Source organism: Myiozetetes cayanensis, unplaced genomic scaffold, assembly GCF_022539395.1.
Source record: "Myiozetetes cayanensis isolate MyiCay16 unplaced genomic scaffold, myiCay2020 scf9, whole genome shotgun sequence".
Lineage (NCBI taxonomy): Eukaryota > Metazoa > Chordata > Aves > Passeriformes > Tyrannidae > Myiozetetes > Myiozetetes cayanensis.
This window is the reverse complement of record NW_026088185.1, coordinates 491775-629281: the sequence shown is the minus strand read 5'-3', so window position 1 is coordinate 629281 and position 137507 is coordinate 491775. Positions and strand designations below refer to the sequence as shown.

Sequence of the window (137507 nt, the reverse complement as noted above, 5' to 3'; positions counted from 1 at the left end):
CCTGGCCCAGCTCTGATAAGCCCAGCCTTGTCTCAAAGCCTGGTTTCTCGGGATTTATTGCCTGCCAAAGCCTCTCCCCTTGCCTCGCTCCCAGCAGGCCCCCAAAGGAGGCTCTCCTCAAAGGGAAAACGTTGGCACAGGAGTTCTCCCTTCCCTTTTCTGGCTGGAGCCTGGTGCATCCCTTCCAGCTCCCACATTCCCGGCATACCAGCCCTGGGGACTGGCTTGGGAAGCATTTCAAACCAGAAAGTATCTCCTGCTCAGGCTCTGCCCTGCAGATTTCCTCTTGCTGCATTCCAGAAAAGGGCACTGAATCCCTCAGGGGCTCCCTATTCCCACCTCAAGAATTTGGGCTGGGGGGGGGGGGTGTTTTCTGCTTGGTCTGATTTTCAAGGGAGGAAAGGCAGAAATTGCACGGGAAGGGGCGGAGGGAAAAACCAGTGTTAGGAGAGGGTGACAGTCCCTTCATAAAGCAGGGATTTGGATGTAACTTTAATTCTGACTCTGTTTTTAAGAGCTGTTGGTGCTTCGCAGCCAGGCTGGAGTTTGAGGGAGCGGGATGGAGGGACGTTGGATGCCAGAATTCCCGGGATGATGCCGGATCCCGGAGTAACAACACACCGCTCAGGCTGTGCTCCAGCCTTGCCTTCAGCTGGCAGAGAGGCTCCAGCACTCCCTGATTGTCCTGATCCACCTGGCCCCTCTCCAAGCTCCAGAGGACAGGGATGATGTCAGGGAAGGTCTTACCCGCGCTTGCATCAGCCGCGACGTTGGTGGCCGGAACGGCGGTGTGTCCTGTGGGAAACGGGGGAATTTTTCCTCTCTGCTCTTCCACGGGGGTTCTGGAAGTGTTCCTGCAAGGAAAAAAAGGAGGAAAAAGCTCTTTTATTTTTATTTTTTCCTCAAGTGAAGCAGGGTGGTGTCAGTGCCCTGCAGAAGGGGTGTTTCTCTGCCTGGTCCCTGGCTGGGGAGGGAGGGAGGGATGCAGGGAGCAAGCGGGCATCCCCAATCCCCATCCCAGGAAATCCCAGTGCTGCAGTGGGAGAGAGTGGTGACCCATTTAAACGTGCAAAAATCCCAGCCCCGTGGGTCCTCCGCTGCCCTGGGCTCCCACAGCAGCCGGTGCTTGGTGGCTTTATAATTATGTATTGCAGCGAGGTGCAAGTGCCCTGGTAGGTCTTGGGAAACAGGGAGAAGGACCAGTTTACAATCCCGGGAGCAACATATCCCTAAAAAAACCTCTTCCTGCAAGCCCAGGCTGTCCTTGCTGCACAAAGCCCTTGGTGGTTTTTAGGCAGTGCATCCAGGCTGTATTCCGGGATGTTTTACGGAGAACACAGGGACGTGTTCCCGGGTGCGACAGCGACCGCCCGGAGCCTTTCTAACGTGCTGGGGTTTGTCTCTCTCCCCCAGGCTGGTTCCCCGAGGTGACAGGGGGGTCCCTGGAGAGGCCATGGCCACCTAGAGCCTGGCGGGGCCGGAGATGGCGGCGCAGAGGATCCGGGCGGCCAACTCGGGGGGTCTCCCGCGGTGCAAGTCCGAGGGGACCCTCATCGACCTCGGCGAGGCCTTCACCGAGACCAGCCTGGGCGACGTCAAAGGTGGGTGGGGAGGGGATCCCTTCCTCGCTTCCCCTCGCCCTGGTGTCCAGGAGGGGCTGGTGTTCCCTATCCCGGGAGCTTGGAGGGTTGGTGACGCCTCCGGGGTGGTTACGGGCCTCGTTGTTCCCTTGTTCCCTGCTTGTTCCCTGCTTGTTCCCGTTCCCCAGGGCTGGTTGCTTGAATACTCTGCTCCCCCCCACCACCCTTTGACTGCATTATTCTCCTGCTGTATTTGCCTCACTGCTGTTCCCCTGGCACGGCCCCAGCCCGAGGAGTAACTCCAGGTGGAAGTTCTCAGGCGCCGGGGGCCTTTGAAAACAAACACATGCATTGAGGGGCCCGCACGTCAAACGCTCGGCTGCAATTGGGTTGTTTGCAGGGCAAAAATAGGAATTATTCATGTTCTGCTGAGGGCTTTGCTGCTTTCAGCACATCCCTGTTAACCCCCCCCACCCCAGCTGCAGGGGCGTGGGAACTCAGCCCTGGGGCTGATCCGAAGGGATGGGGGCACCAAAAATGCCCCGCCCTGCAGGTGACTGAGTTAATGGCGGCTTCCAGGCCGGCAAAATGATTCCAGTGTGGGCTTTATATCTGGTGTTACACGGGATAAATGCCCTCATGACTTCGCCTGCCTGCTGGGGGAGGGACTGAGGAGTTGGTCAGGGTGTGTCCACGCTCTGCTCCTCTTAATTTTTCATCTCTAGCCTGTATTTGAAGACTTTTCTTTGCTCAGCTGTATCTTCCCTTGCCCTGGTTACTTCCACGTCCCACAGGTGCTGCCAGCCAGGGGCAGGATGCAGGGAAGTGCAGCCTGAGCTCCCATCCCTTCATCTCCAGGATTTTAGGGGCTTCCTGTGCTTTCTAAATCCCCTTTTCCCCCCAGAGAATTCCCGAGGTGTTAAAGGTGCTGTCCCGGCTCTCTTGCAGCTCCGTGTTGGGGAAAGTCCAGCTCTCCTTGTTTTCTGTCTAACACACATTTAACCACTGATGTAGCACCATCTGCAGCTTGTTTGAGTGTTTTGTACAGAAACAGGTCCTAAAAGTGAGAGCACAGCCAAGAGACAGGGTGACACTGTGAGCATCTGTAGGCTCGACCCAGCCTGGATGGAATTGGGATCCCCTGGGAAAACAACTTCCTGCTGGGAGGTTGGAGATGCTGCCATGACCACAACATCACCGTGGGAGGGTTCAAACTGTGTGACCTTCTTTAGAATCATGGAATGGTTTGGGATGGAAGGGACATGAAAGACCATCCCATCCCACACCCCGCCGTGGGCAGGGACACCTTCCACTATCCCAGGTTGCTCCAAGCCCCATCCAGCCTGACCTTGGACACTTCCAGGGATCCAGGGGCAGCCACAGCTTCTCTGGGAATTCCATCCCAGCCCCTCCCCACCCTCATGGTGAAGAATTCCTAATAGCTAATCTAAAGCTACCAATGGGGTTAATTTTTGTTGAGGAGCTCTGAAGTACAGGTGCTGTTCAAAAGGAGTGAGATGCTGGGGTTTTTGACTGGGGTGGCATGAAAAGCCAGGAATATGACATGCCCTTTGTTGGTTTTTACACTGAAACATGTTCCACGTGTGCAGGAGAGGGGTTACAGCGAAGCAAGAGGGCTTTTAGGCTGCCCTGAAAGTTCTCTTGGGTTCACATGAACCCTTGAGGGAAGAGAGATGTGAGTGTACCAGAAAGAGCAGAGTTTTCTGGACAAAGTTTACAGGGAAAATATACCTTCAGGCTTGGGAGACTGCCCAGGGAGTCAGTGGATCTGGAATGTGTTCAAAACCCACACAGATGTGGCACTTGGGCACATGGTTTAGTGGTGGAATGGGCAGGGCTGGGTTCAGGGTTGGACTCGGTCTTGGAGCTGTTCCAGCCTGAGCGATTCTGCGATCCCACAACCACCGTAGCCACTTAAAGAGGGGCGGGTTGGCGACCTGAGAGAAAAGGTGGCAAGTCAGCGGCGACCGCCCTGTGGATTTCTCACAGTGCTGTTCTCTCCTTGCCTTGGCAGTGCCTTCCCCCAGTGCCTTGCTGGTTGACAATCCCACGTCCTTCGGGAACGCGAAGGAGGTCGTAGCAATCAAGGATTACTGCCCGACCAATTTCACCACCTTGAAGTTCTCCAAGGGGGACCACCTGTACGTCCTGGACACGTCGGGGGGCGAGTGGTGGTACGCCCACAACACCACGGAGATGGGCTACATCCCCTCCTCCTACGTGCAGCCCGTGAACTACCGCAACTCCTCCCTGACGGACAGCGGCATGATCGACAACCTGCTGGAGAGCCCCGACGAGGGGGTCAGGGAGCTGGACCTGCTCGGGGAGTGGGCCGAGGCCAAGAGAAACTCTCTGAAAACCTACAGTAACAACCCCTTCCTGAACGGAGCGCAGACAAACCCGTTCCTGAACGGGAACGCGCAGGCGGTGCCCGGCTCGGACAGAGAGTCCGACTCCAGCATCGCCGTTGACTTGCTGCTCTTCGACACGGGGGCTCCTGCGTCCACTGTCTGCAGCTCTGCTGCCAACAGCAGCCTGGGGAACATCTTTGATGAGTTCCCATCCACCAACAGGCTGGATCTGGACCAGCCTGTGAGAAGGGACAACCCCTTCTTCAGGAGTAAACGCTCCTACAGCTTGTCCGAGCTGTCTGTTCTCCAGGCCAAGTCGGACGCCCCGGCATCGTCGGGTTTCTTCAGCGGTTTGAAGTCTCCCACCCCCGAGCAGTTCCAGAGCCGGGAGGATTTTAGGACAGCGTGGCTGAACCACAGGAAGCTGGCTCGGTCTTGCCACGACTTGGATTTGCTGGGTCAGAGTCCCGGCTGGGGTCAGACGCAGCCGGTGGAGACCAACATCGTGTGCAAGCTGGACAGCTCCGGGGGGGCCGTTCAGCTGCCGGACACCAACATCAGCATCCACGTGCCCGAGGGCCACGTGTGCCCCGGGGAGACGCAGCAGATCTCCATGAAGGCCATGCTGGACCCGCCGCTGGAGCTCAACAGCGACAAGTGCAGCACCATCAGCCCCGTCCTGCAGATCAAGCTCAGCAACATGGAGGTGAGAACCTTCATCATCCTGGAGATGAAGGTGTCGGCCGGAGGTCAAGAACGACATGGTGAGCAAGAGCTTGGTGGGCCTGCAGTGCCTGCGGAGCGACATGAAGGAGGGGCCGTACACACCCATGCAGCTGAGCTACTCCTACGGGGACACCATCCAGGTGCAGCTGGAGAACCTGGAGCCGTGCATGTACATCGCGGCCGTGGCCCAGGGGCAGAACATCCTCTACCCCGCCACCGTCTGGGATTACATCAGCAAGAAGATCACGGTGGGCGTCTACGGCCCCAAGCACATCCACCCGTCCTTCAAAACCGTGGTGGCCATGTTCGGGCACGAGTGTGCCCCCAAGACCCTCCTGGTGAACGAGGGCACCAGGCAGTCCCACGGCCCGGCCCCCGTCGCCCTGCAGCTCTGGGGGAAGCACCAGTTCGCCCTGTCCCGGCCTCAGGACCTCAAGCTGTGCATGTTCTCCAACATGACCAACTACGAGGTGAAGGCCAGCGAGCAGGCCAAGGTCGTGCGGGGCTTCCAGATGAAGCTGGGCAAGGTGAGCCGCCTCATCTTCCCCATCGCCTCCCACGACCCCAACGAGCTCTCGGACTTCACGCTGAGGATACAGGTCAAGGACGACCAGGACGCCCTTTTGACGCCAGTTCTGCGTCCAGACGCCGCAGCCGCCTCCCAAAAGCGCCATCAAGCCGACGGGGCAGAGGCGGTTCCTCAAGAAGAATGAGGTTGGGAAGATCATCCTGTCACCCCTGGCCGCCACCGCCAGGTACCCGGTTTTTCAGGACCGGCCGGTGCTGAGCCTCAAGTACGGCAAGTTGCTGAAGACGGTGGTGAGGCAGAGCAAGAACCACTACTTGCTGGAGTACAAGAAAGGAGACGTCATAGCCCTCCTCAGTGAGGAGAAGATCAGGTTGAAAGGCCAGCTGTGGACCAAGGAGTGGTACATTGGCTACTACCAGGGCAAAATCGGCCTCGTGCACACCAAGAACGTGCTGGTGGTCGGGAAGGTCAAGCCCAGCTACTTCTCCGGGCCGGATCTCACCACCAGCCTGTTGCTGGAGCAGATCCTGAGGCCCTGCAAGTTCCTGACCTACATCTACGCCTCAGTGAGGACTCTGCTGATGGAGAACCTCAGCAGCTGGAGGTCCTTCGCCGACGCCCTGGGCTACTCCAACCTGCCGCTGTCGTTCTTCTGCCGGGCGGAGCTGGACAGCGAGCCCGAGAGGGTGGCCTCCGTCCTGGAGAAGCTGAAGGAAGACTGCAACAGCACGGAGAACAAGGAGAGGAAGTCCTTCCAGAAGGAGCTGATGACGGTGAGTCCGAGGCGTGGTGAGGGCGTGCTCGTTCCCCGCCGTGCGGAGGGATTTGGGTGAGCGGGAGGTGGGGGGGGTCTTGATTCGGGCTGAATTAGGATGGAGACCAGTCTCCTGCAGGGACCTTGAAGACCAGTCTCAGGTCTTCTGCAGACTGCTCGGCACAGCCAGGGGGAAGTTCAGCCCCTTGGTGGGCTCTTGCTTCGGTGGGGTCACGGAAATACCATCGGTACTTGGAATTCCGGAATCCCAGACTGGTTCGGGGTGAAAGGGACCTTAAAGCTCATCCAGTCCCAACCCCTGCCGTGGGCAGGGACACCTCCCACTATCCCAGGTCACCCCAAGCCCTGTCCAGCGTGGCCTTGGACACTTCCAGGGATGGAGTCTCTTTCTTTAGGCAGCTTAGCCAAGGGCACTCCTGAGCTGGAATGTTTTATACCCAGCTGTGGATGGCGTTGGAAATGCACAACTTGCTTCTTGCCCTGAAAGGAATTTGGGAAAGTGCTGCCTGCAAGTATTTCCAGGATGCCACTGGGGAGCCTCTTAGGAAATATCATCTTCAGGATCGTTTGTAGCATTTTGTGGGAAGTGAGCCAAAGAAAGCAGAGGCAGAAATGTCTGGTGGAGATTTGCAGCTCTCTCCCCTTACAGGCTCTCCCACGGAAACGGGATAAGGGAGTTACGGAGAACCTTGGGTTTAAAATGTCACTTGGATTAAGGAGCCTGCCAGAATGAAATGATGAGTGGGACAGGAGCTGAGTGAAGGAGTTCATTTCCCAAACTCCCTTTAGTAAGAAGGGGGAAATTTTGAGGATTGAGCAGGAGGGATAAGGTGTTAACCCATCCTTACTTATGGAAATACCATCCGGAGAGTTCCCCTGCCTGGAACCACTCTGTGGCCTGGGGGGGGGATGTTTGAGCTTTGACCTCCAGGTTTCAGGACATGCCACCAACTCTGCTTCTGTGGCAGGGTTGTTCTGGCCATCACAAGTGGTTATATCTCTTCCTGGGACCATCCAGGGTTGGAAAACTCCCACTGTGGGGGCCTTGGTGTCCCTGGTCCCTCCAAGGGAGGGTTTGCTCCTTTAATCCTGAACCTTAGTGGATGATGGGATGGAGCCTGGGCTGCTGGACGCTTCCAAGAACTTTGTGCTGTTTGCTTTACCCTTCTGCAAAGCCAGAGGTGTTTCTTTTATCCCTTCCCATTGTTTTCAGGGATCCCAGACGGTGTGTGGGTCCTGGAGAAGCCAGACCTGGGTGGGGAGACAAAGGGCAAAGATAAGGCTCTTTGGATACTCAGGCAGCTGCTGACTCAAGGGGAGGAAAACATCCTGCTCCCAGAGGGATGCCTGGAGGGCAGAGTCCCAGGGCAGGTTTTATTCCCCTTGTTTGAGGCTAATCCTGTTCTCTGGGAGGCTGAGCCTGTGGATAAAGGATGAGCTCCCTCCTTCATGGAACACGGTGCTGCTTCCAAACCCTTTGCTGCCATCAAATCCTCCTTGGCTCGGGGAGAAATTAGATTGAGCCTGTTGAAAGAAACAAGTAATGATGTTTCAGGGGCTGACAATGGAGCAGTAATGCATTTTATTGTGTTTAAATCTGATTTTATCTGCAGCCAATGGACTCTTGCTCTCTGGCAAGAACTGGTTGCATTAAGCTCCAAGCTGGCCATGTCATCTTCAAGTTGGTTGTCTCCCCTCAAAAGGACTGTGAGGGGTTTATCTGAGTTCAGGACACAAAATTGCAGTGGCAGAGCCGCTGCACCAGCAGCCAAGCATGGAAAAGCCTGGTCAGGGTGACTAGTTAATAAGTAATCTGCCTTTAATGACTGTTTTTCTAATGGAGCAGTAGCAGCAGAGTGTGAAGGTAACTTGGGGGAACGTTGCTCAGAAGGGAATCACCACAGCAGAAAGGGAAACCTCTCCCTCCCTCCTCCCTGCAGGAAGAGCACGGATGGTTTGGCTAAAAAACAACACCTGGGCATGGATTCAGGAAGATTTTGTCACCACTGGTGCCTGGCCGTGGCTACAGTGGGGTCGTGGTGACGTGATTTTGGAGGTGCTGACAGCCAAAAATGGGAGCAGAAAAGGTGTTTAATCCCTAAGCAAGGGTTATTTTGGGGAGCAGAGCCGACTTGTTTGGGTCAAAACCTCACCTGTATCCTGGAGGAGACAATGGAGACAGGAGCATCCTCCCAGCCCACGGGTCTCAGGAGCTCCCTGGGACCTTTCCCTGCGTTTGTGGAGCTGTTTTCCTCCAGCTGCTGCTTTCCTTTGTTAGGAAATGGGATTGTCAAAGCTGGGCTGTGAATTCAGCCTTTGAAGTTGAGGTGCTGCTGCTTTGAACCAGCCTTTGAATATCAAACACCTTCTGTGCTCACCAGGCTGGCAGAGCCGGATCCTCCACGGGGAATAGCCCTGGTCACACCTGGGCACGGGCTGGATGGGCCCAGCTACCCCTGGAGGCTTGTCCAGGGCGAGGGAGGAGGATGGAAAAACTTGCAGTGTAATTCCCAAAAGGAGGATGGAAAAACTTGCAGTGTAATTCCCAAAAGGAGGATGGAAAAACTTGCAGTGTAATTCCCAAAAGGAGGATGGAAAAACTTGCAGTGTAATTCCCAAAAGGAGGATGGAAAAACTTGCAGTGTAATTCCCAAAAGGAGGATGGAAAAACTTGCAGTGTAATTCCCAAAAGGAGGATGGAAAAACTTGCAGTGTAATTCCCAAAAGCACCTGCTGGAGGATTAAGTCTGTTGAGCTGGTCCCAGTGTGCTGCTGTTCCCACTAATATTCCCCCTCTGGCTGCCACCTTGGTGTCCACCTTGCAGCCATTCCCACCTGGCTGTGGGGGTGTCCCCATCCCGTGGAATGGGGGTGTTGAGCTGCCAGGACAAGGCTCGGGAAGGGAGTGGGGCTGTGGCCATCAGGAGCTGTCAGAGTCCTGATCCATCTCTTCCCAAATGTTCCTTTGAGGAATTAATCACAGGGCTGGGTTAGGTGCTGTCCTTGCCGCTGTTGTTTGCTTGGAGAAGGTCCCATCAGTGCAACCACAGGCAGCTTTTTTGGCTTTAGATATTGGGAAGGAATCCCTCCCTGTGAGGGTGGGCAGGCCCTGGCACAGGTTGCCCAGAGAAGCTGTGGCTGCCCCTGGATCCCTGGAAGTGTCCAAGGCCAGGTTGGATGGGGCTTGGAGCAGCCTGGGCTGGTGGGAGGTGTCCCTGCCCGTGTTTCTGTTGGTTTTGTTCATGGAGCAGCAGGAGAATCCATGTCCTCCAGCTCTATCCTTCTTAACCCGCTCCAGGCGCTTCTCCTGCTGCCTCTGACCTGCCTGGCCTTGGGCAAGACAGGAGAGCAGCTCCTTGAACCTGCTTCCCGAAATACCAGCTGCTGCTGGGGTTTGCATGGCATTGAGCCACCTCCAAAGGCAGGCTTGAGGATGCTAAACCTACCCCTTCCTTGGGACCATCGGGATCCTCCGCTGGGGATCCTCAGGCGGGATGATAAGGTGGGAGAGGAGCTGGGTTGTGGCACAGGTGTGGCATCTAAATGCTTCCTAATGCCTTTTGAAGAGCAAAAGGAGTGTTCTTTTCAGAGGATCTTCCTGGCTGGTTTAACCAGGGGGTTCGTTGCTTCCCTTGCTCCTGCAGGAAACGCGTGTCAGCACTTTGGAGGAGCAGCTGCCAGGAGAACCCAGCTCAGCTCTGTGCTGGGGACAGACAAGGGGAAAATCAAGGGTGCATTTGCTTTGCAAATTGCTGGAGTGGTTTCAGATGTTCCCATCTTCCCCCAGCTGACCCTGTGAAACTGCCTGGGGGGGAGGATTTAACCCTTCCTGGCCCCAGAGCCAAACTGGGTGGGGTTTGCCAGAGCCCTGTGTTGGGAGGGGGTGTCAGGACCCTTGGGAGGGGATGGATTCTGGCTCTGGTTTCTGGAATAGCCGTCCCTGAGCTGCTGGGAAGGTGAGGGTGATGTTCCCAGTGGTGTTCCTGGATTCCCTGGGTGGTCAGCGTCCCCTGGGTGGCTGTTTCCTGCCCCCCTCAGCTGGTGGTTTGGAGTGAGGGACCTCTTGGTGTTCCCCCGTCCTGGAGCCACCAGCCTGAGTGCAGTGGTGGTGCCACAGCTCTGGCTCTGGATGTTTGGATGAGGGTGCCCAGCAAACTGTCACCCCAGGGATAGTCTGGGGTCTGTTTGCTTCCTTTCCATGGGTTTATAGTATAAAATACATGTCAACAGGCATGGCCTCCTGTGGTAGCCACACGAGGTTCGAGGTGGGATTTGCCCAAGGCCTGGGGTTGTCACTGGGGCTGTTTTGGTCCAGGGGCCATGGCAGAGGCTGGGGGAGCCCTGGGGAGTGGGATGAGGATCCTGGCAGTCAGATCCCATCCTCTGACACTGCTAATTACCATTAAACCCTTCCTTTCCAGGGCTGCACTGTGGCTTTCCCCCTACAGCCCTTTGTCCCACTCTGAATGGATTCTGATGGGATTTGATGCCCTAAGACAGGAGCTGACCCTACTCCATCCTTTCTTTCCTGGCTAAGTTATTCCTACCCAGAAAGCCAGGACTGCTGCAGTTCCACTTCCCCACTTGAAAACCCTCTGCAGAAACCCTTGGCAAAGGTCAATAAGTGGTGCAGGAGGAAGGGGAGAAGGGGAAGAACATCCCGAGCTGAGCGATGGTCCCACAGTGTCTGGGTCTCACCCCACAAGGCTGATGTCCAGCTCCCATCCCAAAATGCTCTGGCTGCCCTCTGGTCTGAAGGATGGGGCTGGATTAGTCCCTGCTGGATTAATTATCTTGATTAAAAGCACCTGTTCCCCTCAGTCCCTGGGATGCTTTAAACTGCTTACGGTGGTGCCTGAACATCTCGGGGAGGCTGGAGATGTTGTCAGAGAGGGGTTGGGTGCTTTGTCCACTTAATGGGATTACTCTGCTGCCCAGCCTGGTGGCCTAATTCCACCAGCTGGTGCCGGGAGGGGGATTTTTGGGATGGATGTGGAGGGACTTCCCTGCGCTGCCCCCCGGCCTTGACCCTGTGCGTGGTTTCCCCGCTGCGCTCCAGGCCCTGCTGAAGATGGACTGCCAGGGGCTGGTGGTGAGGCTGGTGCAGGACTTCGTGCTGCTGACCACGGCGGTGGAGGTGGCCCAGCGCTGGAGGGAGCTGGCCGAGAAGCTGGCCAAGGTGTCCAGGCAGCAGCTGGACGCCTACGAGGCCCCGCACCGGGACAAGACGGGCACGGTGGACACCGAGGTGGGTCGTGGTCCCCCCGGGGGGGCAGAGCTCAGAGTCACGTCTGTTGGAGGAGGTCTGTGAGATCATCTGCTCCAGTTTTTGATCCACCCCTTCCAAGTCCCCCGGGTTCATGCTCCCAGCTGGAAGGGACACACAAGGAGCTGCGGGTGCAGCTCTGCCCATGAGGGGCCCCATCCAGGGATTGACCCCCCAGCCTTGGCATTGTTAGCACCAACTGAGCTAATCCAGGCTTTAATTCCCAGATGGACAAGACACTTAGGCCCAGTTCTGCACGAGCTCCTCGGCACCCTGGTGCCTCCAGCTCCAGGGGCAGATACTCCACAGGAGCACATCAGATACAGCAGGAAGGACCTTTTTTCTGGAATGAGACCGCAGTGCCCGGTCACACTTGCTGATCTTAACGATCTTTTCCAGCCCAAACGATTCCATGTTTCTCTGGAGACACCTCCAGAGCACCTTTGGGGGATCCAAGGGATTTGGGTGTGCTGGGGGTTGTTTTTTGAGGGATGTGCTTGTCCTGGGGATGGTGGGGCATGGTGATGAGGGGTGGCTCTTCTTGCTGACCACCCACCCCTGCCGTTGCAGGCCATGTGGAAGCCAGCCTACGACTTCCTGCTCACCTGGAGCAGCCAGATGGGGGACAGCTACCGGGACGTCATCCAGGAGCTGCACACGGGGCTGGACAAGATGAAGAACCCCATCACCAAACGCTGGAAGCATCTCACGGGCACCCTGATCCTCGTCAACTCCTTGGACATGCTGAGGGCGGCCGCCTTCAGCCCCCAGGACCACGAGGATTTTGCCATTTAGCCCCTGCTTGTCCACATCTCCTTCCCTGGGATTTTTTCCCCCCTCCCCCCTTTGTTTTTTTTAAAGCAGTTGGACTCGCAGAAGGACAAGTGGAGGTCGCTCTGCCCGCGTTTCTAAGAGGCCAAAGTTTGCAAGTTCTCCACCAGGACTGGAAATCAGCAAGAGAGACCTCCCTCCTTGGTGGGAATTCACCCAGAAGGGGATGGACTTTTCATCCACTGAAAGGAGCTCTTACTGAAAAAAAAACAAACCAACCTGTCGGGCGGGGAGGGAGCACAAAAGAGGTGGTGTTTTTTAGGCATTTCCAAATAAAAGTCTAATTTTTGTAACGAGCAGTAAAAGTTGGAAGCGCTTTGGGGAGGGAGGGGTGGGGGGGAAAAGCTGTGGCTGTTTTTTAGGTTGGAGGATCCGCTTTTAAATTGGTTTCTGAGGTGAGTCCTGGAAATAGGTGTTTTAAGAGGAAGCACAGGGCTGCTCTCCCCCACTGTGGTCAGGCTTTGGCAGATACCAGGTGTGACTAAAGCACTGGATGAACTTGGAATATCCCTGAATCTGGGATGTCCTCAACCCACCAAGCACCTTGCACCAAAAAAGACCTTTTTTTTTTTTTTTTTTTAAAATTTAATTGCCAGGCCCTGCGAGCCCTTTGGCTGATTTTTGGGTTGTTTTCATGTGTCTGCAGACTGTGTTTTTTCTCCTCTGCAGACAGGGAGATGCTGCCCCTTCCAGCTTCGTCCCTCCCAGGTGCTGCAGGACACCTCTGGAAGAAGCTGGAGGTTTGGGATCTGCCAGAGACCTCCCTGGGAGATGGACCAGGAGGATGCTGAGAGGGGATCACCCTGCCCTGGCACCAAACTGAGGGGGAGAGGCTGGGAAAGAGGAGGGAATTGCTGCCATCCAAAAAAAAAAAAAAAAAGAGAGGGAAAAGAGGTAATTTTTCTCCTAATTGGAAATCTGAGCTCTCTGGAGATATTCCAGGGATTTAACACTCCTTGGTGTTATTCCAGAGGGCTTCAAGGCTCCTTTGAGTCCAGTTTAAATTGGAAATAATCTTTGCTCTAAACCTGGTGCCAACGAGCTCAGTATTTGTGGCATTGAGTGCCTGGATTTTTCTCCCTTTTCCCTTTATACTCAAGTTTTTGGAATGACCTTCCCTCCCCCTCCTGCTCCCAGCTTTCGGGTATTTCACGTGGGAGGGGAATGTTTTGGCACAGAAAGCTTATTTTAAGGGCAAAGGCTCTTTTTTTAGGGAAAAGCTGCTACAACAGGGAGGTTAATTAGGAAAAAAGAGAAGGAATGGGATGGTGCTGGCAAAGGGAATGGTTTCCCTCTTCCCAGGATCACATCCACAATCACTCCGTGACTGTAAAACAGCACTGAAATTTCTCCCCAGGCTTTGTGGGAGAGTTTGGAGGAGTTTCCTGTGCAGCTCAAGGGGGTTTGAGCAGCCAGACCCCTCTCCCTGGGACACCCTAAGAGCACATTTTTCCCTGCAGGAGCAGCAATCCCTGTGCAGGCAGAGGGATGCCTTTCTCCTGGGGTTTGCCCCCAGCCTTGGCTTTCCCCCTTCTCCTGGCCAGGCCCTGGGATGGGAGGGGTGGCAGCCACAGGGGAGGGCAGGAGTTTGGGTCTGCTGGGATTTGGGGATGTCCCTGGATGATTCCAGCAGTTCATTTCCCCCCCACCTCCTCCTTGGGTTTTCTCTACCTCAGGTTCTCCTGAGCATTTCAGCCGCTGCCTGAACCACTTTGTGCTCAGCTCATCCACACCCTGTGCCCTCCCCGATCCCAGGGGATCACAGCCAGCACCTTTTGGGACAACTCCAGTCATTTCTCCCTGTCCTTAACCTGAAATCCAATCCTTCCTCACCTGCTGGGACCAGGAATATGTCCTTGGGATGCCTTTTCCTTCAAGCCCTTCTCCAACAGATCTCTCTGGGCTTTGCATCCCCCCCCCCCCTTGTGCAGTGCCTGCTTCTTGTGCTTGTTGTTTGATGTTCCTTTTCTTTTCTTTCTTTCTTTCTTTCTTTTTAAAGAAAAAAAGACTTTTGGAAAAAAGAATATTCTAATTAAAGCTGTTACTGTTCCAGTGCTCCCAGTCAGATGTCATCTGCTGGTGTCTCTTCATCCCAAAGCAGCCTGGACACATGGGAGCCTCTTGGTGGGTTTTCCACTCAATCCCTTCTCCCTCCCACCCTCTCCAGGGGAAAGTTGCTGGAAACCATCTCACCCCCGAGGCTGCTGCTTTTGGTCAAGCTCTGGGTAAGAAAATTCCTGATTGTTTTGGCACAGAGATGTTTTCCTGACTGCAGGGAACATCTCCAAGTGTGTCTGGCCAAGGCAGTCGTGGTGCTCCTGCTTCCGATGGAGTTCAGATCCCAAGCCATGGAAGTGAAATATGTGGGACTCTGGCTGGGGCTTCAGTTTGCCAAAGGTGAGGAATTGATGGTCCATGGATTCCTGACCCCACAGGAGGCATGAGCCCTTACAGCATCCCAAAGGATAACAGGGAATAACAGCCTCGCTCCGTGCTGTGCTGTGAGTGACACTGGCTGTGGTTTCCCCTTCCTCCCCCTGCCCATCCCTGAATCATCCCCCTCCTGCCCCGCTGAAATCATCTCCCCACCCCTCCAAGGAGTTGGGAATAACCAAAACCAGGATGCAGTTTGGTCCCTGGCTGGGATGAGGAGCTGGACAGGGATGTTTGGGAACAGGCACAGCTCGCTTGGATCTGCCCCAGCCAAGCAGGGATTGTGTCCCCCAGGCTGGGAGCATTCCCAGGGGAAACAATCTGCTGCCTCTGTTCAGGCTGGTTTTGGAGCACACACCTGGCTGGGGGGATCTGGGGTTTGCTTCATGACTTGCTTTTATCACCCTAAGGAATCAGATCCAATGGAACCTTTATCTTTTCCTTACTAGGGAGGGAATTGGTGCCAGGAGCACGTGCAGGGACCTGTCAGAGCAGAGATTGGGTGACAGTGGCTTTTAGGGGAGGTGGGACCTGTGCCCTGACAGGAGGGGGAGCTGGGCACGTTCCTCCCGTGGAGGGGGAGACTGGGCTGTGTTTTGTCCCTGATTCCTTCTGGCAATCAATCACTTCTCCCCTGGATTCATCACACTCCTCAAAGCAGCCCTGCAGGGGACACTGGGAGAGCTGTGTTGGGTGCTCATCTGCAGTGCTTCCAGTGCTTTCCCACAGTGGGAAATGAGGCTGGCAGGGAGTTTGGGAGCTCCCACGAACCACCACCCCCCCACCCCAGACAGGCATCACTGGGTACCCGCAGCAGGAAGGATTTACTTTACAAAAAGGCACCCAAAAGAGAGGTGATAAATTAAATTAATTAATTAATTAAGTGCAGCTCTGAGGGACCTAAGGGAGAATGGCTTTAAGCTGCCAGAGGGCAGGGTTAGATGGGATGCTGGGAAGGAATAATCCCCCACCCTGGGGCGGTGGGTGGGTCCTGGCACAGGTCTGTCTCCTGCTGCTTTTTTGTTGCCCCAGTTTTCCTGGATGTTAAAATCCAGGGAAAAATAAAATCAACACTAAAAAGAGCCCCCGGGTGGGAGCAGGAAGCAGCAGTTCTGCAGGGGGTTATGTGGGTGCTCGGTGGTGCTGAGTGGGAGGTGTTTGTACCCCCGAGGGATTCTGGATGCTTCTTTTCCCAAAGATTCGAAGGGTTTGCTGGAAAAGCCCAGCCTGGGGCTCTGGGAACTCGGGGAGGGGGTGAGGGTTGGCCGTGCCTCAGTTTCCCCTCCTGGGAAGTGACCCAGCCCCAGCTCTGAGCCTTCCCAAGGGGCTGTGGGTGTGGATTTCTCCATCCCCCGGGAAGGGGAGCTGGGCTGGAGGCTCTGCCCTGTTCAAGGATCCAACTACGGGGCAATAGGAGGGGAAACTGTCCCCGATTAACCCTTCCCTTGGGAACGTTTGGGAGAGCCGCTGGTGATGCTGCAGCCCCTCCAGCTCCTTCCTCTGCTCCAAAGCCGTTGCTTTGGCTCCCGATTCCCTCCGAGATTCATCTCCTCGCAGCAGGGTCCGCATTCCCGGGGGATAAACAAGTCGCTGTCCCACCCACCTGGGCTGGTTTGGTGGGAAGGGGAGAACCTTTTCCTTGATTTCTCGCAGTGGTGATCCCAGAGTGGCCTCTGCTGGACACTCCAGTCCTGGCCCCGCACATCCCCTCTCCAAGGGAAAATAAAGAGCAGGACGAAGCAGTCGAGGCTAAGGAGAGTGAAGGAAAAAAAGGAGAGAAAGAGGAGGAGGACACCCAGTTTCTGCTGCAGTTTTGCTTTGGCAAAAAGCCTTAAATATATATTTTTTTTAAAGATCTTTCTGAAATTAAATAAACCAGGGGGATGGGCATTTCGATTTTTTTTATTTTTTTTTTAAATTTTAAAAAAAAATTATAATTTTTTTAATTTTAATTTTTAATTTTAAAAATTTTTTTAATTAATTTTTTTAAATTAGGTTCTGAGCTGCAGTTGGGATATTTTTGTATGTTGTGTTGGGGCACAGGTGACACCAGCCAAGACCTGGCTGGGGGGATCTGGGGTTTGCTTCGTGACTTGCTTTTATCACCCTAAGGAATCAGATCCAATGGAACCTTTAACCTTTCCTTACTAGGGAGGGAATTGGTGCCAGGAGCACGTGTAGGGACCTGTCAGAGCAGGATTGGGTGACAGTGGCTTTTAGGGGGAGGTGGGACCTGTGCCCTGACAGGAGTGGGGAGCTGGGCACGTTCCTCCCATGGAGGGGGAGTTTCTCCCTGTGTTTTGTCCCTGATTCCTTCTGGCAATTAATCACTTCTCCCCTGGATGCAGAAAACACAAGAGCCGTTATTTTTAGGATTTGGGGTTTATTTATAGGGCTGGGGGTTGGGTTTTTACCTGAGCATCACTCCCCAGGAATCAATCAGTCGGGGTTCGCAGCTGATGCTTAACAAAGGTCTCGTTGCCAAACAGGTGAGCTCCAGCCACAGTGCTGGGCAGGAGGAATTTGGGGGGAAACACAGTGGTTTTCCAGCAGCTTCCCTGCCAAAACCCTTGGTTTTGTTCAGGATATTGTAAACACTCCCCCAAACCCCACTGGAAGCTTGGTTTCCATGAGGTGTATGGTCAGTGCATAACATCTGCCTCTTCTACAACAGCAGCTGCACAAAAGATCTCAGGGTGTCTGATAAACCTGACATGAGATGGTTCTCCTAAAACCCTGGAACACTTCCAAAATTCCCTGCAAATCCAAGCTGCCTGTTGCACGGAGAGGTGGAAATAAGAAGTCCCTGTGAGTCCTCTGTACATCAGAAGGTGGAAACCAGGAGCCCTGAAGTGCCTGAGCGTGAAAGGCAACTTCCCCACAAGGTATTTTGAAACAACAGATTCTTAATTAAAGGCAAAAAATTATCTCAGTGCAACAACCTCTCTCGTGTTGCTATTTTAAAGGATCCCTATTATTGCTGGACTGAAAATCAGTGCTTACTGCAGTGAAATCTGAGCTGTCCTCTGATCCTTGAGGTCACAGCAGAGGATTCATCTCCCACCTGCCGGTGGGACTCGGATTCAGCCGCTAGTGGGTCTTGGATTTGGCGGCTTTCTTCGTCCTTCCCTTCTTGCCGCAGCAGCGGCGGCAGCAGCACAGGCAGCACTTGAAGGAGATGAAGAGGGAGAGGAGCAGCACGAGCAGCAGGAAGGCCAGCACGTCCAGGGAGTGGTACTGCACCCAGTTGAGGTCGTGGGCGGCGGGCCTGAGGTGGGGGGCCCCTTTGTGCCTCATCACAAACTCCACCCAGTGCACAGCCAGGTCCAGGGGGTGGATGGGCCTGTCCAGGTGGAGGTCGGAGAGGCGCTGGATGTTCTCCTTGTACCTGCCGGGGCGAGGTTTCGGTCATGGAACGGTGTGGATTGGAAAGGATCGCAAAGCTCGTCCCATTCCACCCCCCCTGCCGCGGGCAGGGACACCTCCCACCGGCCCAGGCTGCTCCAGCCCGGCCTTGGACGCTTCCAGGGATGGAGAAGCCACAGCTTCTCTGGACTCCACTGGATTTGTGGTTCTGAGACTGAGCCCCTGGAAAGGAGGGGATGCGGATCCAGTTGTCTGATGGCCCCTGGGGGCTCCTCTGAGGGTGTTTCCCATCTCCCTACTCCCACCCCTTGAGAAGGATGATGGCAAAGTCACAGGCCCAGAAAGTGCTCTTTTCAATGCTAAAAAAAAACAGGGAAAGGCATCAGAAAATAAGGAAAAGCTTAGTTTGAGCTCTCAGCAAAATCTCTGGGGTGAAGGTCTCAGGCTGAAATGGGAGACTGGGGGTAGAAAAGCTGTCCAGCTTTTCCAGATCAAGCTGCTGCATCATCATCATTATTGTCATTACCATTGTATTATTATCATTATTATCATCATTATTGCTGTAAGGACAGTGGTTAGGAAACACTGCCAAGAAGGTGCTATTTCTCTGCAACAGGATGGAGAAGAGGATACCAAGGACTAAGAAACTGGGAACGGGAGGAAAGGAAAGAGCTCTTATGTCTTCAAGCTCCTTTCCTTTCCTTAAAACACCCTGGCCACGCTGTGACTGCAATCCTGGGATCTCCCCTGTCCCTTCCCAGTGCATCCCTGCATGTTCCTCCTGCCCTGTGCTGGAACTGCCCAGCCTGCAGCTCTCTGTGCTCACACAGCTCCTGATGAGCTCCAGTGGGGGAAAAAAGAGTGAGAAAACTCATCTGTAAAATAAATGAGGGCTAACAGCTCTGTGTGGTGAACCCTGCCAGCTGGAAAGCAGAGCTTCCTGCAGGAATACAGCCTCTGGAATACTCTGGGCCACCACCACTTGCCTTCAGCATCTCTGGGTAAGCCTCATGCAAAGAAAATCAACCACTCCACCCTTCCAGGCTCTCCCCTAACTCGTGTCACTATTGGCTTGGGGAATAAAACCTGTTTGTCACCTCTCCCTTCACCCACTGCCTTTCCTGCCACGGTGTGTCCAAGCCCCCTTTGCCTGGGATATTGGAATTTAAGGAGGTGACATTTTGGTCAAACTGACTTATTCCATTGCATTTATAGCCCAGCTTCTCTGATCCCTGCATCCCCTGATCCCTGCATCCTCCCACCCCTACATCCTCCCTCCCTGCATCCTCCCCCACCAGCCAGTTCCTGTCACCCACTGATTCCACAGGGACAGGCCAAGTTTTACCCAGGACAAGGCTCAAAGGAGGGAGCTGCTCTCAGCTCCATAACCTTGACCTGAGAATCCCCCTGGGAGCAGAGCCCGGCCCTGCAGAGCAGGAGGTCCCTGCGGGTGCCCCACAGTGGGGCTCGCCCTCCTGTCACTCACTTTTTGTCATTAATGACGGCTTTCAGGGCAGTGGAGATGTCCTGGGAGGTCATTTCCAGGATGTTCAGGGTCAGCCCTGCCCCCCTGGACTCCACTCTCTTGGCATTGTCCATCTGGTCTCCGAACAGGGGCATCAGCACCATGGGCACCGCGTTGCAGATGCCCTCGTAGACCCCGTGGGAGCCCCCGTGGGTGATGAAGGCTCGAGTCTTGGGGTGGGCTGTGGAGGCAAACACAGGTTACTGACTCACAGCAACACAAAACCTGCCCAAAAAACGGCCCTGGCTGGTGTGAATCAAGACCTGTGGGTATAAATCAAGAGCTTTAGGTTGTGCATTCCTCATGGACTGAGGGGGGAGAACAGGGGGTTGAAGGAACCTGGAGCTGGAGAGCTCTGTCTCGGCTGGGGTAGTCACTGGATAATCCTCCAAGGGTTTTAGGATTAAATCAGAGCCAGGAGGGGCTAAAGTGGGTGTTGCCATTGAGTTACTTTTTTGCCAGGGTCAGGCTGGATCTCAGGGAAGGGTTCTTCCCCCAGAGGGTGGTGGGGCACTGACCAGGCTTCCCAGGGAATGGGAGAGCCAAAAGCCTGTCTGAGTTTGGACAATGCCCTCAGGGACACGGGGGACTGTTGGGGTGTCCTGTGCAGGGCCAGGAGCTGGACTGGATGATCCTGATGGCATCTCAGCATACTCTGTGACCCTCTGATCTGCTGAGCCCGTGGTCTCACCACGAGATGCTCTCCTGGCGACGTCACACACACCTTCACCACTTTGGGAAGCCCGAGGACCTGTCTGCAGGTGCTCACCTGGGGACCCTGAATTTGCTTCTCAGCCCAGCAGGGATGACAAAAGCACAGCTGGTGAGTGAGAGATAAAGACTCCCGTGTTGGACTGGGAGCTTTGGGATCACTTTGGGAGCAACCAGAGCTGGTTCAGTAACTCAGCAGGCCTGAAGAGGCAGCTCCTCCAAGACAAGCTCTGGCTCCAGCAGCAAAGGCTGCAAGGAAGGTCTGTGACCCACAGGGACGGGGTCATGTGGTGGTGACTCCCAGCAAGGCCTGTGACCCACAGGTGATGCTCGTGGGGCTTTACAACAGTAAAAGAGTAAAAGAGTAAAAAAAGAGTAAAGAAAAGAGTAAAAAAAGAGTAAAAAAGAAAAGACAGCAATAGAGTAAAAGAGTAAAAAAAGTAAGTAAAAAAAGAGTAAAAAAGAAAAGACAGCAATAGAGTAAAAGAGTAAAAAAAAGAGTAAAAAAGAGTAAAAAAGAAAAGACAGCAATAGAGTAAAAGAGTAAAAAAAGAGTAAAAAAAAAGTAAAAAAGAAAAGAGCAATAGAGTAAAAGAGTAAAAAAGAGTACAAGAAATTAAAAAAGAATAAAACAATAAAAGAATAAAAATAAAAAGAATAAAAAGTAAAAAGAGTAAAAGAAAAGACAGCAATAGAGTAAAGAGTAAAAAGATAATAAGAAATTAAAAGAATAAAACAATAAAAAGAATAAAAATAAAAAGAGTAAAAAAGTAAAAGAAAGACAGCAATAGAGTAAAAGAGTAGAAAAAGAGTAATAAGAAATTAAAAAGAATAAAACAATAAAAGAGTAAAAAAAGAGTAAAGAAAAGTAAAAAAAGAGTAAAAAAGAAAAGAGCAATAGAGTAAAAGAGTAAAAAAGAGTACAAGAAATTAAAAAAGAATAAAACAATAAAAAAGAATAAAAAAATAAAAAATAGTAAAAAAAAAGTAAAAAAGAGTAAAAAAGAAAAGACAGCAATAGAGTAAAAGAGTAAAAAAGAGTACAAGAAATTAAAAAAGAATAAAACAATAAAAAAGAATAAAAAAATAAAAAAGAGTAAAAAAAAAGTAAAAAAGAGTAAAAAAAAGAGTAAAAAAAGAGTAAAGAAAAGTAAAAAAAGAGTAAAAAAGAAAAGACAGCAACAGAGTAAAAGAGTAAAAAAAGAGTAAAGAAAAGTAAAAAATAGTAAAAAAGAAAAGACAGCAATAGAGTAAAAGAGTAAAAAAAGAGTAAAAAAGAAAAGACAGCAATAAAGAGTAAAAGAGTAAAAAAAGAGTAAAAAAAGAGTAAAAAAAGGGTAAAAAAAGTAGAAAAGACAGCAATAAAGAGTAAAAGAGTAAAAAAAAAGAGTAAAAAAGAAAAGACAGCAATAAAGAGTAAAAAAGAGTACAAGAAAGTAAAAAAGAATAAAACAGAATAAAAAAGAATAAAAAAATAAAAAAGAGTAAAAAAGAAAAGAGAGCAAGAGAGTAAAAGAGTAAAAATGAGTACAAGAAAGTAAAAAAGAGTACAGAGTAAAAAAGAGGAGTAAAAAAAAAAGTAGAAAAAGAGTAAAAAAGAGTAAAAGTAAAAAACAGTGAAAGTAAAAAAGAAGAGTAAAAAAAGAATTTAAAAATAATTTAAAAAAAAGAATAAAAGCGAGTAAAAGAGAGTAAAAGACTAAGAGTAAAGAAAGAGTAAAAGAGCAAAAAGAGAGTAAAAGACTAAGAGTAAAAAAGAGTAGAAGGGCAAAAAAAAAAGCAAAAAAGAGCCAAAGAAGCCCCTGGTGTCTCTGGAGGCCCCTCAGACCTACCCAGGAGATCGTTCTGCGGCAGCCACTTGACGAGCTTCACGTTCTTGGGCAGGTTGGGGGGCGTCGGGCCCGTGTATCTCCACAGCACCTGCCAGGAGGGACCAACAGCACGTCAGTCAGGGCAGCAGAGGGAAGGGAGGGCCTGGGAACAGCCCTGCTGGCAGGGGAGGGGGGCAGTGGTACCGTCTGAGGGACCGTCCCCAGGGCATCTGCGATCTCCATGGCTTTCTTCGGGGGGATCTCGGACACCATGGAGCCCAGCGAGAAGACGACGATGCCGTGTTCCCCAGAGGCATTCACCATGGCTTCGAACTCCTGCCAAAACAAGCACACCCTCGGTCAAGGTCCCGTGCGGGTCAGACGCTGGAATCGCTGTGGCATTCCCACAAAACTCCCTGGAAAAGGCCAGGAAATCAGGAGTCGACGCAAGGAACCAAAACCGTGACACGCCGCCACCGAGTTATGATCAGGGAAGGCAGCTGTGGGCAGGAAAACGAGTCCTGGGGGAAAAGAAATGGGCACAGGCGGGTCAACAAAGGTAGGGAGGTGCCTGGACTCAGATTCACCGCGGACCTGAGGAAAAACTGGCTGGAAAACAATCATGCAGCAGAGCCTGTCTGCTCAAAGACACGGTCTGTGCCACAAAAATGACGCTGCAGCAATTGAAGAGATCAATTCACGGAATCCCAGAATGGATTGGGTGGGAAGGGGCATCAAAGTCCATCTCATTCCACCCCCTGCCATGGCAGGGACACCTTCCACTCGACCAGGTTGCTGCAAGCCCCATCCAGGCTGGCCTTGGATAGATCACCGTCCTGTTTTTCCTGGCAGCCATTCCCCAGCTGGCTCATTCCCACATTTACTGCAAGTCAGGATTTAGAGCTGATGTTCTTCTTTTCAGCCCCCAGAGCTGCAAGAGAGAATGAAAATTTTGGACAAGTGTTCTGACAGCTTGAACTCCTCATATCTGGATTTATTGCCTTTGCTTTGAGTAGGATAATACTGAAGTGCTGCCAGGGGGTTGTATCTATTTGGTCTGATTGATTTCCATAACAGAAGGACCAGGAGATCCAGCACTGGAATCCAAGAACAAAGGGATTCCAATGAAGCACAAAAACTGCCAGAGGCTGGAGCGAAAATTCTCTGCCATAGAAAAATATTTGGTCAAGCCAGGGAAGGGAAGATAAAACTGGAGGAAACTGTTGCAGGAATCAGAGTGGAGCAAGTGGAATAAAATGAACTAAAAGTTCCTGTAAGAAGTCTGCCAAGTGAACTGTTATCTCCAGGATCCGCTGGGATAACCATGGAACGATTTGGGTTGGAAGGGACTTTAAAGATCATCTCATTCCAACCCTCTGCCACGGGGAGAGGCAACCAAGACTGACTCTCTTAGTTTCTGCTGTTTACCACAGTTTTGGGGCTGTCCAGAGGCATATTTAACTGTCCAGAGGCATATTTAACTGTCCGGGTGCCAAGCGCTTGCCCAGCCGCTCCCACCTGGCGTCATTTATTCCTGCCTGGGAGCTCCATCTCCTGGAGAGATCCCTCAGCGCAGGCACCGGGGGAAGAAGGGAACTAACCTGGGACAACTCATTTTCCTGAGCGCAGCCGATGCCCCCGACTGGGACCATGTTGGGCATGAGGGGCCGGGGGAACTCAAACACAAAGTCGTATTTCAGGAGCCAGAGGGCCGCCCGGCCCAGCAGCTCCGGCACCGTCGCCTCCCGCCGCAGGAACTCCCTGATCAAAGCATCGTAGGGAGAATAAAGGAAAGAGCACGCCAGGGAACTGCTCAGGCTGGCCACGAGGTTGCCCAGGCGCTGGAGGAAGCTCATGCGGTCCGTGAGGCGGGTGAAGAACCTGGGAACGTAGGAAGGAGGGCTTGGGCACAGGGTGGCCTGCGAGTCGAGGCCGCAGGGCAGCCCCCGGACGAAGTACACGGAGGGCAGGGAGAGGTGCTCAGCCACTATCTGCCCGCAGGGAAAGAAGGGATCCATGAAAACGGTGTCAAATCTGCTCTCCTCGAGGTACCGGATCAGCTCTCTGTTGGCCAGGAGGCGTTTGCAGGAGTCGAAGAACATGGTGGTAAAATTGGCTATTCTGGCGAGTTTCTCCAAGAAGGGCTGGGGGGTGAAGCTCCTGTGGCCCATCTGCTGGAATTCTGCCTCCACATACTCCCTGGTGTAAGACACAGAGTACGTTTTCAGGGTGTAAAGCCCTGACGGGCGGATCCTGAGGTTCGTCTCCGGTGCCACCACCACGACGTGGTGTCCCCGCTGCCGGAGCCGCTCCACGACCGGGAGCATGCTCAGCCAGTGGCTGCCATCAATGGGCACGACCAAAAGCTTCCCACCTTCTCCAAAGGTCCACAGGAGCAGGAAAAACACAGCCCAGGAGGCAGCAGAACGAAATCCTGGGTTGGAAGGAGCCATTTCCCCCATGGGAACCCAAGAGGGGTTTAAACGGCTGCAGCAGAGGGAATGAACCACAGGGAGTACTTTGCACTTGAATTTTAACTAAGCTGGGGGGTTAGTTTTTAACAGAGAGAAATGGGGGTAATTTTTAACTGTGGGTAAATATTGGGTTTGTCTTCTGTGCAGAGTGAAAGCTTTGAGCGACCGGGCGCCGCGAGGTGGAGCTGAATGTTTGGACTGACATCGGAGGACTCAAACACTCTGGGGAGGAGTGACAGAGGAAGGAGGGACCACGAGAGCAGGGACCAACAGCATGTTGGGCTGAAAGGCTGAGCAAGAGTCATGAATGGGACTGACACAGCAATCATTAACATCCAGGTAATGATCACCTCCCTGCCTTGTCTGCTCCGCTGATTGGACATGGAACGAGCCTGACCTTTGGACTGCTTTGTGCCCTTGGAGCGTAACCAAGAAGCAAAGATTGACGGAGATTTGATATACAGTGGGTTGTAAAGGTTTATCTGCAGATTTGGTGCTCTATCACAGCAGTTATCACAGGGAAAGTCCTGGGTTTACAGCAGTAAAGGTGTCGCAAGCTGAGCAATAACTCCTGGTCTGAAAGGATGAACCACTGACATCTGCCCTGTCTGCACAGCACGAGGGAGATTTAGACAAGGGAAGGGAGAGGTTACAGTCCTGAAGGCTTCTTTGCCCAATCATCCTCAGCTGGAAGGATCCACAAGGATCACCAGTCTAACTCCTGGCCCTGCCCAGGACACCCCAACAATCCCACCCTTTTCCTAAGGGTGTTGTCCAAACCCTCCTGGAGCTCTGGCAGCCTCGGGGCTGTGCCCACTGCCCTGGGGAGCCTGTTCAGTGCCCAACCACCCTCTGGGGGAAGAACCTTGTCCCTGAGATCCAACCTGAGCCCTGCCCTGACACAGCTCCAGCCCTTCCCTGGATGCTGTCCCTGATCCCCACAGAGCAGAGCTCAGTCCCTGCCCCTCCTCTGTCCCTGGATGAAGATGTGACTTTAACGAGGTCTACCCTCAGCCTCCTCTTCTCCAGCTGAACACACCAAGAGAGCACTTAAACCAGCACGTCCTAAAGAGCCACCAATAAACACCCTGCCACCCTCGGGGTAAGCCATGACCAACCTCCGACAAGGGCTTCTTCTGCACGCAGTTGATGCCCCCGACATAGACCATGTTGGGCATTACGGGGCGCGGGTACTCAAAGACAAAGTCGTATCTCATCAGCATCACCGAGGCTTTGCTGAAGAGCTCCTGCATCGTTACATCCCTCTGGAGAAACTCAGAGGCCAAGTTCCTGTACTCTGTATAGAAGAGGTAGCAAAGCACGGGCTCTGAGAGCCCAATCAGGAGGTTCTTCACACGCTCCGGGAACATCATGCGATCCGACGTGGAGGAGAAGGTCCTGGGCACGTAGGACACGGGACTGGGACACTGGGCAGCCTTGTAGTCTAAGGTGCACGGGAGGCCACGCATGAAGTAGACTGAGGGGAGGGAGAGGTGCTCAGCAAGGATGGGTCCGCAGGGCAGCACGGGGTCCATCATGATGGCATCGAATCTGCTGTCCTGGAGGTACCTCATCAGCTCTTTGTCGTACAGGAGGTGCCGACAGGCAGAGGAGAACAGGCTGGTCAGCTGGGAGATGTTGCTGAACAGAGCTGTGAATGTCAGCTCAAAGCTCTTCTCCCCCATCTCCTGGTAGTATTTGTCCACAAACTCCTGCGTGTAGGGCACCGAGTATGTTTTGATGGTGAAGGACTGGGGGCTCTTCAGGAGCAGAGCGGCATCGGGAACCACGGCCACAATTTCGTGCCCCTTCTCCCAGAGTTTCTCCAGCACCATGCGCATGCTCAGCCAGTGACTCCCATCCTGGGGCACCACCAAGAGCTTCCCACCTTCTGCCACGCCCCAGAAAGCGAGGAAAAGAACCAGCCCAGCGGTTACCTGGGGCCTCCACATCCCTGCCGAGGGGCAGGAAAGGAGATAACTGCTCCTTCCAACTCCTTCAGTAGAATATGAAGGCAGAAAAGAGCTGTAGCTCCTTTATACCATGGTGGACTTTAATGTTTGCCTGTCCAAAGTGTTTGCTGAAACAGGTTATCAGGGTTCGAAGAGTAGGGTTTGAACACTGATAAAAGCATGGATTAAAGTGCTATCAAGGCACCTGAAGAAGCTTTTCCAGGCATTTACATTATCTCAAGTGATTGAGAACAATTAGCAGGGCAGAGGCAGCAGTTGCTCCTGGAGAGGCTCTGCTGGGTCAGGGTTGTCTCAAGTGAGTCACTGTGCACGTGGCTGGGCCAGATTCCAGGCAGGAGTCAACTTTTATGGCCACTGAGCTTCTCCAGGGAGCTTGTACTACAAGAACCGTGGTGAACTCTTGGCATGGAAGACCTAAACCTCTGGCCTTTGCTCAGGAAGGTGCCTGGAGTTCAGGCAGGATGCTCTCCGTGGTTTGCAGCAGCTGGCACGCCAAGCAGCAGAGTCACCGAAGTTTGGGTGACTTATTAACCAAACACCTTTTTATCAAAAGAGTGACCCAGCACAATGTGCAGCTCCTGCTCGAGAGGGGCCACCAGAGTTCAGAGATGAGTGACCTGAGGCCAAACATCTCTTTGAAAGCAAAGGTGCAGCAGAACATGAGGCCCTTGCTCAAGAGGGGCCATCAGAGTTCACAGGGGAAAGGCTACGGGGCAAATGTGTTTGAAAGTTCACAATAATTGTTACTTCTCCAACAAGTTATCGAGGCCTGGCTGTGGCAGGAGCCAAGGGAAGTCCTGCCAGTGCCTGACCACCCTTTCCAGGGAGAAATTCCTCCTGAATTCTTCCTGATGACTGAGCCAAACTCTTCTGGGTAACAGTAAAAAAAAAAAAAAAAAAATCAGGGTCACAAACAGTTTGAGAGAAGATTTGGACTGAAAATCTGGAAAATGGAAAAAGCTTTGTACTCTGGAGGTTTTGAAGGTTTGCCTGTCTAACAATACAGCTGCCCTGCTGTGGAAGAAAGTCTTGCTCCCAGGACTTCTTTAGATACCCATACCTGGCTGATTTGAGTGGCATTTGAGAGCCTAATTATTCCTGAGAATCTGGGTTGAAGCTGCAGCGAGTGATGCAACGGAAACCCACCTTGTAGACGGGGGAATGAAACAGTTCCCTGTAACAAAGCAACGCTTTGGGTGGGAGGAACAGGCAAAGGCACGGGAAAACTTCCCAGATGGACCTAAAAAAAGCAGCTGGTGCTTGAAAGGAGGGCCTGGCCAAGCAGATCTCACCTGCCACTAAGGCATATTTCACGGACAGGGAAAAGCTGGATGCCAAAAGCTTGTGAGGTTACAAAAGCCGAATAAAATGCGGGAATGGCACCTGAACAAGAGGTGGATGGAGAAGACAGATGGTTTTAGACAACCCCCCCACACCAACCACACCCAAACAGAGAGAGCTCTGAACAGTTTCTTCATGCCTGGAAGGGTGGTCTTGGAGCAGGTAGGAATGGTGGGGATTCTGCTTCATGAACTGGCTGCCTTTGGCAAAGGTGAGGGAAGTGCATTCCAAGGCTAATGCTGAGTGTGTCCTAAAATGTTGAATTGGGGAGGAGGTTCTCCAGGTGGCCCATTAAAACAAGGGATTCTCACAAGCCAGGAGAAAGGGCTGCAACATCCAAAGAAACTGCATTAAAGAGGAGGGAGGTTCAGACATCAACAGGGAGTTTCAGACTGGATATTGGGAAAAATTTCTCCATGGAAAGGGTTGCCAAGCACTGGGATGGGCTGCCCAGGGAAATGGTGGAGTCACCATCCCTGAAAGTGTTCCAAAACTGCATGGATATGGCACGTGGGGACGGGGATTAGTTGTGGGCTTGGCAGTGTTGGGGTGATTGCTGGATGATCTCAGAGCTCTTTTCCAACTCAGCAATTCCATGATTCCACACAGTCCCAACCTGTTCAAGCCGAACTTTGGCTCTAGCTGGAAGAGAGAGATCCTAAAAGGCCAAAATCAGAAGCTCCAGTTCCCTGTGTGTGCATTCCCACATTTCTGTGGGAAAAGGATCTCACCTAGAAAGGCAAAGGATTAAATACACCTTAAGATGGCAGTACTTCCTCATGCAGTAAACTCAGAGGTGCAGACATACCCTTAGCCTGCAGAAAGGCCCCTCACATCTCATCTCTGACACACAGTTGTTTGGCCAAACATGGATTATCTGTGAGACACTCAAACAAAACGCTATAAAACGCCCTGGAAGAGGTAAAAAAAACCCAAACCCAACCCAAACCCTTGAGGCTCAGAAAAGTCTCAATAAAAGGGCCATAGAAGTTTTAGGAAAGTTTATAAAAGTTCAAAGAGAGTTCATGGAAGTTGTGACACTGGATTTTGAGCAACACTTTCATGTGTTTACGAGTGTGAAGTCCACAAGTCCAGCCCATTCCAAAGGCAAGGGTGGAAGGAGATAGAAGGGAAAGTAAAGCCAAAGTGCAGGGCTGAGTGCCAAGGTTGTGAGCTGGGAATGGTCCAACAAATATCCCAGCAAGAGGAATCCGTGATTATCCCTCCTGTAAGTCTATAAATCCTGGCAGTCAGCCTGTACCTCTCATAACCACCCAAATCCTTTTTAAATTCATAGGCTTTGTCTACGAAAAACAGATCATCTGCTGCTTTTGAGGGGCTGACTTGGCCTTTTTTTAGTGCATGGTGAGGAAAAATACTCCTGTTTGCACTTCAGTGTTAGTCACAGGTCAAATACTGGGAGAAACTCCCTGTCAGTCCCCCTTCCACCTTGAGCTTTTCCACATTTTATGGAAAGTTTAGCTGGACACTTTATTCCATGTCCATCTTTTCTAGACTGGAGTGCCAAATTTGAATCCTCTTTAAAAAATGCTTCATTTTTTACTGTGTGAGATTCAGCTTTTCCTGAAAAAGAAAAAAAAAAATCAGCCTTATCTCACCCACTTTGGCAAAGCCAACATCTGAAAAACTCAGAGGGAAGAGTTGCAAAGCTGCAACATGGAAAATCTGCCCTGGATACAGTAAGTCATTGATCTGATGAAGTGTGTTTGGTGTAAGGGTCACAGGAGACACTCAAAGCTCAGCAAGGCAGAGGAAGGGCCAGCCTGACCTAACTGGACACTGCCAGGGGGTTCCCTGACAGGCCTCAAGTGACCTTCCAAAGCAGAGGAAGTTGGGGTTTTTTTGTGAGTCTCTGACAATTCAAAGCACAGAGAATCTTTCCTTAAAGAAGAAAAAAGACAGGAATGTAGAGGAGATCAGCCAAGCTGGATCAGAGGACGAGCAAAGGTCTCCTCAAACCAAGTGTGTCCTGTGACAGGTCAAGAGCCCTGAGGGAGGAGGTGCTGGGCAACCCCTCCAGTGCCAGAGCGGGTTTGGAGCAGAGGCACAGCGCCTCCCAGGGCTAATTCCATGGACAGCCCTCCCTCCACCTCTACCCTGCGATGCCTGCACTGATGGCAGAACAAAAGCAGCCTGAAATCCTCACCCCCAGAGGGAGGACTGGAACACACCCCACGCTGCAGCTCCTCAGAGCCGTGCCGGGGAAAACCGCAGCGGGACCCACCTGGCTGAGCCTCTTGGAAGCACAGTTTACTCCACTAACCAAAACCATGTTGGGCATCAAGGGCTTTGGGAAGTGCAAGACGAAGTCTATCTTCAAGAGCCAGATGGAAGCCTGGCGGAGGAGGTCCGGCACGGTCACATCCCGACGCAGGAATTCCGAGGCCAGCTTGCCGTACGGTTGGAAGACAACGTCGCAGAGAAAAAAATTGGGGATGTCATAGAGCACGTTCCTGACCCGCTGGAGGAAGGTCATGTGGTCTGTGTGGACTGTAAAGGCCCTGGGAACGTAGGAAGGGGGGTTGGGGCACTGGGTGGCTTCATATTCCAAACCACAGGGCATTTGCTGCAAGAAAAACAAGGAAGGGACCGAGAGATGCTCTGCCACGATCTGCCCACAGGGGAGAAAGGGGTCTGTGAGGATGGCATCAAACTTGCTGTCCTCAAGGTACCTGATGAGCTCCCTGTTGTAGAGTAGGTGTGTGCAGGTGGCCAGGAACAGAGCAGAGGATTTCTTCGACCGCTGATAAAACCTAATGAATCTCTCCAGAAAAGATCCCTCTTCAAACAAGTCCTTTGTAAATCCTCGAAAATTTTCATCCATCTCTTCCTGTGTGAAAGGCACTGGGTACATTTTCATCATGAGGTTCTTGGACGGCTTGATGTGCAAATTGACTTCAGGAGCCACCACGACCACTTCGTGTCCCCTCTGCCGGAGAACGTCCAGCACCTCCAGCATGCTGAGCCAGTGGCTCCCGTCCACCGGCACCACCAGGAGCTTCCCTCCTGCAGCCAAACCCAGCAGGGACAGCAGCACCACCACTCCCACTGTGAAGGGAAGGGCAGCACCGAGCCCCGAGGCCATTCCTGCAGAAACCTGAGGAGAGCCTCCAAGGAAGGAACCACGGGCAGCACCGGCACCTGCTCCCCAATCCCAGCAATTTGTGCCTCAGCCCGACTTTTGACCCCTGGGCTGTTTGCCCTGTGGTAAATCTGTAATCACTGGTGATAAAAGGCTGCAGAACCAGCAGCAGAGTTCAGCAATCTGATAGAAGCAGTGGGTGCTCCAGATAAGCCTCACATGCTCCTGTGATAAAAGCTTTGTCACCTTGGAGCAGGAGCTGCCAAGCCAACGAAGCCCCTCGAGGCTCATTGAATTTGTTCTTGGATCTCACAGTGCCATGGTCAAGTCAAACCACTGGGAGACCTGCCCTGCAAACAGAGACGGTGCTGAGAGCCCACAGCCTGCCCCATTCCTCGAGATTCCAGCTTTGGGAATACCCGTGTGAAGGAGCAAATTCACTGACAAAGAAAGAAGCAAATTCACTGACAAAGGAAGACATGGTGAGGCAACAAGGACAGAAGGCTGATGTGCATTTCTCAGTAAATACCAGCCCCTACCACAAACATTTGCTGAGCTGTAGGGATTACAGCTGACTGCAAGGCTTTGACAGCCCCATGGATTTGCCTCTGGCTTGTCCCTCACTAAGGGAGGAAGAAGCTACACAGTGTTACACAAATTAGCTTTGAATATGCATAGTAAAAAAGGCATTGTCTCTGCAGGTTTGTAAATGAGAAGGTACAAAGGCCTACAAGTGGAAAATGAGGGAGAAAGTGGGAGAGAAATTTCTTTCACGAGTATTCACCAAACTCACCCTAAACGGGGACTCGAATCCTCTCTGCAGCACAAAACTTCACCCTCAGCACACACAAATCAACCTCAGCACGAACTAAACCAGACCTACCTGAGTCAGCTTCTTGTGAGCACAGTGCACCCCTCCAATGGGAATGATGTTGGGCATCAAAGGCCGGGGATAGTCCATCACAAATTCTACCCTCAGGAGCCAAACAGAGCCCCGGCGCAGGAGATCCAGCACCGTCACATCCCGATGCAGGAACTCCGAGGCCAGTTTGGTGAATGGTTGAAAGGCAAAGTCACAGAGGAAAATATTTGGGAAGTCAAAGAGCAGATTCCCCACCCTCTGGAGAAAGGTCATGTGGTCTGTGTGCTGTGAAAACCCCCTGGGAACGTAGGAAGGGGGATTGGGGCACTGGGTGGCTTCAAAATCCAATCCACAGGGGACTCCTCGGAGGAAATACACGGAGGGAAGGGAAAGATGCTCTGCCAGGATCAACCCACAAGGTACTACAGGGTCTGTGAGGAGGGCATCAAACTTGCTCTCCTCAAGATACCTGATGAGCTCTTGGTTTTTCAGGAGCCACTCACAGGTGAGAACTGACAATTCACCCAGTCTTTTCATCCCTTCATACACTTTGAGAAATCTTGTCAGAAAAGATCCCTCTTCAAAAGAAATTAGCACAAATTCCTGGAATTCTTTCTCCATCTCTTCCTGTGTGAAAGGCACTGGGTACATTTTCATCATGAGGTTCTTGGACGGCTTGATGTGCAAATTGACTTCGGGGGCGACCACGACCACTTCGTGCCCCCTGTGCCGGAGAACTTCCAGCACCTCCCTCATGCTGAGCCAGTGGCTCCCGTCCACCGGCACCACCAGCAGCTTCCCAGCCTGCAGCCAAACCCAGCAGGGACAGCAGCACCACCAGCCTGGCTGGGACCGCTGGGGGAGCACCGAGCCCCGGGGCCATCCCTGCCCAAATCAGTGAGAGCCCCCAAGCAAGGAAGCACCGGCAGCACCGGCACCCGCTCCGCGCTCCCGAGCAATCCGTGCCTCAGCCCCACTGCCGAGCCCTCTTTTATTTGCTGCCTGGTGAATGTGTAATCACCCAGGTGATAAAAGGCTGCAGAACCAGCAGGGAAGTTCAGCCAAGTGCACAGGCTGGTGCTGTGTGCTGGAATCACCAGGTAACACCCAGGTGGGTGTTCCTCTCTATCAGAGGAACAATAGAGTGTCCCTGGGAGAGGCCGGGACAGCTCTGGCTGGGACTGCACTCCTGACACCTTCCCCCTGCATGGCCCTTGTGCCCCTGCAGGAGATGTGTCACTGCACAGCACCACTCAGCCTAGCACAGGCTTGTCCCAGGCAAGACCTGCTGCCTCTCCCGCAGGAAACTCAGCTCTGGGAGGCCCAAACCCCCGGGCTGTGGAACAGCTCTTGCAGTTGGTTTCCAGGCTGAGAAGACTGAAAAGATGGGAGGATGATGCAGGTTCCTGCAGGACACACCCTCCAGGCTGAGCAGCACTCCCAGTGTGCCAGCCCTGCCTCAGGGCACGGACAGGTTGGCTCTGTGAGCTCAGAGGGCAGAGCAGAGACTTTAAACACTCTGGGAGGGGGACTGTCACCCAAAATGGCAACTCGAATCCTCTCTGCAGCACAAAACTTCACCCTCAGCACACACAAATCAACCTCAGCACAAACTAAACCAGACCTACCTGAGTCAGCTTCTTGTGAGCACAGTGCACCCCTCCAATGGGAATGATGTTGGGCATCAAAGGCCGGGGATAGTCCATCACAAATTCTACCCTCAGGAGCCAAACGGAGCCCCGGCGCAGGAGATCCAGCACCGTCACATCCCGATGCAGGAACTCCGAGGCCAGTTTGGTAAAGAGTTGAAAGGCAAATTCACAGAGGAAAAAATTGGGGATCTCATAGAGCAGATTCCCCACCCTCTGGAGGAAGGTCATGTGGTCTGTGTGCTGTGAAAGCCCCCTGGGAACGTAGGAAGGGGGATTGGGGCACTGGGTGGCTTCAAAATCCAATCCACAGGGGACTCCTCGGAGGAAATACACGGAGGGAAGGGAAAGATGCTCTGCCAGGACCAACCCATGAGGTGCTACAGGGTCTGTGAGGAGGGCATCAAACTTGCTCTCTTCAAGATACCTGATGAGCTCTTGGTTTTTCAGGAGCCACTCACAGCTGAGGACTGCCAATTCACCCAGTCTTTTCATGCTTTTGTACACTTTGAGAAATCTTGTCAGAAAAGATCCCTCTTCAAAAGAAATTAGCACAAATTCCTGGAATTCTTTCTCCATCTCTTCCTGTGTGAAAGGCACTGGGTACATTTTCATCATGAGGTTCTTGGACGGCTTGATGTGCAAATTGACTTCGGGGGCGACCACGACCACTTCGTGTCCCCTCTGCCGGAGAACTTCCAGCACCTCCCTCATGCTGAGCCAGTGGCTCCCGTCCACCGGCACCACCAGGAGCTTCCCTCCTGCAGCCAAACCCAGCAGGGACAGCAGCACCACCACTCCCACTGCGAAGGGAAGGGCAGCACCGAGCCCCGAGGCCATTCCTGCAGAAACCTGAGGAGAGCCTCCAAGGAAGGAACCACGGGCAGCACCGGCACCTGCTCCCCACTCCCAGCAATCTGTGCCTCAGCCCGACTTTTGACCCCTGGGCTGTTTGCCCTGTGGTAAATCTGTAATCACTGGTGATAAAAGGCTGCAGAACCAGCAGCAGAGTTCAGCAATCTGATAGAAGCAGTGGGTGCTCCAGATAAGCCACACATGCTCCTGTGATAAAAGCTTTGTCACCTTGGAGCAGGAGCTGCCAAGCCAAGGAAGCCCCTCGAGGCTCATTGAATTTGTTCTTGGATCTCACAGTGCCATGGTCAAGTCAAACCACTGGGAGACCTGCCCTGCAAACAGAGACGGTGCTGAGAGCCAACAGCTTGCCCCATTCCTCGAGATTCCAGCTTTGGGAATACCCGTGTGAAGGAGCAAATTCACTGACAAAGAAAGAAGCAAATTCACTGACAAAGGAAGACATGGTGAGGCAACAAGGACAGAAGGCTGATGTGCATTTCTCAGTAAATACCAGCCCCTACCACAAACATTTGCTGAGCTGTAGGGATTACAGCTGACTGCAAGGCTTTGACAGCCCCATGGATTTGCCTCTGGCTTGTCCCTCACTAAGGGAGGAAGAAGCTACACAGTGTTACACAAATTAGCTTTGAATATGCATAGTAAAAAAGGCATTGTCTCTGCAGGTTTGTAAATGAGAAGGTACAAAGGCCTACAAGTGGAAAACGAGGGAGAAAGTGGGAGAGAAATTTCTTTCACGAGTATTCACCAAACTCACCCTAAACGGGGACTCGAATCCTCTCTGCAGCACAAAACTTCACCCTCAGCACACACAAATCAACCTCAGCACGAACTAAACCAGACCTACCTGAGTCAGCTTCTTGTGAGCACAGTGCACCCCTCCAATGGGAATGATGTTGGGCATCAAAGGCCGGGGATAGTCCATCACAAATTCTACCCTCAGGAGCCAAACGGAGCCCCGGCGCAGGAGATCCAGCACCGTCACATCCCGATGCAGGAACTCCGAGGCCAGTTTGATGAATGGTTGAAAGGCAAAGTCACAGAGGAAAATATTTGGGAAGTCAAAGAGCAGATTCCCCACCCTCTGGAGGAAGGTCATGTGGTCTGTGTGCTGTGAAAACCCCCTGGGAACGTAGGAAGGGGGATTGGGGCACTGGGTGGCTTCAAAATCCAATCCACAGGGGACTCCTCGGAGGAAATACACGGAGGGAAGGGAAAGATGCTCTGCCAGGATCAACCCACAAGGTACTACAGGGTCTGTGAGGAGGGCATCAAACTTGCTCTCTTCAAGATACCTGATGAGCTCTTGGTTTTTCAGGAGCCACTCACAGGTGAGAACTGACAATTCACCCAGTCTTTTCATCCCTTTGTACACTTTGAGAAATCTTGTCAGAAAAGATCCCTCTTCAAAAGAAATTAGCGTAAATTCCTGGAATTCTTTCTCCATCTCTTCCTGTGTGAAAGGCACTGGGTACATTTTCATCATGAGGTTCTTGGACGGCTTGATGTGCAAATTGACTTCGGGGGCGACCACGACCACTTCGTGTCCTCTCTGCCGGAGAACTTCCAGTACCTCCCTCATGCTGAGCCAGTGGCTCCCGTCCACCGGCACCACCAGCAGCTTCCCTCCTGCAGCCAAACCCAGCAGGGACAGCAGCACCACCAGCCTGGCTGGGACCGCGGAAGGGCAGCACTGAGCCCCGGGGCCATTCCTGCAGAAACCTGAGTGAGAGCCTCCAAGCAAGGAAGCACGGGCAGCACCGGCACCTGCTCCCGACTCCCGAGCAATCTGTGCCTCAGCCCGACTGCTCGAGCCCTCTGGGCTGTTTGCTGCCTGTGTGAATCTGTAATCACTCAGGTGATAAAAGGCTGCAGAACCAGCAGCAGAAGTTCAGCAATCTGATAGAAGCAGTGGGTGCTCCAGATAAGCCACACATGCTCCTGTGATAAAAGCTTTGTCACCTTGGAGCAGGAGCTGCCAAGCCAAGGAAGCCCCTCGAGGCTCATTGAATTTGTTCTGATCTCACAGTGCCATGGTCAAGTCAAACCACTGGGAGACCTGCCCTGCAAACAGAGACGGTGCTGAGAGCCCACAGCCTGCCCCATTCCTCGAGATTCCAGCTTTGGGAATACCCGTGTGAAGGAGCAAATTCACTGACAAAGAAAGAAGCAAATTCACTGACAAAGGAAGACATGGTGAGGCAACAAGGACAGAAGGCTGATGTGCATTTCTCAGTAAATACCAGCCCGCTACCACAAACATTTGCTGAGCTGTAGGGATTACAGCTGACTGCAAGGCTTTGACAGCTCCATGGATTTGCCACTGGCTTGTCCTCACTAAGGGAGGAAGAAGCTACACAGTGTTACACAAATTAGCTTTGAATATGCATAGTAACAAGGCATTGTCTCTGCAGGTTTGCAAATGAGACAGGTACAAAGGCCTACAAGTGGAGAACAGAGGGCAGAAAGTGGGAGAGAAATTTCTTTCATGAGTATTCACCGAACTGTCACCCTAAACATGGCGACTCGAATCCTCTCTGCAGCACAAAACTTCACCCTCAGCACACACAAATCAACCTCAGCACGAACTAAACCAGACCTACCTGAGTCAGCTTCTTGTGAGCACAGTGCACCCCTCCAATGGGAATGATGTTGGGCATCAAAGGCCGGGGATAGTCCATCACAAATTCTACCCTCAGGAGCCAAACGGAGCTCCGGCGCAGGAGATCCAGCACCGTCACATCCCGATGCAGGAACCTGAGGCCAGTTTGATGAATGGTTGAAAGGCAAAGTCACAGAGGAAAATATTTGGGATGTCATAGAGCAGATTCCCACCCTCTGGAGGAAGGTCATGTGGTCTGTGTGCTGTGAAAACCCCTGGGAACGTAGGAAGGGGGATTGGGGCACTGGGTGGCTTCAAAATCCAATCCACAGGGGACTCCTCGGAGGAAATACACGGAGGGAAGGGAAAGATGCTCTGCCAGGATCAACCCACAAGGTACTACAGGGTCTGTGAGGAGGGCATCAAACTTGCTCTCTTCAAGATACCTGATGAGCTCTTGGTTTTTCAGGAGCCACTCACAGGTGAGAACTGACAATTCACCCAGTCTTTTCATCCCTTTGTACACTTTGAGAAATCTTGTCAGAAAAGATCCTCTTCAAAAGAAATTAGCGTAAATTCCTGGAATTCTTTCTCCATCTCTTCCTGTGTGAAAGGCACTGGGTACATTTTCATCATGAGGTTCTTGGACGGCTTGATGTGCAAATTGACTTCGGGGGCGACCACGACCACTTCGTGCCCCCTGTGCCGGAGAACTTCCAGCACCTCCCTCATGCTGAGCCAGTGGCTCCCGTCCACCGGCACCACCAGCAGCTTCCCAGCCGCAGCCAAACCCAGCAGGGACAGCAGCACCACCAGCCTGGCTGGGACCGGCTGGGGAGCACTGAGCCCCGGGGCCATTCCTGCCCAAATCAGTGAGAGCCTCCAAGCAAGGAAGCACTGGCAGCACCGGCACCTGCTCCGCGCTCCCGAGCAATCCGTGCCTCAGCCCCACTGCCGAGCCCTCTTTTATTTGCTGCCTGGTGAATGTGTAATCACCCAGGTGATAAAAGGCTGCAGAACCAGCAGGGAAGTTCAGCCAAGTGCACAGGCTGGTGCTGTGTGCTGGAATCACCAGGTAACTCCCAGGTGGGTGTTCCTCTCTATCAGAGGAACAATAGAGTGTCCCTGGGAGAGGCCGGGACAGCTCTGGCTGGCACTGCACTCCTGACACCTCACAGTGCCATGGTCATCAACCCTGCGTGACCTGCCCTGCAGGAGATGTGTCACTGCACAGCACCACTCAGCCTAGCACAGGCTTGTCCCAGGCAAGACCTGCTGCCTCTCCCGCAGGAAACTCAGCTCTGGGAGGCCCAAACCCCCGGGCTGTGGAACAGCTCTTGCAGTTGGTTTCCAGGCTGAGAAGGCTGAAAAGATGGGAGGATGATGCAGGTTCCTGCAGGACACACCCTCCAGGCTGAGCAGCACTCCCAGTGTGCCAGCCCTGCCTCAGGGCACGGACAGGTTGGCTCTGTGAGCTCAGAGGGCAGAGCAGAGACTTTAAACACTCTGGGAGGGGGACTGTCACCCAAAATGGCAACTCGAATCCTCTCTGCAGCACAAAACTTCACCCTCAGCACACACAAATCAACCTCAGCACGAACTAAACCAGACCTACCTGAGTCAGCTTCTTGTGAGCACAGTGCACCCCTCCAATGGGAATGATGTTGGGCATCAAAGGCCGGGGATAGTCCATCACAAATTCTACCCTCAGGAGCCAAACGGAGCCCCGGCGCAGGAGATCCAGCACCGTCACATCCCGATGCAGGAACTCCGAGGCCAGTTTGGTGAATGGTTGAAAGCCAAAATCACAGAGGAAAAAATTGGGATCTCATAGAGCAGATTCCCCACCCTCTGGAGGAAGGTCATGTGGTCTGTGTGCTGTGAAAGCCCCCTGGGAACGTAGGAAGGGGGATTGGGGCACTGGGTGGCTTCAAAATCCAATCCACAGGGGACTCCTCGGAGGAAATACACGGAGGGAAGGGAAAGATGCTCTGCCAGGATCAACCCACAAAGCGACACTGGGTCTGTGAGGAGGGCATCAAACTTGCTCTCTTCAAGATACCTGATGAGCTCTTGGTCTTTCAGGAGCCACTCACAGCCGTGAACTGTCAATTCACCCAGTCTTTTCAACCCTTCATATGCTTTGAAAAATCTTGTCAGGAAAGATCCTTCTTCAAAGGAAATCTGCAGAAATGCCGCCAATTCCTTCTTCACCCCTTCCAGCGTGAGAGGCACCGCATAGGATTTGAACTCATAACTCTTGGATGGCTTGATGTACAAACTGGTTGCGGGTGCCACGACGACTATTTCGTGTCCCCTCTGCCGGAGAACATCCAGCACCTCCCTCATGCTGAGCCAGTGGCTCCCGTCCGCCGGCACCACCAGGAGCTTCCCAGCTGCAGCCAAACCCAGCAGGGACAGCAGCACCACCAGCCTGGCTGGGACCGCTGGGGGAGCACCGAGCCCCGGGGCCATCCCTGCATAAATCAGCGAGAGCCTCTGAGGAAGAACCTCCCCAGCTCTGGGATTTTTAAACCACCTGGGCCGTGCTTTGCCCGGGTGATCTTTGGACTTATTTGTTGCTCGGTCAATGTTTAATCACGGGCACGGCAAAGATGGAATAAGAGGTGGTAAACTGCAGGCAGCCTCTGATTGGGGCAGCAGCTCCCCTGGGAAACACCTCCCTCTGTGCATGGAGGAGCCCCGGGTTTGCAGGAAAGCCCTCTGGCTGGGGAGGGAGGAGGGCAGGGAGGCCACGGTGCAGCTGGAGCTGAACTTGGGCAGGGATGCAAACAAGAAGGGTTTCTACAGGTCCATCAGCAGAAAAGCAAGGTCAGAGGAAGTGTATCCATCCCCCCCACAAGCAAGACTGGGAGACTGGAGAGGATGGACAAGGAGAAGCCTGGGGGACTCTTTTTTTGTTTCAGTCTTCACTGGCAACCCCACTGCCCTCACGTCTGTATTAGGAACTGATACAACCTCCCTAATGATTTTCTAATGAATTGCTTTAATTAATCACAAGCAGGGTAATTTTCTGCTCTGTCACGTTCTGCTGTAGCCGGCATTTAACAAGGTTTGCCACAGGGTTTTCCCAAGTTTGGGAAAAGTACCAGATTTACCTTTTGCTAAAGCAACTGGATATGCTTGGAAATGATCTCAGACCTAGAAGGAGGTTAACAAAGCCTGGGAGAGAGAGAGATTATTACTCAGACTGGACACAAGAAATGCAGAATGTATGGACCACGAGGTTGCAGGACCACGAGATAAAGACTGAACCCCTCCCTGTCCGAGAAAAAGGTAATTAAAAGACTGAAAATAAAGGCTAATTAGCATGAGAAGCTAGAAATCAACAACAAATAGAAGCCAGAATACTAACTAATTAAGGGAATGGTATAATTAATAGCCAATGAACATTAATTTCAGCAACAGGTGGGCACCAAGGCGGGGCTGGGGGAGCAAAATCCCACCCTCTGTAAGAGAAGCTCAGGTTCCAGACCCTCCTAGGGGCCATTCTGGGATTTAAGGAAACGAGGGATCCTTCACCAAATCTGCTCCAAAGAGCTAAATCACACGACACTGATATTCCAAACCACAGCTGCCAGGGTAAGAAAATTCCTCCCCCCCCCTGCCAGTCCGTAATGCTTCTCCTATTTGTGAGAAGATCAGAAAAATATTTAAGCTTCACACGGGAAATGGGCTGGGGTTTTTTCAGCAGTTTTATATCGGGACACTGCAAGGAAAATGGAAAATTGGCCCTCAGAGTTCATTTCCATGAAAAGCCTCTTTTCGGAAGGCTGAAGTAGGGGCTGGGAGGAGGAAGAACACGGGGATGGCTTTTGTCAGCTATAATTAAAACTGCATTAGCAATTTTAGATCATTCCGGGAAGAGTTTGCCCCAGGGCCACGAAAGCAAACCACATAAATGCACAGGCAGGATTTGCAGACAAGCCCTAATTAGGAAAGTTATGGCACAGAAGTAACTTTGGCAGTGGGATAATTTACTAGGGAGGTTGATGAGTATTTTTAAGGACATTTCTCAAAGTACTGCAGCTCCCTTTGTAGGGAAGACAGCAAATGCAGACACAGAGCAACCAGAACATTATCTACCCACTGGTGAGTTATGATGCTTCACTTCTAAATTATTTAACGGTGGTTCCACCAACCAAAAAGATTCGTTGTTTTTAAAAATTGATTGTGACAGGAAAACAAAGAGTTTGAGTTAATAACACTTATCTTTAAACACCTGGTAAGACAGGGATCACCCTCACCCGTGGGTGGGTCTGTGCCTCTTCAGTGCAGTCATGAACTACTCCCACCTAACCCACGAAACAGTTGGGAGAGCAAAAATGCTCAGATCCTGATAATTCTATAGAAAATTACCTGCAGGAGTGAGAGGGAATTAAAAATGAACCCCATTTTTTGCCTATTTCTTTGCCTATTTCCCCTGGTTTTTGCCTCTACAGTAAATAGCTTTATGTTGTATAAACCTCACCGATTCACGCACACGATTATTTACACACGGAGCACTTGCAAAACAGCATTAAACGCTAATTATTGTTTCCTGGAAGTCACTGACCTGAGCCAAGGGCTTTTTCTTTCCACAGTTTATACCTCCAATAAAAACCATGTTGGGCATCGCCGGCATGGGGTACTCAAAAACAAAATGCATCCTTTTGAACCAGCGGGCTCAGGAGCTCAGCCATCGTCACCGCCCTGCCAAGAACCTCCGAGGCCAGGAGCTCGAACGGCAGATAGGCAGACATTCCACCTTAACGACCCGGCTCTTCCAGCAAAACCAGTCACCGAGAACCCCTCAAGGCATCCATGAGTCCTTTAGGGACAGATCAACTCGGGCTGGGCAGAGCTGGGCTCGATGTCTCACTCAATCCCCGCGCTGACTGATCGGCAGACTTCGCCAAAATTAAATGCCAAGCCTGTGAATAGTGCTGGCATTGGCAAGTAACCAGGCTCGCTGAAAGCAGGGATTAAAAACGCTTTCTTGCTTTCCTTCTTCTCGGTAGGCATCTCACCGCTGTTCTGAAATGTTGTCGGGTTTATGGTCAAAATTATAAAGTTATGGCACTGTAGAGCACAGAGTCTGGGCAAATCCTCAGGAGCAGGCTCTGGGATTTACACCCAGCTCTGGGATTTACACCCAGCTCAGCGCTGGGGCCGGGAACAGCACCAGGTACAGATGCAATCCAGTGCAGCAGAGGGTTGGATCAGCGAAGGAAACCCCCGAACTGGTGCTGTCGTGCACCACAAACTCCTTCTCATCCTGACCTAAATCTCCCCCTCATTTTCTTCTTCCAGGAGCGTGAAGAATCAATATTCCTGCAATAAATATTGCTGCCGGACTATGATCTTTAGCCCCCGGAGTAGATTAGAGTGACCCTTGTATCCAGAGCAGAGCCTGATTTTTAGCTGGAGTTGCTCCACGGCCTTGCCTGTGCGATGCATCCCAAAGGATCTGCCGGGGCTTTGTCCCCGAGGAGCCGCTGAGCAGCTCTGGTGGAGAGAGCAGATAGGAAAAAGCACCACCCTGATAAAAGTGACAGTCTGATGGGGAATTTTATGGAAGAGAAGATCAGCAGAAAGAAACAATTCCAGCCTGGCATCAAGTGGAGTGGGAGGAGTGAAGCAAAGCCCGAGGGGAAGGTTGGCTCTGGGGAGGATTTTACAAGCCCGGCTTGTGAAATGCAAATGCCTTTCCTTGTAAAAGAAGATTCACGTTCACAAAGGCCCGAGAGTCTGGGGGAAGAGTGAGAGTGGTGAGAGGCAGGAGGAATCCATTCCCTAAGGATCCGGGAAGGCTGGCAAGTGGAAGAAGTTCAAGGGAAGAAGAGAGGAGAGTCTGTTTATTTTGGAGTCATGTTCACAAAGACAAAACTTTATCCTCTCTGGGAAACAAAGGGGTTTGTTGCTGAGACACCTGGGTGATGCTCAGATTCAGCATCTGCCTACTCCTGTATCTCCTTTTCCACTTAACCTCTGGCTTTACATGAGACCGTTCTACCTACAGCACGAGCAAGCAAGGATATCCAGCACCTGCAGCAAGGAGCTAGCACATATCACGAGCTCCAACAAGCTAATCAGGGACTTCATGGACCACAGCAACCACCCGTCCACATTTCCCTGATCCAAACCTAAAAGTGCAGTGGAAAATTCAGCTGCCTCGTGTTTGTGATGGAAGGTGCTGTCAGACAAAAACCTTCACAACAAAATATTAGCCTTGGACTCAAACACAAGACTGCTGGTACGTAAAAGAGCACAGGATGCTCTTAGCAGGAGTTGTTTTTCTCACTAGATAAGCAGCAAATGGTCTTGAAGAAATATTCTCCTGCCTCTTTAAGAGGCAGAGAATTATTGGAAGAGCTGTTATAGTCCAGCAGCCCTTTTGGCATGAATTCCTGCCTGAGATGGTGCTTGTGTCCCTGATTTCAGCTGGAATTAAACACAGCAGGGCATCCGATCCCCTCACCAAACAAATCCCCCGTGCTGGGCAGACCCGAGGAAAGGAGGTGGGATCACATCTCGTGCCTGTTTTTTATGTGGATACAGAAAGCCTTAATCTAAATTATACCTGTAGGTAGAATCAAAGAATCCCAGAATGGTTTGGGTGGGAAGGGACCTCAAAGCTCATCCAGTTCCATGCCCTGCCATGGGCAGGGACACCTCCCACCAGCCCAGGCTGCTCCAAGCCCCGTCCAGCCTGGCCTTGGACACTTCCAGGGATCCAGGGGCAGCCACAGCTCGTCTGGGCACCCTGTGCCAGGGCCTGCCCACCCTCCCAGGGAAGGATTCCTTCCCAATATCCCATCTAACCCTGCCCTGTGGCAGTGGGAAGCCATTCCCTGCTGTCCTGTCCCTCGGAGGGAGAGGTGTGACCCCTGTCAAAGCTCTGGGATCCCACAGGGGTGGCACTGCCGGAACTCTCCCCTTGTTCCCCCTTTCCCAGCCCGTCACCGACCTCAGACAGCGCTTTCTTGTGCCCGCAGTTGATGCCTCCAATGAAAACCATATTGGGCATCACAGGCATGGGGTAGTCAAAGGCGAAGTCGAGTCTCTTCAGGTACACGGCCCCGTGGCTCAGGAGCTCCCTCATTGTCACCGGCCTGCGCAGGAACTCCGAGGCCAGCCCTTCGAAGGGGGAGAAGGCGACGCTGCAGCTGAAGGACTCGGAGAGGAAGATCAGGAAGTTCTTCACCCTCTGGGAGAAGGTCATGCGGTCCGTGAGGAGGGAGAACATGCGCGGGACGTAGGAGGGCGGGTCGGGGCTCTGAGCAGCCTGGAGGTCGATGTTACACGGCACTCCCCTCATGAAGAAGACGCTGGGGATGGAGAAGTGAACGGCAATGATCTGCCCGCAGGGGTTGAAGGGGTCCGTGAGGACGGCGTCAAATTTGCTGTCTTGGATGTATTTCATCACCTCCTGGTTGTACAGCAGGGATCTGCAGGTGGATTCGAACACAGAAGCGCTCTTCTGGAAATCTTTCAGAGTATTCCAAAACCTGATCAGGAAGGGCTCCTCACTAAAGCACCTCGGACCGAACGAGCGCATCAGTGCTACCATCTCTTCCTTCTTGATGGGGACAGGGTAGGTTTTCAAGTCATAGATATCTGAGGAGTCGATGAGTACCTTGTTGTCCGGGGCCAGAACCACAATTTCGTGCCCCCTCTTGCTCAGCTCTGCCAACACTTCCCTCATGCTGAGCCAGTGGCTGCCCTCCATGGGGATCACCAGCAGCTTCCCAGCGCTGGCAGGACCCAGGAGGCACAGGAAGGGGAGCAGCAGTGCCCGCAGCATGTTGGCAGCTGCACAGAGAGGAGCCCACACACTGAGAGGCCGGGGCTGGCTCTGGGGCTTTTGTAGCCGTGCCCCACCCGCGCCAGCGTCCGGAGTGGCACCACTCCCACTGCTCCCTCTGCCCTTGCACTTGACTCCTGATCCAGGGGTTCACAGGTTTGCACGCAACGGAGCCAGGGCAGGTGATTCATCATCATAAAAGGGAAAGGTCGGGTCTGTGCTGCCAAGGTGGCTCTGCGTGAGCTGAGAAAGGTGTGCCGCCTTCACTCACGCGAGCTGAGACACCTCAGACTCCTCTTCTTGCCCTCAGCCACCACCCTGACATTTACTGACCAGAGCAAGTTGCCCAGTGAAATACAACTTCGAGATAAATAGGAGAAATCAGTGTTGAAGTACCTGGGTTTGGGGTTTTTGTTTTGTTTTTCATAACCCAAACCATTGGGCACCGCTGAGAAAAATTCAATTTCTTTCCATTAATGCAAACTTCCATTTTTTTTTTTCTGAGAGAAGCAGCCAACAGGAAGCCTTCCCTCACCTCTCCACACAACTTTCACCTAACCCCTTATCTTGTCAGCTCTAAAACGAGGTTGTGAAACAGCAGTTCACCGTTGTACCTCTGATAACAGGGTCCAACAACATGCTGCCGATTCACCAAGTCATGAGTTGTTCAGGGGCCAGTGTCAGGGCAGTTCAATACAGGTCCCTCTTGGCTATGAATTGCTGGGGCTTTAAAAGCTGGTGATAAGCTCTCATTAAAATTTATAAGTTTAGAAGTAGGTGGCAGGGCAGGTGCCTTTGGATGGAGCTCCCATCTGCAGGGCGTTCAGGGCTCTACAGCCCTGGTGGAGTTTTCTCTTCCCAGCTTTCTGCCCTCCCCAGGAACCTGCCCTCCAAAAGGAGCAGCTCCATCACCCACACTGTCTCAACTTTGGTAGTTCCCAACATGGATTAACATAGTGGGAAGTTTCAAACAGCTCAGAGGAAGGAGCTGCACAGAAAACACACCAGTTGCCCTGACAAGCTGTTAAAGGAACACCAGGAGGCTGATGATACCCAAAAGCCCAAGCTGGAATTTACAGAAAACACCCAGAAAAGCTTCAAAGCTGATTCAATAACCTGTAAAAGAAGGGGAGGATAAAAAAAGAAGTGGGGGGAGCATTTGTTTTGATAGTGACACCTTGACACAACAGCATGGAAAGGAATCAGTCTGGCAGATGGTTGTGACAGAAAAAAAGATGGTGAATGGGTAAAACTTAAGCCCTATAACTTTCAATGTGGACAAAAGGAGAAAGGATATATGGAAGTATAGGCAGACAGTTCCCACTGGGAAGGGAGGACACCAAAACTGAGGTAAGCTTCAGTTCAGTAAGAGTTTAACCTTTGCATAAAAGTTACCTGTCATGTAAATTCTCATAATTAGGCCTGATGTGGCTTTAGGATCGCCAGGAAATGATGTAACCTGAGTGCTGGATATTAGAAAGTCCCACTTTTGCCTCATGCAGGACTTGTCATTATCTTTTTATTTTTAAACACCAAGATGTTTTCAGGTGAGATTTGATGTAGGGATGGGAGTGGCATCCCTGCCAAGTGAGATGACCTTCCAGGTCCCTTCCAACCCAAACTATGACTCTGTTTTCCTATTTATATTTTTGCCTTTTCACCAGAAGAAAAAACAAACAAAAAAACCCCCAACAAAATAAAACGTTATACCTGAGAGAGTTTTTTCTTCTGCTGACAGTTTATCCCTCCAATAAAAGCCATGTTGGGCATCACTGGTCTTGGGAACTCAAACACAAAATCATATCTCATTAACCAAAATGACCCACGGCTCAGAAGCTCTGTGGCTGTCACCTTCTTCTTCAACACCTCATATGCAAGATCTTCCACTTTAGCATATACTGGCTTGCAGTAAAAGATCTCCAGGAGATGCACCAGCATGTTCTTCACACGCTGAGCAAAGGTCATGGTGTCTGAATAGTACAGGAAGAACTTGGGGATGTAGGAAGGAGGGTTTGGACACTGGGTGGCATCGAAATCCATCCCACAGGGAAAGCCCCGCAGGAAGTAGACGGAAGGGACTGCAAGGTACTCGGCCACCACGGGCCCACACATGAGGATGGGATCCGTGAACACCACGTCGAACTGGCTCTCTGCCAGCTCCCGCATCAGGCCTCGCTCGCGCAGGAGGCTCTCGCAGTTCATGAAGAAGACCTTGGACAGCTCTACCGTGCTCTGGTACGAGGCAATAACGAGGTTCAAAACGGATCCTCCGGTGAAATGAGCATCGATGAAGGCCTTGAGCGCGGCAGCCAAATGCCCGTCCGGGTAGGGGGCGGGGTAGACCCTCACGGTGTAGTTGTGAGGCTCCTTCGACGTCATGTACAGGCTCGTGGAGGGCACCACCACCACCACCTCGTGGCCCTTCTGCCGCAGTTTCTCCACCACCGGGCGCATGCTGAGCCAGTGGCTCCCGTCCTGAGGGATCACCAGGATCTTCCCGCCTTCAGCAAGGATGAAGGACCATGCCAGGAGAAGCAGGAGGCTCGTCCGGCCGAAAAAGCACTGGGAGGGGAGAGCCATTGTGGTGGAAGGGAAGCAGAGGGTTCTGTTCCACAGGGCTGCCGTGCACTCCTTTATATGCAGGTCCATGCAAGCTAAGCAGGGAACTTATTGACCACAGAAAGAAATATTTAACTTCCCACCACTGTTGGGATTAGCCTGCAATATTGCACGTGTCCGTGTAATGGAAGGGAAGCGTGGTGTCCTTGGAAAAACATTCGGGCTCTCTGTTAATGTTTAAGCTTGGAAGTCTGTCAGCACCTTTCTTCCTCCACAAAACTAAGAGCAGGGCTGGCATCTTGCAGTAATAATTGTGGATAAGACCACTGACTTGGGAAATCAGAGAATCACAGAATCGTAGAATCAGCTGGGTTGGAAAAGACCTCCGAGATCATCAAGTGCAACCCTGACTTGGGAAATGATGGAGAGCGGCTTGGCGAGCTCTTCTGCCAGCTCCCTCATCACCCCAGCGTGGATCCCATCTGATCCCGAGGATCCAAGTGGCTCAGCAGGTCACTAACTGTTCCCTCCTGGATTACACACCTCCTGAGAAAACAAGCCTGCTTTTGCTTTCAGAGGGCAGCCCTTAAAACACACCCTGCAGAAGGGCTGGAAACTGCAGCACCATCTCCTTCATGGACTAACCCCACTGAGAACACAAGGCTCCTGTTAAATGCCCAGCCTCTGGAAGCAGTCAAACCTGCAGCTCTTCTGAAGAGATCACAGCCCCCAGGATGTCTCAGGCAGTCCCAAAGCTGAGGAGGAGGAGAACAATCCTGTTTGGCTTTTTCCCCCTCCAAAAATAGAGGAACTAAATGCTGGGCTCAGGGCAAACAAAGGGAAAGGAGGGTGGAACAGGCCTTTTGGGACACAAAGAAGGAGCCATGGCCTCTGGTCATGGCCTTGCAAACCCTTTCTATGGGCTGTGAACAAAGCAAAATTTGGGAGGAGTTGTGATACCTTTCCCTGATCCCACTGACAGCACAGACACGTGGAAAACCCCAACAACCAAACCAGACCTCTGGGCTCTCTCCTCTCACAGACACTTTCTTATGGACTCCACAGACTTTTTGTACCAGACCATCAGAGCAAAAACTGTGTTAAAGGTGAGGCAGCAACAGGAAGAGCAGAATTAAAGAAAAAAAAAATCAAATTAGAGGTAAGAAAGGATGAAGTTCTAGGTTAGTACAGGTCAGATCGATGCTGGGTAATTATTACTGAGGCAATTAACAGCCTGGTCAATAGTTCAAACTAACATGCAAAGTTTCCCTGTGTTTGTTTTTCATTAGCAGGAGCAAAGGGCACCTGCAGCCCTTTCAGCTCTGAAGGGTGTGGTGCTCCTGATTTATGTGCAAACAGGGATCTGGTGAGCTGAGGGCTCTAGCAGTGAGAGCCATGAGCCTGCTTGGAGGAAAACTTTCCCCACTGGGGACTAAAGGGTGTCAGGTTTGTGTTAAACCAGGCCTGGGTGACCCCAGACTGCGGGTGTGTTCTCCTCTCAGATGGGACAAAGCTTGTGGGGGTTATTCCAGGGTGTCTCTGAGCTGGCTTTGGGGAGTTGACACTGTCCTAAAGCTCTCCCTAGCTGCTCATCCCTGGGACGTGTGAATTTCTGAGCAGCAAACAGGGGCATTAAGGAAAAAGGGTGGAAAATGGATATCTCAGCAGCACTAAAACTAGAGCTAACCCCAAATGTTTTCCAGGCAGCCTGGAAGAGTTGGTTCCACAAAAACCTGGATTTGTTTTCCTCCTGTGGGGTGAGATTGATGCCCCAGCTTGTGCTCCAGGCCCTGCAAGCAGGGAGAGGTTGCTCAAATCCCAGAGTGATGCCCAGAGAAGCTGTGGAGCCCTGGAAGTGTCCAAGGCCAGGCTGGATGGGGCTGGGAGCATCCTGGGCTGCTGGAAGGTGTCCCTGCCCATGGGACTGGATGAGCTTTAAGGTCCCTCCCAACCCAACCCACGGTGGGATTTGATGTAATTTGATTTCCCAGGTCTCTGGATGAAGGATCAGGCTTATCCCTGGAGGAATCCTTGTGCAGTTGAAGCCAGCCCTTTCTCTTTTTTTGCATGCTGAGCAAGCTCTGGCAAGTGCAGGTTGGTGGTTGCTGACACGAACCTGCCCAATTCCCCCCTCAGGTTTTTCCTGCCTTGGCATTTTGCCTGCAGAGGATAAGACAGGATTTAGTTTGGCCAGCAGGACTTGGGAGGAAAAACACCCCACAAGAGCAATTCTGGGAACTGGAAAGTCATTGAAACCTCTGTGAGGGTGAGAAGCAGCAGGGAAGGAGATCACACAGCACAGATTGTTTCCTAAGCTGCAGCTCTTTCCTAGGCTGGAACTAAAAAGGATATGGCAGTGATAGTATATTATCCTGAAATGAATGACTGCCCTAACAGACAGGTGACATTTAGGGCTGTCCAGGTAACTTTGTAACTGGAACTATTACAAATATTTATGCAGCAAATATCATTGTGTTTGATATTTGTAAATAAATATAACACTCTTAAACCCTTTGCAGATTTTTGTCCACAGCCCTCTCTCAGATATCGTGCCTTTAAACTCACGTTACAGAAGTAATTTTAACTTAGTTTCTTTTTAAATTTTAACTTAGCTTTAAGATGAGGTTCCCGAGGCAGGAGGGGATTTTTCTGGAGGGGATTTTTGTGTTTTACAGCTTCCTTCACTATCTCTTCTGCAGGTGCAGGGATGTGGGGAGGAGCAAGCTGAGATGAACGTGGTTAGAGCAGCACTGTCAGGCTGAGACATTCACTTTAATTTGAAAGGACCAGTTAGAAATGTTCCTTTACCAGAGCTCCCCATGTGCTGCTGGGTCTGCCCGGAGGGTTTCAAAACAGGACCTGGGCTCTCCATCCTTGTGCCTGGAGGTACAATGGGCTTTTTCTTTTTTTTTTTCTTTTCAGCTGCATTTTTTTCTTTACTTGAGTAACCACCTACTTAAATCTGGGGTTTATTTGAATATTTGCAGGTAACCAGCTGTTAAAGTAAGTAAATTAGGTAAGAAGAAGCAGGAGGAACTTTGAAAGGTGGCTGTAGCTTTGAGCCCTGAATTTTGCCTTGATCAAATCATGCGAACTGTGTTTTTATGGACCCAAAGAAGCAACTTTGGCTTAAATTTGGCTACAAATGAGGTGTTTATCTTGCCTTGTAATTGTATTTCTGAACAATAATGGCCAACCCAGGGCTGTGAGCAGATAGATTTTATTTTTCCCTCCCCTCTGATTCACTTCACACTTGTTTACTCTCTGCTGCATTTCTGCCCCCTTGCTGGGCCCTATTCCAGGTGAAATAGGAGAAATTCCTCTGCTGTCTGCAGAAAATGGGGCTAAGAAAGGCAGAGAAGGAGGAATACACAAGGTTTTGCCAGGTCTGGAACATGTGATTTTCACCTGCTGAGAGTGTGAAGACAGAAGGTGGCAGGCACAGAGATAAAATATTCGGTGAGAGGTCATTCTGTAGACAATGAGGGCAGGATGGCTCTGCCCTTGTAGCAAACATACAGACTCTTTGCAGCTCTGAGTTCCTCAAGATGCACAGTAAATGCCATGCAAACAGCAAGAATTTGCCTCCTAAATCTCAAACTAGTGCCAGCCTTTGAGTCTAAAGTGAAAGAATGCCTTACTTAGTTATTCTAATATTCTAGTTTATACTGCTATTCTTATTTGTCAAGATTATTCTTATTTGTCAGATTTAGTGGGCTCTGCATAAGCCTGTCAAAGAGTATAAAAGAAACCTGAAAGAAGAAAGCAAAAACCACCCCTTCAGCTCCAAGACTGTGCAGGGATATTGTGTGAGCACAGTTCAGAAGGGAAGGAGTAATTTCCTAGGGAAGAGATTTGTGTCCGGGAACAAAACAATGTTAATATTTCAGAGACTACAAAATAGCTTTGAATTTCTAACTCAGCTTTGAAGACCCTGCAGAACAATCCTGGTAAAAGCAAATGTTAAGGAATAGATGTGAAAACCTGGGGTTTGCATTCACCAAATACACTATTTGTGGGTTATTTCCTCCCATTTCAATGTGATATTTATGTTCCACCTCCCCAAACAGGAACAACTTAAGACAGACAGACAATTTGGGAAGTGAATGGTAGGAAAGTACAACCAAAGCAAATTAACTGTCGTTGCAGAGCCTGGAGTTAAAACCAAAATGTGAGTCCCAGAGCGTGGCCTTTGGGGTTTCGGTCAGATTAAAGAAATATATGTCAGATTCCATTAAAACTAAATCCAGACTGGATCTGCTTGGCGAATAATGCACTTCACTGAGTACAGTAATTTGTAGCTGGCAGATGAAATCCCTGTTTTTGTGAGAAAATCCTTATTAATTCCAGGAGGTGTCTCTATAGGGTGGTTTGATTTCAGCCAGTGGAAAACACCTGCCCAAAGCTGGTTGTTTTAAATCATTCCCAGAAATTAAAAATGACCAATAGCCATCAATTTCCCAGCTGCAGTGTAGTGAATTTTCTTCAGGAAAATGCAGGACTCGAAGGAAAAGGAGCCTTACCTTAGTCAGAGGTTTCTTGTTAGCACAGTTTATTCCTCCAACGAAGACCATGTTGGGCATCACGGGCCTGACGTACTCAAAGACAAAGTCGAGCCTCATCAGCCAGATGGAAGCAGAGTGCAGAAGATCCTTCACGGTCACGTCCCTCTGCAGGACTTCTGAGGAGAACTTCAGCGCTTCTGCGTAGTAACCATCGCAGTACTTGAGTCCCAGGAGGGAAACCAGGGCGTTCTCCACCCTCTGCAGGAAGGTCATGCGGTCCGAGTTGAAGGTGAACGGCCGTGGGACGTAGGACAGGGGACTTGGGCACTGTGGGACCTCAAAGTGGAGGTTGCAGTCCAAGCCCCTCATGAAGAACACGAAGGGGAGGGAGAGGTAGTTGGCGAGCGTGGCCCCGCACAAGAAGACGGGGTCGGTCAGCACGGCGTCGAACCCGCTCTGGTTCAGCGCCCTCAGGGTCTCCTGGCTGCGGAACAGGTCCTTGCACTGGCTAAAGAAGGTGTTGTAGATTTTCACCGTGCTCCTGTACACTTCCAGGGCGTTCAGCGGGAAGGGCAGGCCCTTCAGGTGGGCATCCTTGTAGTCACGGAAGGAACCGTCCAGCTCCTCCAGCGTCTGCGTCACCGGGTACGTGACCACCTTGTAGGCCTGCGAGGTCTTCAAATTCCAGGCCTCCTCCGGCACCACCACCACCACCTCGTGGCCCCGCCGGCTCAGCTTCTCCACCACCTTCTGCATGCTCAGCCAGTGGCTCCCCATCATGGGCACCACCAGCAGCTTCCCCCCGGCCGAGGGGCCGGGCAGGAGGAGGAGGAGGAGGAGGACAATGCAGGCAGAGCAGAGCCTCAGAGCCATGTTCCTTGTGGCCGTGGGAGAGGCTTCTCCTGCAGGCTGTGGCTGGAAGGCGCTTTTGAAGGGAAATGATGGGTGTTGCACTTTGCTTCGAGATAATCCCTTAGTTAATAATTCACTGCTTTGGATTGCGGGTGTTTTTTCTTTTATTTCTCTTTTATTCTCTTTTGAAAGTCAAACCGTGACCCTTCGTGGGCTGAGTCAGTTCCCTGGTGTTAGTGGGGAATCAGCTCCTGCAGGTGCTGTCAGATCTCTCAGGACTTGTCTGCCAGGAAGGCAGGAGGTGCCAGTGTGAGCAGCTCCACCACCCCAGCAGCAGAGCCAAAGAGCCTCCTTGCGGGTGGATTGGTGGATGTTCGGATCGTTCCGCTGAGGACACAGCGGGAAAAGGGGAGAAGGAGGATGAACCAGCTCTTCTGAGCAGGCAGGAATCTCCACAGGGGGTGAGGGGCAGAGGGGGCAGCTGAGGGGCAGATCTGTGAAGGTGAAGCCCAAGTTCATGCTTCACACAGCTGTTCCACATGGGGTGTCCAACTCCTCCCCAGCAGGCCTAGAACGGACCCTGATGGTGCTCCAACAACCCCCAGAGAGCCAGGAGAGAGCCCAGGGCTCAGGCCTGACTGGGCCAACCAGCAGCTTCAGCACAAGCACGACTTTTCAGCCTCACCCCACTGCTTTTGATGTCATTGATGCCCTGGGGCTGAAGATGGTTTTGTCCAGGTGGATTTCCAGAGAAAAAGCCAATCAAAAAGTTCAGTAACACTATTGCTAATTACATATTTAAGAGGACGGAAGAGAAGGCTGTGGCGCAGTTGACATTGGTAGCAGTTAAATTAGGTAGCCCTGTAGGAGCGGCGGCAGGGCCCAGGTGGGGGCCAGGCCTCTCTCCTCCCCCGGCCCTGGGCCAGGGGCAGGTGTGGCACTGAAGCCCCCCCTTCTCTCATGTAAGAGGGTAAAGGATAAAAAACACTAGAGGACTGACTGCTTGGATGAAAACCACGGCAGAGAGAGAACAAAGTGTTCAAGGCCCAAGCTGGCAGCCGGAGGAGAGAGAAGTTCGAAGGGGGGCTGTTTCTCCCTCCCTTCAGGAGTTTGGCAGCTGGATGTGTGGCTCTGAGCCCACTCCCAGGGAGGCATGAGCAGCCCCTAAAATCCAAGTCTCCTGAGGGAAGAACGGGTTGCTGAGCTGTTATCAGTAAAACCAGGTGGTGGTACCCCAGCTTGGGTCTCCAAGAAAGCTTGACCAGCATGGTGTGACCCCTTGTTTGCTGCCATTCCCTGAAATTCCCTGCAGTGAACTGAGGCCCTCAGGGCTTTGCTGGAGGAATGTTCTGGGATCTATACAAGTAAAAGCAGGGCCAGAGCAAAGACTTTTGATGGGTGGCTGAAGTCTCTTTGGGTGGTGCTAAGGAAGATGTCCTTGAGAAGAAAAGAGCTGGTGCAAAACCACCACCAGCACAAAGGCTTTCCTGTTTTTTCTCTCGGTGGTGGTGGGATTCCCAAGCAAACCCTTACAGCCTTGGAGAATGGGGTCTGTCTCAGTAGACACCCAGAGGGTGCTGGGACTGCTCTGAGAAGCTCCAGTGTGTCACACTGAGAAGACGTGGACAAAAGCAATTTTTTAGACAGCTCCAAAAATGTGAGGGCCAGTATTTGAGAGATGTTTGGGAGGCAGCCCAGACTGAAGGTGTGAGACTGACCAGATCTAAGATTAATTCTCTTGAAAAGCTGGAAATTTGGAGACAAAAGGGTTTATTGCAACTGCTGTGACAAGAGCTGACCAGATTCATTTGGAACTTGCTTACTTGGTGTGTTTTTTGCTCTGGACCCAAAGATTTTCAGCAAAATCAGGTGGCTGAAAAGAGCCAATGAAAGTTCTTCTTGCCTTGACTGTAAGAGGATAAATCTCTGATGGTATTGCTACACTTTCTCATGGACTCCACAGACCTTTTGTACCAGACCATCAGAGCAAAAACTGTATTAAAGGTGAGGCAGCAACAGGAAGGGCAGAATTAAAGAAAAGGAAGGGCAGAATTAAAGAAAAAAAAAATCAGATTAGAGGTAAAAGGAGAACACCCAAATGTACAAAGAAAGCGATCAATTTCCTGGAAGCAATGTAGTGAATTTTCCTCAGGAAAATGCGGGATTTGAAGGAAAAGGAGCCTTACCTTAGTCAGAGGTTTCTTCTTAGCACAGTTTATTCCTCCAACGAAGACCATGTTGGGCATCACGGGCCTGACGTACTCGAAGACAAAGTCAAACCTCAGCAGCCAGATGGAAGCAGAGTGCAGAAGATCCTCGATGGTCACGTCCCTCTGCAGGACTTCTGAGGAGAACTTCAGCGCTTCTGCGTAGAAACCATTGCAGTAGTGGGGCTCAAGGAGGGAAACCAGGGCGTTCTCCACCCTCTGCAGGAAGGTCATGCGGTCCGAGTTGAGGGTGAACAGCCGTGGGACGTAGGACAGGGGACTTGGGCACTGTGGGATCTCAAAGTGGAGGTTGCAGCCCAAGCCCCTCATGAAGAACAGGAAGGGGAGGGAGAGGTAGTTGGCGAGCGTGGCCCCGCACAAGAAGACGGGGTCGGTCAGCACGGCATCGAACCCGCTCTGGTTCAGCGCCCTCAGGGTCTCCTGGCTGTGGAACAGGTCCTTGCACTGGCTAAAGAAGGTGTTGAAGACGTGCACATAGCCCCTGTACATTTCCAGGGCATTCAGGGGGAAGGGCAGGCCCTTCAGGTGGATGTCCACGAAGTCACGGAAGGAACCGTCCAGCTCCTCCAGCGTCTGCGTCACCGGGTACGTGACCACCTTGTAGGCCTGCGAGGTCTCCGTATTCCAGGCCACCTCCGGTACCACCACCACCACCTCGTGGCCCCGCCGGCTCAGCTCCTCCACCACCTCCTTCATGCTCAGCCAGTGGCTCCCCACCATGGGCACCACCAGCAGCTTCCCCCCGGCCGAGGGGCCGGGCAGGAGGAGGAGGAGGAGGAGGACAATGCAGGCAGAGCAGAGCCTCAGAGCCATGTTCCTTGTGGCTGTGGGAGAGGCTTCTCCTGCAGGCTGTGGCTGGAAGGCGCTTTTGAGGGGAAATGATGGGTGTTGCACTTTGCTTCGAGATAATCCCTTAGTTAATAATTCACTGCTTTGGATTGCGGTTTTTTTTTTTATTTTATTTTTCTTTTATTCTCTTTTGAAAGTCAAACCGTGACCCTTCATGGGCTGAGTCAGTTCCCTGGTGTTAGTGGGGAATCAGCTCCTGCAGGTGCTGTCAGATCTCTCAGGACTTGTCTGCCAGGAAGGCAGGAGGTGCCAGTGTGAGCAGCTCCACCACCCCAGCAGCAGAGCCAAAGAGCCTCCTTGCGGGTGGATTGCTGGATGTTTGGATCGTTCCGCTGAGGACACAGCGGGAAAAGGGGAGAAGGAGGATGAACCAGCTCTTCTGAGCAGGCAGGAATCTCCACAGGGGGTGAGGGGCAGAGGGGGCAGCTGAGGGGCAGATCTGTGAAGGTGAAGCCCAAGTTCACGCTTCACACAGCTGTTCCACAGCTGATTGCCAACTCCTCCCCAGCAGGCCTAGAACGGACCCTGATGGTGCTCCAACAACCCCCAGAGAGCCAGGAGAGAGCCCAGGGCTCAAGCCTGACTGGGCCAACCAGCAGCTTCAGCACAAGCACGACTTTTCAGCCTCACCCCACTGCTTTTGATGTCATTGATGCCCAAACTAATGACTGGATAACATGGGAAAATAGCACATCATGGGGTTTTTAGAGCCATGGCTGTCCCTCAGGCACACAGCTTCTCTCCCCTCATTCAACCCACCAAGATTTAATGATATATTGTTTTCCTCATCTTTTCCTTAATTTCCCCCCCCCCCATTTTACCAGTGCCTGGAATTATTTCTCTCTGGGGAGAAACTCCTGGAAAAGTGGCAGACAGCAGGTTTTTGTCAGAACACGAAATACTTGAGTTTTGTGGTCGTAGGGAAGGTGACCAGTTTAACAAACAGCATTTTCTCACCAAAAGGGCTAATTTATATCTTTTGTAAAGAGGGAATTTGCTTCTTTGCTGAAGAGGGAATGTCCTGCCCTTCCCTCCTTCCTGCTGCGGGATGAACTTCCCGTGCAAACCTCGTGGCTCTCTTTAGGTGAGAGGTGGTGAAGTTAATCAGTACCTTGGTGGTGTTAGGAGCTTTCCAGGGACTCCCTGCCTTGGGCTGGGTATCCCAACCAGGATTTATGGCCGAGTCAAACTTCACTGGGTTCAAGGCAGGGCGAGGTAAGGGTCGCTGGCTGCTTACACGTGAGCCAGGGCACAGCAGGAACGTCGGATTAGGGTAAGAAGTCATGGATCTCCCTGCCAGGATGGAAGGTTTGGAGTCTTCCAGCACATTCCAAGTGACAGGATGAGAGGAAATGGCCCTGCATTGTGCCAGGGGAGAGTCAGACTGGATATCAGACATTGCTTTTGCACTGCAAGCTGCTTTATTCACAACAGTTGCCCAGGGAGGGGGTGGAGTCACCACCTCTGGAGGTGTTCAGGAGGCTCCTGGAAGTGGCTCCAGGGTGGGGGATGGTGGCACTGCATGATCTTGGAGATCTCTTCCCACCCGGATGGTTCTGGGATTGTGGCGGGATCAGGCCAGGTCATTGTGAGCTCGGGAGGGCATTACTGGGGCAGGCACAACACACCTGCCAGGGTGGAATGGGACAGGAGACCCCAAACCCCTGGCAGGAGGTCCCAAATCCATGGCAGGAGATCCCAAAACACCTCTGATATCTGCACCGTGTCCCAAACTACACCTCCCGGCAGCCCCCGCGGCCGGCACGGAACTACAACTCCCGGCAGCCCCCGCGGCCGCCGCTCCCGGCGTGCCCTGCGCGGCATTCCCGATAAAGATGGCGGCGGCCAGGGGGCCGTAGGGCCGCGCTGGGCACGGTCAGTGGTGGGGAGGGACAGCCTTTTTTTGGGGGTTATCGGGGTGTTAGTGCGGGGATTTGAGATCTCCTGGCGCGGCCTTGCTGCAGGGCTCTGGCGGCTTCTGCTTTGGGGTCTGCTGGAATGGTTTGTTGGGTTCAGGGGCACCTCCTGTCATGGGGTTATTATGGGGGGGTGTGTGTGATATCCAATGTCCTGGGGTTATTATAGGGGTCTGTGTGTGATATCCAATGTCCTGGGGTTATTATAGGGGTCTGTGTGTGATATCCAATGTCCTGGGGTTATTATGGGGGGTGGTGGTGATATCCAATGTCCTGGGGTTATTAAAGGGGCTTGGGGATCTGTCTCATTTGTTTTGGGATCTCCTGTCATGGGGTTATTAGAGGGGGTTTGGGGATCTCCTGTCATGGGGTCAAGGTGCATAAAACTGCGCTTGGGCTGAAGGTAAATTAGGGAGTTTTTATTCCCTGCTGCAGAATAACTCAGGGATTCCTTGTTTTTCCTTGCAGGAGGCTTGAGCACTCCTTAATTCTGGGTGTTTAAAAGGGCTCATTTATTTTACTACACATGTTGGGTTTGTTTGTTTGTTTTTTGCTGGGGCCAAATGGAATTGGGATGTGTTTTAATTCTCTTCAGACCCATGGGAATAGAAATGCTTTTAATTCCTCTTTATTGCATTAATTTATGTTTTTTGCATGGATCTGACGTGAATTTTTAGAATAAAGTGGGAACCAAATATAAACACAGGTTTATTTCTGAGGGTTTGAGTGGGTTCAGTTGCCCTTTTTATAGCAAATAACTCCTTTTGCATTTGTTTTTCTTTCTTCCAAGGACTCTTCTGCCTTCACGATGTTTGGGGACTTATTTGACGAGGATTTTTCCTTCATTTCCAACAATCACTGGGGAAAAGGGAAGACATCAAAGCCCAGAGAGTGTGAACCCCCAGCTCCCAGGGACTTCACCAACCTCAGTGGGATCAAAAACCAGGGTGGGACCTGCTACCTCAATTCCCTGCTGCAGACTCTGCTTTTCACACCTGAATTTAGAGGTAAAGGCTTCAAAACCTTCTTTAAACTAATTGGAGTGATGTTTTAGGGAGAGTTTAGTTGCTGGATATTTATGAAAGGCAAGGAACTTGAGATCATTCTCAGTAACAGTTCACTTCCAGTAAATTAATTCCGGGATGTTGGGCTGGAAAACGAGTTTGGCACAAAATTTGAGGATTAGAAGCGTTGAGTTTCCTTACAAGTTACAGTTTGGGTAAATAAATGAGGTTCTTGCTGTCTGGAGTTGTTAATTTTCTCAATCCCATCACTGCAATTCCCGAAGAAGATATTTCCCAGTCTGTCTTTCCTTCCCAGTCCCTTTTTCCCCTTGTCCCTTCTTCCCCAGGTGTTGTATTATTTAAAGAGGTGTTTTCTTTCCCATTCCAGAGGCTTTGTTCTCTCTGGGCCCTGAGGAGCTCGGCACTCTGGATGACAGCAGGAAACCAGATGCGAAGGTACTGGGGATCCTTCAGTCACTTCTCAGGCTTGAGTTGGAGGAATTTTGTTCCAGTTCCCGTGACCCTTGTTGTAGGGAGGGGGAAAGCCCGAATTTAACCCCAAAAGGCAGTCTGGGTTTGGTGACACTGGATTTTCCACACAGTTCTAAGCTTCCAGTGCCGGAAGCTTTTGCTTCAGGAATCAGATACTGAGGCTGTCTCTGCTGGAATGTTTCCCTTCTCATCTCGTTCTGTCCCACCACGTGGAAATCTGTGGATCATGGTGTGTTGGAGCTGAGATTGTAGGGATTGGTGTCGGGAATAATATCAGGAAAAACTGTTTAAATTTAGTGCTGTGGTGATGGGGGAGTTTTGGTTGATCACTGCAGGTGTGTTCCGTGGCTCTGTTGCTGTGACCCAGCACAAGAAATATCTTGGAATGAGTCCAGAGGAGGCCCTAGGAATGCTCCCAGGGCTGGAGCCCCTCTGCTCTGGAGCCAGGCTGGGAGAGCTGGGGGGGTTCCCCTGGAGAAGAGAAGGCTCCAGGGAGACCTGAGAGCCCCTGGCAGGGCCTAAAGGGGTCCAGGAGAGCTGGAGAGGGACTGGGGACAAGGGATGGAGGGACAGGACACAGGGAATGGCTTCCCACTGCCAGAGGGCAGGGAAAGATGGGATATTGGGAAGGAATTGTTGGCTGGGAGGGTGGGGAGGGGCTGGGAGGGAATTCCCAGAGAAGCTGGGGCTGCCCCTGGATCCCTGGAAGTGTCCAAGGCCAGGTTGGAGCAACCTGGGCTAGTGGAAGGTGTCCCTGCCCATGGAATGAGATGTTCTTTCAGGTCCCTTCCCACCCAAGCCATTCCATGATTCTGTTGGACTGTAGGTTTGTGGGAACAAAGCATCAGTGCTGTTTTGGTGTGAATCAAGTCACCTGTTAGGAAAGCCACAGGCAGTGATAGTTTATTACAAATTTTGTACCAAATTACTGTGATTTAAATGATTTTTGGTGACTTTTCTGACCTGTTTGGGTGTGTTTTGTGGGTTTTGTCCCCAGGTCCGAATAATTCCATTGCAGCTCCAGAGGTTGTTTGCTCAGCTCCTGCTCTTGGACCAGCAGGCTGCATCCACCACAGACCTCACCGAGAGCTTTGGCTGGAACAGCCATGAGGTGCGAGTCTCCAGCCCTTGGGAACTTGTTTTCCTCAGTGGAGAGTTTTTATTCCTTGGAGTTCGACCTTTAAGACACGTCTTAAAATCCTTCGGGCTGTGGAGGTGACCTTGGGTTGGGTCAGCTGTTGTGGGATCTCCACATGAGCTCCCTGCCAGTTCACAGGAAGCTGCAGAGGATGGTTGTTCTCTCTGATACAACTCCAGTAGCTTTTCCTTGGTTTTTACAGGGATGCTTTTCCAACAGTGTCCTCAGATACTGAATCCTTACCCAAACTGAACTGTGTCAATCGTGTTGGAGTTTAGTACCAGGACAAGGGGGAGTGGCTTCAAACTGCCAGAGGGCAGGGATAGGTGGGATATTGGGAGGGGCTGGGAGGGAATTCCCAGAGAAGCTGTGGTTTCCCCATCCCTGGAAGTGCCCAAGGCCAGGTTGGAGCAGCCTGGGCTAGTGGAAGGTGTCCCTGCCCATGGCAGGGGGTGGATGAGATGAGCTTCAAGATCCCTCCCAACCACTCTGGGATGGTTCAGCTTAACCAGCTCAAGGACCGCAATAAATGTGGTGTTTTCCTCCTCAAGGAGTAAATTGGGAGCAGTCACTCTGTGACACCTGATAAATGCTGGTTCTAAGGAGTTAGCAGAGCAGAGAGCACTGTTTGACCTCTCCCTGTTTCCTGGGGCAGGAGATGAGGCAACATGATGTGCAGGAGTTGAACAGGATCCTGTTCAGTGCTCTGGAGACCTCCCTGGTGGGGACATCGGGCCATGACCTCATCAACCGGCTGTACCACGGGACCGTTGTCAACCAGATCGTGTGCAAGGAGTGCAAGAATGTCAGTGAGAGACAGGTAAAGCAGGGGCATTTTCCACCACGGGGCTCTGCTCAGTGTGCTGAAGGTACTTCCAATATTCTATTTTCTCTTTTTTTTCAAATCCAAAAAAAAAAAAAAAAAATCTCATCTTTTTTGTGGCCTTGTTGAATCGAGACTGGAAGCCTTGGCTGCGTTTTCCAAACCACCTCCATCAGGGGGAGAAAACCCCAGGGGTTCCTGCATCCCGTGAGCCTTTGGGAGATGCAGCTGCCTCACTGCTCAGCTCTCTAACAACAGCAAAAGACGTATTTGCAGTCTTTGATGCTCCTTGTGATTCCAAAAAAATCGGGGCTTAAAAATTAATTTCTCTCCCCTGATGGTTTTTCCCCATCAGCAATACATTTCCATCTGCTGTGGTGATGGGAATGAGGATCTTCCTACTGTCCTGTGAACCTCCACCCCTTCAATAGCTCCTTTTTGTGTTGTGCTTTCTGTGTAGGAAGATTTCTTAGACCTCACAGTGGCAGTGAAAGGTGTGGCTGGCTTGGAGGAGGCCCTGTGGAACATGTACGTGGAAGAAGAATACTTTGAAAATGACAACTTGTATCGGTGTGGAGCCTGTGATAAACTTGTTGAAGCTTCGAAGGTAACTTTTTGGTGGCTCTCAGAGCTCAGATTGGTTGGTTGGAGCCTCCAGCTCTGGGGTCTCCAGCGCTGGAAGGACATGGAGATGTTGGAGCGAGTCCAGAGGAGGCCCCAAGATGATCAGAGGGCTGGAGCAGCTCTCCTGGTGACCTGATTGTGGCCTTGCAGGACCTGAAGGAGCGACAAGAAAGATGGAGAGAGACTGGAGTGCCAGGACAAGGGGGAATGGCTTCCCACTGCCACAGGGCAGGGACAGATGGGATATTAGGAAGGAATTCTTCCCTTTGAGGGTGGAGAGGGGCTGGGATGGAATTCCCAGAGAAGCTGTGGCTGCCCCATCCCTGGAAGTGTCCAAGGCCAGGTTGGACAAACCTGGGCTAGTGGAAGGTGTCCCTGCCCATGGCAGGGGGTGGGATGAGATGAGTTTTAAGGTTTCTCCCAACCCAAACCATTCCATGATTCTATGAAACTTGAGCCACTGTGTCCAGAAGCATAAAGAGAAAACCCAGATCCCTGTACTGAGGAAAACCGTGGAAATTCTCTCCCGAGGAACCCGAATGGGAGAGGCAAGCAATGAGCAGAAGTTGCTCTGCACAGGGAAATGGGAACTGCTGCTCAGTGTTCTGTGAAGGAAGCTCTTGGTGCACTCTGCCCTCTTCCCAACAGCAGAGCTTGTGCAATCCAAACCCCACTGCTGGATGTGGGAGGGACTGTTCCAAAGGGGAGCTGAGGACAGGCTGGTTGATCAGTGCCTGGGCTCGGGAACACTCGGCAGTGCCTCACGTGCCTTGGGGCAGGGGCTGGTTGGATTAAACTTGGCTGGGTTCAAGGGAGTGCAGGGCAACAGTTGTGTGCCTCTCAAAGTGCTCACCCGTGCAGGAGGAGAGTGGGAACTCCGGACTTTGGTAGGAAATGCCATAGCTGGGGATGTCAGGCTGTGCTGGAAGGCTGCAGTGTGGAGGAGGGATGCTGGAGCAGCACAGTTCTTCCATCCCTGTGTACTCTGGGGCTCTCTGGATGTGGCTCTCCCTCCTTTCTTGTTTCCTGTTCCAAGACTTGATCAGAATTTGATGGCACAGTCTGATTTCACACTGAGTTTGGCAGAACGTGGGATTTTGGAATCCTTGTTCCACTGAGCTTTGCCACAGTCTTGACAGTGGATAAAACAAGAATCCCTAATTCAGGGGGTTGGTTGAGCCATGTGTGTGTTCCCGGGAGGTTCTCCTGGAGATGGGAGCTGGATGGAGACATTGGAAAGGCTCAGGGACGTGGCCACTGAATGCCCACTTGCATGGGGAGGTGCTTGGTTTTACTCCTCCCGAGGGTTCCTGGTGTGTCCCACACCAGGCTGTTCGACCCTAATTAATATTGTCCCTCATGAAAATGGACTCTTCTTGGCTTTCCTGCCTGGAAGGTGTAAAGGAGGGAGACTTCCAGTGCTGTGTGGCCGTGGAAATGGAATTACTGACTGGGATTTCCGCCGTGTCCTTCGTTTTCTGACGCTGCTCTCTGCGCTCCCCCCGCAGTCGGCCAAGCTGCGGAAGCTGCCGCCGTTCCTCACCGTGTCCCTGCTCCGCTTCAACTTCGACTTCCAGCGGGGCGAGCGGTACAAGGAGACGAGCTGCTACCCCTTCCCCCTGCGCATCAACCTGCGGCCCTTCTGCGAGCAGGTTTGTGCTGGGCCCTCCCTCCCGCTCCTGCCGCCGGCTCAGGGACCCCAGGGCTTCCCCTCTTCTGGCCAAAGAGCCGCTTTCTGAGGGGGGAAATAGTTTGCAGCTGTCCAAGGGTGTAATAACTCTGCAGAACTTAACATGCCCCTTCCTTGAAAACTCCCAGGCTTCTCAGCTGGAAGTGGAAGTTGGTTTTTACACCGTCCCTGTCTGACCGTGTGGTGTGTGAATTGAGCTGTGTGTGTTTTGTGTGCCCCCAGTTATTCCATTTTCACTCAGGGATCCGTGCTGGAATTCGCAGATAGGATTTTGGTTAGAAGCTGAGCTGTACCGTCGCTTCCTGACAATTTGGGATCCTTAAAGAACCCGCTTAAATATAGAGATAATAATAATAAAATAAAAATGTAAATCAGCAATAACAATTAAAAATTTAAATCAATAATAACAAACATTTTAATCAATAATAATAATAATTTAAAAATTCAATAAATAATCATAATAAAAATAGTAAACAAAGAATATTAATTAAATAACAAATATTGTTGCTTGGTAACACAGCGAGGTTGTGCACTCCCCATCCCTGGAAGTGTCCAAGGCCAGGCTGGACAGGGCTTGGAGCAACCTGGGACAGTGGAAGGGCTTTCAAATCCCTCCCAACCCAGCCCATTCCATTGTTTATATCACTCCTCCCCTGTGTTGCCAGCACCAGAAAAAAAAACCAACCCATTTCAAGCTGCAAAAGCACACCCTGAGAAGTCTCTGCTGGTGTGGAACTGCCCTGGGGTTGCTCGACTTCCCAGTGTGTGTCCTGGTGACTGTTATTATTTCTCTCTTTCAAGCCTGAAATGGATGATTCAGAGTACATGTATGAGCTCTTCTCTGTTATTATACACAAAGGTGGCTGCTATGGAGGACACTATCATGTTTATATCAGAGATGTGGATGAATTAGGAAACTGGCAGCTACAGGTGAGTCAGAAAGGGTTTGTTTGGGGTTTTTTTTTCCCTTCCTTGCTTTATTTTCCAGGAAAAGGGTGAATGTGCAGCCAAGCTAATTAATATTTTATGAGGCTTTTGGGGTGTCTTATGTCTTTCAGAAGGATAATTAATCAGAGTTTCCTTCTAGTTTTACTACAGAATAATCAAACCCAGTGCTGTGTGATGCGACAGCATCTGTGAGTCTCTTCTCTTTGTTGCACAGGAAGAAGAGGAAAAGCTGATTGAAGATAAGGCTGGAAGAGATGCTGAAAATTCCAAAGAAACTGAGAATCCCCTGGCAGTCTTAAAAGGGATTTTAGCAGAGGTATGGTATGTAAGGGGTTTATTGCTTGGATTTTGAGCCTGGAAGGCGTTTGTGTGTGTGAGAGTGGGCAGGTTTGAGTGTCCAGAGCTCCTCTGAACTTACTGGGAAGCAATGAAAACTTAAAAATGTGAGGCTTGGAAAAAAAAAATGGAGGCTTGGAAAAAAAATGGAGGCTTGAAAATTTTGGGCCTGGAAAGGAAACTGAGACCTGAAAAAATTGAAGCTTGAGAAATTGAGGCGGGGAAATTGAAATTGGGGTGGAAAAATTGGGGCAGTAATAGTTTCTCTTTATACAGAAAAAGGTCCTTTTTGAATATTTCTTAAGCTGCCCCCCAAAGCTGCTGTAAAAGGTGATGTTACATTGACTTAATAAAAACCAGGAACGATGAAAGCACTTCCAAACTGACTTCTCTCTGCTTTTGGAACCTGTTTTTATCCCAGTTTTTCATTTCTCTGCAGGAAGACTCAAAGCAAATTCCTGTGGATCAATTAGGGCAGAAATTACTGGAGAAAAAAGGGGTGTCCTGGAATAAGAAGTACAGAAAACAATATGGAGCATTAAGAAAGGTAATCCCATGGCTAGTAGTTCGGGTTTTGCTGCTGAGATAACTTTATAATAATAATTTATATTCCTGTTGATGAGTCAGCTGGATGATAATTGAAAATATGGAGCCTTGGACTAGCAAGGAGAAGTTTGTAAGGGGAATTTTGGTTGGTCCCAGCATGTCCATGAAATGAATACTCCAGGAAAATCTTGTTTTCCTGCTGATTACTGTGCTTTATAAAGCTTTAAGGAAAATATTTCAGCATTTGTGTCGTAGCTATGTGGAAATTACATGTTTTTTTGGGTTTTTTTTTGAATGGAGCTGCCTGCTGTACTCTAATATCACAGTAATGGTGGAAATGTGGGTGGGAAATCTGGATGTGAGTCACAGAAACAACTTAGGAGCAACCCAGTGTTAAAATAAACATTCCCCACTCGGTGTGCCCTCAAAAATATTACCAAAGACAAGTGCTGGGTCTCTGCCAAAAGCACCTTGATCAGTATTCTTGAAATAACTGTAAATTGTTTTAAGCTTTTTGGAAATAGCCAGTGAATCTTTGATTAAAACTGAGATTCAGGTTTAGGGGGTTTTTTTCTCCTTCTTTTGTCGGGAGCTGTTTAATTTCTGTGTTTGGTTTTGTGGCTTTTTGGAGGGGTTGGAGGGTGTCACAGGAAAGGTCAGGTGGTGGGAAAATCACGTTTTTTCTGTCTGAACTGAGGAAATACCTGGGGAAGCGCCGTGAAATGAAGTTTGAAGGGACGGGGTTTGTGGCTCAGCTTGAGGGTGACTCGTGGGGATTTCCAACCCGGTGCCTTCATCCCGCCCTTGTTTCCTCCCAGTATCTGCAGCATCACCCTCAGGTATTCCAGCTGAGCCCCGATGCCAACAGGGTTGGCCTGAAGGAAGCCCACAAGCTGCTGGTGGAGCTGGATCCTGCAGGCCAAGCTCTGCAGAGCCCTCCTCGGAGCAACGGTGTCCCCTGGGACTCGGAGAAGATCCCACCCAGGCCGAGGGCCAGCCCTGCTGGCTGCCACTGGTTTGACCTCAACGATTCCAAAGTCCAGCCCATCAGGGAGAAGGATATTGAGAAACAATTCCAGGGTAAAGAGAGTGCCTACATGCTGTTTTACCGAAAATCCCAGCTGAAAAGGCCTCCTGAAGGTACACAGAGCTCATCCTGATGTCTGGGGGTGCCTCCTGCTCTGACAGTTTTTTCAGGCTGTTGGGCTTTTCTGTCCTTTAAGATCCACTTTTCCTTGTAGTGACCCCTTGGGGAAAATTAGTGAAATTAGTGACCAATTAATTGGCTGCAGCTGACACTGATTTTTTTTTTATTATTTTAAATATGCTTCACAAATAACAGCGGAACATCCAAAACAAATACAAGTTGTTGCTCGTGGCATTTTTATTATTTTCCCCTAAAGATTGATTGGAGAATTAAATTATTTGTTCTTTGTATCATCTTGCAGTTGAATTTTCTCTATTCTGAACATAATTGCTGTTTCAGTGTAGTGTTTCAGCCACACTTTGAGCCAAACCAGCCTTTTCTTCTTTGTTGCAGCACGAGGAAACCCGAGGTACCAAATTCCTGAGCACCTCCTGGATGAGATGAATGCTGCCAATGCAGAGCTGCAAAAAAAGAGGTATATTGATGGCACTGGCCCAGGCTCAACCAGCTCTTCCCTGCAGGTCTGCAGAGGGGTTTGAGGGGAAGAGAAAGCCCCTGGGTAGAGGCAGATGCTGAAGTGATTCAGTGTCACGGAAGTTGATTGAAGAATACGATTTGTATTCCCGGGTTCTGCCTTCTGGTGATTCCCTGCCTCCCTTTTAGGGGCATAACCAGGCATCTGATGGAATTTCAGTACTTGGAGTTTAAAACTGGTGTTCAAGTCACCCTTTTGTTGTTGTTCCTCTCCCCAAGAGCTGAATGTGACTCGGCCAACAATGGCATCGATTTACATCTCCATCTGAGCTCCTGCTACAAATTCCACAACGGGGCTTTGCATCCCTCCCTCTCCTGGAAGGAGAGCGTGGTGGATCTGACCATTGACAGGAGGAAAACCCTGGGAGACCTTCGCCAGGCCGTTTTCCAGGTATTTACTCCCCTCACTGAACTCAAACTGCATCTTTACTGGAGCCACCACGACATTTGCAAATGGACTTATGCTGCAGTTTTTGTTGAAAGGAGGAGTTCTCGACTGTAAAAGTGGTTTCAGGAGGCTAAAAACTCATGTGGGTTTAGAAATAAGGAGATAAATTTGGGGTCTGTTCTTGAAGCCATGAAATTGCTGAAAATTTAACTAACTAAAAACTAGTTAATTTTTCAGCAGTTTTGTGGCTTCAAGAACTAAAGAGCTTCAAGACTTTAAGGCTCTCGTAAGATTGATTTATGGATTTTATTTATTATTTATTATGGATTGACACTTAAAATTTCGTTTTGGGACAGTTTTGTCTTTATCTGCTCAAGGTGTCCCCAGCTGAGCTTGGGAGCCAGGCCTGTAACAGCTTCCAGCAACTTGGAATGTGATTTACTGCTTGATTTTATATAATATTATATGAATTTACATAACATATATCATATGGAGTATATAGCGTTTATACCATTATATAAATTTAAATAATTTATATTAGATCATTTAAATAATAATTTTTAATACTGTATTTATTTTTGAATTTATATACTATTTCTATAATACTTATTATGTTTTATATAATAGCATATCAATATTAAATTTTAATAACACTCTTTAAATTTATATAATATTTATGGAATTTTTCTGGTGATTTTTTTCCCAATGAGATGTTGGACTCCTGGGAAGGAGACATGGTGCTGAGTCTGGCCAAGCCTTTACCAGCAGGATTACATCTCTACCAGGTGCTTGATGGTAAGGCAGCTCCAATCGAGGCTTCCATGTTCTTTATATAATTGAATTTACTGCAGACATCAAAGATTTCACGTGGAAACCGTCTTGGAGATGTGTGTCACTGAACACTCTTCCAACTCAAACTTCCTGTTACATTATCTAAGTTGTTTATTTCACTCTTAGTAGTGAAATGAGGGATTTGGGGACTTTTCTGGGTAACCTTTGTTGTGAAGTGCAGTTCAGACTTCAGCTCTGAAGCAAGTTAAACCCATTTGCTGATAAAAATATGTCAGTGTGTATTTTGCCCTTGATTTGTTTGTGGATGTTTGCTTCCATAGGGTTTTCATGGTAGGTGGAGGAGAGGGTAGGAGCAAAGGAGAAAACGTAGGAAAATGTAGGTTAGATTTAAGCTGAAGAAGGACTTTTGTAAAGGGAAATACTGACATAAGGAGTTCATTAATTTATTAAGAGCATTAGTTTTGAAAATCGCCCTTTTTGTCTCCCTGTTGGGCAGTTCTAAGCGTTAGTCTCGAAAAGTTCCTCAGCCACTTCTAAATGTGAGAGGAAACCAGTGTTTCACCAGCACATAACCTGACCCCAGGACGCTGCTGTAAAACACAGGGACACTCAGAGTGCTCAGAATATTCCTCCTGCAGTTCTTCAAGTGCCAAGGGCTCTGAAAAACCCCTGAGCCTGACTTGCTGACCCTGCTTGTGTGTCTGGGGATGGCAAGAAGCTCATGATGTGCTTGTTTTTCAGGAGATGAGCTGAGCCTGGATGGCATCGGGGTGGCTGATGGAACAGACATCTTCGTGTGGAACGGGAAAGAGGTAAAAGAGCCAAGTACCCTCCTGCCTCATCTGAAGAGATAAGTCTGTGGATGCTCTCCCTGAAATTTTCCGGTCTTGCATCTTCCCTTTAATAGAATGTTAAGGCTTCTGCTTGACTTTGAAGTGCTCAGGATATACAGCATTTTATCCTGTCTATGTAAGGGATTACAGGGTTATTTTTAAAAGACATCTGTTGTAAAAGTATTCGTTGCCTTCCAGGTTTATCAAAGGAAAACCCCAAACCAAACCTGAAACCCCAAAAGTCTAGAACCAGAATTGGTTTTGTCTTGGTTGTACTTTTGGGGTAGTTTTTATTCCAGCTTTCTGTGTGATTCAGTTTTCTTCAGCAAGGAGGTGTATTTATTGCTTAGGTTTAACTTCAGGTTTTAAAATCTTAACTCTTTTGATCTGCCTCAGTCACATTTGGGCAGTTCTTTAATATCCTGAGGGGCTAAATTCCTTTATTCTTAAGCTGATGGAGACCAAGTGTCCCCTGGTTTCCCAGCTGCTGTTACCATGGAATGGCTGGGGTTGGAAGGACCTTAAAGCCCATCTCCTTCCACTCAGCACCTTCCACCAGCCCAGTTTGCCCCAGCCTGTCCTTGGACACTTCAGGGATGGGGTTTCCCTGGGTACCAGCCCTTTGGGTTGTCCTTTGTGCTGCCAACACCTTTGGGTTACTCTGCGTGGCTGTTCAGTAGGAAGCTGCTTTGTATCTCCAGTGAGGAGAGAAGTGTCCACCTTTTTTCCTCCACGCTTTTCCTGCAGTTTTGGTGCAGTGTGTGGGTCAGCAGTGCCTGACTGTGGGATTGCTCCCCTCAGGTCGGAGGCACCAAGGTGCCCACGGGCACCGAGCACGAGCCCGTGGTGCTGAACGTGCTGCGCCTGGCCGAGCACAACGAGGGAGGGAAGGGCCAGCACTTCACCGAGGCCCAGCACACCTTCTCCTGCAGCACCAGGCTGGGAGACCTGCACGCAGCCCTGGCTCCTTCGGGGGGAATCATCCTGAAGAACAGCTCCGGGCCGGAGAAGGAAGCCAAGAACTGGGAGGTTTTCCGCGAGGAGGATATGAAGGAAACGGTCCGAAGTGTTGGCCTGAGGGACGGGTGCTCAGTGCTCATCTTGGACAGCCACGACCAGAGGTGACCACTTTGATTAATTAAACAAAAAAGCCATTTTGGCAAAATCTGCTCCGTTAGAATGATATATTCTTTATATTCTTGTAACTAATTATCACTTTATCTCGCTTTGTATTTAAAAGGGCAGCCTTAAGTTCTGGAGGTGGGACACCTGTCAGCTGTTAGACATTCCTTGCTCTCAAAGTGCAGATACACATCCCTTTGGCTTCCACTTGGAAAGGGTGGGGGGGAAAAACCTGGTGGGAACAACTTTGTGCTCAGTGTGCTGGCACATATTGGGCACAACCTGAATTTCTGGGGGTTAAGTCTGAGAGACTTGGGGGGATGAGAGGGCAGAGCAATATCAGATGAGAATCAGCCCAAGCTGTGCCAGGATGAAGCCACCGTAAGGTTTTAACCTTTTAAGGGGAATCTCCCAGTTGAACCTGAAGTTGTCAGGGGCAAATTTCTGCTCTCCTTACCTGTCTGTGCTGCCTGACCCTTGCCCTGTGCTGTTCCATCACTGTTAATGACCTCAGAACCATCAGTTTAATTGGGAGCTTTGCTGCTGAGTGATGTACCTGCCAAGGGGCAGCTTTCCTGTCTCTGACTGTGTCTGCACTGTTGATTTTTCACAGCTTTGTGAACATTTCAAGTGGCAATCTGACAGCCTTTACCTATGACATCAGCTGGCTCCAAGTGAAGAACTTCTGTGGGGCAGAGGATGAAGAGAAACAAGTTAAAATTACTGCCACTATTGAAACAGTAAGGACTCTGCTTGGCCAGGGCTCTTCTCCCCCAGCTTGCCCACTGCCCTTTGCCCAGTTAATTAGGCTGAGCCTCAGGAGTGAGGTTTTTCCCTGCTGAAAATACCCTGGAGCTCAGAATTCCTGCTGTTGGGCTATTTGGCAGGTAAATGAAACCAGGGCAGTGTTTTAGCGAGAAGCAACTTTGATTTTTGGCCTCTGCCGTGTGTTTGAGGGGATGGCAGGAAAGCAGAGCTGAAAGAGGAGGGAGGGATTAGCTGCTGCTCTTTGTGGAGTGGCATTTCTCCTGGCATTCCCTGCTGGGAGGGTTAACATTCCTTTCTTTTAGGTGATGTCAGATATCAAAATGAAGGCGATAAGGGAGCTTCACCTGGAGGAGGAGCTTGGTGAGTGTTCAGCTGCTTCACCTTCGTCTCATAACACTCAATTCACTGAATTTACCAGGATTTTCCTGGTTTTTCCAACAGTCTGTTCAAAACAGCAAATCCATTGCTGTGAGGGTTGTTTTGTTTTGGTTTGGGTTTTTTTGTTTGTTTGTTTTCTGGGTTTTTTTGTTGTTGTTTTTTGGTTGGTTTTTTTTTTCTTTCTTTTTTTGAAAGAGGCTGCAAAGGACTCAAAACTCAATTAATTTTAAATTTAATTACTAGTTTTCCAAGCTTTAAGAAAATAAACCAGTATATGTCTTGATTAAAATGCATTTTACGAGGCTGTTATTTTACTTATTTGAGTAGGAATATTTATGTTGTCTTACTAAAGTATTATACTCACAGTTGAAGAAGATTTTTTTTTTTTATTTAAACTTTATTCTTTTCTGGAAGAGTCTCCAGTTTTCTTTCAAGTTTTTGTCGTCTTTCCCTTTGGAAGCACTTGGCCAGTTTTGTAAAATTTTGCTGATTGTACTTTAAAAGAGAAAAATGATCCTTCAGCAAAAGAATAAAAGATTGTTCAGGGACTTTCTGGGAATTTCTCCAGGTGGGCTTTTGATGTCATGGGTGGGAGACCTGTTGTAATTAATCTAATGGTAATTAATCTTAATTCTGAGCCAAGTTTCTTACTTGAATTATTTAATAATCTCTCTTTCCTACCCTTTTTGTTACAGCAAATGAGAGCTGTCTTCGACCTGTTAGTGGGAATGGGAAACTTCTGTCTCCGGGTAAATTGACTTATTCCATCCTTGTTCTGTGAGGAATCACTGAGGAGATTTGAAGCTCCCCTTTGTCCTTCCCTGGGAGAGGAATTTCACTGATTTCCAGACTTAACTGAGGCAGCTGGGTGGGTTTTCCCCCAGTTTTTAGGTTCATTAACAGCAGCAATACAAAGGTAGAGGTTAAACTCAGATGTTCAGCTTGGGTTTATTTTTTCCATCCCTAATTCCAACCTGTCAGTGTTTAACTGTGCTCCTGAGGGGCAGAGCTGGGCAGGAAAGGGCCCCCCAGCTTTGGTTTTGGTGGTGTTGGAGCAGTGGAGAGAAACATCCTGGGAAACATTTTCCATGTCTTTGCTATTCTGTTCATACCCTGCATTAATAAAACCCCAGGAGAGATTAATTCCCTTCCAATCAGTGCCTGTCACACAACACCTGGAATGTTGTCCCTGTTCTGGGGGCTCAGCAGGAGAAAGGAGCCCTTGCAAATAAAACCTGTCCAGAGTGGAGCACCCAGAGGGAATGGGAGCTGGGATGGATGGAAAAGGAGGGAAGCTGGGGAGGAATCTTGATTGCCATCTTTAATTCCTTAACGTGGGATCTTAGAGAAGGCAGAGGCAGATTCTTCCCAGGGGAGCACATGGAAAGGGTCAGAGGCAGCTTCAGCAGGGGGAATTCCAACTGCCCTGATGGTGGGGGGGGGGAAAAAAGGGATTCACAGTGGGAATGGTCCCAACAATAGACAGGGAGCCCTGGGAGATCTCCATCTCCTTGCTCTCATCATGGGAGAGCTGGAGATCTGCTGGCAGAGCTGGGGAAGGCTCTCCAAAGGCCACGGAATGTTTTTATCTTGCTCTAAAGAGCAGCTTGATAGAATTGGTGTTTCCAGGCAGCAGAGGCTGATGATGTTCTCCATGTTTTTTTCCTCCCTGAAGTGCCTGAGGATTACACTGTCAAGGAAGCAGAGCTGAAGATGGGAAGCTTGCTGGGGTTGTGCCATGGGAAAGCTCCAACTTCCACTCAGGTAGAGCCGTGAGGGAAAGGGTCTCTGGTGCATCTGCTTTTGGAAAGGGCATAAAGGATGACAAGGGGGGGATATTGCTCCTGGAATCTACAAGCTGTAAACATCTGGGCTGTAAAGCCCAGAATGGTTTGGATTGGAAAGGACCTTAAAGCTGATCCCATCCCACCCCCTGCCATGGGCAGGGACACCTTCCACTATCCCAGGTTGCTCCAAGCCCCGTCCAGGAGGAGGAGTTGTGGAGTTAATGGATAACTCAGTGTCTTTGCTGCTCTGTTTGTGCTGCTTGGATTGGTTGCTTTAGCCCAGAGGTGTTGCAGTGCAGTTTGATGCCATTCCTGCAGCAGGGAGTGGTTATTTCTCACTATTCCCATATTTATTCTGATCCCATTCTTAGCTCTTCCTCTACTTTATGGTTGGGAGCGACCCGAACTCGAGCCCTGAGATGGAGATAGTTGTGGAGGAGACTGCTTCTGTCAGAGAGGTGAGGCAGCTTTGGGAATTCCTGGCTCTGCTGCTCCTGGAAAACATTCCCTACACCCTTTGCTTTGCACAGAACTGGAGGGAGAGGAGCTGGGAAGAGGAAACTCTGGGTGCTTCCAGTGGTGGCAAAGAGTGGCTGGAAAGGGTGGAGTTTGCAAGGTTTAGATATTTAAAAACTTCATCTGCAAACTCAGGGACAGAATTTATTCAAAGAAGGATTTCTTCAAAATTTATTCAAAAAAGGAACAAACTGATGGGGTTTTTTTAACAGTTTGGAAAAACTGACTGAGCTGATAGGAATTTCTTGCCTGAAAACTATCTCATCTCCCTGAAGGGCTTAATATACAGCTCAAAAAAAACCCAAAACCCAAACATCTTGTCTGTCTAATTATATTGTTTAAAGAATTGCCCAGGACTCAGTCAGTCTTTGACAGGAAATGTGCTGAAAACTTTTATTTCCTAACCTGGACATTGAGACAAATCTCACCCTGTGTTTCTATTTTTCAGTGTCTCAATTTAATGCTGCAGAAATGTGGATTATCAGGTTTGTTGTGTTATTTACTTTTAGAGGGAATTTTTCATATTTCTTAGACAACTCTTGCCACCCTAAACCTTGTCTATTTGTTGCAGTGATCTGTGAGGAAAGAATTCTAAACTTATTGTCTTTATAATGTAATTTTCATTTTAAAGAGCTGGTCATAGATTCAAATGGTAAATTGACATTGGAATTCCTTCTCTTTCCTCTTGAACCAGGGAAAATTGTTAGGCAGGTGAGGAAAAGACATCTATGCAAAGTGTTTCCAAATGGAAAAGTGTTTCTTGGGCCTGGGGGAGGGCACGAAGGCCGTATTTCATTTAGTCAGAGTTGTGTTTAAAAACCAAACACCCGAGAAAAAAGAACCTTTCACCCTTAGGAAGTTGTGTCATGTTCTCCCAAACCAACATCACTGTTTAATTAGTTTTGCATGTGTATTTTTTGGTTTTTGGTAGGTGATAACTGGCATTTGAGAAGGCTTGACTGGTGCTATGAAGCAGGGGAAGCACTAAGTCAGGAAGTAAGAGGATCCTCTTTTTGCCTTGAGTTTCTTTCCTCCCTGTTCTGTGGAGACTTTCCCTGGGCAGAGCTGCATCCAAAAACTCAGGGATTCACAAATATCCTGGTTTTTCTCTTCCCACAGAATGCCACCCTGAAGGAACTCAATGTTTGCAGGGGGGACACTTTGGTCATAGCGGAAGGGAAGCTTCCAGAAAAGGTAAAACAAGAGGGATTGTGGTTTTAGTCAGTGGACAGAGACTTGGGATCCCAGAATCCCAGAGTGGTTTGGGATGGGAAGAACCTTAAAGATCTTCTCATTCCACCCCCTGCCATGGGCAGGGACACCTTCCACCAGCCCAGGTTGCTCCAAGCCCCCTCCAAGCTGGACACTTTCAGGGATCCAGGGGCAGCCACAGCTTCTCTGGGCAACCTGTGCCAGGGCCTGGAAGTGTCCCAGGCCAGGCTGGAGCAACCTGGGATAGTGGGAGGTGTCCCTTGCAAAGCTGTAGCATCATTAGGGCTGGAAAAGACCTTTAAGGTCATCAGGTTCAACCTTTAGCCCAGCACCATCATGTTCACCACTAAACCGTGTCCCCAGGTGCCACATCCACACTCCTGAGCACTTCCAGGGATGGTGTCTCCACCACTCCCTGGGCAGCTTGTGCCACAACTCCCATTTGAAGGAGTCTTTTCCTCCTTGCTGTGGTAAAGGGGAATTTTGTGCTCTTTGCACTGAAACAGAAACTTCCCGGTGCTTTCTGTTCTTTCTTTCCAGGGTTTCCTGAAAATTCCCATCTGGTGGCTGAAGCCTTCAAGCCATAAGAAACATGGAGAGAATGCTCAAGACCAAGTGAATGGGATAACCTGCCAGATGGAAGCTTTGCAGGTGTCTGCTGGCACAGGTGAGCTTGGCCAGGCTTGGCCAGGCATCGCCTCTGGTTGCTCTGAGGGCTTGGAGTCCACTCCAGAATTTTAATGCAAAGCCTTAAATCCTTCTGAAATCCACCAAGGACTGTACAAGTGGCAGCAGGTTTATGGTGAAAGGAGACAAATGGAGTTTGTGACAAGTCCACAAATGCTGGATAATCCTGTTGTGATGTTCCCCAGGTGGATTTGCTGGAGATCCCGGTAAATTTTGAAGCATGGGCTCTTTACTCTGTCCCTGAAGGAAGTGGCAGCATTTTAAAGCCCAGAGGTGATTTGGCTTCAAATGCCAGACACCCAATGGCACTTCTAATTCCCTTCAGGCTGTTTGTTTTTTTGGGAAGCTGGAAAAGGAGCGATGAGTAAAGCTCCCATGGTATAAGAGACCTCACATGCAGGATTTTAACTGGGTTTGCTCTTTTAAAGGTCCTATCAAAAACCAGCTTGGGCAGGAAAACCAAGTGAGGGTTGAGAAGGGAGAGGGAAATGAAGTGGGAATCGCTAAATCGGAAAATGGGAAGGAAACAGATTTTCCTTTCTACAAGAAAAGAGTATTTCTTTACTGCTGAGTTGTTTTGGAGGGCAGGACCCCTCTCCTTGGAGATTTCTTTGGTTTTTTTCTCCTCTCTCTCAAACCTTTTAAGAGTTCTACTTTCTCCCCTAGTGATTTCAGCAGCTGGGGGCAGATTTACCTTTTTCTTGCAGTAGGACTTAAATTTCAGAGTCATAACCAACAATTAACCCTATTTATCAATGGGAATAACTGCTCCTAGTTTAAAAGCGGGCCCTCTGGGATCTGTTGGAACGCTCCTTGTTTGGAAACCATTGGGATAGATTTCATCTACTGGGCTTATTCTAGTGGAATGGCATGGCAGGGAGCTGGATCTTTAAGATCCCTTCCAAGCCCAACCATTCTGGAATTCCATGGTATTCAGAAGGGTTGAAGGGCAGGTCCCTTCTGGGAGTGGAATCTGGGGTGGGACTGGGATCTCTCAGGATTATGAACAAAGTGATGGTGACTCCTCTGTTTGTTTCTTCCTCCCCCCACCCCCCCCTTCCAAAAGCTCCACCAGAAGCCCCCCACCCAGCCATGGACCTTTGTTATGCTGGCAGGATAGAAATAGCAGGAGAGGCTTCTCTGGAAGAGCTGAAGGTGCAGGTGAGATGTTCTCCCGTGGGGGGTGAGCGGCAGCGCTGTGGGGACTGCAGCTCTGCTGACACCTCCTTTCCACTCCCTTCTCCCCTGTCTCCAGTGTGTTGTGGCATTTCTTTTGTGCCCTGCTCAGGGGTGAGTACCAAGGGGCACTTGGAGCATGTGGCTCAGACACTTCCCGAGTGTCCCTGCCGTTCCCATCCTCCCCCTCGGGGTTCCTGGCCTGGGGAAGCCTCGTTGCACTTCACCTGCAGCTCGGGCTTTGCAGCCTTGGGCTCTGCATCACTGTGTCCAGTTTCCCCAGGAGGAGCACACACATCCAGGCACTTCCTAAAAAAGCCACTTTCCATTCCCACCTTGTTCCTCTGTTAGTTTTCGGCCTCTTCTTTTGGGTTTTTTTTTGGTGTTGAAGCTGATGGATAAGGAATTGCTCTGGCTGCACGGAAGGTCACGTTGGTCAGTCAGGAAGGTCTGACTTAGTTTCTTTGGCCAGAAACTAAGGTGCCTTTGCTTTTTCTTTTTAACCAGAAACGTAAGATTTTAACACACCAAACCCCCAAAACCAAACTAAACAACCCAAAAGATAAAAAAACACCAAAACACAAAACCCAACCAAAAAACCACCACAAAAATACATCAACTAGTCCTGCCTGTTGTCCTGAACTGCATGGGGAAGGATATCTCATTAGATCCTGGTCCATCCCAACACTTATTTTTTGGGAATGCCTTTGGTTTCAGGCTCTGCCAAGCTCCTGCCGTGGAAAACTGCCTGTTTGCAGCTTGGGAACAGGAGAATTGTCTGAGCACTTTGGTGAGGGCTTAGAGGAGCTTGTAGAGACTGGGAAACGATTCCAGCAGCCTCATTCCCTCCCAGATGTTCAAATTTTGGTTAAAAAAAAAAAATGTGTTACTCTTGGAATATAAGTTGAGCTGAGAAGTGTTGGGAGGGAGTGAAGCCCAACTCCCTTTGATGTTGAAAAGGGAATATTTTGATCATGACCACAGGCAACACCTGGTGTGCAGTAAATGCAATTTTGAGTGTTGCCTTGGGGGTTAATCCAGTGGTTTTCTCTTTTTTCCAAGAAGAATGGCTGCTAAAGTTGCTGACAAGGTGTTCCTTTCTTTCAGGCCCTGACCTTGCCGTGCTGCCAGGAGCAGGTTGTGCCCCTGCCCTCATTCCTCAGGGCCTGGACAGTGGACAGCAAACGCCCGGCAAAGCTCCTGAGGAACAACAAGCAGAGACTCAAGTAGGTCTTTTGGGCAATGTGCAACTGTGGGAGTGATTGGTGGGGAAATAAATCAGGTACCTGTCAGCAGAAAGCCCATTTCTGGTTGCTTCAGTTTTGCTGAGCATGTTTTTAAATTGGGATGAACTGGGATCGCTGCCACGGTTGTTGCAGTGGGAGGTGTCCCTGCCCATGGCAGAAGGTTGGAAGGAGATGGTCTGTAAGGTCCCTCCCACCCCAAACCATTCTGGGATTCTGCTGAGCTTTAATTGAGGTGTTTTAATTGAGGTAATTTTTGTACTTTTCTGACTTTTTCATTTGTCTTCAGTGGCCTCTTGCTGTGGTGTTCCAGGTGAGCACAGATCCACTGAAGGAGTGATTTAGAATAGATGACAGGAGTGAGAGAATCCCAGACAGGTTTGGGTTGGGAGGGACCTTAAAGCTCATCCCATCCCACCCCTACCATGGGCAGGGACACCTTCCACCAGCCCAGGTTGGTCCAACCTGGCCTTGGACTCTTCCAGGGATGGGGCAGCCACAGCTTCTCTGGGAATTCCATCCCAGTCCCTCCCTACTCTCCCAGGGAAGAATTCCTCCCCATCTGTCCCTGCCCTCTGGCACTGGGAAGCCATTCCCTGTGCCCTGTCCCTCCATCCCTTGTCCCCAGTCCCTCTCCAGCTCTCCTGGAGCCCCTTTAGGCCCTGGAAGGGGCTCTCAGGTCTCCCTGGAACCTTCCCTTCTCCAGCCCCAGCTCTCCCAGCCTGGCTCCAGAGGATCTCTCTTGTTTGCAGTGACTACAAGCTGGGTGCCAGCGTGGGAATCTGCCTGGAGCCTTTGCAAAAAGAAGAGAATTTGGGGTAAGAGCTCAAGACACTTTATTTCTTCCAGCTCTGCATTTGAGAGGAGCCTGCACTGAGCAGCTTTTAACTCCAGTGCTGGCAGGATTAGAAATGGGAGCATTCAGGAAGATTTGGAGCTTGGTTTTTGTGAGGGAAGGCAGGAGGGAGTGAAAACTGGGAATTCTGAAAGCACGACTCATGAGAATGTCCATTCTCTCCTCCTGCTGCCAGCCCCCAGGAGCTGCTGCTGCGAGTCCAGATGGGAATTCCAGGAGAAAGGGACTACTCTGACTGCAGGGATTTGGTGTGGGATATCTCCAAGGAATGCACCACCTGGGCACTGAGGCAGAGAGTGGCTTCTCTCTACTGTCTCCCTGCAGAGAAAATTGAAATAGCCAAATACTTCCCTGAGAGATTTGAGTGGCTGCCAATATCCAGCTGGGTAAGGTCTGCACTGGCACAGTCCAACAGCTGTTGGAGAGGAATGTGCTGGTTGGTGCTGCAGTTCCTTTGTGATTGTATTCCAGGAGAATTCTGAAAATCTTCTGCTTTGATCTTTTTTTTTTAATTATTATTTTTTTATTTTTTGTTCAGACACAGCAGATTTCCAAGAGGAAAAGGAGGAAAAAGCAGGAGAGTTTGCAGTCAGCACCTTATCACCTGAGGGATGGAGACATCATTGGGGTGAAGGTAAATCATCTGGGATTTAGCCTTCCTGGTTTTCCTGTGGCATCTCTGGAAGTGCTGGGATGTGGATTTGGACACGTGGATGGGAAATGTGCTGCTGCTGCTGCTCCTTTTCCTCCTGGTTCTTTTTTTCTTGCCCTCATTTAATTGCCTGTTTTTTGGTTTGTTTTTTTATTTTTCTAATTCTGAGTAAAATCCAAGGACAGTGCCTTTTTAAAAATCTCATTATAGATGTATAAACCCCTTACATATTCCAAAAAATGGACAGATCTACTTAAAGAAGTAAAACAAGACTTGCCCAGCAGTGTACTGAGCTCTGAGTTAGCAACCAGGCTTGTTTAGGAGAAGGAAAGAACATACTGGCTGGGGTTTAAAGCAGCCAGCTGGGCAACAGGTGGGGAATGGTTTGACCTTCTGATTTTCACGGATATCAAATCCTTTTCCACGACAGAACCTTCTCCTGGATGACACCAAGGACTTCAGCACCGTGAGAGATGACATTGGGAAAGAGAAGCAAAGGCAGCTGGCCCTGGAAAAAAAGAAAAGGTGCAGAGTGTTTTGCATTTCTTTGTCATTAGAAAAACTGTTCTGTGCTGCTCTTCAGAGCAGCTGTGGCTGCCCCATCCCTGAGAGTGTCCAAGGCCAGGCTGGACAGGGCTTGGAGCAACCTGGGCTGGTGGAAGGTGTCCCTACCCGTGGCAGGGGGTGGCACTGGGTGGGCTTTCAGGTTCCTTCCAACCCCAGCCAGTGTGGGATTCCATGAATTAATTTGATACTTAGCTGGTTTTTTGGGCCACTGGTAGCAGGGTGCTCTCAGAGCACATCATTCCATGGTCCTGCAGGAAGCACTGGGATCATTCCAACTACTGGCTCTAAGTTCCTCCAGGGAGCCTCCTTTTTTTCTGTTGCAACCCTGTGGGGATGAGGAAAAGTGAATTCCTTGGCTTTGCTTGTGGGGCTGAGCTTGTGGCTCATTCTTACACCTCACTGGAAGCTGGGGATCAGTCCAGGCTCATCTGCTGTGGGTGCTGAGGCCCAGGACTGGGATTAACCCCCTTGCTGACTGTTCTGTTCCTGCAGTCGCCAAGCCAGGAGTGTCCAGGAGCCCTTTTTCCCGGAGGAGAAGCTGCACACGAAGCCCCGGAAACCAGAGGTGGCTCTTTCCATCAACGTGGGGGTTTTCAGATAGCACAGGAGGAGCTTTGCTCACCACAGCACACTGTATCCATCTTCCACCATGGAGCAGCCAGAGGGGCTTTCCCAAGGCATCCTCCAGAATTCCCGGAGCCAGACTGGGGGTAGGATTCAGGATAACTCTGATTTTTCTTCTGCTCTCTCTTGGGGAAGTGCTTTAGTGTCCCTTTCTCCTCGTGGTGCCTGCTCTCAGGCTGGGTAAATGCACTTTATCTAGGAGGAAATGGAGTGATGCATTCAATAATAGTGGTGGCTCTTCTGTGTTATCCCTGAATGGATTTTTTGGGGGGCAGATCTGACACGTTGCACCATCACTACTGAGGTTTAATCCAGTCAGAATCATCCCTCTGGAGAATTTTTTTTTTCCCCATCCCTCATCACTGAAGTTACTGCCAGTACCAGAATTTGCTTTTCTCTCTCTACATAAACCCGAGTCTGTAGGAGCTGGAGCCAGACTGGAGGAATGAAGGAAATCTCTGAACAAAGTGCACAGGACTGGCTGAAAAAAGGGCAAATTCAGGAGCTGTCGAGATGTAAAACCCAGAGGGCTTTTGTGACCTGGAACAAGAGTGTGGTACTCTTACATTTTGAAGTTTCTACAGGTGTTTTTTTTTTTTTGTGGTTGCCACTAAATCGAGTTTTGCAGTTTCGAGGACTTTTTTTGTTGCCCAGAAGTTTCATTAACAGACAAAACGGTCGGACAGAATTGCCAGATCCAGTGTTTGGAGTTAAGTGGGTTTTCCTGGACTCAGGAAAAGGGCTTGTATTTCTCTTTTTTCAGAGGGATTTCCCTCATTCCTCACCTTTCCACTGTCACGTTTGACAAGGTGTTTGTCCTGGTGTCACAGGGCTCTGTCTGACAGCGGGACTCTGTGTGCCCAAGGTCCTCAAGTATTAAGGTCAGAAGTAAGCCTGATTATCCCTCATTGATAATAATGACAGGACAAAATACCAGTTGCTTTTGGGAACTGCAGCAAATATTTGACAGTGGAGGAGATTCTGTAGCAGGAGCTGCGGGTTCAGCAGACTCCTAAAACTTTTCCTAAGGTGGGATTTTTTCCTGTTCAGAATATTCTGGCATTTCAGACAGCTGAAAGATTAAAAACTGACACTCAGATATCAACCAAAAAAAAAAAAAAAAAAGAATAAGAAGTGAAAAGCACCAGAAAGATGATCAGTATTTATTTATTTCTGTGCATATCTTTAAAGTTCAGCTTCTGTGCTTTTTGGGGCCCATCGCTCCAGAAGGGGCTGTTTGATGTCCTTGAATCCACGGGAATCCTGAAATCCTGGTTCCATGGGTAGATGTCCTGCCTGAGGTGAGGGCAGCTGATGCTTTCCTATCTTACTTTGTCGCCTTCTTCCAAATCAAGTGTTCTTGGGAGCCCAGGTTTCCAGGAGGGATCCAGGTGCTGGTTGGGAAGGTTTGTGTTTCCAGGTGTTTCCAGTGCATTGCACTTCCCTGCTGTCCCTTTGGCTCCTCCAGCTGCTGCTGGAGAGCTGGGCTGAGCTCAGCCTTCCCCCTTTGACGACTCTGCTTTCTCCCTGGGAACACCGAGTGGGGAGAAATCCAAGTGTGAATCCCGAGAGGGGTTTCGTGCCTTTGTTCAAGTGTGATGTAGCAGCACCTGCACTGAACCAATCTTGGATTATTTTTAATATTGGCTCAAAAATGCGTATCTTTCGGGTTTTTTTTCCTTAAAACTCTCGTGGGTCGTTCCACAGGATGAGGGTTCGTGGAAAATGGGGTGGGGGAGGGAATGTTAGGGAAAGGGAACCCCTTTGGAAAATGGGGTCTTTGTGATTCCATGGGTTATGATGGTTATATTGCAAAGCCTGGAAAAGCTTTCATCTTTATTTTTCAAGTGTTCTTCACAAAATAAAATGTCATTTCTAGATGCTTAGTTGCTTTGTCTCTGGGTGTCTCACTGGGAATGGCACAAATTGGTGTTTGACATTGGAGGGGGGCACAGTCTTAATTAGCTTTGATGTTCCAGTCGGTTCCTAAGCCAACATTCCCCATTGGGTGGGATTGCACTGTGCAGAGACCTGGGTTCAGCTGGAGAATTGGGATTTTGATGCAAGTTAAAGTTATTTTAGTGTGTTTTTTCCCCCATTTTCAGAAGCACAGTCTGGTGTTTACTGGAAAGCAAATGGGCTGATCCTTCGTTTTTGTTTATTATACAGCAAAGGTTTTAATTCAATTTTAATACAGACTCCAGTTACCACATGAATGACTTTCAAACTCTTTCCTGTCTCTCAGGGGTGTTTTTAGTGCTCTCTACAGCTCCCTGACAGGAGGGTGAATCCAGGGGGGGTTGGGCTCTGCTCCTGGGGAACAAGGGACAGGAGAGGACACGGCCTCAAGCTGTGCCAGGGGAGGTTTGATTTGGATATCATGGAAAATATCCAGCCTGGGCTGTACTGTGGCTCTCGGCACCCCTGGAATCCCAGCCTGGATGGGGTTGGAAGGGACGTTTAAGCTCATCCATGGGCAGGGACACCTTCCACCAGCCCAGGCGGCTCCAAGCCCCGTCCAGCCTGGCCTTGGACGCTTCCAGGGCTGGGGCAGCCACAGCTTCCTTGGGAATTCCATCCCAGGGGAGCACCTTGGAGCCTCCTGTGGCTTCGCTCCAGCATCTCCGCGTCCTTCCCGTGCCGGATCCTCCGACAGGATCAGGGGAACACCCTTAGCGGTGGAGCCCAACACCGTCACCGCACTGAACCCCCCGCCCTGTGCCGCAGCCAGCGTTTCTTTATTCCCCGCCTCTCCCGGGCGGGTTCGGGCCCGCTTTAGGAGGTTTTTTCCCCTCAGGGCGCCGCGGTTGCCATGGCCGCGCTGTCCTTAGCAACGGGCGGCGCGCACGCGCAGCGCGGGGCACGCCGGGAGCGCGGCCGATCCCGCTGCATTCCCGGGGCCATCCCGGCTGGAATCCCGGCTGGAATCCCGGCTGGATCCCCGGGGATGAGCCCCGGCTGAGCGCCGGGCCGCGGGGCCGCCGCCATGAACGAGGCGGTGGCGCGGCGGACGCGGGAGAGCCTGGGGCAGGTGATCCGCAAGCCGCCGCTGACGGACGCGCTGCTCAACAAGCCCCCGTTCCGGTACCTGCACGACCTCATCGCCGAGGTGGGACACGGGGACACCCCCCGGGGGGACACGGCACCCCCGGACACCCCCGGGACACCCCCCGCGCTGGGGACATCCCGGGATAACCCCCCCGGACATCCCCAGGGTGATGGGGAAAAGGGGTTCGCGCTGGCACAGGGCAGGCTGGGGTGGGATATCGGGAAGGAATATCGGGAAGGTGGGATATTGGGAGGGTGGGGATGGAACTCCCATAGATGCTGTGGCTGCTCCGTCCTTGGCAGTGCCTCCAAGGCCAGGTAGTGCGAGGTGTCCCTGCCCGTGAATGGGATGAACTTTAAGGTCCGTCCCAGCCCAAACCCGGCTGTGATGATTCCGTCAATGGAGAAACCAAATCCTTCCAAAACCAGGAAGACGCCTTTAGGTTCCCGCTCGTAAATCCACCAGGAATTACCCCTCTTTATCCACCTTGCTGGATTACACCCCATTCCTTAGAAACGTGCAGCTCTGGGATCGCTGGCATGCCCTTGGCTGTTGGGCAGGAGCTGGAGGGGGAAATTTCCCTGGAGATAAAGGTGAGAGCATCTGGTCATATGATCAGTGTGTCCGTATCCTAAAGTTTTAAACGTTCTGGAGCTTCAGATCTTATAAATGGTACTAAATGGCCAATGAATAACGTGAAAAATGAACAATGCAGGTAAAAATCAGTAACATTCAGAGCATATTTGTTTGGGGACCAGGCTCTAACTCTGCTGAAGATCCTGTGTTCTCTGCCTGTTGTTATTATTGTTGTTTAAACAGTGACCAAACATTTCTGTTGTGCAATTCATAACAGCAGATGGGTGGAACTTAAGTCCCAGAATCCCAGAATGACTGAGGTTGGAAAAGCCCTCCCAGCCCATGGATCCCCCCTGTGCCCCATCCTCACCTTGTCCCCCCTGCCAGTGCCTGACCACCCTTTCCAGGGAGAAATTCCTCCTGATGTCCAACCTGAGCCTCCCCTGGCACAGCCTGAGGCCGTTCCCTCTCCTCCTGTCCCTGTTCCCTGGGAGCAGAGCCCGACCCTCCTGGCTCTCCCCTCCTGTCAGGGAGTTGTGGAAAGCAGGAAGGTCCCTCCTGAGCCTCCTTTAAATTCCCCTGCTGGTGTTTACATTAAAAATCTCTTGGATTCACCAACCGTCGAGGTTAAAGATGGAATTAAACAGGAAGGGAGGGCTGAGCTGCAAGGAGGGAACGCGCTCTAAAACCACTTGTAAAGATGTCACACCAAGGCCAACAGGTTTCCTGCTACTGTATTACTATTTGTTACTTACTAATTTATTACTTGAAGTGTTCTTTACCTGCTCCTTCTCTCCTGTTTTTTAGGTGATCAGAGTGACAGGTTTCCTGAAAGGACTTTACACCGATTTTGAGTTGAAGTCAGACAATGTTAAGGTGGGTCTGAGACTTCCTAACTTCCTTAGCTTTAAAGTAAGTCTTCTTTGAAAGCTGCCACGAGGTTCTTTTGGCCTTTTCCATGTTCTGCATCAGGGATCTGTCTTTAGTTTTGCTGTGGAAGTTCCTGCCTGTGGGTTTTTATGATGCACTGCATGGGGTGAGCAGCTACAGATTGATTTGTGGCTGGGACACGAACAAGCTGCTGGTTTAAAGAGCCTTGTGGTCTCTCAGTGGAGTCTGTGGCTTTATGGCTTTATGTATTTGTGTGTCTGTGCACATACCCATGGAATATTCCTGTTCAGTATCCCAGGACTTGCTGAGGCGTTTCTTTAGGAGCTGCATTCCCCAGGAGCTTTATTGCAGTGTAAAAGTGGCTCATTGCTGAGAGAGGAGGGGAATGCTGTCTCTGAAAACTGCTTTTCTGAACTACAGGGGTGACTTTAACCTCTGTATTTGCTGCTTTCTGCTTGGCTCTTGGCTGAGCTCCCTGAGTTCTCCAGCTCCCCAGGTGATTTGGAACTGCTGGTTCCTGGCAAATGAAGGCAGTGTTTGGGTGTTGCTGTTTAGGCAGCTGCATCCCTGGGTCTTTGTTTAGTGTAGCAGCTGAAATACCAGGTCTGGGAGCCCAGTTTCTCCTCCCTCCAGCCACTTCTTGCGTGTTTGAGGCACTTGTTGCAGGCAATTATTGCTGAGAATTTCTTTCCCCAGTCCATGAGATGGTTTTGCAGAGGAGATCCCAGTCCTGGAGTGTGGGGGAAGATGTCTCCAGGTGGTGTCCCCATCCCAAACCCACTGCTCAGGAGGAGCACTTGGCTGCTCCCCTGCTGGGGTTTCTGTTGGAGTGGCAGACCAGGAGAGTCATTTTTAGCTGAGTTATCAACAGGAGGGTTGAAATCAGTTGGATTCCTAAATTGTTGGGATTTCTCTGGAAGAAATGCACCTCCTGCACCAGCTGCACTTGGTGGCACTCCGTGGTTATCAGGGAGGTTCATCTTTTAAGGTCTAGTAAAATGTTATCTTATAAATGCAAATCTTGGATATCAGGCTTGACCTTGTAATTTTTTACATAATTTTTTGTATATCTTTTTATATAATCTTTCTATATAATTTTATAAATATAAATATTTTGCGTATATATATATAAAAATATTTTGTGTGTATATATACATATATAAATATTTTGTATATATATATAAATATAAAAAATCTGTATGGTCCGTGAGGATTTCTTACATGGACAGAACACACAGATAACTCCTGGAAATGATGAGGATGGAGGAGGAAAGTTTAGGTCTTTATTTGAAAACATGTTTGGTTTAGAATAATGTCCTGTCTCCTTCCATAAATTATTAGATTTCAGGAAGGATGGACAACTATTCAATAAGAGGTTGCAGCATTTCTTTCCCTTCCTTTTTATTTCTGAATGGAGGGAAGATTTTGTTACATTTTATTAACAAAACCCTGTTTTCTCCCCACTGGATTTTCTCCTTCACACCAGGATTTCATTCCCTGGGCCAGAAACCCTCCAATAAAGTTTTAATTTGTTTATTTGGCGTTTATTTTTTACTTCTGCTTTTCCACGACGTCGTCTCCGTGCAAGGGCCCTCGGGGCAGGTTGTGGAGTGCAGTTCTGAATCCCGAGCACGTCTGCTCATCCTGGAGATAAAAACACCTCTGGCTTTGCTCTTTTGCCAGGATAAAGATTCCAAAATCAACTTCCTTCAGAAGGCCATCGACGTGGTGGTGCTGGTGACGGGGGAGCCGCTGGCAGTGAAACCGGTGCGTGTCGTGGCTGGGCACGAGCCCGAAAAAACCAATGAGTTCCTGCAAGCCATTGGGAAGTGCTGTCTGAACAAGGTGGGACCCCACTCTCTGCCTTCTGTACACCCAGTGGGATTTGAGCACTTTGGTTGGTATTTATGGGTGGCCCAGCAGCTTCCCAGGATAAAGTCCCTTGTTCTTCCCAAGTGCTCCAAACCCTCCCCACTTCCCTCCCCACCCTCCGTTCTCCAGAACCTCAGCCGAGAAATGAGGAATTCATTCCCAACACAACCATGGTGGAAGGGAGAGGACTCAGCCAGCCCATCATCTGAGGGTTGGGGTGTGAACCCCAGGGAATGCTTCCTTTTCATTTTCCAAATGCCGAGCTTGGGAATGTTTCTCCTGGAAATTCTCCTGGAAAAGCTGGCAGCCCGTGGCTTGGACAGGTGGATCTTTGCTCAGAATTAATGGGTTTAATCTATATTGGGTTTTTTTTTCCACTTTAATAATTGGCCATTTAATACCATTTCTTAGATCTGAAGCACAAAATGAAGCTTCAGAAGCTTTAAAACTCTGGGGTGTGGACACAATGATTAAATGTCCAGGTGCTGCCTCCTCTGACTTTCTGTCCTTTAAAACATCAGTCAAATCTCTTAATTCTGGAACAAAAGTCATTTTTCCACCGGGCCTTTTTTGAATATGGAAATGCAGCAAAGGAAATATTTGGTAAGTGGTTGAAAACAACTGCAGGGGCAGCTCTTACATTGAATGATTACATTCTGGCATGGAATTACTCCTGTTAAAATAATTCTTACATTAAAAATAATGCTTAAAAATTAAAATAAAAAAATTAAATTAAATTTAAAATAAAATAAAAATTGAAATCAAATATAATATTAAATACAATATTAAAGATAATATATTTATTATATATGTATATATTATATTATTTATATTATATATTTATTATATATAATAAATATAATATAAATATAATATAATATTAAATCGAATATCAAATAGTAAATATAATAAATAAAATTAAATAAAATTAAAAAACTAAAAATTAAAAAATTGCTTCAAAGTGTTACAGAGATTTTTGAAATACAAAGGTATTTCCAAAAAACAAAGGTATTTCGAAACCCTTCAAAAATACCCTTCAAAACAAAGATGTTTCAGAGCCCCCTGAATTAATGAGTGTGGAGAAACGGTGTCTGTTTAGCAGTGAAGAATTGCAGTGTTTACAGGCTGCCTGGCAGTTTGCTTTGCATTATCTTTGTCTGCTAATAATTGAAATGATTTTGTTTTAATTAGCTGTGTTAATTCCTTATGAATTGCTTGAGGTCAGGGAAGGGGAATATTGATAAATACATGCATTGACAAACCAGGAGCGAATCAGGAGTCGGCCTCAGTGGAGCGATCACAAAGCTATTCCTGATTCAGGGAGGAAAATTCCCTGGAAGGAAAACGATAGAACAAGTACTGGGGCACAGTGGAGTGGCCTGAGAGTGGATGCAGATCCAACAGTGTGTGATTTTAGGGATGTGTAACCAATCTCACCGCCCTGGTATAAGCATTTGGCAGGTTTCTCATCATTTTGAAATATATTTAAGCAGCTGCAACGAGAATTGTAATACACTAAAAAAAAAAAAAGCACCATAAGTTTCTCTAGTTCTGGTTCATTTAATGGGATTATGACAAGAATTAATTAATTAGGTCCTTAAAGGGAGGTGTTTGATATAAAAGAGCTCCTGGGAAAGAATTCAGTGGTCTCAGAGGCCTCTTCTCTGATTGATGGATAGTGTGAAGGAGGAAAAGAAAAAAGAGCTTTATTTATAACAACAACAGCAGCAAACCCAGGAGAAAACCCCAACCCCCAGGTCACGCTGATCACAGAGCTGGGGAAAAGGGAGACATTTCCTAAAAGAATGTCCTCATTTCCCTGCTGTTTTCCTGTTCCTTGCAGCTCTCCAGTGATGCTGCTGTAAAAAGGGTCTTAGCTGGGGAAAGAGCTGATCCTAAAGGGAAACCTCCATCCTCCAAACCTCGAGAGAAAGAAAGCAGGGAGTCCAAACCAGAAGAACCAAAAAGCCACAGGGAGAAAGAGGTAGAATTTGCTTTTTTATTTTTTAATTTTTGAGGGTATTATTTATTTGGTTGGGTTTTTCTAACTTGTATTGTTGTCTGTGTAAAGTCACTGAGTGACACTGGAACTCATTTGGAGTGTTGACTTTGTTTTTAGGGCAGGAGAGACCCTGAAAGCAAAGACAGGAGCTCGAGCAGAGACAGCAAACCCAAAGAGGGCAGAGAAAGAGAGAAGGAAGGTGAGAAACAGAAGGATAATAAAGAGAGGCACAAAGAGCCTGAACGGGAGACCTCGAGGGAGGGAGAAAAACAAGAAAGGGAAAGGAGCAGAAAAACGACCAAGCAAGGAAGAGAAGAGGAAAAAAGCAGAGGAAAAGGAGATGCAGAAGATGATCTGGAGCGTGAGAAGGGACAGGAAAGAGAGAAGAAACATGAAGGAGAAAGAGAAAAGGACAGAGTGAAAGGAAGAGGCAAAGAGAAGGCCAGGGACAGGGAAGGAGAGAAGGACAGAGAGAGAGGAAGAGACCGGGACAGACACCGGGACAAGGAAAAGGATGAGGAGCATCTCTGGGAACGTGGCAAGGAGAGAGCAGAGAGAAAGGTAAGGGCAGTGTCACTGCAGAGAAGAGCTTTGCCCATGCTGTGGTTGTTCCAGAGACCTCCCTGTTTCTGTTTCTGCCCCTTTGGCAATTCAGTCCTCCCTGCAGCAGCAGCTCCTCTGCTGAGGGGAAGGTTCTGGGGTGGATTTGGGAGCAGGACACAAAGCCTGGGGTTGCACTTCTGTATTATTTTTTCTGGCTTTCTAGATTAAACTGCTTGGCTTTTTGTCTTTTTTTTTTTTTTTTTTAATTGGGAGAACTGCTGGGAAGCCCATCTGGATTCTTATGGGGGTGACTTCAACACCATCCAGTCCCACCATGGGCAGGGACACCTTCCGCTCTCCCAGGTTGCTCCATCCTGGCCTTGGACACTTGCAGGGATGGGGCAGCCACAGCAATTCCATCCCAGCCCCTCCCCATCCTCACAGGCAACAATTCCTTCCCAATATCCCATCTGTCCCTGCCCTCTGGCAGTGGGAAGCCATTCCCTGTGTCCTGTCCCTCCATCCCTTGTCCCCAGTCCCTCTCCAGCTCTCCTGGAGCCCCTTTAGGCCCTGGAAGGGGCTCTCAGGTCTCCCTGGGGTCTCCTTTTCTCCATCCCCAGCTCTCCCAGCCTGTCAGGAGGCTGGAAGGAGGTGGTCTGTAAGGTCCCTTCCAACCCAAACCATTCTGGGATTCCCTGATTCTAAATCCTAAACTTCCTTAAGAACCATCTCTTCACTGCCTTTTGTTTTGTTGTTCTTCTTATCTTCTCTTTCTCCCCTCAATAATTCCTGTTCTCCTCTTCTGCTCTCTTCATGGCAGAAATTCAGGATTGATGGGCATCAGAGATGCTTCTGTGTTAGGAGGGAGCTTAATTTTGGTAAATGGAATCTAAACCAGCTCGTTCCTTTTGCAGCCCACAGATCCTGAGGAATCCACACTTAGGAAAGCACAGAGGCCAACTAAAGACAGCAAGTGCCAGCCAGAGAATGAGGTCAGTAGTGGGAAATACAGGAATATTGGCAGTGTTGCACCTTAGAATGATTTGGGAGTCTCCTTGGACAGATTTTGATGGAAAGGTAGGTAGATAACAAATTTCTAGGGCTGTAAACAACACAGAACAAATGCTTGTCTGGTTGGTTGGTTATTTATTTATTAAAAAAGTTCTGAGTTTATTCCATTTTCCAGATTTTATTCCTGGGTGCTGATGTGTTGGGTGCTCCAGGGAAAAGATTTGTTTGTTCCAAGTTCCCAGAATCCCGGAGTGGCTCGGGCTGGGAGGCACCTTAAAGGTCATCTCCTTCCAACCCCCTGCCCTGGGGCTTCTCCTTGTTCTCAGGATCTTCCCTGGGAAGCTGTTGGGTTTATTTATTTATTTATTATTATGCTTAACACCAGTTTGGGTGACGAACCCACAGCTCTTCCTTGGCTGCAATCCAGGCAAACCTTTGAAACTGCTGCCACTTGGAGGCAGAGCTTATAAAATACGTTTTGTTGTTTTGTTTTGTTTTGATTTTAGCCCCAAGCAAATATCCCTGGCTGAGTCAAACTTCCTGCAGATGTGGAGGCTCTGGTGGAAATTGGGAGCCTCATCCCGAGCTCCTGTCGTGCTCTTGGGCACCACGAGCATACACAGGGGCAGTCAAGTTTCATTTCCCCTCTGAAGTGCTTTTGGGAGGGATTCCAAGGCTTGGGAGTGGCTTTTATTCCCTGAGATCTAGAGGACATTCCTGCCTCTCTTTGCCTGTGTGAGCAGAGGCTGCTGATTTATTGTGGGGTTTTTTTGGGTGATGAAAACACACCCTTTAAAGCAGTGCAGGACAAAAGGTTCCTCATCTTTAAGGTTGTGGAAGGCAAAAATGAGATTAAACCTTTTTACCTTTTCTCTGGGTTTCCTTTAAAAAACGAAATCAATTCAGCCGTTTTTTTTTTTTTTTTTAATTCATGTTCTACATGTGCAGCAAAGCCTTCAAAGTTTAGCCCCTGGCTTTGCTCCTCTAAAATTAAGGATCTTAATAAGATTCTCTGTGCATTGGTGCAAAGTCTTAATTCCTCTTGTTGCTGATTATCCAAGCTTTAAAATCTACTTAAATTTTGACAGGTTGACTTTATTTATTTTTTTTTTTTAATTTCAATGTATTTTTCTGTCCCTGAAGCAACTCTGTGTGTTGTGCAATAGCCATCCCGTGGGTATCTCTAATTTTCTGGAGCTAGAAGAAAGCAAGGATAAGCTGGAATTAAGGGACATTTGGGCAACACGTGGCCATCAGAAGCTGCCTCAGGGCTGGCTCTTGCATTCCACAGTTTGGGATCAGGGTGGGGTTGTTCTGTTCACTCTCAGCCCACCTCTGGTAAAACAAACAAACAAACAAAATCATCTTTAAAATGGCTTTTTTTTGACCTTCTCAATAATCAGGATCTCTTTGCCTTTGCACAGAAGGTGCTGGAGGTCACAGAGCACGTGGTGCTCCTGGGCTGGGAGGGGAACAGGACAGCTTTGTCGTTTATCCCTGAGGCCAAACACCTTGGAAAAGGCTCCTCCATGTTTCCTGTGGCTGCTGAAACTCTTGGCTGAAGGGTTTTTTTTAATATCCTGTCACTTTTGGCCACTTGGAAAATGAGTTTTATTGGTGCCCTCCGGACCACAGCGCTCTGGAAATGGTCCCTTGAGTGAGATCTGATGAACTTCTCCTTCTGCTGGAGCCTCTTTGGATGCTATAACCAAACTGTGGAATGAAAAAGAGCCAGCAGAGAGAATGATTCCATGGAGATCTGCTGGGAGTGACCCCCTCTTTCTGCTGTCAGCGTGTTGGAAATCCATCACTTCAGCTCAGGCTTCGAAAAGAGGGGTTTTCCCAATCTTTCTGTCTTTGCAAAGTGTTTAATGTGCAGATGAATCTCATCGTGTGAGGTGATTGAGGGGTGTTTTCCTGGTAAGCCTCCTCACCCACAGCACTGAAATTGGCCTTAGCACGTCGAGATCTTCCCTTGTGTCTGTTTAATTTACATAAAGTGATCCTGGCACACGTCATTTGTGCTGGAAATGCAGATACACCTCCTGACCCTGGGGATCTCAGCAGGGGAAAAAGAAAAGGTGTTTTTGAGGGCTTATTTTTTAATATTTGTTTATTCTTAGTTATTATTATCTACCTATCAGTGGAGGGGGGAATGATCTAATGAGTGTTAAAACATCAGGAAAACTCATTTTCTCGTGTTTTAAAGTGAAATTCAAGCTATTCAGAGGTTAATAATGAGGCCAGAGCAGCAGAATGGATGGTTTGGTGGATCCTCTCTGTAATCACTCAGAAATGGGAAGCATCCATCCATCCATCCATCCATCCATCCATCCATCCATCCATCCATCCATCAGGAATTCCACAGAATTTGTCTTTTTTCCAGGCTGAAGTGCAAGATTTCCCTTCAGTGGCTCCAGAGGCTGCTTTTGAAAGCCCAGGAATCCCTAAGAAGGGGAATGACCTCTTTCCCCTCCCTTTGGAAAGCCCCAAATCATAAATATTGTGGGATTTTGGGGTGTTTTTTTGGAGGAAATGTCAGTTTTTACCCTGCACCTGCTGCCAGGGGCTCTGCAAAGCCAGTGTTTGTGTCCCCTGCCTGACGTAAATAAACAACCACATCCACTTTTCCTTGTTTCTGTTTTGGAAGGAAATTTAAAAGACTTCCTGGCAGGCTGTGAGGGGGTTGGAAGCATTTGACTCCTTTCAGGAGCCAAACATCAGATCCCAGGAGCAGCAGTGGCATCACGGGCACTCCACAACTTCCACGGGGTTGGACACTCCTGATTCCCATTTGGAAGCTGGTTTTAAATCTGACCTGGGTCATATCCAGGAAAAAAAACCAAAAACCTGCAGCCTTTGAGGGAAACAAACTCAAAATGTGGGGGTCAGTTCTGAAGAGAATCATTTCGATCCATAAGGAGTAAATTTTCGATGTAATTACAGGATTTTTAGATCTGCAGCTGGATAAATTTCTGGGATTTCTTTTCCAGAGTGAAAGTCCTGCAAGGACATCGAGGCAGCCTTCAACCAAAGGATCAAGGCAACGCTCCAAACCCACAGGAGAAGGTAACCAGGGGCAGGATATGATTGTTTCTATCCAATGTGCTGGAATAGGAGCAGCAGAAATGCTGCAATATCCTTGTTTATTATTGTCAGGCCTCTGTTTGTACTCCCAACCTGCATTTATGAATCCAGGAGGCAATTTTCCTGCCAGAAAAAGTGAAATTCGGTTCAGTTTGCTCACATTTCTCATGCAGGGATTAATTCTCTTCTCTTGGTAATTATTGTGTTCTCTATGCATGGGGTTTTGACTTGCCTGCAGCTGTTCCTGGCATATTTCACACTTGTAAATTCAGAATTTGTAAAAGCACAGTGCTTCAGCAAGGCTTAGGACATGTCATTTAAGGTTGTTTGAGAAGATGGAAGGGGTTTGTGAGGCAAAATGTGCTGTTCTGTATAAAAATCCTACAGCCATGGACTCTAAGTTTGTAATTTTATCACTCACTAATATTTGCCCTTCCTGAATTTACTCAGGGAATCCAAACTTCACTTCTCTTCTGAATCATTCAGTCATTTCTCAAGGATCTGAAAATCTTGCTCTTCACTCTTTGGGAATTTTGGGGGTTATAAATGAAAAGATAATACTTGTTAAAAAAACCCCACCAAAACAGGCAAGGCCAGAGGTTGGACCTGATGATCTTGGAGGTCTTTTCCAACCTCGGTGATTCTGGGGTTCCCAGGGATGAACTTTTGGCCAGTGCAAAAAAGGAATTTCCCGGATATTCGTTCCATATTTGTGTTCCCCTTCCTGGGTTTTGTTTGAGTTGAAGAGCCAGCTGGGGGAAATCACGGCAAGGCAAAGCTTTGTGAGGGATTTCCAGAGCTTGGGACACTTCAGATATTCCAGGGGTGACCTCGTGGTGGGAAAGATGGGCCAGGGATGGATTGTAGTGCCTTTGGATGGAAACCTCTGGCTTTGTTCCCTGGAGCTGTTTGACAGCTGGGACAACCATCAGCAGCCATCTCACACCTGCATTTTTGTCTCTCCAGACAGGATTTAAGGGAGGGTTTTAACCTTAAGGTGGTTTGAACTGAGCTTAAGAGACATCAAACCAGGCTTTCCAAATAATCCAGTTATTTATCTGTCAAGGTGCTTCGTTTCCATTGGTTGTTTCCCCAGCTTTTGTATTGAAATCTATGAAATATTTAATATATGGAACTGGATTACCTTCAGAACATTCCAAGTGCTTAATACTCACACAGCAGGGAGAAAGGAATCCGAGCTTTGTAGGGGAAACCAAGAGGAAGAGCCTGGAGAAACACATGGACAGGGAGTAAAACTGGCTGCTCCCCAGACCTCATTTCTACCCAATAAAACAAAGAAAGAAATTTTAAATAAATGCCTTCCCCCCTCCCCCTATTTTTATTTCAGTGACCTGCTGGATTCTAATTTTCCTTCAGTGGTTGATGATGTTTTAATTCTAGCCCAGAAGTCCAGAAATCACCTCAATGTCTGTGTTCAGGGGCTAAAATGCCCCCTGTTACTGATGCCTGTTGAAAAATCACCAGTTCTGGTTAAAATCTGCTGCTTTTTAGACTAATGAAGATCTTCATCCACTCAGAGTGCCCATGGCACTGTTACCAGTTAACAGAAAGAGCTGAGTGTTGCTGAACCTTCCCAAACCCCCGCATTTTCTTTGGGGAGGAATGTCTCTTCTCCAGTTAAAAATCAGATTTATACCGAATATTTCAGCTTTTTTTCCACTGGATGTTACTTGGCTTTTGATCCTTGTAACTTAGGAAATTAATTAGGGATATTTATTAGGTCAAATGCTCTTATTATTGTATTGTTTGACCAGGCTAATAAATAATATCTGTAAATTGCTTCTGAATTGAAGGAGTTGCCAGTAATTTGGGAGGAACGTCAGGAGTTCACTCAGCACTCCCCTGAAAGAGCCTTTGTGCCCTTGGGATGTGAATTATTTCCACTCAGGGGGGTTTATCAAGCTGGGGTAGCCCTTAAAAGAGTACTGTCAGGGGTTTAGCCTGGCCTTTTCTTTGGAGTTCTTTCCCAGCTCTTTGGTTCCCTTTGGCCATCAGTGGTTTTTGTTCCAGGAGCTGTGGACACCAGGAGTGGGACTGCACAGGATGGAGCTGCTGAACCACAGCAGAAAACTGAGGCAGCACCCGCAGGAAAACACAAAGGTAGGGAAAGCTGAAATTCCACTGCCGTGGGATGTCTGACCTGAGGGCTTTGGGATCAAACCCCTGCAGGTAAATGATTAAAGGAGGGGGTTTTACACTTAATCCAACCTCTGCCTCGTGCTTTACTCACAGCTGGGTTGAAAAATGTGCATTGCTTCATAAAACAATGGCTTTTATTTTCTTTTTCCTGTCCTTTGGCAAGTTTTCCAGGAGGCAGCGTCCCAAGGAAAATGCTGCACCTCAGTCCCTTGGGATTCCCTCTGTAGGAACTCAATCACTGCACGTGGCCTTTTTGGACAGGTTTGGGAGCCTCAGTGTTTGCATTTTACAGGATTCCAGAGGAAAATTCCACCTCTGCATTCTGATTCCTCCTTTTTTCCCCTCACAAGCTGATCCTAGCTCCTGAAGCTGCATGCAGCTCCTTGGAGCCCTGGAAAAGCAAAATGTAGGAGGAATAGCTGAGGTTGAAGGAAAAAAAAAAGCTGCATTTTTGTTTTCTCCAGCTCCAGATGCTTGGCTTAGTTGGGAAAGTTGATCCCAATTGTTGCTGTTCCACAGCTGCCTTTGGAGCAGGTTCCTCAGAGGAGAGCTGAAGGCAGTTCTTGCACAAGGTTTGCAGGGAATTAGGAGATACTTTGGGATTAGCTGAAGTGTTTTCCCCTCTTCTCCCGGCCCTGGTAGTAGTTCCCAAGTTCTGGATGGAGTTCTTTTGTCAGCTTATGATTAAAGAATTTCTGAATTTATCTACCAAAATCACCATGTTTGTTATTTCCAGGTGATTTTCCCCGTGACATCCCAGAGACAAAAGACCAGCATCAAACACAGTTAAGAACTTCCACTAGAAAAAGGGGCTTTTTCATAAAAAAACTCATTTCTCTAATGCTTTTTCCCCCCCCTTTATTTTATGGATTTCAGAAGTTTTAAACCATAACAAAACACGAGTGGGTTGTGTTTAAGTGCTTTGAGCAACTTTATCCAAGCAGTTTATAAACACTTTGTGGGTTCTCACTTGAAAATAAAAACCTGTTGGGAATGTTTTGAAATCTGTTCCAGGGAGTTCTTGAACAGCCACATTAATACAGGGCTCAGTTTTCCATTTTGGGAATGCCAATATGTGATTTTTTTTTTTTTTCTCTTCCTCCTTCTTCTTGTCGGTATTAAATTAAATATCTGGACCGGGGGGAAGGGGGATTGCAGAAGAAATCCTCAAATCCTAGAATCCTCTGGAAAAATTGAGTGAGGCCATTGTATTTTCACAACTGAGGGAAACTCCCAATATATAAAAAAAACCCTCCCAATATGCAAAAAACCCCTCCTAATATATAAAAACCTCCCAATATATAAAAATGAAGAAACTTCTCAGTTAAAAAAAAATCTATTTTTTTTTTAATTAAATTTTTCAGTGTCCCCTTTTGAATTGGTTAAAAACTGGCAGCCCCCCAAGACATATAGGATTTTATATAGGATTTTATATAGGATTTTATATAGGATTTTATTTCTGATTTAAGCAGCTTGGCACGTGCTGTGTTTCCGTGATCACGTATTCCAGGTGCTGATATAAAACTCCAAATACTGCCATGGGAAAAATCAGCCCTTTCCTTGCCAGCCAAGCCCCCGATTTCTTGTTGCTTTCTCCAGCAGGGAGAGAAGTGGAGGACGTGGCTCCCGACAGACCCATGGGCGGGGAAGCGCCTCCCGAGGTGCCCCCGCAAAGGTGAGGTTTTTTTTAGTCCTTCATCCTGTTGTTAATCCATGGAGGTTCTGGGATGTTGGGAAGGGCATTCCATGGCTCCGTGGAGGGGTGGTGTGGGTGAGGTGAGCTTGGGTGCTGTGCTGTGCCAACCCCTGTCCCGCTGTCGTTGCAGGCGGATCCCCCGCCCCGGCAGTGCCCGGCCGGCCCCTCCCCGGGTGAAGCGGCAGGAGAGCTCGGAGCCCCTGCTCCCAGAAAGGTGGGCAAGGTCCCTCAGTCCTGCTGTCCCTCAGTCCTGCTGTCCCTCAGTCCTGCTGTCCCTCAGTCCTGCTGTGCCTCAGTCCTGCTGTCCCTCAGTCCTGCTGTCCCTCAGTCCTGCTGTGCCTCACCAGCCCTGGGTGGGAATCACTCTGCTCTGGGTGAAGGTGGGAATCGCCCGTGACCTTGGAGGGCTTTTCCAGCCCTGCTGATCCTGGGATTGATTGCCCTTGGCTTTCAGTCGCTCGTTTAGTTTGAGTTGCTCGTTTGGCTTTGCTCCGGCCAGAGCTCCCGAAGGTTCCCCTTTTCCTCGTGTCTCCTGCAGGAGCGGCAGCGCCAAAACCGTCCCGCCCGTGATCCTGGACCAGCAGCTCGCTGAGGAGGAGGAGGAGGATGAGCAGTTTGTGGTGGAGGCAGCAGGGCCTCTGCCACAGGGGGTAAAGGTCTGGGCGTGCTGCCAATCACAGAACATCCTTCCCTGGTTGGTTTGGAATGTTCAGCTTGGGGGGAGAGGAGAAGGCTCCAGGGAGACCTGAGAGCCCCTCCCAGGGCCTGGAGAGGGACTGGGGACAAGGCATGGAGGGACAGGACACAGGGAATGGCTCCCCACTGCCAGATGGGATATTGGGAAGGAATTCTTGGCTGGGAGGGCGGGGAGAGGCTGGGATGGAATTCCCAGAGAAGCTGTGGCTGCCCCATCCCTGGAAGTGTCCAAGGCCAGGTTGGAGCAACCTGGAATAGGGAAAGGTGTCCCTTCCCATGGCAGGGGGTGGAATGGGATGAGCTTTAAGGTCCTTCCAAGGCCAACCAGTCTGGGATTCTGGAATGGACTGACTTTAGCAGCTTCCAGCTGAGTATTTTTGAATAACTGTACTTTATAGTGCAGTAATTGTACAGCAACACCAACTTTATCCAACTAAATCTCTCTTCCTGCCTGTTCAGGAGCCTGAAGTGGAGCTGGTTGAGGATCAGAAGCATGGTATGTTATATACATATATTTTTAATATAGATTTAGATTTTATAAATATAAATCTAAAGAGACGTAGATTTAGATTTAGGTATTTAGATTTAGATTTAGATTTTGTAAATATAATTATGGGTAGTTTTTATTTAGATTTTATAAATATGTATAGATTTAGATTTCATAAATATATCTAGATTTAGGTTTAGATTTAGATTTTATAAAATATAAATGTATAGGTTTAGATTTTATTTTATAAATATATATCTCTCTCTATATATAATCAACTTGGTTTAAAGCAAATGCTGAACACTTCAAATGCTGACTAAAAAAACTTGCCCTAAAAAGCTGTTTGCATTAAAAGAAGTGGGAGCAGTTGGGTTTGATTTGGATGTTTGACACAACTTTGGTGCCGAGCAAGGCTGAGGAATATCCTGGTTTTTCAACAGGTGGGCTGGTAAAAGGAATCCTGGAAACCAAGAAGGATTATGAGGCCTCCCAGACAACAGACAGGGTAAGGTGGGAATGGAATTCCTTGCAAGGAACTCTGAGACTAAATATGGCAATCATGACCTCTTTCTTTGCCTTAAATGTGGGGGATTTTCCCCATTTCCAGCCAGCCTTTTCCTCTGCTGTGATGTTTTTCCCACAATCAGTAGTTGTGAAAGGGGAGTTAGTTTTTGGGTTTGCTGGATTTTGTTGTTGTTGTTGTTGTTTTGCTCCCTTATAAAGGGTGCAAAAAGGAATTACCTCTCTTTATCCACTTTGCTGGATCCCACCCCATTCCTTAGAAATGTGCAGCTCTGGGATCAGTGATCCCAGAGCTGCACATTTCTAAGGAATGGGGTGGGATCCAGCAAAGTGATCCTTGGCTGTTGGGCAGGAGCTTGAGGGGAGATTTCCCTGGAGATAAAACAGGGTTAGGAGTGGACTGTGCTCTGATGATGCTTCAGCTCATTCCTGAGCCCTGGAGAACAAGCCCAGCTGTTCCTGTTCCTGGATTCCTGACTAGGTGGTGCTGTTGGACCATCACTGCAGCCGAAATCTGGGAGCAGCATGAGCGGTTCAGGTCCCACCATCCCACTGTGCTGGTTGGTGTGTCCTGTCAGGGCACAGGATGGGATAACGGGGCAGCATTGACACAGCCCCATGGATTCCCAGCTCGGGAAGCTTCCCCTGCTGTTTGTGCTACCTTTTCTGGATGGTTTTGCTTTGGGACTAAGAGAACACACTAAAACAGAAAAGCCCTTTTACCCCCTCAGAACGTTTGCAAAGGCCAATTGTCCCTTCCCCAACAGCCTCGTCTGGAGCCTCTCCAACATCCATTCAATCCCTGCTTGGGTTGTGTGGCATCTTTTGAGCCCGCAGCTGTGTCAGCTGGGGCTGGAAAAATCCTGCTGACGTCCCACTCCGGCACTGACAGCCCGCCTGAGCCCCTGGAATATCGTGGGATGGCCTTTCCAAGCAGCCAGGGCTGCCCTTGCAGGGGAGGTCCTGCTTTTCCAGCTGCTCCGTGGAGGGCTTTGGGATCCAGGGCCAGGTTGTCCTTTCCCTGAAAGGGTGGTCCAGGAAAGGTGTAGCTTGCCTGAAGTGCAGTTTTCCTGCAGTCCTGATCCACGTGAGAGGTGTTCAGCAGGGGAAGAAAGAGATGTTCCCTTTTGGATTCCACTCCTTTTATTCGAGGGGTGGGAAGAATGGAGGCAGGTTATTAAATAGCTTGAAATCCCAGAATTCCCACCTTTGCCCCTCCAAGGGGGCTTTGGAAAAGCAGAAGCTTGGAGGTTTCCTGTGAGGAACAAGTGCTATTAGATAGCTGTGCCCCCGGGGATTAATTTAATATTAATGCCATTAATTAAACTGGGATGCATTGGGCACTTGGAGGCCTAGAGGAAATACAATTATTGCTGATTGTGGTTGTTCAAAGCTCGGCAGGTCAGTGGTTTTTAAATTAATCCCTCGCCTGCAGCACAGGGGTGTTAACTGGGGTTGAGATATCCCAGAATTTGGGTGTCTGGGAGAGGTTTCCCAGTCGAACCACACCGTCCTGGGGTGTCCCAGGATAAATAATGTGGTCCCCAAGCAGTGCTGTTACAACACAGGGCCAGGATTTGGGATAATCCTGGAGTCCTGGCTCCTTTGCATGCAAATCCATGGAGTTCCTCTCCTGTGGGTCCAGGATAAATCCAAACGAGGCAGCAGCTGGAAGTGCTACCAGAAGGGAGGGGTGGAAGTGGGAATGCAGTGGTTCCATCCCTGGGAGAGGGGGGAGTGTGTCCCAGGACTCCCAGCTTGGTTACCACAGGGACCAGGTTTATTCCAAGTTCTTTTCCAATGGGAAAAAGGTGGGTTTTTTTCCCAGAGGAGGAACTTGTGGATGCGAAGTTCCAGTGGGGTGAGCAGGAAAGGAAGGCTGGGCAGGACTGGCACCCAATGTGCCATCAGTTAATGGCATCAATTCCAGCTGGAGTTGTCTCCTGAGGGTGTGTGTGGTCAGACTGGATTCACAGGGATGGAGCCAGGCTGGGAATGCTGGGGGGGTTCACCTGGAGAAGAGAAGGCTCCAGGGAGACCTTAGAGCCCCTTGCAGGGCCTAAAGGGGCTCCAGGAGAGCTGGAGAGGGACTGGGGACAAGGGATGGAGGGACAGGACACAGGGAATGGCTTCCCACTGCCAGAAGGTTAGATGGGATATTGGGAAGGAATTCTTGGCTGGGAGGGTGGAGAGGGATGGGATTCCCAGAGAAGCTGTGGCTGCCCCATCCCTGGAAGTGTCCAAGGCTTGGAGGAACCTGGGCTGGTGGAAGGTGTCCCTGCCCATGGCAGGGGCTGGAATGGGATGAGCTTTAAGGTCTCTTCCAAGCCAAACCATCCTGGAATTCCATGATTCCATGAGTGTGTTGAATTCTGCCCCAAACACAGGAGATTTGGGGATGATTTTCCTCCCCAGCACAGGCTGAGTGTGAGGGAAAGCAGAGCAGCTCTGGGGGCTGAGCTGGGTGTCCACGGCCAGGTGCAAAGTCCAGCTCTTTTTAGAGGGATCAAATAAGAATTTTTCTTTCCAGGAAAAAAAAAAAAAAGAAAGAAAGAAAAAGAAAGAAAAATTAAAAATCCCCCTTGAAAGAGCCTTCTTTTATTGTCCTGTGGTGCCTTCCAGCTCAGACTGAGTCTGGCAAATCCAGTGGGGAAAGAACATTGTGTCTCCAGCTCCTTGGCCTGGGACTGAACTCCATACCTGGCACCAGCAGGAAAAGCATCCTGCTCCTTTCAGCTGAGTTCACATTTACTGTCCCCCTCCCTGTTCCTGGGAAAGAGTTCCTTCTGGGGACTCCCTTGTGGATAGTTCCAATCTCCTTAAAATGCAGCCCCTGTAAAAAGCAGGAAAAGAAAACAGCCTTTATGATGGAAAAACATATTTTACACAGGAGAGAGAGAAAAAAAAACCAGCTCCCACCTTGTTGGTTTTGCAGGGAATGGATTGAAATTGCTTGTCCAAAGCGAAGTTTCTGCCCTGTCCCCTGGAAAGACATGGGGGGAGATGGGGGAGCTCAATAAAACTCTGACTGCTTGGGCCTGTTTTCATAGTGGGGCACAATAATGGAGTTAAAAGGGGCTGTAGAAACTATTAAGTGCTTGATGGATGTTTGGATTAATTTGATGCATGTTTAAAAAGCTGTTAATTAAAAAAAAAAAAAAAAAGGGGAAAAGGGAACAAAGGAGTGGCTGTAAAAGTAAGGAAAGGCTGTTCCTAGAAATTCTGGTGGTTTCTGGATATCCTGGTTGGTAATTCCCACCTTATTGATGAAAAAAACAAGAAAAAAAAAAGATGAAAAAAAGAAAATTCCTGCTCTGGTGATGGGAAAGGTGCCTTATCCCAGGAATCCAAACTAAAGGTTGATCTTGGTGCCTCCTGGAAAGCACAGAGGGAAAGGGGGGTTGTTGAGGCCTCCTTTTCTGTGGGGATAATTTATGGGTCGTGGTGTGGAAGGGAGAGCTGTTGAGGTGCAGGGCCTAATGAAATAGCCTGGGCTAATCCAGGTCCTGGCACTTTCCTGGAGATATCCAGTTCCACCTCCGTGCAGAGGGAGCAAACCACCCACCTTGCCTGTCATAAACCACCTGCCGGCATTCCCGGGGATTTCCAAGTGTGTCCCACGTGGATTTCAACCCAGAACTGGAACTGGAGAGCTGGGGGGACACAGTAATGGGTTTGTGTCCCTCTTAATTACTTATAATTAGTCTGAGGGATTCGTGCTGATCACTCCTGGGCTGCAGGACGTGTGGAATTGGGGCTGCTCCATCCCTGGAAGTGTTCAAGGATAGCTTGGAGCAACCTGGTCTGGTGGAAGGTGTCCCTGGATGGAACTGGATGTTCTTTAAGGTCCCTTCCAAAATAAACCCCTCTGTGATCTTGGCAGTGTTCATTAAATGGAGAAAGGGTGGCTGGTGACCTTAAAAGTCTTTTCCAGCCTTAATGATCCTGGGATTCTGTGGCTGGCTTGGGATGGGATGATATTTTGCCCTTTCTGTGTCAGTTTTGAGGAATTCAGCTGCACAAAGAACGTGCTGGAATTCCAGGGACGCTAGAATTAGTTGGGAATATTTGCTGGTGTAACTTTAAAGGGTGTTTTCCTGATTCATCCCAAACATTCTGTGGTGTTTTATTGCCACTTGAGTTCTTCAGGCAGCCCTGTATTTTTGGGGGTGAATGTTACAGATTGTTGGCTGGCTCTGTGTTTGAGAGGTCTGTGCATTTACAGATCTGTGTCTCGATGTATTCTGTACCTGAAGCACACAATCCTGGCCTCCAGCTTTCCCAGGAGAGTGCCATGGGAAACATTCCCAAGCTTGGCATTTGGAAAATGAAAAGGAAGCATTCCCTGGGTTTCACACCCCAATCCTCAGATGATGGGCTGGCTGAGTCCTCTCCCTTCTGCCATGGTTGTGTTGGGAATGAATTCCTTATTTCTCGGCTGAGGCTCTGGAGAACGGAGGGTGGGGAGGGTTTGGAGCACTTGGGAAGAACAAGGGACTTTATCCTGGGAAGCTGCTGGCTCTGATCCAGCTGTGCTGGTTGTCTTTAAAGCTCCCAGCTCCCTGTGGAAAGTCCAGTGCCATGGATTAAAAGCCTTCCCTGTGGAAGGAGCATGAGGAGTAGGAACCCAGAGTTAGGATGGGGAGGGAAGGGCTCTGAAGCCCCGGGGGGAGCACAGCGCTTTCATCCCTGCACCCTACGGGATAACAAACACATGGATGGCTCCAGAAGACATGGAATGCCGTGGTTTATGTGCTGGGTGTAATGAAACACCTGCTGCTGGGAGGGAGGGAGTGCAGGGAGTGTTGTTTTTAGCAGCTCACGGAGCCCCTTCAGAAGCGAAGGTCACGGGTTCGGCGCGTTTGTCACTCCGGCCCCGTTCCTAATGAAACAACTGCAGCATAAACTCCCAGTAAACTCCCAGATCCCACTGTTCTCCTGCACCACGTGTGTGGCAGAGCACAAGCCCAACCTAAGGCAAGCTCAGCCTTTGAATCCTCCCCAAAGTGCTTTTCTGAACTCCGTCTCTCTCTCCCCCTAAAGCCTCTGAGTTTGGCAGGAGCTGCTGCTGCCTCCAAAACCCAGCTGAGCAAACAGCCCCTGGCTCACACAGGAAGCCAGGCCAGGTTGGGAAGGGGATGGATTCCATGTCCCAGCACCAGGGAGGAGCCCTGTGCCACCTCCCTGCTTCCCCAGCAGCCAGGAACTGTGCCCAGGAATTGGTTCACCCTGCGGTTGTGGGGGGAGAGAAGAGGCCTCTCCAATTTTCTGGCACACCTTAAATGGCTTTAAATAGCTGCACTTCCAGCTCCTTGGGGCTGGGTTTGGGAATTTGACCTGTGGGAGTGTTGGAAAGAAAGAAAAACCAGGTTGTTTTTTCTTGGTGGGGATGAAAAAACCCAGTGGGCTTTTCCTTCACGGTGGTGGTTTTCCTGGAATAATCTTATTCCAGTGAGTTAACAATGTGGCATCACTTTGCTCTTTTTATGGCATCCCTTTGCTCTTCCTGGCTTTCCCACTGTAGGAAGCTCCTGTTTGACTTGCAGCAACCTAAGAGGCCTCAGGAGCTGCCCCACAGGGACTCTGCTGGCTGCACAGGAGGGAGGCAGTAGGAATTCTTTGGGAGTTTTTTGAGGCCACACCTGCAGCCTGCATAGTTTTCCAGCCCTTAGCAGGAGGGCAAGGCAGGGAATCACCACCAGGTATTGGAGCTGGGAAGGGCTGTTACTGGGACCAGCATTAGGAGCTGGAAATCCAGGTATGGAACAGTGGAGGGAGAGAAGGGGTTCAGAGAGCCAGGAGGAGGCTTTGCCCTCCAGCATCTACTGGAGCTCCCAAAACTTGCTGCTGCTTTCCAAGCTTGCCCAGAAAGTTGTGGCTGCCCCTGGATCCCTTGGAGTGTCCAAGGCCAGGTTGGACAGGGCTTGGAGCAAGCTGGGACAGTGGGAGGTGTCCCTGCCCATGAGCATCCCAACTGAAACCACTCTGTGATTCCAGGGTTTTTCTCTTCCATTTCATCCTGTCATAAGCACTTGTTCCAGCTCCTTCAAACATTCTTCATTGTCCCCTAATTTTGATGGATTCCTTGTCGATCCTTTCCCTCAGGACAAGCCGGTTGTTTCGGAAGGATCCAGGAGGAGAGAGAGGGACTTGGTAGCCAAAGAAATCCGGAAGCCTCAGGCCTCCATCCAGACTCTGTGCCAGAACACCTTAGCCCTTGGCAGGATCGTGGATTACATCCAGGAGGACATGGATGCCATGAAGAACGAGCTGGAGATGTGGAGGCAGGAGAACAGGCAGCACGAGGAGGCCCTGAGGAGAGAGCAGAGGTCAGTGTGTGCTCAGGGGGGCTGGGCTGAACTCAGGGACATTCCTTAATCATCCCATTCCAGCCCCTGCCATGGGCAGGGACACCTTCCACCAGCCCAGGTTGCTCCAAGCCCCATCCTGGCCTTGAACTCTTCCAGGGATGGGGCAGGCACAGCTGCTCTGGGAAAGCTGCTCCGGATGAGCCCAGACGTGAGCGTTGCTGTTGCCTCGTGGGGATCTCTCCTGGCCAGTGTTCTCCCCTATCCGTGTCTTTGTGCTTCTTCTGCCAAAGTTTCTCTCAGGAAAGTTGGGAACAACTTAAAGGCCGGGTTGGATAAGGCTTGGAGCAGCCTGGCCTAGGGAAAGGTGTCCCTGCCCGTGGCAGGGCTGGAACAAGATGGTTAAAGATCCCTCCAGGCCCAAACCGTTCTGGGATTCCATGATTCCATCAAATACTTTGCAGCCCTTCAGGTGTTGCAGTGCCCTTTTTTTTTGAGGATTAAATAACCTGAGGCAGCTCAGAGTTCCCCACAACATCCTGCTGTTGTCTTTCAGCATCACGGACAGTGTTTTGGAACCACTGAAGGCTGAGCTGGCTGAGCTGGACCAGCTGATGAACGACCAGCAGGACAAGATCCGTGCTGTCAAAGCCAATATCTTAAGGAACGATGAAAAAATCCAGAGGATGGTTCTCAGCATAAACCAGGCTGCAAGAAAGTGAAGAAGAGGGAAAAGAGAAGACTTAAAAAAAAAAAAAAAAGCCTTGGGACTCACGGACATTCCTACCAAAAAAACCCACCCCCAAATCCCAAGTAGCAGATATGCCTTGTTCAGATTTAAAAGGTTTAGGGACTGGAACCCTAAAACTGTGTTAAAAAATGTTATTGCATTGATTTTTAGATGTTATTCTGCAGGTTAAAATGATATTCACTTGAATGTTCAAGTTGCAGAGCTATTAAAATAACTTGTTTGTTTAAATGGGAGCTGCTGTTTCTCCTTCCCAGGTTTTCAGAGCCCTCTTTCCCTCTGCGGCCACTTCTCCCAACATCTCCTTCTCCTCATCTCCACGAGGTACAGGATAAATGGGGATTCAGTAATGGCAGAAGGTTCCTGAACCCTGCTCAGAGCTATCAGGAATCTGGTGAGGACCAAGTGAAAACGCGGTTGGAGCATCACCCTGTCAGGGAGCTGAAGTGTTTTATCTGCACAGGTGTTAATTCCATTTTTACTGCATATGTTCCTGTGGAAAGGATTAGTTTAAGCACCTGTTTCCTCCCCAGTGGGTGTCCTGGTGACTCTGTCTGTGGGAATAACTCCAGGGATGTTTTTCTCAGTGAGCTGCAGGTGTCAGGAGTGTTTTCCTCGTGCCCTCTGGGTGTTCTGCCCAGGAGACTCCAGCTTTGGTCACTCCTAAACCTGCAGCAGTGCTATTTGACACAACTGGGTGCAGGGCTTTAGTCCCCTGCAGGGCTGTTCCCAGGGTTTTTAGTTGCTTGGATCATGGATGAAGTGCCAATGGCCTTATTTTTCCTTACTGTTTGATGTTTCTATGGAGGGTTTTTTGGGGTTGGTTTTTTGTGGTTTTTTGGGGTTTTTTTGGCTTCTTGGTTTCTTTTCTGCTGTCTGGACCTGCAGACCCACCAGGGTCCTGCTCAGGTGGTGTTTGTCCCCAAGAGCCCCTCAGAGCTCCCCAGTGTTAAAATCCACCCTTGGAGGGCACAGGAGATTTGTCCCCTGTCCCCCTTTGGCTTTGTCTCCCTTTGTCACCCCTTGGCTCCCCTTCCACGCCCCTCCTGCATCCACAACATCCAGCTGGAGCAGCCCCAGGACGTTCTGGGTGTTCTCCAGAGACCTCAGCTCTGCCCTGGGTTAAACAGGATTGAAATCCTGACTTTTCCTTTCCCTCAGCTATTCCATGAAGTGTTCACTTCCCCACACCCTCCTCCTGCTCCTCCTGTCCCTGCTCTTGTCCCTGGGGGTTCTTGGCCTTTCCCTCCCTGAAAACCCCATTTCCCCCAAAAAATCCCTATTTCCCTCCCCCAAATCTTCATTTTCCTCCCAAAAAACCCAATCCCCTCCAAAAAAAAATCCCCATTTCCTTCCCAGAAAAAGTCCATTTTTTTCCCCAGCCCCCCATTCCCCCCCAAAAAAAACCCATTTTACACCCAAAAAACCACTTCCCTCCCAAAAAGTCCTCATTTAATTCCCAGAAAACCACAATTTCCTTTCCCCCCTAAAAAATCCTGTTCCCCTCATAAAAGTTCCATTTTTCTCTGAAAAATCCCGATTTTTGGTGGATCTCAGGAACATTGGGGTCACAGGGTTCCATCCACAGAATCCCCGGAAGGCAGAGGAGCCCGTTCCAGGTGAGTGGGATCTAACCTGGCAGGGCTTGCATGGATTTCATGGCAAAGGGGCACTTGGACAGAGCTCCTTCTGTTCCAGGGGACTGAGCCGGTGCAGAGGGAAGCGGATGGGAAGCGGGACAGCCTTGGAGCTTCTCCCAGTTCCTGGGCCGGCAGCCTGGCCACAGGGATCACTCTCTGGCTCCCAGAGCTTTCCCCTGGATCAGGTTGGAGGCAGGAGATGCTTCATTTCTTCTCTGCTTTCAGGTTCCTCTGCTTTTTGGAGCGCTCTCTGGAGCCCAAGGGCGGGCTGTGCTTGGGGATCCACGGCTGGGAAGGAGAAGCTGTTTGGATGAGAAGGTGCAGGAGGTTCCAAACTGGCCTGGCTTCAGCCTGGAGAGGGAGAAAGGAAGTTTTCCAATCCAGTTCAAACAAAATCCGGGCACAGCTTCCAATGCACGTTCCAAAGCTGGAAATGGAGGGAACCTGAGGTAGGTCCTGGGTCAGCAGCAGTGCCTGGAGTGCAGGAAGGGGCAGGAATGACAAGTGGCGCTGATGGATTGGGAGTGAGCAGCTGGAGCACTGTGAGCTGGGCTTTCACAGTCCTGGAGGGCTTTGGGTTGGAAGGGACCTCGAAGCTCATCCCATGGTGCCAAGGGCAAGGACACCTTCCACTCCCCCCACAACCACAGAGGACAGGGAGAGATCACGCCCCAGTTCCCATCCCAGGCAGGACAGACTCCTCTGGGGAAATCACTGCTGAGCCAGTGGAGATTTTCCAGCAGTGGCAGGATTTCAGTGGGAAAGCTGTGTCCCCACCCTGAGGGCAGTGGGATGAGGCACAGGAGAGCCTCGGTGGCCTCAGCATCCCTGGTGGGATGCTGTGCTGGAGGCCAGCCCTGGAGCTGGGAGGCATTCCCAGGCCACCCAAGGTGGCTGATCAGGTAAGCTGGGAGCAGGGAGAGGGCTTCTCCTCCAGTTTCAGCCCCGGCATTTCCCTCCCGTGCTCGGGAGTGTCAGGAAAGGGCCGGCTTTGTGTTTAACTGCCCCGGGCTGGAAACTGGGAGCTCCCATTAATGGGATCCTTGTCCTCTGGAGCCAGAATGAAGGGTGGGAGCCCCGGCTGCCTCGCAGCTAAAGACTGTTCTATTGTGCTGGGCTTTATTCCTGCTGCTGGAGCCACCGGGAGCTGCGGGGGAAAGGTGTTATCCCACGAAAATGGCACTTTCTCAGGTATCACGGGCTGCCTTTGCACCTTTGGTGGGCTCTCCCCGAGCAGCAGGACCACCCCAAGGCATCCAGCTGCTCCCAGTGAGTGCCTGGGCTTTGGGGGAAACTTCTGTGGGGTGCAGGAGGGAGAGGGTGAGTCCCAAGTGTGCTTGGAGCCCCTCCAGGAGGGATGAAGTCCTTCCCAGAGCCCTGGAGGTGGCAGAGGGTGAGTGCCACTCACCTGCAGGGATGGAGCTGTGGGACAGGGGGTTGTTGCACAGCGATTTGGGGAGTGTTGGGATGTTCAGTGCAGATTTTGGTGCCCAGTTAGGGCTGAGATTTGCCAAGCAGGGAGTGTTTTTTGTGGGAAGTGTCTGGTGCCCAGTTAGGGCTGAGATTTGCCAAGCAGGGAGTGTTTTTGTGGGAAGTGTCTGGTGCCCTTTGGGGTTCAATTCCTGAAAAGTTGCCCTCGTTCTGTGCAAGTGCAAAGTGCCCTTTGTGGTGTCCAGTGTTCAAGTGTGGACCTGCCACACCTTCACCTGCCCCACTGCAAAGCCCCAGACCTCCCCATCCTCCCAGTGCTGCCAGCAGGGATCAATCCACATGGGCATGTGTGATTCCAGGGATCTTCCTCCCTGTCTCCCGGCAGCTGCAAACTGGACATGGAATCAATCACAGAGTGGCTTGGGTTGGAAGGGACCCTAAAACTCCCCCAGTCCCAACAGGCAGGGACACCTTCCACCAGCCCGGGCTGCTCCAGGTGGCCTTGGGCACTTCCAGGGATGGGTTTCCAAGCCAGAGCTCAGAAGTGAATTCCCACCAGGAATTAACCCTGGGGGTGATCCCTGGGACAACTCTCCAGGGCAGGAGGAGCCAAGTGGTGTTGGGGGCAGCCAAACCCCAGGTTTGGGGTCAGGACTGTCCTGTTTGCCCTGGCCAGGGCCTGGGGGTGCCCTGGGGGCTCCAGTGACAGGTCCAAACAAGGCAAATGATAGGTTTGTTAATCCCAGGGAGAGCAGGAGCGGCTCAGGGAAGGTGGGACAACATTCCTGGAGCAACATAAGGCTTTTTAAACAATTTCCTGATGATGCCTTTGTCTGCTTGATCTTCCAGCCTGAGTTATTATTATTATTGTTATGGCCCTGGGTTTTTTTAATTTACTTTTTAGTTTCCACTTATTTATTTTATTTTATTTAGTTTTTTTGTTAGTTATTTAGTTTAGGTTTTATTTAGGTTGGGTTTTTTTTTAATTTGGGGGGTAGGTTTTTTTTTTAATTTATTTTTTAGTTTCATGTATTTATTCATTTTATTTTATTACATTTTTCGTAATTTTTTTATTTAGATTAGGGTTTATTTATTTGGGGGGGGTTAGGGTTAGGGTTAGGGTTAGGGTTTTTTTAGGGTTTTTTAGGTTTTTTTCAGGCTTTTTAAATTTACTTTTCAATTTTCACTTATTTATTTTATTTTATTTAGTTTTCTGTCTAGTTTTTTCATTTTTATCTAGTTGAGTCTTTATTTAGTTTCTTTAGGGGTTTAAGAGTTTGGTGGGGTTTTTTTTAGTTTTTAAGGGTTTGTTGTTTTTTAATTTACTTTTTAATTTTAATTATTTATTTTATTTTGATTTACTTTTCCTTTTATTTTTCTTTTGTTTTATTTAGTTCAGTTTTTTATTTTTGGGAGGGGGGTTAACTTACTTTTTAGTTTCCGTTTATTACTTTTTTTTATTTAGTTTTTCTGTTACTTATTTAGTTTAGTTTTTATTTAGTTTTTTAATTTTTTTTTAGTTTTCTAATTTTTTTCATTTTTATTTTAATTTAATTTTTAGCTTTTATTATTTATTTCATCTTATTTTGCTTTCCTATCAATTTTTCATTTGTTATTTAGTTTAGGTTTTATTTGGTTTTTATTTGGGTTTTTTTTAGGGTGGTGGTTGTTGTTGTTGTTTAATTTATTTTTTAGCTTTCATTCTTTATTTCATTTTATTTCGTCTCCCTTTCAGTTTTTCCATTTTCATGGAGTTTTCCATTGACCAAAGGAAGGAAAGGCAGAGGTCCCTGTGCTGTGCCAGGCTCCAACATCCCACCTTTGAGGAACCAAACCCTGAGGGCTTTGTGCTGATCCAGGAACCCAGAACTAGGGGTGAGTCCATCCCACGGGACACAGTCCTGGATGTTCCTCTCCAGTGAGTCCATCCCATGGGACACAGTCCTGGATGTTCCTCTCCAGTGAGTCCATCCCTGCTGTCCCGTGGGTCCCTCCTCCATGGGGTCAGTCCCTTGGGTTTTATTTGCTGTGGCTCTCTCAAGCCCATCAGGGGGACATTTCTGACATCCCCCCACCCCATGACCTGGTTTTGAGTGGAGAGAGGAGGAAATTTGGGTCATTTGTTAAAAGCATCACTGGCAGGAGAGGCTGGAAGAAGGACCAGCACAGCCCTCAGGGTTGTTTTTTATACAGAATCATGGAATTGTTTCCATTGGAAGGGACCTTAAAGCTCATCCCACGTGCAGGGACACCTCCCACTATCCCAGGTTGCTCCAAGCCCCGTCCTTGGACACTTCCAGGGATGGGGAGGCTGCGACCTCAGGGAGCCCCAAGCCTGGGAGCTGATTTTTGGTAAACCGAGCCATTTTAAACAACTCCGGAGCCGCTTCCACTTACCAAGAGAGACAAAATAACCAGAGGAAAAAATGATCTTTTCCAAACCCCTGGAAGCAGAACCCCCTTCCCCGGGAGCAGAGGGAGGTGGCCGGACGTGTGGAGAGTTAATTGTCATTCCCTAATTAGCTGTGCCACCGCCGGTGGGAGCGGGGCCGGGAGCAGGGAAACAACGGGGCGAGTGTTTTATGTTCACACCGCACCTCGGAGCGCAGCGGCCGCTGTCAAACAGGCAGGAATGCCGCTGCCTGGAGAGCCGCTCGGGATTCCTGCCTCCCCCCTTCCCAGAGACACCTTTCTCCGGGTAATTGTTCCGACCCCGCGGCGTGTCCAGGGAAATCACGGCTTTTCGGGTCTTTTTTTAGCACTGGGGGTTGAGTGGGGAGGGTGGGGGGGGAAGTGGTTCTTGCTTTGTTTAGTTCCCTTCAATCCCCCCTTCCCTGGAACTGCCCGGGGGCTTCTTTTCCCCCCTCTTTTTGCTTCTCCGAAGGCTCAATTCAATAAATACACATCCGGCTCCTCGGGAGCTTAATGAAATTGTGGGAGGCACTTCCAAGAGCAGGATGTTTGTTTTTCTCTGCTGCTGCAGGTCGTGTGTGCCCGGAGAGCTCCATAAAGAGCCCCTTGTGCCGGCTGGGAATGCCGGGGCAGGCGGGAAGGGCTGCGCTCACTCAGCACTGCACAGCCGGCTGCACTTCCAGGGACTTTGGGAGAACGAGCCCGGTGTTAAGGTGGGAAAGTCAAGCACTTGCAGGGCAGATACGGCCTGGAGAGCTGGCTTAATCCATCTGTTTATGGGAGCACATTATGGAGCAGGCTCCTCTTTTCCCACAGGCCTTGCTGCTCAGGTCAGGGAGCTTTCTGCCTTCGGACAGAGCTCCCCCCCTTCCCGGTGTGCTCTGTCCAGAAATGCCCAACACCACCATGAAATCTTCACTGTTTCCTCTCTCTGTGTTTCAGGAGACAAACACTGGTTTGGGACCCCGAGGTGCAGCGAGGATGGATGGATGGATGGACGGAGGGATGGAGAAAATTTGGGTGCATTCCAATGCCAGGAGTTCACGGTGAGTCCTGTTCCCTTTGGGCCTGGCACTGAACATTCCCAGAATAAACCACTTTCCTTGCCTGAGAGACCTCCAGCCAAAGCCACCAGGCACAGGACGTGGCACAGCAGCAATGAAGTGTTGGGACACCAGGTCTCTCCTGACCTGGAATTCCCATCCTGGGAGTGATTTCCCAAAGCATCAGATTAAAACCAACTCATCTGTTTAGTTCTTTCATTTTGGCCTTCCCAGTCACAATTCCAGAGCTTCTACTGGAAGCCCTGGGATGAGAGCTGAGTGCCTTTTCCAGCACCTCTGGCTGTGCTTTCCAGGACATGGGGGTAGGAAATCCTGCTCTCTCTCAGGCCATCCCAAGGAATCCAGCTCTCTCAGGTGATTCCATAATTTTCCTGGGAGATATGAAAGGGATGTGTAGGACAACCATTGTCCTGTTTCCTTCTAAACTGGCATCCAGTGGTCAGGGCTTAAAATACCTCCCAGGAAGGCTCCAAGGATCAGAGGTGTGTGACCCACCCCTCTTTGGGCACAGCCAGTAGGAAATACTCAGGGGTTTGGGCCATTTTTCCACAAAAGAAATGGTGAAGCCACTGTAAACTTTCCTTTGGGACCATGTTGGGGCTGGCATCCCCCATCCATGGCCATCCATGACCATGCAGGTCCAGGCTCCTGGATCTCCCAGCTCAGGATATTCCCTGATTCCAGGACCTTTGTTTATCCTGGTGGTTACTGGGGTGTTACAGTGTGATCTCCACTCACCTTCTCCTGGTCAGGATGGAAGGAGCAAAGCCCTGGACACCTGCTGGAAGGTTACAGTTCATCAGTCCTGCCTCTGTTCCCTCAGGACACTCCTGTTTCGGCCCATCAAGGCTCATTTGCAGCATAATTAACTCCCTGCACTCCAAGCAACCTTCCTGTTGTCATCTCTGTGGTTACAGCCCTAAAGACAGGCCTGGAGGCTGCAATCAAATCCTCCTCCCATCTCTCATCCCTGTTTTCCTCTTAATGTGTGTCTTTATGTCCACCACACAAATTCCCCAGAAAACCCCTGAGCTGTGCTAAAAATGGGGGGGATGAAGGATTTCCCCCCCTCCCTCTTTCCCCCCAGATGTATTTATCACCAGGACCACTTCACTTCAGAGTTCACTAAAAATCCAAGCCCTTGGCTTAGATCCAGGGAGGGAGAAGTTTTATGGGCTGAGCTAAGTGTGAATTACAGTTCTGGTCACGGCATTTGTTCTTCCCCCCCCTTTCCTTCCTTTCTTTCTTCCTTTCCCGTGACTGGGACTCTGGCACAGCTTTTTTTTTTTTTCCTGCTACCTGGCAGGTCTGGGAGGAACCTTGAGGGATTTAGAAGGTGTTGGTGCCTCTGGAAAAGGGCAGTGGTGGGGGGACTAACCACTGGTGTTAGCACTGGGTGTAAATAATTGTCCTTTTCAATCACTTGGTGGGGAACCTGGAGGGGTGATTGAGGGCTCCTCTGGAGCATTAAGAGGAGTTATCTTTTTTCTTTTTCTTCCCTTGCCTTGCCTTTCTTTTCTTCCCTTCCCTCTTTCCCTCCTTCCCTCCTCTCCTCCTCCTTTCCTCCTTCCTCCTTCCTCTCTTCCTTTCCTTGTTTCTTTTTGTCACTTCAGGGTTTGGGAGTGGAGGAAAGGTCCTGCCTGAGGGGCAAGTCAGTGTGTGTTGGCTGTGTTGGATAAGGGGCTATTTTTAGATCCTGGAAGCCTCCTCCTCCTCCTCCTTCTCCTCCTCCTCCTGGAGGCTCCAATTTCCAGGCGGGGTGGGATCAGCCTGAAAGGCCACCCGTGGATAACACACTGCTGGAATGGAGGGAAGGGGGGACAAGGTGAGCCCACCTTCCCTGCCTGCTTCTCCCTCCTGGGGGTGGGCATGGCCAGGGAAGGGTTCTGGCAGCGATGTCCTTCAGGACAGGGAGCCAGCAGGACCCAGTTCCTCTGGATCCGCTGTCTGGTGGCACTGGGGGACCTCATCAGGCAGCAACTCCCTTTGGAAACAGTCCATGGACCTCAGCACTGTCCCAGTTCCAGGAAGCACTGACATTATTATTATTTTGTTATTGTTATTATTATTTATCATTATTGTTGCTGTTATTATTATTGTTATTGTTATGGACTAATCCAGGCTGAAAGGAACCTCAGGAGATCATCCAGTCCAAGCTCCCGGAGCACAGGCTGTGCCCTCAGCTTGTGAGGGATGGATCTGGTGGGAGCAGTCAGCTGTGCTGGGCAAAACTCTTTCTCCAGACTTGGGAAAAGCAATTCCAAGGTCTTGGCCAACTGCTGACCTGTTTGCAAAGTTCTGCCTTCCCCTCTCGGTGACAGAGATCGGCAGTTGAGTGTATTTCTCCGTGGGATTTCTCCTGAACACCCAGGGAATTCCCGAGCTGGAGGCTGAGACAGCACAGTCACGCCCTTTCCACCACCCCAGCACAAGAACTCATGAGGACAGCTTGGGATGGGCTGGTTTGCACGTGAGTTTAATGGGGAAAAACAGAGAGGGAAAAAAGCCTGGTTCAGGAGATAACCTGCTGGAAAACACAGTGGGGTATGGTGTGTAAGAACCTTCTGCCCTCACTGCAGTATGTCTGTGAGAACACAAATACTTATAAACATGGGGCTGGGAGAGGAGACAGTGGCTGAACAGAGGCATTTGCTGTAGAACTGAAGGGACCTCAAACCATGAGCGATTCCAGCTTCATCTGCCCTGTTTATCCATCACTTTATTCCTCTCTGGGGCTCTGCTTTGCCCACAGGGACAGCAACCATAATGCAAGTAAACACTGCTGTGTGCTCTGCTCCCCTTTCTTCCCTCTGTCCACAGGGAGAAGAGTCAGCTCTGAAGGAAATAAAAGCCCACGGACAGAAATGCTTTTTCCTCTGGATGAGCCCCTGTTGCTGGGCACACTTTGCAGCTGGAGGAGCTCATTAAATCTATTCCCATTAAATCTACTCCCATTCAATCAAGCAGGGGCTGGAAAGCTGCTCTGGTCTGTCTTGTGCTGCCACCAGGGAAATGGGATGTGCCTGGCTGCTGGAGTGGACGTGGAGCGGGATAGAGCTGTAAACTGGGGTTGGAAACCGAGGAAGGAATTCCTGGCCTCAGTTTTGCCTCATCTAATGGCATAAGGGCTGCAGGCAGGGCAAGGTGGTTTCTGAGATTCCCATCCACCCCAATCTGCTTCTGCTGTTCCAGCGGGCCAAGGGAACGGGTTGGAAGCACCCCCACCATTCCCCGCTGACAGCGGGCACTCAAACCCGGGCACTCAGGAGCGAGGGCGTGTTCTAAAGGCTCTGTGCCAGGGCGGTAAGGAGGATGCAGAGCTATCGGAGTGCCCGAGGAAAGGCCGTGAAGGTGGCGCAGGGTCTGCAGGAGAAGCCGGCCGAGGAGCGGCTGAGGGCACTCGGATTGTTCAGCAGGAGAAGGGAGCGGAGACCCATGGGGGTCTCACGGGGGGCAGCTCTGCGGGACAGGGACGGGACCCGCGGGCACGGCCGGAGCTGCGCCAGGGGAGGCTCAGGATGGAGATCAGGAAAGGGTCTTTTTCCACCCCAGCTGCTCCGCGGAGCGCCGCTGGAAGCAGGAGCCGCGGTTCCCGGAGGAACACGGGGGATGCTGAGGCGCTGGCGGCCGGCTCCTCCCGCTGAAGGAGGAAAGGCTCGGGAGATGCCCCCGGAGCGCCGGGAAAATCCACCTTAACGCCCAGGCAGGAAGCGACCGGGCGCCAATCAGGCCGGGAAGGGAGAGAGGGAGGGAGGGAGAGAGGCGGGGAGGGAGGGCCGGAGGGAGGGAGGGCGAGCGGGGCCGGCGGGGAGAGATGGCGGAGGGCGGGGACCCCCCGCCGCCCCGGGCAGGTACCGTGGGCAGGGGGCTCGGGGGGCTGTGCCGGGACACACACACAGGGCTCATCCCGGGGCTCATCCCGGCTCCCCGCCGTGTCTCCCTCCAGCGCAGGTCGGAACCTGAAGGAATGGCTGCGGGAGCAGTTCTGCGACCACCCCCTGGAGCACTGCGAGGACACCCGGCTGCACGACGCCGCCTTCGTGGGGGACCTGCCCACCCTGCGCAGCCTGCTCCAGGACGAGAGCTTCCAGAGGTGAGCAGAGCTCCCGGGGGGGAGGTTGGGGAGACCCTCGGGGGGCACGGCGAGCTCCCGCGGCTGCCGCGATGGTGCGTCCCGGCGCCTTTTGGGGACCCCATCGCACCCCGGTGCGCGCAGAGCGGGCTGGGTCGGGAGGGACCGTAAGGATCATCTCGTTCCATCGCCCCGTGCCACGGGCAGGGACACCTCCCACCAGCCCAGGTTGCTCCAAGCCGGCCCTGGACACTTCCAGGGATGGGGTTTTCACGGGAGAGGCGTCAGGGTGGGAGGATGCTCCACTCTCCATCCCCACAGGCTGTGCCTTTTGGGGACCCCCATTTCATCTCACTTTTTTGGGGAGACGTGTCTTCAAGGATGCTCTGTCTCTGTCCCCACAGCCTGCACCTTTAGGGACTGTCATCTCAACCTGTTTTCCATAGAGTGGTTTGGGTCAGGAGGGACCTTAAAGCTCATCCAGTCCCACCCCCTGCCATGGGCAGGGACACCTCCCGCTGAACTCCCACCTCCCTCCGACCTGGCCTTGGACACTTCCAGGGATGAGGGGTTTTGTGGGAGAGATGTCAGGGTGGGAGGATGCTCCACTCCCTAGATCATCCCCCCTGGTCTCCCAGGACACAGATCTCACACACAGAGGTGGTGGCCAGGCACAAACTCTTTTCAGATCAGGGTAGGAATGTGATCCCATGAAAACAGCAGCCCATGGATAGCGGGAAAAACGCACAGAAGGGATCACAATCAGCTATGAACCCAAAACACCCCATGTTACAAACTCTGCCCATTGCTAACCCTGGGGATAGTTAAGTAATAATAATGAATAATAAGTAATTTTCCTGCACCTTGGAGAAATCTGCTTGGAGGGCTAAGTGTGTCCTGGCCTCAAAAAAGTGTCAATTCAGCAAAAAAGGAGAATGAGCCAAACCCTCTTTCTGCCCCCTGGGCAGCTGGGGCTCTTTGGACCCTTGGCCTGAGGGGTTCTGTGCAGGAAAAAGCAGAGTTTGACAGGAAGAGGAGGGCTGGGCCCACAGCACCATCACACAGGTGATGGAGGGAGCAGGGAAGGGATGTCTTTGGTTGTGGGGGTGGATCTGGAGTTCCCCAAATCCCCAAGGATAAAGGGAGCACTTTGATTTTAAGACTCCACAGCTTAGGGCTCGATGTGGGGGGTTATACTGCTCCTTTTCCAGAGCCATCTCTTTCTGTAAATTGGAAAAGACCCTTATCCCTGTCCAGCCATCCAGCAAGGGTTGGATGCCCTTTCTTAGGATGGCTGGACCTCCCAAACCGAGTTTCCCTGGATTTGTGATTATGTCATGCCGTGGTCCCTGGCTGAGCGTGGGTGTTTCTGGTGCTGTGACACAGCTGCATCCCAACATTTTCCATATTTTTCTCCCTTTGTCCTGTGTCCTCTTGCCATTTCCCTGCTGCTTTGGTGGCTTTCTGCACCCTTTGGAGCAGCTTGGTTGTGATCCCCAGCTTGGTCACTGCTGATTTCATGGAGCCATGGGATCACAGACTGGTTTGGGTTGGGAGGCCCCTAAAGCTTGTCCTGTTCCATGGGCAGGGACACCTTCCACTGTCCCAGGTTGCTCCAACCTGGCCCTGAACACTTCCAGGGGTGGGGCAGCCACAGCAGTGTGGGATATTTCCCTGCCAAAGGGGAGTAGGGCAGTGGTTTATGTTCTTTACTGATGACTTTGCCTGAGTTTTGGGGCAGAGCTGGGAGCAAGCCCGAATTCCAGGCCCTGCTCCCGGCTATGTCTCCGTCCAGCACCTCTCAGGTTACTGACAGGGCTGCTAAAAAGTGCCAAAAATCCAGGGATATCCTGAGCTGGAAGGGATCACCTGACCCCACCCCTGGCCCTGCCCAGGCCACCCCAACAATCCCCCCTGTCCCTGAGGTGTGTCCGAACGGGACAGCCCCAGGACCGCGGCCGCCGCCCCGGGGAGCCTGCTCAGTGCCCGTGTGCCAGGGGCAGTTTGGGCTGGCCCAGCGTCCCCTCTGGGAGCTGGAAGGCCTCTCTAACGCCCGGTTCTCGCCGTGGTGCAGCCGGATCAACGAGAAGTCGGTGTGGTGCTGCGGGTGGCTGCCCTGCACCCCCCTGCGCATCGCGGCCACCGCCGGCCACGGGCCCTGCGTGGACTTCCTGCTGCAGAAAGGGGCCGAGATCGACCTGGTGGACGTCAAGGGACAGACAGCCCTCTACGTGGCCGTGGTCAACGGGCACCTGGAGTGCGCCAAGATCCTGCTGGAGGCCGGGGCTGATCCCAACGGGAGCCGCCACCACCGCAGCACTCCCGTGTACCACGCGGCGAGAGTGGGGCGGGCGGACATCCTGCAGGAGCTCATCAGGTGAGAGCTGGGGACATCCATGGGGTGGGGACAGGGCTGGACATCCTGCAGGAGCTCATCAGGTGAGAGCTGGGGACAGGGCTGGACATCCTGCAGGAGCTCATCAGGTGAGAGCTGGGGACAGGGCTGGACATCCTGCAGGAGCTCATCAGGTGGGAGCTGGGGACAGGGCTGGACACCGTGCAGGAGCTCATCAGGTGAGAGCTGGGGACACCCTGGGGTGGGGACAGGGCTGGACATCCTGCAGGAGCTCCTCAGGTGGGAGCTCAGGGACAGCCTGGAGTGGGGACAGGGGTGGTTATGGCACAGAAATCGTGCAGGAGCTCCTCAGGTGGGAGCTCAGGGACAGCCTGGAGTGGGGACAGGGGTTGTCGTGGTGTGGCTGTCAAGAGGTGCCTCTATCCAAACCCAGGTGTGGCAGCAGATGTGGTTCGGGCCCTGTGCTGAATCCACAACAGGGATTTTAGGGCACAGTAAATGTGAGGGAGGGAGATGGAAAGCAGCAGAAAAGAGCTGGGGTGGGGAGGAGAGAGGGACACCAAGCAGGAGATCATCCCCAGCTGTGCATCCAGCGGTGTCCCACTGGTCCTTCTTCACCCTGGGCTTGTCCCTGGTGGGGTCCTGGAGTCGTGCTGGGGGTACCCCCTTTGGACAGTCTGAATTCCGGGTTTCCAGGGGGTGGTCACAGCTATTCCCATAATTTGAGGTGACACATGTTGGCAAAACCACGACAGGGGAGTGAGTTTTCACTGAGTGCAGCTTTCAGGAAGCTGGCAAGGAGGAAAAATGGAACACAATCCCCCCTCTCCTTGCTCCTTTCCCAGGAAGCTGAGAGCAGGATGTCCCCAGCGCCATGTGCTTGTTGATTCCCAAAAATCTCCCCTGATCCACCTCCCACCCCCAAGGCAGGCTGGAATGCAGCAAATGGGATTTTCAGCAGCCCAGGGAGAGCTGGTGCCTTAATTTATGTGTCTGCTCCTCAGGATACCTTGCCAGCAATATTAAAAGCAAGATTTTTGGAAAACTTTCAGGCTTAAAAATGAACTGGAGTTTGTCCAGTCCCTTTTTTTTTATTTTTATTTGGGAATGTCTCTCCCAAGGCTGCTCAGTTAATACCAAATTGTCAGATTGCCCAAAATGTCAGATATCCCTGAGCAGGGATTTCACAGGTCCAGGCAGTGGCTTAGTTAAAGGTGCAGCTCTCTCCGAGGTTTTGGAGCTGGCAGAGGGAATGCCATGGGGAAGACACTTTTCCTGGGATATAAGGAAATATTGCAGGCCCCAGACAGCCCAGCTGAGTCAGGTTGTGTAAACCTCACCTGGTTAATTCTGGGTTTAAAATCACACACCATAGCACAGTGGGGATCCCTGAGCATTCCTGACCCAAGGAGGAGGGGGAATCCTATCCATTGATAGGAAATCCACACATCTGGGGGATGGTGATCTGTTTCAGGAGGCAGCTGGTGGAAATATTTCAGGGGGAGATGACTTCCCTCACGGCTGGGGACGGGATGGGTTGCAGTGGCTGATCCGGCAAGGATGAGAGGATCCTTTTTCCAGGTTAAAACAGGGAAAAAGGAGAGCTGGCACATCCCCCTGCTGCTTCAGGTGCCTGTCTGACTCTGGCAAAGCAGAATTTGGGGTTTGCTCGGAATTGAGGGTTTCCTCTGCAGATTTTGGGGGAAAAAAGAAGGACTGAAATGAAGGGATACCTGCTCCCTGCTCAGGAGGTCACCCTATGGAAGTGGCACTCCATCCAAAATGCTCCTGGGATCTGATTTCAAGTGGAAAATCCACTCTGTGCCATTGGCAGCTCTTGGAGGAGTCTCAGCCCTGTTTCTGGGTGTGGCTGGGACTCTTCCCCCCCTCAGAATTGAAGGATTTGGTTAAAGAGTTGCTGGTCTCAGCGAGAACTGGGCTTGTTCTGAGGCAGGGTTTGTCCCCTGGGATTTTCCTTGTTTTTATCAGCTCCTGCAAGGGATATAATGGTGTTTAGGAAGCCAGAAGGATCTCTGAGCACCCAGTTTGCAATTTGGGGAGGGGAATTGGTGGGTGAGGGAACCTTTTATCCCTCTATGGTGCAGAAGGGGCAGGGCTTTGCTCAGTCTGCAGTGGTTAAAACCAGCCATTCCTTAGGGACTGGGGTGACTTCCTCCTTCTTCCCCTCCAAGCTGTGTGGGAAGGAGATGGAATTAGTGTCTCCACCATTCCATGGGGTCAGTCCTTCAGGAACTGCTCCAGTTTCATCCTCCATCTATTTTTTTCCTTCTTAAATGTGTTATCCCAGAGGCATTGCTCTCATTCCCGATGGGCTCTGCCTTGGCCAGTGGCAGGTCAATCCTGGAGCTGGAAGTGCCTCTGCCGGACATGGAAAAGCTTCTGGAAAAAACACCCTTGGAGCCCCCCCCTTCCCCAGCTAGCAAAGCCTGGCCATGCAAACCCAACACAGGAGGGCAAGGGAAGATGTTTCCCAGCTGCTCCTCCTCTTCCCAAATCCTTTGCTTCTGGAAGATCCTCCCGTGGCCGGACGGGTTGTCCCTAATCCGAAGCCCCTCCAGACCCACCTGAGGGTGGCACTTCATGGCCGGTGGGAGCCAGAGGTGCCAAAGACAGGCAGGGTCCTCGCCGGGTGTTCCCAGAGCCGCTCATTTCCCCGTGCCCGTGCAGGTACGGCGCGGACGTGGACGTGAACCACCACCCTCCCGCCCGCGGACTCTCGTCGCGGCCCCTCACCACGCTGGTGGTGTGCCCCCTGTACATCAGCGCCGCCTACCACAACCTGCGGTGCTTCCAGCTGCTGCTCCGCGCCGGGGCCGACCCCGACTTCAACTGCTGCGGGCCCGTCAACCTGCAGGGCTTCTCCAGGGGCTCGCCCGTGTGCGTGATGGACGCCGTGCTGCGCCACGGCTGCGACGCCGCCTTCGTCCGCCTGCTCGTCGACTTCGGGGCAGACCTCAGCCTGGTCAAGCTGGACGCCTTGGCCCTGGAGTCCACGGCGAGGGTCAAAGTCAACCCCGAGGCGCTGGAGGTGTTCAGGGAAGCCAGGGGTAAGTGGGGTTGGAGTTCCCGGAGCGGAGGATTTGTGCCGTTGTCCCTGTCCTGCAGTGATTCCATGTTTACCCTTGCAGGCCATCCCTGCAGCGATTCCATGTTTACCCTTGCAGGCCATCCCTCAGCGATTCCATGTTTACCCTTGCTGGCTGTCCCCTCAGTGATTCCATGTTTCCCTTGCAGGCCATCCCTGCAGCGATTCCATGTTTCCCTTGCAGGCTGTCCCCTCAGTGATTCCATGTTTTCCTTGCTGGCCATCCCCTCAGTGATTCCATGTTTTCCTTGCAGGCCATCCCCTCAGTGATTCCATGTTTTCCTTGCAGGCTGTCCCCTGCAGTGATTCCATGTTTTCCCTTGCAGGCCGCCCCCGCAGTGATTCCATGTTTTCCCTTGCAGGCCATCCCCTCAGTGATTCCATGTTTTTCCTTGCAGGCCGTCCCCGCAGCCTCCTGTCCCTGTGCCGCATCGCCATCCGGAGAACCCTCGGCAAATCCCGCCTGGAGCTCATCCACATCCTGCCCGTGCCAGACCCCATTAAACAGTTTCTACTCCACGAACACACCTAAAGGACGGCCGGCTGCTTCCCTGGACGCTTTGGTTTGGTCGGTTTGCCGAGGCCGGGTGCCGATCCCGACCCTTTCCCCACGGAGTGCGCGTCATTCCCCGCTCCTGGGATGTTTTCCTGCCCTTCTGGATTTCAGGGGCGGTGTTTCTGTGTGTCCCTCGCATCTCCCCAGGGGGATTTGCTGGGAATGAGGCTGAGCGAGGTGTGTGGGTGTTGCTGAGTAAATACAATATATCCCGGAGCCGCTGGCACAAGTGTAACTCTGTCACTCCTCTGTTCCACGCTCCTGGCTCTCCCTGCTGGAGCCTTTCCTCTCCCTGCTGGATACTGGAAGTCTCTCTCTGGTACCGGCACTTGGCCTTTCCCTCCTGTGGGAAGTTTGTGAGTAAAATTGGGGGTATTTCCCTCTGTCCTCTTCTGGTGGCACAGACAACCAGCAGTTGCCACCTCCCTTTGACTCCAGATCCCATCCCTCCCACATCCACTTTCCAGCTCTGGGAAAGGGAGAAGAAAGGGCTTTTGGGCTTGAGGTGGGAGACTCCCACTGGGAGATTCTGTGCCTGCACTCCTTTGATTCCCAGTGCCTCTTCATGCCATGGGCTCCCAGGAAAGTGTCTTCTCCAGGGAGCCAACAGCCTTTCCTCAGGATCTCAGGGTCAGCTCCTTAAAGGCTCAGGGTCAGTGTAGAGGAATCCCTGTCAAAATCCCAGCATCAGGAGGGCAGAGATGGTGGTCCCTCGGGATCTTGGGAAAAAGCTCAGGTGATAATTGGTACTTGCTTTTACTTCACTGCTTCAGGTCCTTTCTGGTCCCTGTGGTAGGAGTTGATGTTTTGGACAGTTTTGCTCTGCCAGATGTTCTTCCCATGCTCATCCAGTGGGCAAAGGGGGTTTTTCCAGATGGGGCTTTAAAGATCATCAAATCCCAGACTGGTTTGGGTTGGAAGGAACCTTTAAAAGCTCATCTCATTCCAACCCCCTGCCACGGGCAGGGACACCTTCCACTAGCCCAGGTCGCTCCAATCCCTGTGGATTTACCCCACAGGCCTTGACAAATGTTCTTTACCCAGAGCCACGGATAAATGGAGGGCAGGAAAAATCCAATCCCTGATTATTCCCTGTTACTTCAGTTCCATGGCCTGGAATATCCAGCTGGCCCCTTCCCTCCTGTTTTTAGCTTGAGGTGGCAAAAGCAGAGGACGTTCCTGAGCCCTGGCTGGGTGGGATGGGGTGGATGTGGAGCTGTGAGCAGGTGAGGAGGCAGCAGCTTTTCCCTGTTCCCGCTCCAGGCGAGCAGCTGGTTTCGGTTTTCCCGGTGCCTGCGAGTCGTGTGCTGGCTTTATGGAGGTGTTAACATGCCTGGGAGATGCAAACAGGTTGTAAAAGCCTCTTGGCACCTTGCTGGGGGATCCCTAATGTTTTGCAGGAGCACGGGATGGACATGCTCCGGGGCGGAGGGGCGGGAGTTGGGGTGGGTTGGGTCGGGGCAAAGCCATGGAAGGGGCTTATTTGGGGTGGCTTTTCCCCCTGGATTTTCAGTTGCCGTGCAAACAGGGCGCTCCTGGGTGAAGGTGTGGGCAGAGGGAATCACAGAATCTCTGGAGCTGGATCCACAAGGACCATCCAGGCAGCTCCTGGCCCTGCTTGGGGCAGCCCAGCAATCCCACCCTGTCCCTGGGAGCATTCTCTGAGCTCTTGGTGCTGTGACCAAACCCTGAGGAGCCTCTTCCAGGGCCCAACCACCCTCTGGGGGCTCCTTCCACCTGGAACGAGCTCTGGTGCAGTGCCCCAGTGGGAATTCCCCCAGGAAATGGGGAGGATTTGGTTAATTTGCTGCCTGATGTAACTCCAGGACAATTAAAGCTCAGCCTGTCACAATATTAATTCTGGATTCCATCCCAAAGATCCCCCTGCCCATGGATCTGTGCAGGTCAAAGGATGCTTCTCCCAGCCCAAGCCTGGAGTTCATCAATCCCTTGGCCATGTGCAGAATCAGAGCCTGGAAGTGCAGGACACGTTTTTCCTGGATCATCCGTCCAGCTTCCATCTTCCCTGAGGGAATGTGCTCTGGGAAAGGTCTGGTAACCCTGGATGGTCCTTTTGGCTTCAAAGGGGTCCAGCTTAGGGACAACTCAATAATAAGCTGTAAGTGCCAGATTTCTCTTATCCCTGTGGACATTGGTTGCTACTTAAACCCAGCCTACTTAAACTCAGCCTTGCCAAGTGGTTTTATACACAGGAGAGCTGGAATTTTCCTTGTAGAGAGATAATAATGAATCTGAAAATAAATTAATGATAATGATTGGGCCTCAGTGTCCTGTGGGGCCCAAACCTCCATCCTCTGGCTGTCCCTGTCCTTTTAAACCCAGGAAACGAGAGTCTTCCAATATAAAATCCAAATAATATTTAGGCATTCTGATCTAAATAGTAATTAGTTGTATTCTAATAATATTCAGGTATATTCTAATAATATTTTAGGCATTTATGTATTTTCACACTGCATAAACCAAAGAGCCAAAGCAGATCTGGGATAAACCAAGCAGATCCAAAGCAGCCTTTTTTTTTTTCCTGTGGGCTTTCCTCTTGTCTTTGTGGCTCAGGGAAAAAATTCCAGGCCATGGAATGCTGGGAGCTGGGACCCAAAGATTCCCTGCTCTTTGGGAATTTTTCCAAAAGGTGGAGGAAGAGCATCTGTTGAGTTGAAGCAATTTTTTGGGTTGTTTTGGGTGGGTTTTTTTTTTTTGGGGGGGGGGGGGTTTGTTTCACGTCCTTCAATCCCCAAAGTCAAATATTAAAACCCTTTTAACCCCCAAAAGGTGCAGCACCTTTTTAGCTTTTCTTCTTCCAGGGAGGAAAACACCAGGAGGGAACAGAGGGGACAGAATCCCACTTCCAGAGGTGCCAATCAGTGGTTTGTTGGCTTTTCCCAGTGGGAAAAAAGAAAATCAGCCCTATGGTGGTTCTGTATCCACGTGGAGCCCAATAAAGATGTTCCGGTGCAAGAGCTTGGCTTGGTGCCTAATTCTTTGCTTCGGGAGATGGCTCTGGATTTGGGAAAGCCTGGATCCTGCCGGCTGTGGAGGCTGTGGCTGCCTCCTCTCCGTGTTGTGTAGCCACTGGAGGGGGCCGGAGAACAGGGAATGCTCCAGTGCCAGCTCCTGCCTTGCCACCCCGGGAGATCCTGATTTTTTTCCCCCGGTTTTTCAGGAGAGCCTGAAAACTTTCCACCTGCTCCCTCCAAACAACCCTCTCATTCCTGCTCCTGCCTCCTTGGGAGCTCTGGAAATGCAGCTCCTCTGTGTGTCCTGGCATGAAAACACGTGGAATTCCTCAAAATGTTTGGATTTTTATAACTTAGCTTTCATTTTTGCAGCATTTTCGTCAGAGAACTCCCTCCAAGCTTCAGTTCCTGCTGGTTGCTCTGTTCTTCCCAAGGGTCAGCAGGTGGATTTAGTCCCTGTAAGTGCCTGCAGTCCAGGGCACAGTCCCTTTTTTCAGGACTCCTGCTTTTCCCATTTGGGAAGTGCTTGTCTGCCCCAGTGCCAGCCTTCCCTCTGAAGGCTAAAACCAGAGTTTCTCCCCAGCTGGAAGAAAAAAACCATCCAATGGTTTTGGAATTCCAGTGGTGACAAACAAAGCCAAACGAGCCCTAATCTTAAATTTTCCCAACTCCAGCCTTGAAATTCCTCTGACATGGAGCAGGACCCTCCTGGCTCTCTGGGCATCTCCCCCAGGGCCCCCCAGTTGGTACCTCCTGGTGCATCTCTGGAGGTTTCTCCTCAGCTGGGAGAGCTCTGTGTGTCTGAGCTGCCAATCCCAGCACAAGCAACGTGGAATTGTTGAAAGGGATCGCAGGTAATCCACCTGTGTCCCTCAGTTGTCCCTCCAGGGTGGAGGAGCTGGGAATTCTGGTCGCCTCTCAGTGAATTCCAGCTGTGACAGACTCCCCTCTGAGCCTGTCATTGTGGCATTTTCCTTCTTATCACACTCAGGAACCTTTAAGGAAGAGAAAAGATCTCTTCTTGCACCGTGTAGTGCTCAAATATTTGCTCTGGGCTTTGAGAACCCACTAAATCTCAGGCAGTGTCCCAGGAATTCCTGTAGAATCCGTTATTCCCACTGCTGGGCAAGCCCCTCCTGATTTAACTTGTTGGCATTCCCCATCAGCTCCTTCGTGTCTTCCCTCCCAAAGGAGGTCTTTGATCCCTGGAAGAAGAAGAAGAAGAAGAAGGAAAAAGGTTGTGGAGGTGGATAAAGAAGGAAAAGGTTGTGGAAGAAAAAGAAGAAGGAAGAAGTTGTGGCTGCCCCACCCCTGGAAGTGTCCCAGGCCAGGTTGGACGGGGCTTGGAGCCACCTGGGCTGGTGGGAGGTGTCCCTGCCCATGGCAGGGGGTGGCACTGGGTGGGCTTTAAGGTCCTTTCCAACCCTAATCTGCAGCCCCCAAGCCCACAGTCGCACTGGGGAGTCATTCTCCTGCCTCCATTTCCCTCTACATCCAGCACTTCCCCCCCTTGTTCCGTTTTCCACCTTTTCCCACTTTTTTTTTTTTTTGGGGGGGGGGTGTTTCATAGCTGCTGCTCCCGAGCCAAATGAAATGTGCTGTTGTTTACAGGAAAGGGCTCTTTGTTTTCCCAGCATCTGGTGTTTGTGAGGGGAATGACAGCTCTTCCCAGCAGAAAACCCTCTGGCCTGGCTGTGCCTGGCCAGGAATCCCCATGTGCCACCACATCTTCATCCTGAGGAGGTCCTGGAAAATCCCAAGCCGGTAGGAAAGGGCTCAGAGCAACCTGGGCTAGTGGAAGGTGTCCCATGGCAGGGGGTCCTTAAGGTCTTTTAAGATGCCCTTAAGGTCCTTAAGCTGGTCCTTAAGGTCTCTTCCCACCCAAACCATCCTGGCATTCCTTGACCCGAGTCAGGGAGATGGATAAGATGGTGTGGGACAACACTGTCCCTGATTAATGGCTTCATTCACACCCCCCCAGGCTTTCCATGAGCTTTCCAGACATCCCAGGCTGAGGTGATCCTTGCAGTCCTCTGCAGGCTGCCGAGGGAGTTTTGGCAGCTGCTCCCCAGCCCTGAGTTCCAGCTCGGCCAACTCAGCACTTGCCTTTAATTTGAATAATTTGGCGACATCCCTTTATTTGAACGTCTTTCCAAGCCAGGGGCTGCTTTTCCTCAGAGAAAATGAGAGTAGAAGGCTGGTAAAATGCCTGCAGAAACTGGAAGTTAAATTAAGAACTGGTTTTAAGAGCCCTGAGTGCACTTAAGCCCCCCGTAGTGGTGTTGGGAGTGCTGGGAGCTCGCGGTGCCCCTCGGAGGCACGGAAGGTTTGGGAGGCTCAGGGAGTGGGGGGATTGTTTTGTGGGTGTTTCCAGCCTTTCTGAGCCTGGTTTTTGTTTGCAGTTGGAATGTATTAATAGGGGCATCCTTTGTTTTAATTCCCACAGAAGGCAGTTTTTACCAAAAAGGTCTTTATTTTGGAAAGTTTGGGCTGTGGAGCATTTTTGTATCGATGTGGGAGCAGCTGGTGGAGGTTTGATCCATTTGATCATCTCTTCATACAAGGCCTTTTCACAAAGGCCTGGAGGGACAAGACACAGGGAATGGCTTCCTGCTGCCAGAGGGTAGGGTTAGGTGGGATATTGAGAAGGAATTCTTCCTTAGGAAGGTGGGGAGGGGCAGGGATGGAATTCCCAGAGAAGCTGTGGCTGCCCCATCCCTGGTAGTGTCTTCAAGGCCAGGTTGGAGCAATCTGGGCTAGTGAGAGGTGTCCCTGCTCGTGGCATTTGTCACCCTCAGGTACTTCTTCAGCTGGAAAAGAATTTGGCTTTACAATAAATATGTTGTGAGACTTTCTGTTGCTTGAAGGTGTTCAAGTCTTTACCCACCTCAAAGCAGCCAATAAATCCTAGAAATACTACCCAGGAAAGCAGAAGCTTTCAGCTGTCCTAACTTCCCTCTCCATTAGTACAAACTTCCTTAAAGCTAAAGCATCCCAGAATCCCAGACCCATTTGGGTGGGAAGGGACCTTAAAGATGACCCAGTGCCACCCTCTGCCATGGGCAGGGACACCTCCCACCAGCCCAGGTTGCTCCAAGCCCCATCCAACCTTGGACACTCCCAGGGCAGCCACAGCTTCTCTGGGCACCAGAGCAGAGGTTCTTTGCCCCAGCTGCTGACCAGCCTGGAGGGGGGTTGTCTGGGACCTGTCAGATTTGGCAGTGCTGGGCTGCACTCCATGATCTCACAGGTCTTTTGCAACCTGAGTTATTCCATGATTCCATCTGTGCTTTCCCCTGTGCCCAAGGCTGCCCCTGCAGCATCTCCATGACCTTTGTGCCACCCCCCCACGGTGTCTGCCCGAGTGACCCCTCGCTCAAGCAGCCCTAAATCTGTGCAATCTGGCAGATGGGAGCTATTTTGAGCCCAGCAGCCTGAGCCAGTGTCTGGTCCCTCGTGCTGGGAGTTGTTCTTGCTGGGTGTTCAGTGAACTTTGGGTTGGATCCATAAACTCTCAGCTCAGTGATAACCCCAAATATTTCGTGCCTCGTAGCCCGTGAAGGATGCAAAGATGTCAGCAAAAAGCTCCTGTGCCAAGGCAAACAAGGCCAGGAAGTTTTATTGTTCCCATTGCTGGGAACCTTCTTCCCTCTCTGGATGTGGCTGTGCATCCAGAGAGGCCAAGAGGTGCAGGTAAACACAAATCCCATATTTTTGTGCTGTCCAAAGACAAAAAACCCAGGCCAGTTGGAGGTTATTTGTGCTCTCAGACTTCTGTAACACTGAGAGGAGCTGCTGGGAACTGCTGCAGGTTTGTGTTTCCCAGCAGGAGCCATGGAAACAGGGTGGATATGCATCATTCCACCCTGGACCAGCACAGGAAAACCTGGGCTGGGATTCCCCATGGGATCGATGCTTTTAGGCTCCCAGCTGTGGTGCCCATCCAGGTAAGGAAAAGGTTCTTCCCCAGAGGGTGGTGGGGCACTGGAACAGCCTCCCCAGGGTGGTGGGCACTCAAGGAGCATCTCATGGACAGGGTGGGATTGTTGGGGTGCCCTGGGCAGGGCCAGGAGCTGGGCTGGGTGATCCCTGTGGATCCCTCCCAACCTCAGGAGATTCTATGATTCCCTGATTGTTTTCTCTGGGATGAAAAACATCTCCCCTGGCTTTGAAGTGCCCAGTCCTTGTGGAAGGGGGCAGATGTTCAGACAGGGCTGGGGGTGTTACAGGGGCTGATTAAATCAAGGCCTCTGGCAGGGATGTCATCCTGAACATAGATTTCCATGGAAAACACTTCCTACGCCGTGGAGATTAGATTGCAGAGCTCCTATGTCGTTTGAAGATTCAATTACAAGTCAGATGGATCTTGGGAGCTTCCAGAGAGCCCCTCCCTTTAACAGGAGGTGTGGGATACCCCGGGGAGCTGGATCAACAGCTGGGATGCCAACTGAGGGTCAAGCCTACATCCCATTCCTCCCGGTGCTTGCAGGAAGGGATTCCCAATCCCTGTGCAGGTGAATCCAGGTGTGCACAGAGCACTTTGCCTTCCTGGTGCCTAAAGCTCCCTCTCTGCCCCCTCTGCATCCAGGGAAGAGAGCACCGAGCTCTGCAGCTCCACCTGGCTCAGGCTCAGATCCCACGGGGAGCTCCAAGCCTGGGAGCATCCAGACCCCTTCCCCTTGATTCAGGAATATTTTCCTTCTCCTCCCTTTCCCCCTCTCTGCCCAGACTCCCAAAGAGTGGGCAGGTGCCCTGCCTGGTGTCCATGATTCACCACGGGAGCGTGGAATTCCGGGACGAGGCAGGTCCAAGATTCCAGCCATTCATTTTCCCGCAACTGATGTTGGTTTATTCCCAGTGGGAATAACAGGGAGAGAGGATTTGTCACCAGATGACCTCAGATGTTGAAGTCCCCCCGTGTTTCAGCTCTTACTCACAGGAGTGGTGGCCCAGAGGGTGGGTCAGAGCCTCCCTTCCTGCAAGTCGACGGCGGCTGCCGGAGGAGCAAAACCAGTTTGTGCCAGAAGAGTTTAATGGATTCAGGCCTGGAGAAGCCCTGGGAGAAACTGGACTTGGGCAGTTTTTATTCTGCTGGTGAGGCAGAGCTGGGCCTTTCACTCCTGGTCTTTGCTCCTCTGTTCACCTGCCAATCTGTCATGGAGCAGTGGATCCCGGACGCTTGGAGATACCAGTGGACACAGCAGGTCCCGAGGAGCAGTGGATCATGGACTCGTGGAGTTCCCAGTGGACACAGCAGGTGCCCAGGTAGTGCTGGAAGCAGCACAGAACCACAGGACTGGGTTTTTGGGGTCTCCAGCCGGATGAGGGAACGCAGAGCCCGATTTTTGAGGATCCAGTGGCTCGTGGGACTCGTGTCAGGCAGCGATTCAGCAGGAGCCGCTCTCTTCCCAAGGCTGCCAAGATCCAGGAGTTAATTCTTCTTCCATGAGAAGGCCAGACCTTGCATCCAGCCAGTTCCCTGGGGTGCAGAGCAAGAAACTCTCCGAGAAAAAAAACCCACGCAGACACAAACAACCAGCAGACTTGGCCCGCGGCTTCGCAGGCAATGGGAATATCTCTGACATTCCTGCCGAGGTAATTGGACTGCAAGGAAGCTTCCCTGCTCTGCCCCTTGGATCCCAGGCAGCCAAAAGCCCATCCAAGCCAGGCCCTGCCTGCCAAAATGCTTTGTGGTCCCCTGAGCTGAGCCTGGGCTGGACACTGTTCCTCTGCCCAGTCCATCCCACCCTGGCCAGCCTATTCCCAGGGATGTGCCCTGAGCCTCCTCCCCGGAGCCCCACCCTCTCCTCGTGCATTTGGTCCCACTCCTTGGTGTTCCTCACGAGAAAGCTTCCCTAACAGCCCTGCTGAGGTTGTCCTTTCCATGGAGTCCTTCCCACAGAGCTGGGACGGGATCTGATCCCACCCCACGGCTCTTTTGTCCTGAGCCTTTGTCTGCACCTTCCCACTGCTCTGCACCCTTCCCTGAAATCCAAGCCCAAATCCCTGATCTCACCTGCTCTGAATAACACACCAGAACCTGGATTCTTTCCTCCCTCAGTGCCAAGGGAAACGTGCCAATGCTTTCCAGGCTTTCAGGATTCGTGGGAATATGGAACCCCCCAACCTGGCAACTCCATCTTTCTGAGCTGTTGCGTTTCCCTCCACCTTCCCTCTGGTCCCTGCAGGTTTGCAACTTATTTTCCAAGCTTTAAGATGCTCCCAGGTTTTCTCCTGGATCAGGAGGGAGGGGAGTTTTGCTCCTCATCCCCCAGATTGCAGCAGGTGGAGCTCAGCAAGGCCCTGTCCTTGTGTGGCCACAGCCCTGGCATGTGGTGGTGTTGCTGGGGCTCCTTTCAACCCCCCAGTTTCCAGGGTCAATGGAAGCTTGTCCAAGAAAAGTGGATTTTTAAGTGGGAATTAAACCCCTTTATCTGTGCAGAGTCTCAGAAACGCTCACTTTGGAAAACAAAGGGCTGGTTTGCAGCTCAGGCTGGAGGTGCTTTTCCAAACTCCATCAGCCAAACTCCCAAAGCAGCCAAAGGCACTTTAATTCTCATGGATTTCGGGCAGGAACAGTTTTCCTGGGGACCCTCTCTGTGCCCTCGGAGTTACACCCTGTGGTTTTTGCATCACAAATGGGAAATCCATCCTGGTTTGGAACAAACAGCCCTGGCCATTAGACGGTGTTTGGTCACTATTTGGTTACAACTGCAGAAGGAACAGCTCGAGTGGAAAAAAACCAGCGGCAGCGGTAACAGTCAATCGTCACTTTTTTTTTCCCCCTCCGCCTGGAAAACTGGGAGTTTTATGGCCCTTGAGCCACAAATTAGAATTGCAGGCAACAGATAAAGCCCCACTATAAATCCAGCTCGTGCCAGTGGTCTGCGAGGAGGGGGTTGTCGAATGACCCCGAGAAAATGGGCCTCAGCGGGATCTTTCCAACTGGGATCACCAGGAGGGGCTGGGAGTGGAGCACCCGCTGCTGCTGCTCTGGGGACACCACAGAGGTGTCCCTCCCTGTGCCCTCAGGAGGGACAGACGAGGGAGAAGCTGCTTCTGTGGTCAGAATTTCCATCCCAGGAGGCTCCTTCAGCTTTTCCCCCGAGGAGCCCCAAATCCATCCCTCAGGAAGGGGCTTGCGTGGCCGTGGCTCCAGAAAACGAATCCCTGTGCTTGTCTGTCCTTCCTCACAGCAGGTTGTCCCTAATTCCCGAGCTGAGCCCACATGGCTGCAGTTTAAGGACCCCCTCCAGCCAGGCTGCGGGAGGAGGGCACGACTTCCCTGAGTGTTTCATCCACAGGGGCCGGGATGAGGTCGCTGGATGGAAAAACCCCCTCAGCCATCCCGGACTGGAGTCAATTGCTCAAAGATGTCACCGCTTCAGGCCTGGGCAGCTGAGCTGCCAAGCCTCCCAGAGCTATCCATGAGGATACGGGACCTCTGCCCCGTCTGGAGGCACCCAGAGCGCAATGCTCACACGTCTAGGAAGGAACCCTCGGCTTGGAGGTTTCAGTGCCCACCCACAGGGTCTGTTCATGGCTGGGGCAGCTTCCAGCAGGAAGCAGGAATGGCCTTGGGCGGTGGCTGCTCTTGCAGGAGGCAGGAGGGTGGTGGGAAGGCGTTGGACACGGCTGGGACTCCACGGCTGGGACACCACGGCCGGGACCTGGGGAACTCTCGGCCTGATCCAGCCTGAGGCTGCGGTTTGAGGAGCACTGGCTTCTTCTGCATCCCTGCTTGGGCACTTCCAGAGGTACTTCCAGGGCTGAGGTGTCAGGGAATGTGTGTTCCCAAATCCCTGATGGGCGCTGGGAAAACCCGTCAGCTCCTGAGCCAACGGGACATTTCTCCTGGTGTTGGTGATGGAGAGGGGCTCTGGACAAGGGCCTGGGGGGACGGGATGAGGGAATGGCTTCCCTATGGATGGAAAGCCAGGGCTGTTCCTTTCCACCCAGAGCTCCCCAAGTGTGGTTCAGCGGGACACAGAGAGGGGACAGGTCCAATATTTTCCCTGGCCGTGCCAAGTGGATCTGCTGTCCTTCCCAGGGAACTGAAATTCCTTCTGTTTGCCTCAGGGTTTGGGTTGTATCTGTTATTTCAGGGCTTTAAGGAGTTTCTCCTTTGCTTCTCCACCTGATCCTGTGCTGGGAAGGAATTTGTCCCTGGGAGGGTGGGGTGGGGCTGGGATGGAATTCCCAGAGAAGCAGTGGCTGCCTCATCCCTGGAAGTGTCTCCAGGGCCAGGTTGGACAGGGCTTGGAGCAACCTGGGCTAGTGGGAGGTGTCCCTGCCCACAGCAGAGGGTGGGATGGGCTGATCCTTAAGGTCCCTTCCCACCCAAAGCACTCTGGGATCCTGTGCTGTGTGGAGTCCTCCTGGTTTGTGCTGCAGATGTTTAGGGCAGCAGCAGCTGCCCATCAGTCAGACCCATTTCTTCCTTCCCCCCTCCCCACTGACCATCCCCATCAACATTTGGACTCCAGCAAACAAACTAACCAACAAACAAGCACGTTTAAATCAGGGATATTTTTTTTCCCTGTCCCTTCAACCAGGACTAATTACAAAATGACCCCTCCAAATCTGGGCCAACATTCCCAGGTTTCCTCTGCTTTTCCAGCCCTCCCGGGTTCCAGCAGTCCCACCACCGCCTTGCTTGGAATTTTTTTTTTTTTTTTTGGAGGCAGTTTCAGCTGGTTTCCCGTTTCCTGGCACAGCAGGATCAGAGACCATGTGAGGCTTTTTTTAATGCATTTCATCTTGCCAGGGAACCTTGTCCCTGCCTTCGCCGACAGCCCTGACACGCAACTTTTCCGAGCCGGCGTGGCCCCAAACTCCAGAAGTGGCAACATCTGCTGGCAAAGCAACTTTGCTCCCACTTAAAATGCTGGCAGGGCCTTCAAAAAAACCCCCAAAATTTAAAAAAATCTCCTTTAATTGGGCTAATTGCATGTGGTTGGAGCTCAGCTCTGAGTTCAGGGTTGGGTTTATGTGGTTTGGGGTCACACGAGTTCAGGGGAAAACCCCCCCACTCCTTACCTGGTTTCCCTCTCAGGGTTTTCCTTTGTGCTTTGGTTTCACCCCAAAAAACCAGCCTGAGTTTGCTTCACTTCAAGCTCAAATTGGAAAAAAAACCCTGAATTTCATCTTATTTTTATAAATCTCCTAAAAAATAATATAAAACTCCTAAAAAAAAATAAAAACATGGTCTGAGTAACAGGACAAGCCTGTGGAGGGCAGGGAAAGCTTTTGGTGGAAGAGGCAGGAATACCACATTCAAACAAACAAACCCCAGGAATTTTCACCTGGGCTGCCTTTCTATGGAGGCAGGAGCTTTTTTTTCCTTGTGTCCCACCCCAGGTGCCCAGAATGAAGGTTTTCCTTGGAAAACTCAGGTTGCTGCTGGACTCAGGTAAGCTGTACTGTTTCCTTGCTGACAGTCCCTCCCCAGGGAAGCCCTGTGGGAATAACAAACACATCACTTGGCTTGTGCTCCTCTGGCAAGCTTCTTATTTTCCCATTAATCCTTTTGCAAATGGTTTTTGGGGTTTTCCCCTCGGTGTTGTCTGCTAGTTTGGGGTGAGAATACACACAGGCAGGAGAAGAGCTGGGTGTGTGGGCACTCCATGGCTTTTCTTGGTGACTGGAGTGCCTGATTTTAGTAACAGTTGTTGATCATCCTCATTTTTATCACCAAAGAGAGACTGGTGGAGCTCTGGGGAATTATGGGAAGGTGCTCCTGAAGGAGGGGAAGGTTGAATTACACAGAGATTGGTGTGGAAGCCTTGCAGCCAGCGTGGGAATGGGGCCAGGGACTGCAAGGAAAAATATTATTGAGAATCAGAAGAAGAAAAGGAGTATGGCCAAAATCAGAAACGTATCCTGGAGCCCTCCAAAAATAGTAGAAAAGAGGTGCCAAACCCAACAGGTGAAATGAAGGTTTTAGGGCAGGGTGAGACACGGGGGGAAATGGAAACAGCGAGAGGGGGGTTCAGGAGGCCCTCGCTGAGGTGGCACTGTGGCCTCAGGAGCTGAGCTGCCTCCTGGACTCAGGGCCACCAGAAGGTGGCTCTGGCCCTCAAGAGGAGCAGCTGGCATGGGACGTTTGTCCTGCATGCAGGAGCTGATGGGTGCGGTGGCAAACTGATATTCATAATCTTAAATACATAAAATATCACGAATGTCTGCTTTAAAAAAAAAAAAAAAAATTATCCATAGGGGTTGGTGCTGGTGCCCAGCAATTGCAGGGCTGAATTCCCTGCTTGCTTTGGATGCTTTTGGGATTGCTCAGCTGTGCTCCCTGGAATCTCTTGCTCTGGAGGGGAGGCAGAGCCCTGACCACCCACGGAGCCCCCCAGGAGCATCCCAGGATCCACGAGCAGCCAGAGCCCACTCAGAGCCCCTGGGGTCAGGGACAGCTGTCCAAACACATCCACACCTGTGCTGGCACCAGTGGGGAAGGTCCAGCAGGACCAGGGAGCTCCTGGGCTCCACAGGCTCTGAGCTTGCCCTTCTCCTTTGATCTTCCACCATCCCCTGCTCCTCCGCGTCACCCCAGCTTGGTTTCCTTCCTCTCCTTTCCCCAAGGTGGGTGTGGTCCCTGCTCAAGCACCTTGGAATGACAGCCTCGAGTTTTCCAAGGCATCTGGGAGGGTGTCTTCCCTCCAGAGTTAACTCAGCATTCCCCTGGAGGGGGACCAAACCAGGAGGCAAAGCCACCACTTTCCCTGTACTTTTATTCCAGCTCTGTTTTCTCACCTATGGTTTACTCTTCCCTACAGGAATTGTGCTGTACTCCAAGGATGCCTCCTTTGTTTGGGGACTCCCATTTTCCATCTAAAAAGCAGCTTCCTCCAAGAGGTAAATGGGAGCTCCCTGCTGTAAGCAGCACCTGGAACAGGACACACTCCACACATCCATCCACCCCTCCCAATGGATTCGGGGTTGGTCTGGATCTCTCCAAAATAAGACCCGGTGTGGAGGTTCAGCAAAACAATGTCCCCTGGCTCTGTGGGAAGGATGGATGGAGATAAATGCCAGAAGTGGACTTCCAGAAGCTTTCATCCATGCTTCAGGTAATGGGAATGGGGGTGGGGGGAGTCCATCCCACGCCTTTGGATCTGCCAGAGCAGTGGCAGACCTGGACACCAGCGTGTCTGCCAGGTGACTGTCACCAGGATTTGCACCACAGGGCACACCTGGTGAGAGGCAGAGGTTCCTTAATCCCACACTCCAGGGGGAACGAACCCCAGGAGGGTTTGTCTGTCACACCCAAGCCCTGGGCAGCCCCCTCAGGGTCCCCCCAACCTGTGCACCCTTGGGCTCGTGGCTCTGTACCTTTTTTTTTTCTTTTCCCCTTTTCTCCTACATTCATTCAGCATAAAACTGAGGTATTGCCGAAATCTCCCTGGGGTTTGACTCCTGAAATCTCCCTCCCTTTGGCCGTGGCAGAATGGCCACATCCATTTGAGAATCTGGTTACTCTGGGGAAAACCAAGCCCAGCAACTTCTCCCAAATTCTCTAGGCACTGGCTGGAAAGAGCAATCTAGCATGGAATAGTCAAATGAGTTCCTCCTCCTCAGCTTTGCAAGGGGAATCCTCCCCTCTCTGCCCAGGCTGTGTGTGTGCTCTGCACAGGGAGGCTGTGGGAGCGTGGGATGGGGGTGGCAGTGGAGGGAGGGGAGGACAGTGGGGATACAATCCGGGTTTGGAAGCTGAGTGGTTTCTTCCCCTCCTCTGTTTCTCTCTCCTTTCCTCCCACATGTAGTTGTGCTCCATATGTTCCCCTTCACACCATGCCAGAACTGTGAGGGAAGGAAAGGGCAGGGAAGGGGGTGGGGGAGG

The 137507-nt window shown here is 50.6% G+C and overlaps 6 protein-coding genes across 16 annotated transcripts in view; 5 read left to right on the top strand and 1 right to left on the bottom strand.

Annotated features, from left to right (window-relative positions):
• SH3BP4 (SH3 domain binding protein 4) overlaps window positions 1–12375 on the top strand; it is a 28899-nt gene extending 16524 nt beyond the window's left edge. Inside the window, 6 exon segments of the mRNA XM_050339465.1 lie at window positions 1414–1601; window positions 3616–4697; window positions 4699–5307; window positions 5309–5980; window positions 11042–11230; window positions 11819–12375. Coding sequence (XP_050195422.1) covers window positions 1484–1601; window positions 3616–4697; window positions 4699–5307; window positions 5309–5980; window positions 11042–11230; window positions 11819–12043 — 2895 coding nt within the window. The 5' untranslated portion in view covers window positions 1414–1483 and the 3' untranslated portion in view covers window positions 12044–12375.
• Window positions 12376–16875: 4500 nt separating this feature from the next.
• Window positions 16876–55605, bottom strand: LOC126652578 (UDP-glucuronosyltransferase 1A1-like). Of its 9 annotated transcripts, none has more exons than XM_050339480.1 (6): window positions 55211–55605; window positions 51692–52190; window positions 22130–22261; window positions 21947–22034; window positions 19365–19584; window positions 16876–17900 (listed from the first exon to the last, which is right to left on the bottom strand). In XM_050339480.1, the coding sequence occupies exons 1-6, from the start codon at window positions 55564–55566 to the stop codon at window positions 17603–17605; spliced, it is 1593 nt and encodes a 530-aa protein (XP_050195437.1). In that variant the 5' UTR covers window positions 55567–55605; the 3' UTR covers window positions 16876–17602. The 9 variants fall into 9 exon arrangements, with proteins under 9 accessions (XP_050195437.1, XP_050195436.1, XP_050195431.1 ...); XM_050339479.1 differs by having other exon boundaries at window positions 51692–52346; window positions 55367–55605; XM_050339474.1 differs by lacking the exons at window positions 51692–52190; window positions 55211–55605 and adding exons at window positions 33307–34032; window positions 39143–39292.
• A 1781-nt stretch (window positions 55606–57386) lies between these two features.
• USP40 (ubiquitin specific peptidase 40) lies at window positions 57387–82288 on the top strand. The gene is made up of 32 exons (XM_050339455.1): window positions 57387–57477; window positions 58309–58525; window positions 58911–58978; window positions 60012–60125; window positions 60808–60972; window positions 61436–61582; window positions 63108–63251; window positions 64091–64219; window positions 64452–64553; window positions 65013–65120; window positions 65938–66259; window positions 66660–66741; window positions 67020–67191; window positions 67899–67983; window positions 68722–68792; window positions 69615–69934; window positions 70549–70675; window positions 71006–71063; window positions 71777–71830; window positions 72757–72845; window positions 73240–73326; window positions 73833–73869; window positions 74316–74380; window positions 74504–74578; window positions 75137–75263; window positions 76350–76444; window positions 77567–77685; window positions 78456–78521; window positions 78735–78945; window positions 79098–79193; window positions 79642–79736; window positions 80271–82288. The coding sequence occupies exons 2-32, from the start codon at window positions 58327–58329 to the stop codon at window positions 80377–80379; spliced, it is 3738 nt and encodes a 1245-aa protein (XP_050195412.1). The 5' UTR covers window positions 57387–57477; window positions 58309–58326; the 3' UTR covers window positions 80380–82288.
• A 1004-nt stretch (window positions 82289–83292) lies between these two features.
• On the top strand, window positions 83293–106281 carry TRAF3IP1 (TRAF3 interacting protein 1). 3 transcript variants are annotated; one of them, XM_050339470.1, is made up of 15 exons: window positions 83293–83511; window positions 84835–84903; window positions 86602–86763; window positions 88634–88774; window positions 88910–89353; window positions 90250–90327; window positions 93340–93415; window positions 95465–95554; window positions 97196–97268; window positions 97420–97503; window positions 97828–97945; window positions 98445–98481; window positions 98913–98977; window positions 105100–105323; window positions 105859–106281. In XM_050339470.1, exons 1-15 carry the CDS (start codon window positions 83389–83391, stop codon window positions 106022–106024), a joined length of 1950 nt encoding a protein of 649 aa, XP_050195427.1. In that variant the 5' UTR covers window positions 83293–83388; the 3' UTR covers window positions 106025–106281. The 3 variants fall into 3 exon arrangements, with proteins under 3 accessions (XP_050195427.1, XP_050195428.1, XP_050195426.1); XM_050339471.1 differs by having other exon boundaries at window positions 97193–97268; window positions 97828–97939; XM_050339469.1 differs by having other exon boundaries at window positions 97193–97268.
• A 104-nt stretch (window positions 106282–106385) lies between these two features.
• LOC126652752 (uncharacterized) lies at window positions 106386–116294 on the top strand. Its single transcript, XM_050339860.1, has 7 exons — window positions 106386–106396; window positions 107608–107669; window positions 107767–108139; window positions 110893–110996; window positions 112105–112246; window positions 112476–112579; window positions 114211–116294. Exons 1-7 carry the CDS (start codon window positions 106386–106388, stop codon window positions 114288–114290), a joined length of 876 nt encoding a protein of 291 aa, XP_050195817.1. The 3' UTR covers window positions 114291–116294.
• On the top strand, window positions 115910–124091 carry ASB1 (ankyrin repeat and SOCS box containing 1). Its single transcript, XM_050339859.1, has 5 exons — window positions 115910–115993; window positions 116449–116690; window positions 118744–119046; window positions 121714–122093; window positions 122530–124091. Exons 1-5 carry the CDS (start codon window positions 115910–115912, stop codon window positions 122661–122663), a joined length of 1143 nt encoding a protein of 380 aa, XP_050195816.1. The 3' UTR covers window positions 122664–124091.
• Window positions 124092–137507: the final 13416 nt, after the last annotated feature.

Coding starts and splice junctions, on each gene's coding strand:
- LOC126652578 (XM_050339472.1), bottom strand. CDS start 47,189: ATGGCTCTCCCCTCCCAGTGCTTTTTCGGCCGGACGAGCCTCCTGCTT. Junction 22,262..46,319: donor AGAAGAAAAAACTCTCTCAG/GTATAACGTTTT, acceptor TTGTTTTGGCAG/GAGTTCGAAGCCATGGTGAA. Junction 22,035..22,129: donor TGGGGACGGTCCCTCAGACG/GTACCACTGCCC, acceptor CCCTCCTGGCAG/GTGCTGTGGAGATACACGGG.
- USP40 (XM_050339455.1), top strand. CDS start 58,327: ATGTTTGGGGACTTATTTGACGAGGATTTTTCCTTCATTTCCAACAAT. Junction 58,979..60,011: donor GCAGGAAACCAGATGCGAAG/GTACTGGGGATC, acceptor TTTTGTCCCCAG/GTCCGAATAATTCCATTGCA. Junction 73,327..73,832: donor AGACTGCTTCTGTCAGAGAG/GTGAGGCAGCTT, acceptor TCTATTTTTCAG/TGTCTCAATTTAATGCTGCA.
- TRAF3IP1 (XM_050339469.1), top strand. CDS start 83,389: ATGAACGAGGCGGTGGCGCGGCGGACGCGGGAGAGCCTGGGGCAGGTG. Junction 90,328..93,339: donor AGTGCCAGCCAGAGAATGAG/GTCAGTAGTGGG, acceptor TTTCTTTTCCAG/AGTGAAAGTCCTGCAAGGAC. Junction 98,978..105,099: donor CCTCCCAGACAACAGACAGG/GTAAGGTGGGAA, acceptor CCTTTCCCTCAG/GACAAGCCGGTTGTTTCGGA.
- LOC126652752 (XM_050339860.1), top strand. Junction 108,140..110,892: donor GGAAATGGAGGGAACCTGAG/GTAGGTCCTGGG, acceptor CATTGACCAAAG/GAAGGAAAGGCAGAGGTCCC. Junction 110,997..112,104: donor CCAGGAACCCAGAACTAGGG/GTGAGTCCATCC, acceptor CTGCTGCTGCAG/GTCGTGTGTGCCCGGAGAGC.
- ASB1 (XM_050339859.1), top strand. CDS start 115,910: ATGCAGAGCTATCGGAGTGCCCGAGGAAAGGCCGTGAAGGTGGCGCAG. Junction 115,994..116,448: donor CGGCCGAGGAGCGGCTGAGG/GCACTCGGATTG, acceptor CGCCCCGGGCAG/GTACCGTGGGCAGGGGGCTC. Junction 116,691..118,743: donor CAGGACGAGAGCTTCCAGAG/GTGAGCAGAGCT, acceptor GCCGTGGTGCAG/CCGGATCAACGAGAAGTCGG.